General features: G+C 32.4%; 26 protein-coding genes and 1 long non-coding RNA gene across 49 annotated transcripts; 11 read left to right on the plus strand and 16 right to left on the minus strand.

Moving 5' to 3' along the window:
- Positions 1 to 6,925: 6,925 nt before the first annotated feature.
- On the minus strand, positions 6,926 to 8,498 carry LOC123011258 (RNA 3'-terminal phosphate cyclase). The gene is made up of 5 exons (XM_044408615.1): positions 8,191 to 8,498; positions 8,022 to 8,139; positions 7,404 to 7,974; positions 7,093 to 7,351; positions 6,926 to 7,038 (listed from the first exon to the last, which is right to left on the minus strand). Exons 1-5 carry the CDS (start codon positions 8,233 to 8,235, stop codon positions 6,982 to 6,984), a joined length of 1,050 nt encoding a protein of 349 aa, XP_044264550.1. The 5' UTR covers positions 8,236 to 8,498; the 3' UTR covers positions 6,926 to 6,981.
- Positions 8,464 to 13,320, plus strand: LOC123011257. The gene is made up of 3 exons (XM_044408614.1): positions 8,464 to 9,305; positions 9,666 to 10,802; positions 10,889 to 13,320. The coding sequence occupies exons 1-3, from the start codon at positions 8,699 to 8,701 to the stop codon at positions 11,086 to 11,088; spliced, it is 1,944 nt and encodes a 647-aa protein (XP_044264549.1). The 5' UTR covers positions 8,464 to 8,698; the 3' UTR covers positions 11,089 to 13,320.
- LOC123011259 (testis-specific serine/threonine-protein kinase 4-like) lies at positions 11,624 to 13,041 on the minus strand. Of its 2 annotated transcripts, XM_044408618.1 has the most exons (5): positions 12,763 to 13,040; positions 12,539 to 12,708; positions 12,067 to 12,490; positions 11,845 to 12,021; positions 11,624 to 11,781 (listed from the first exon to the last, which is right to left on the minus strand). In XM_044408618.1, exons 1-5 carry the CDS (start codon positions 12,916 to 12,918, stop codon positions 11,728 to 11,730), a joined length of 981 nt encoding a protein of 326 aa, XP_044264553.1. In that variant the 5' UTR covers positions 12,919 to 13,040; the 3' UTR covers positions 11,624 to 11,727. The 2 variants fall into 2 exon arrangements, with proteins under 2 accessions (XP_044264553.1, XP_044264552.1); XM_044408617.1 differs by having other exon boundaries at positions 11,624 to 12,021; positions 12,763 to 13,041.
- Positions 13,321 to 13,596: 276 nt separating the features above from the next.
- Positions 13,597 to 14,491, plus strand: LOC123011351. Its single transcript, XR_006413139.1, has 3 exons — positions 13,597 to 13,758; positions 13,894 to 14,260; positions 14,310 to 14,491. It is a non-coding gene; the product is annotated as an uncharacterized LOC123011351 (long non-coding RNA).
- A 1,068-nt stretch (positions 14,492 to 15,559) lies between these two features.
- LOC123010907 lies at positions 15,560 to 16,873 on the plus strand. The gene is made up of 2 exons (XM_044408090.1): positions 15,560 to 15,817; positions 15,927 to 16,873. The coding sequence occupies exons 1-2, from the start codon at positions 15,625 to 15,627 to the stop codon at positions 16,850 to 16,852; spliced, it is 1,119 nt and encodes a 372-aa protein (XP_044264025.1). The 5' UTR covers positions 15,560 to 15,624; the 3' UTR covers positions 16,853 to 16,873.
- LOC123010906 (integrator complex subunit 14) lies at positions 16,855 to 22,032 on the minus strand. The gene is made up of 6 exons (XM_044408089.1): positions 21,735 to 22,032; positions 18,263 to 18,433; positions 18,004 to 18,175; positions 17,754 to 17,947; positions 17,129 to 17,704; positions 16,855 to 17,083 (listed from the first exon to the last, which is right to left on the minus strand). The coding sequence occupies exons 1-6, from the start codon at positions 21,891 to 21,893 to the stop codon at positions 16,862 to 16,864; spliced, it is 1,494 nt and encodes a 497-aa protein (XP_044264024.1). The 5' UTR covers positions 21,894 to 22,032; the 3' UTR covers positions 16,855 to 16,861.
- Positions 19,431 to 21,623, minus strand: LOC123010905 (dnaJ homolog subfamily C member 2). Its single transcript, XM_044408088.1, has one exon. It carries the CDS (start codon positions 21,429 to 21,431, stop codon positions 19,578 to 19,580), a length of 1,854 nt encoding a protein of 617 aa, XP_044264023.1. The 5' UTR covers positions 21,432 to 21,623; the 3' UTR covers positions 19,431 to 19,577.
- Positions 21,964 to 23,051, plus strand: LOC123010908 (diphthine methyl ester synthase). The gene is made up of 3 exons (XM_044408091.1): positions 21,964 to 22,245; positions 22,295 to 22,793; positions 22,845 to 23,051. Exons 1-3 carry the CDS (start codon positions 22,111 to 22,113, stop codon positions 23,030 to 23,032), a joined length of 822 nt encoding a protein of 273 aa, XP_044264026.1. The 5' UTR covers positions 21,964 to 22,110; the 3' UTR covers positions 23,033 to 23,051.
- A 667-nt stretch (positions 23,052 to 23,718) lies between these two features.
- Positions 23,719 to 36,436, plus strand: LOC123010594 (uncharacterized protein PF11_0213-like). Of its 6 annotated transcripts, XM_044407613.1 has the most exons (6): positions 23,719 to 24,216; positions 24,266 to 29,689; positions 29,744 to 30,498; positions 30,560 to 32,147; positions 33,124 to 33,365; positions 35,449 to 36,436. In XM_044407613.1, the coding sequence occupies exons 1-6, from the start codon at positions 24,021 to 24,023 to the stop codon at positions 35,659 to 35,661; spliced, it is 8,418 nt and encodes a 2,805-aa protein (XP_044263548.1). In that variant the 5' UTR covers positions 23,719 to 24,020; the 3' UTR covers positions 35,662 to 36,436. The 6 variants fall into 6 exon arrangements, with proteins under 6 accessions (XP_044263548.1, XP_044263546.1, XP_044263547.1 ...); XM_044407611.1 differs by having other exon boundaries at positions 24,266 to 30,498; XM_044407612.1 differs by having other exon boundaries at positions 24,266 to 30,498; positions 33,127 to 33,365.
- A 1,788-nt stretch (positions 36,437 to 38,224) lies between these two features.
- Positions 38,225 to 42,098, minus strand: LOC123010596 (neuroparsin-A-like). Of its 2 annotated transcripts, none has more exons than XM_044407618.1 (4): positions 42,070 to 42,098; positions 38,785 to 38,906; positions 38,592 to 38,718; positions 38,225 to 38,542 (listed from the first exon to the last, which is right to left on the minus strand). In XM_044407618.1, the coding sequence occupies exons 2-4, from the start codon at positions 38,853 to 38,855 to the stop codon at positions 38,411 to 38,413; spliced, it is 330 nt and encodes a 109-aa protein (XP_044263553.1). In that variant the 5' UTR covers positions 38,856 to 38,906; positions 42,070 to 42,098; the 3' UTR covers positions 38,225 to 38,410. The 2 variants fall into 2 exon arrangements, with proteins under 2 accessions (XP_044263553.1, XP_044263554.1); XM_044407619.1 differs by lacking the exon at positions 42,070 to 42,098 and adding an exon at positions 38,997 to 39,433.
- LOC123010595 lies at positions 41,088 to 45,722 on the plus strand. The gene is made up of 4 exons (XM_044407617.1): positions 41,088 to 41,544; positions 41,595 to 41,774; positions 44,591 to 44,709; positions 44,757 to 45,722. The coding sequence occupies exons 1-4, from the start codon at positions 41,451 to 41,453 to the stop codon at positions 45,570 to 45,572; spliced, it is 1,209 nt and encodes a 402-aa protein (XP_044263552.1). The 5' UTR covers positions 41,088 to 41,450; the 3' UTR covers positions 45,573 to 45,722.
- Positions 45,723 to 47,613: 1,891 nt separating this feature from the next.
- Positions 47,614 to 49,239, plus strand: LOC123010634. The gene is made up of 3 exons (XM_044407681.1): positions 47,614 to 47,742; positions 47,791 to 47,909; positions 47,960 to 49,239. Exons 1-3 carry the CDS (start codon positions 47,697 to 47,699, stop codon positions 48,716 to 48,718), a joined length of 924 nt encoding a protein of 307 aa, XP_044263616.1. The 5' UTR covers positions 47,614 to 47,696; the 3' UTR covers positions 48,719 to 49,239.
- LOC123010633 (WD repeat-containing protein 37) lies at positions 48,733 to 53,140 on the minus strand. 3 transcript variants are annotated; one of them, XM_044407680.1, is made up of 8 exons: positions 52,978 to 53,140; positions 52,660 to 52,886; positions 52,504 to 52,611; positions 52,257 to 52,445; positions 50,255 to 50,427; positions 49,795 to 50,020; positions 49,602 to 49,740; positions 48,733 to 49,551 (listed from the first exon to the last, which is right to left on the minus strand). In XM_044407680.1, exons 1-8 carry the CDS (start codon positions 52,989 to 52,991, stop codon positions 49,182 to 49,184), a joined length of 1,446 nt encoding a protein of 481 aa, XP_044263615.1. In that variant the 5' UTR covers positions 52,992 to 53,140; the 3' UTR covers positions 48,733 to 49,181. The 3 variants fall into 3 exon arrangements, with proteins under 3 accessions (XP_044263615.1, XP_044263614.1, XP_044263613.1); XM_044407679.1 differs by having other exon boundaries at positions 49,795 to 50,017; positions 52,660 to 52,919; XM_044407678.1 differs by having other exon boundaries at positions 52,660 to 52,919.
- A 448-nt stretch (positions 53,141 to 53,588) lies between these two features.
- LOC123011531 (synaptic vesicle 2-related protein) lies at positions 53,589 to 55,964 on the minus strand. 2 transcript variants are annotated; one of them, XM_044408999.1, is made up of 10 exons: positions 55,686 to 55,964; positions 55,374 to 55,630; positions 55,199 to 55,323; positions 55,087 to 55,150; positions 54,913 to 55,038; positions 54,645 to 54,859; positions 54,407 to 54,594; positions 54,248 to 54,359; positions 54,021 to 54,195; positions 53,589 to 53,970 (listed from the first exon to the last, which is right to left on the minus strand). In XM_044408999.1, exons 1-10 carry the CDS (start codon positions 55,825 to 55,827, stop codon positions 53,803 to 53,805), a joined length of 1,572 nt encoding a protein of 523 aa, XP_044264934.1. In that variant the 5' UTR covers positions 55,828 to 55,964; the 3' UTR covers positions 53,589 to 53,802. The 2 variants fall into 2 exon arrangements, with proteins under 2 accessions (XP_044264934.1, XP_044264935.1); XM_044409000.1 differs by lacking the exon at positions 54,913 to 55,038.
- A 269-nt stretch (positions 55,965 to 56,233) lies between these two features.
- LOC123011537 (N-acetylneuraminate lyase-like) lies at positions 56,234 to 57,609 on the plus strand. Its single transcript, XM_044409016.1, has 6 exons — positions 56,234 to 56,368; positions 56,422 to 56,480; positions 56,528 to 56,598; positions 56,686 to 56,831; positions 56,885 to 57,053; positions 57,101 to 57,609. Exons 1-6 carry the CDS (start codon positions 56,366 to 56,368, stop codon positions 57,559 to 57,561), a joined length of 909 nt encoding a protein of 302 aa, XP_044264951.1. The 5' UTR covers positions 56,234 to 56,365; the 3' UTR covers positions 57,562 to 57,609.
- Positions 57,552 to 58,415, minus strand: LOC123011541 (rab-like protein 3). Its single transcript, XM_044409020.1, has one exon. The coding sequence runs from the start codon at positions 58,317 to 58,319 to the stop codon at positions 57,621 to 57,623; it is 699 nt and encodes a 232-aa protein (XP_044264955.1). The 5' UTR covers positions 58,320 to 58,415; the 3' UTR covers positions 57,552 to 57,620.
- Positions 58,416 to 58,880: 465 nt separating this feature from the next.
- Positions 58,881 to 60,098, minus strand: LOC123011540 (RNA transcription, translation and transport factor protein). The gene is made up of 5 exons (XM_044409019.1): positions 59,891 to 60,098; positions 59,616 to 59,837; positions 59,474 to 59,563; positions 59,264 to 59,424; positions 58,881 to 59,212 (listed from the first exon to the last, which is right to left on the minus strand). Exons 1-5 carry the CDS (start codon positions 59,946 to 59,948, stop codon positions 59,009 to 59,011), a joined length of 735 nt encoding a protein of 244 aa, XP_044264954.1. The 5' UTR covers positions 59,949 to 60,098; the 3' UTR covers positions 58,881 to 59,008.
- A 46-nt stretch (positions 60,099 to 60,144) lies between these two features.
- Positions 60,145 to 67,456, minus strand: LOC123011533 (F-box/LRR-repeat protein 20). Of its 10 annotated transcripts, XM_044409004.1 has the most exons (12): positions 67,172 to 67,456; positions 65,217 to 65,254; positions 65,124 to 65,164; positions 64,961 to 65,063; positions 63,899 to 63,947; positions 63,688 to 63,837; positions 63,302 to 63,499; positions 62,794 to 63,255; positions 62,550 to 62,741; positions 62,399 to 62,500; positions 61,959 to 62,171; positions 60,145 to 61,904 (listed from the first exon to the last, which is right to left on the minus strand). In XM_044409004.1, the coding sequence occupies exons 4-12, from the start codon at positions 64,984 to 64,986 to the stop codon at positions 61,797 to 61,799; spliced, it is 1,500 nt and encodes a 499-aa protein (XP_044264939.1). In that variant the 5' UTR covers positions 64,987 to 65,063; positions 65,124 to 65,164; positions 65,217 to 65,254; positions 67,172 to 67,456; the 3' UTR covers positions 60,145 to 61,796. The 10 variants fall into 10 exon arrangements, with proteins under 10 accessions (XP_044264939.1, XP_044264938.1, XP_044264937.1 ...); XM_044409003.1 differs by having other exon boundaries at positions 65,124 to 65,254; positions 67,189 to 67,456; XM_044409002.1 differs by having other exon boundaries at positions 65,124 to 65,254.
- Positions 67,457 to 69,739: 2,283 nt separating this feature from the next.
- On the minus strand, positions 69,740 to 71,195 carry LOC123011536. Its single transcript, XM_044409015.1, has 6 exons — positions 70,826 to 71,195; positions 70,601 to 70,774; positions 70,428 to 70,553; positions 70,222 to 70,371; positions 70,056 to 70,174; positions 69,740 to 70,000 (listed from the first exon to the last, which is right to left on the minus strand). The coding sequence occupies exons 1-6, from the start codon at positions 70,928 to 70,930 to the stop codon at positions 69,751 to 69,753; spliced, it is 924 nt and encodes a 307-aa protein (XP_044264950.1). The 5' UTR covers positions 70,931 to 71,195; the 3' UTR covers positions 69,740 to 69,750.
- LOC123011530 (E3 ubiquitin-protein ligase BRE1-like) lies at positions 70,979 to 74,503 on the plus strand. 2 transcript variants are annotated; one of them, XM_044408998.1, is made up of 9 exons: positions 70,979 to 71,513; positions 71,572 to 71,667; positions 71,713 to 71,835; positions 71,880 to 72,036; positions 73,291 to 73,530; positions 73,588 to 74,020; positions 74,061 to 74,156; positions 74,212 to 74,285; positions 74,338 to 74,503. In XM_044408998.1, exons 1-9 carry the CDS (start codon positions 71,045 to 71,047, stop codon positions 74,465 to 74,467), a joined length of 1,818 nt encoding a protein of 605 aa, XP_044264933.1. In that variant the 5' UTR covers positions 70,979 to 71,044; the 3' UTR covers positions 74,468 to 74,503. The 2 variants fall into 2 exon arrangements, 1 of the variants encoding a protein (XP_044264933.1); XR_006413152.1 differs by lacking the exon at positions 74,338 to 74,503 and having other exon boundaries at positions 74,077 to 74,156; positions 74,212 to 74,251.
- Positions 72,038 to 73,258, minus strand: LOC123011539 (anaphase-promoting complex subunit 13-like). Of its 2 annotated transcripts, none has more exons than XM_044409017.1 (2): positions 73,131 to 73,258; positions 72,038 to 73,033 (listed from the first exon to the last, which is right to left on the minus strand). In XM_044409017.1, exon 2 carries the CDS (start codon positions 72,820 to 72,822, stop codon positions 72,055 to 72,057), a length of 768 nt encoding a protein of 255 aa, XP_044264952.1. In that variant the 5' UTR covers positions 72,823 to 73,033; positions 73,131 to 73,258; the 3' UTR covers positions 72,038 to 72,054. The 2 variants fall into 2 exon arrangements, with proteins under 2 accessions (XP_044264952.1, XP_044264953.1); XM_044409018.1 differs by having other exon boundaries at positions 72,681 to 73,033.
- Positions 74,504 to 74,507: 4 nt separating the features above from the next.
- Positions 74,508 to 76,736, minus strand: LOC123011532 (atlastin-like). The gene is made up of 8 exons (XM_044409001.1): positions 76,651 to 76,736; positions 76,345 to 76,557; positions 76,118 to 76,279; positions 75,907 to 76,062; positions 75,565 to 75,850; positions 75,322 to 75,503; positions 75,050 to 75,256; positions 74,508 to 74,994 (listed from the first exon to the last, which is right to left on the minus strand). Exons 2-8 carry the CDS (start codon positions 76,543 to 76,545, stop codon positions 74,638 to 74,640), a joined length of 1,551 nt encoding a protein of 516 aa, XP_044264936.1. The 5' UTR covers positions 76,546 to 76,557; positions 76,651 to 76,736; the 3' UTR covers positions 74,508 to 74,637.
- Positions 76,737 to 77,599: 863 nt separating this feature from the next.
- Positions 77,600 to 79,383, plus strand: LOC123011534 (RNA-binding protein 34). The gene is made up of 5 exons (XM_044409012.1): positions 77,600 to 78,513; positions 78,569 to 78,711; positions 78,764 to 79,008; positions 79,068 to 79,199; positions 79,248 to 79,383. Exons 1-5 carry the CDS (start codon positions 77,729 to 77,731, stop codon positions 79,311 to 79,313), a joined length of 1,371 nt encoding a protein of 456 aa, XP_044264947.1. The 5' UTR covers positions 77,600 to 77,728; the 3' UTR covers positions 79,314 to 79,383.
- On the minus strand, positions 79,345 to 80,720 carry LOC123011535 (putative transferase CAF17 homolog, mitochondrial). Of its 2 annotated transcripts, none has more exons than XM_044409013.1 (2): positions 80,590 to 80,720; positions 79,345 to 80,543 (listed from the first exon to the last, which is right to left on the minus strand). In XM_044409013.1, exon 2 carries the CDS (start codon positions 80,525 to 80,527, stop codon positions 79,517 to 79,519), a length of 1,011 nt encoding a protein of 336 aa, XP_044264948.1. In that variant the 5' UTR covers positions 80,528 to 80,543; positions 80,590 to 80,720; the 3' UTR covers positions 79,345 to 79,516. The 2 variants fall into 2 exon arrangements, with proteins under 2 accessions (XP_044264948.1, XP_044264949.1); XM_044409014.1 differs by having other exon boundaries at positions 80,594 to 80,716.
- A 4,153-nt stretch (positions 80,721 to 84,873) lies between these two features.
- On the minus strand, positions 84,874 to 88,011 carry LOC123011054 (transient receptor potential cation channel protein painless-like). The gene is made up of 2 exons (XM_044408318.1): positions 87,871 to 88,011; positions 84,874 to 87,819 (listed from the first exon to the last, which is right to left on the minus strand). The coding sequence occupies exons 1-2, from the start codon at positions 87,917 to 87,919 to the stop codon at positions 85,328 to 85,330; spliced, it is 2,541 nt and encodes an 846-aa protein (XP_044264253.1). The 5' UTR covers positions 87,920 to 88,011; the 3' UTR covers positions 84,874 to 85,327.
- Positions 88,012 to 88,115: 104 nt separating this feature from the next.
- On the plus strand, positions 88,116 to 91,649 carry LOC123011232 (transient receptor potential cation channel protein painless-like). Its single transcript, XM_044408585.1, has 2 exons — positions 88,116 to 88,218; positions 89,216 to 91,649. Exon 2 carries the CDS (start codon positions 89,218 to 89,220, stop codon positions 91,570 to 91,572), a length of 2,355 nt encoding a protein of 784 aa, XP_044264520.1. The 5' UTR covers positions 88,116 to 88,218; positions 89,216 to 89,217; the 3' UTR covers positions 91,573 to 91,649.
- Positions 91,650 to 92,130: 481 nt separating this feature from the next.
- Positions 92,131 to 92,818, minus strand: LOC123011302. The gene is made up of 2 exons (XM_044408673.1): positions 92,675 to 92,818; positions 92,131 to 92,615 (listed from the first exon to the last, which is right to left on the minus strand). The coding sequence occupies exon 2, from the start codon at positions 92,584 to 92,586 to the stop codon at positions 92,179 to 92,181; it is 408 nt and encodes a 135-aa protein (XP_044264608.1). The 5' UTR covers positions 92,587 to 92,615; positions 92,675 to 92,818; the 3' UTR covers positions 92,131 to 92,178.
- Between the last annotated feature and the right edge of the window lie 18,035 nt (positions 92,819 to 110,853).

The following is a 110,853-nucleotide window of genomic DNA, read 5'->3' on the forward strand; positions in this document are numbered from 1 at the left end:
ATTATTTTAAACTACACTTTCTTTGATCTCCAAGTCTGCTGACTTGTTGTGTTGCATGTCTCTTATACATCAAGTAGCTTCTTAGTAAATATTTGTTTTCAATCCACAATCATCGCATTAACTGTTGATTTATGCTTTACCACACATGTTCACTTTTCTCTTTGCCTGTAACTAAACCCAAAGTAAATATTGTTACTAGACGAAACTGATAAAACATCGGACCCATGATCCCAAATTTCCTAGAAATTTAAAAATACTTCCATGCAAATTACTTACAAATTATTCATTGATTTTGTGCATAGACTTGTAAATGTTGAAATTAGCTTGTTTTTACATTAAAAAACCCTCTGACTGTTTTAGTGATTGAATTCATAACACAATATGCATAAAATACATTTGTTATTAATAATATATTCAATAATGCAGTAAAATAAAACAAGCTTTGAAAGATTTAAACATAAATATAAATTAAAATGCAAAGCATATCCAACGTAAATTTTAATGAGCTATTTAGCTAATTCCGAATTATTACTGTTTTTGCGTAACATTAGCGCCCTCGAGGTGCAAGTAAACTCATTAGTGTGTCCTAGTTTAAAGTTCTTGCCCGCATGATGAGCTATTGTTACTCAAATGCGTTGATATATATATAAATAGTTGAATTTAACAATTTCATATCTGAGAAGAGAATATGTATTCAGTTTGTGCGAAACATTTTAATTGATCTATTAGCGTAATGGCTTTGTCGAAATTAATTTACGTTAAGAATGTGGCGTTCATTAAATTTTTAGATTTCAGTGATATCGATGTGATTGCAATCAGTCAACCTTGTGATATTTAATAATCAGGGAATGAAAGCTTACAGATTAACTTCATTATTACTGAAAGCTCTGTCTGGGTAGCTAACAAGAAAGCTCCAGCTATGTAAATAAGACGGTGACAAACTCAATACCTTGCATTCCACAAAAACAAACTTGCTTAAATTAAGTTTCAACAGTAATTTTGCAAAATACGAAGAAAATTTGCTGTGTAAGTTCTTTCGGATTTCTGGTCGTGTTTAGTGTTACAGTTCGTGTAAAGGGACTCATCTTGAAAGGACAATGCCGCATAAATTACCCTTGGGAGGGCAAAACCACGTCCGCAGCAAGATACCAGCCTTAAAGCCACATTTGATTGAGTATTGTAACATTTTATTGCTCGTCTGAAAAAAATATTTGATTAGATTTTATCCTTGAGGAGACACTCTTTCATGATTAATGACCGCAACGCCAAAGATTTAATTTCTGAAAAATCAATAAATTCCAAACTCTTGCTCATATCAATGAGGTGACAGTTGTTTTCCTAAGTTTCCGTTTCGTTTCCGGACTTTTCATATTCGAGGCGCAACCACAACTAGACAAGGGTCAAAGTTTTGCTGAAATGACGATCTAAATAAGGAGAAAACAGCCGTGGAAATGGCTACATTCCGAATAAACATTTACAATTAAAGCCGAAGGTATTTTATAACGTTTAAATGAAATAGAACTATTTCAGAATACGAGCCGAATTCACGTAAAAGAAACGACCGGCTCATCTTCACTTCAAGTATTATACAGATATTTAAGTCTCTTCAGCTGTATTTAACATTCAAACCTCGTTTATCGACAAAAAATCTTAACGAAAAACGGCACCATTATTTCTTTACAAACGCAAGGCTCGCCATTTCAAGAATAGACCTCCTTTTTGTTAATAAGAGATTACGATTTTAAAAAACAAAAGCAATAAACATTTTTTTTCTCTTAAATATTACATATTACAAAAAACATGTAAGTAGAACATCAAAAAATAAACCTCGACAAATTACTTAAGTATACTTAAGTATATTTCTTAAACACTTAATTGCACAATAAATAAAAAAAAAATTCTAATAGGTAAATTATATATAGACAAACCGTTTATGAAACTACTGATTGATTCTGCCGTTTAATTTTGTAGAAGATATAAATGTAATAATAAAACAAATTAACATATAATTTAATTTATTATAAATATAATACAAATTATTATAAACGTATTTTAGATTTAATTTTGTAACGAGTGACACCACAATGCAATTATTAAAATGGCAAGTAGCTACAATAACCAAATAAAGATTAGTTACCCTGATAATGTGCTACACTGTCAGTTGCATAATATTTATTACTATGCAAACTCGGAACTACAAAACCTGTAACCACTTAATATCTGGATTAAAGCTTATTTTTCCCACTTCCCCTCAATTCATTTTCTTTTGTGATAATTTCTATGAAAAATTGAACTTAATAAAAAATCATCTCCTCACGTAATAAATAGTAATAGTTCACAAATGAATTTTCATGTCTCAGAGAGTCAAAATTGAAGTTGATTCCGGTCTTCATGTCAACGAATAAACTGTAACAGGCACGCAATAGAAAGAAATTTTAACTCTAAAAAGTCGGGAAATCTTAACCTAATCAAACTTTTCCCATTGTGCTATATTGTCAGAAGAGATAATATTACAACATTTTTTTTATTTTTGATGACACAAACTAAAAAAAATAATATTTTTTAGATGATGTTATACTAACTGAATTATTAATAAAATGAAAGAAAAGTAATAAAAACGATGCTATTGGTTAGACTTTGATTCGAGTCTTGTCAATCAAAATGTTATAAGTTTTCAATAATGAAAGCACGCAAAGCTATGGCAATTTCTTAAAATATAAGACAAAACGATAAATCGTAGAACGAAATTAATCACAGCAATCAATTGTTGTTATTTGGAAGGTTTTTGAGGTCGTGCAATTTAGCACCGCGTCTAAAAAGTAGTAGACTGGAGTGGTAATTAATTCTCTGACAAAAAAGCGTCAGTTTTACGTGATATATAGGGTGTTCGCGGATTACGCGATTACTAAAATAATTCGTTATGAGAAATCAATTGAAGACCAAACAAATTCCGTATTCAAATTTTCCCTCTACGAGCCGTTCAGAGTCCTTGTTAGGTGGAAGTAAAAATATCAATGAAAATAATTTGTATTGAATGTTGACCGTGAAAGTATTTATGCACATAAAAAAGATAACTTTGTGTACACACGTCAATTTAATCAGTTGTAGACGTGCTTTTGAGTGAATTGTGCATATCGATTTGAAATCAAAATGTAAATCAACTCATTATGACCAACTTATTCAAACGCTGAGTTGACTAGTGTACGGCCATCACTTCCAAGACTGATTTTCACTAAATGTTTGGGCAGAGATCATTAAATATCACCTAATTGTAGGTACCCCACATTTTACCTCCACTAGTGGCCTATTCTTAGCTTTATTACTCAATATCTCAAAAACTACTCATCGTAAAAAAATTTAAGTTGTTTATAAGTATATTTCAAGCCTTTTTGAAACAAAAAGTTTTTCGACCATTTTGACGATACAACCTACGAAAACTCAAAAAAATCGATTTTTTTAACTCGACCGTATAACATTTTATATACATTTCTGAGTTTTTTTTACACGTTTTTGCACTTTTCTAAGTTTTGTTATTCAAAATTGATTACTCTATCGATTTGTGCAATACAAAATCTTTGTTAAGAGAGCAAAAAAACGGAAAAACACAGAAAACGTGACCTGCAACTGCAGCAACCTGAAATTGAGTAGATATATCCGGTTTTTGTGATTACCAGTTTAAAAGTTATGTTCTCGCAAGTAACTGTTCCAAATTTTATAATATTTGTCAAATGGTTTCGAAGTTATTTAAAAAAAAACAAATTTCTATACACAAATTCCGAGGGCTGTAAAATTCTTGCCATTAAAGAAGGACGCAAGTCTTTATTAACAATATTTTACAAGTCATTTTTACGGTTCAAATATTGCTTTATATTTAGGAATAATCCTGTATAATGTATCGTGTTAAGACATAGGCGAAGACAGGTTTTCGGCCTCACTTATTCTTAATTTTAACTCTGAAATGACGTATTTTCGGCAAAAGTTGGAAATAGAAAAGATTACTTTCCGAGTTCTATTAACGGTTAGATTGCTCGCAATCAACAAACACTCTGTATTGTTAAATTTGCTGAATGCAGTAATAAAAGTGTAAATTTAATTATTTAACCACAGTGTGATAAAATTTCTTTTTATGGTGACTGCATAATGATGATAAAATAATCGGTAACCATTTCGATAATTAAGGAACGTGTTAGTTAACTCAAATAATTATACGAGTATTTTGTTTATTTAAACTCAAAATGTGGACGTTGGATATTAACTAATTTAGTGCAAAACTCTTTTTATAATTACGGTGTGACTACTGCATAGAAATTCTATATTCAATAGGCATTACTGTGTAAATAATTCTTCCCAAATTATTCAGAGATTATCATTATCCTCATTAAACAGCGGCGTACACCTTTAATCTGATTTTGGCTTGCAGAATTTTGCTTTTAATCAAGCCTCGATCAATACCAATTGCTGCGGTTTGAGAAAACTCTTGGATAAAGGGTCCACACTCTTCCTATTTTATCAGACTAACACAGGAAACACAAATACGACCAACTTTTAAGCCAGTGTAATCCATCAGGAGAACAAAAGTTTTCTTCATGAAAAATAATTTAATAACTTTCAAGAAGAGATAAAAAAATCTCATTTATTGCAGCTTTCATGTTTAATCAAGAGCTTAACGGCAATCACTTTCGAAAGTTACGCGATTATTCGCATTATTTGACGTTTATTTGTGTACTTAAAGAGACAATTAGAACGCCAGTTAAATTGGGTGTAACGTTGCTTTCCGAGATAGGAGATATAGAATTACAGAAAATCTTTATCTCTTTCACAAGTTTCAATTTTTCAAACTGTCATATTTGATCTCATTTTAAATTCAGTTTGCATTTTGTTACATTACATGGCAAAAAAGTTAAACAAAACGAAATAAATGTTCGTAATTGTACACGCTACGTACATAAAAAAATAAAAAGTAGCTTATTAATGTTTATTGTGTTCCATGTAGCAAAGTTAAAATCCATAAGCACCATAAATTGAATATTCAATGCTAGTTAAGAATACCTAAATACGTAGGTAGTGTGATTGTATTGATGAACACTAAAATCTTTCTCTTTTCTTTCTTCTCTTTTCGATATTGGCTTTCAGAAAATCGAATCAATCTAAAATTAAATATTTTTGTCTGCTACTAAATAGAAAATAAAAATGAGAACAATCCATTTAGAATTTTAAGTAAGAATATCGGAAATCCCGCTTCATTGTTATGTAGCTAATAGAAAAGTTTGCTACTAATAATAAATTCTTTTATTACACAAATTATACCGGAAAAAAATAACTACCAGTTGAAAACAGACTTTATAATGTATCCATTTAATAGAGTGTTAAAAAATTTAATTTCCTATTAAAAGAATTTCGCTCTTTAATCCCATTATACCTTTCAAATTTAATATTGCATGTGAAAATCTAGCGCATAATTGGGATCGGCAGTCGTAAGTGAATAGGCGAACAGTGAATGGAAAATTAGATTCCAACACGTTAATTTCTCACATTGAGAGTCATTTAGACAAAAAATAAAAATATATATATTTTTTGATTAAAATTTATGCTCCCTATGCTTACGAGAAAATAACGAACAACCGCAATGAGATATTAATATTTACATGCACTGTTTATTAAAATCACTACTGTTTTGTAATTAAACGATTAGGCCTACAGGGTATTACATACGATCAAAATAATGTACATGTATGTACTTATGTTTAACTACGAACAAAATTGTAAATTCATTATTTGCCAATTATTGATACAAGTAAAAAATAAAATGCTGTACTGTAACAATTGTATAAAAAAACTTTTTTACTTTCAGTTACACATTTTAAAACTCAAATAAGAAAAAAAATCAGTAATGATTCCAAACTTTTTAAATCTATTATAGCCAATACGATAGGACAGCCTCAGTACACAGTTGCAGCTTCAGCTCCGAGCCATGTAACTTGTAGAGGTGGTAAGGCCTGAAGCTTCTCCGATCTCTGGTTCTATAATGTTTCGATACTTTGACATCGTTATGGCTTGAAGTTGTTTCATCGGTAGGTAATAAACCACTTTAAGCAGCTCCAAACTAAATTTTGTACACACATATACAGGATGTTCCGTTTTTATTGTTACAAAGTTAAGCAGATAATAGAATATTCAATTTTAAGACAAAAATTGTGTATCGAAAAATCTACACCGCCTGTGTCTTTTAATAGGTAAACATTTGTCTTAGAATTAAATATTCTATCACCTGTTTAAACTTGTAACAATATAAACGGAACATTCTGTATATTTCATTACTTGTTTTATGACATAAAAAACCCAATATATTAATAAAAAATTATGTTCTAAAAGAATTACAAATTTTAATGTAATACATTTTGAGAAAACGACAGGGCGGCGATAACTAAATCGTTTACTGAGAAAGCTACCAAGCATGAATTTCGGCCCCATTTAAATGTCGAATAAAAATTTCGATTCTGCTTTTTTGTTTGATTCGTCTGCTAAAGGAAGATGTGATCAAAGAAATGCTACTTGTTCTATATGGTAAACCAGTATGAGAGTATCGAGTTTACACAGCCGTGCATCAATTATCTCGATTCCCTTCGTACACTATGTATTGTAATGCTGATATTTCATGCAAAATTTCAGGCTGACTCAATAAATACGAATAATACAATAAAAAAACTATGAAACTAAATAGATTTCCATTCCAATTTTTTAGAAGTAAAATAAACAACTTTAAAACTAAGCTCAAAAAAAAACTAATTTCAAGAACGTAAATAAAAAAATTACAGAAATACGCAAAGAAATTCAAGTTACAAATACGTAATTTTTATACTCATATAATAGTCTTCAAAAAAATTTTATTTCTATTCGTGACCATCTGTATTAAAAAAATCTACAATTTTTTGTATTATAATTTATTTAAAATAAATAATCACAAAATAATTAATTCATTGGTTAAGGGGTGCAACTTATCATATTGGCTGATCCTTTTGGGACGACTTCAAATTTTGCCTGCGAATAAAAAACTGATTGATTAAAAAAATTGTTACAAATCGGAACGCTCACATTAGTCAGTTCTTCTGAAACAAAAATGGCAGTCTTAGTGTGCATTGTTATTTCCCCAACTTTAACACTTGAAACCCCTTGTGCTAAAGCCATAAATACAATAATTTGATCTTGAGTGTGCTCATCAACACAAGCACCTTCTTCAATTGATTTTGCTAACTGCATAGCTGCTCTTTTCCCTGTTTCTTCTGCGTTTTCACCCCTTTTTCCTAATGCTGAGCCTCCTAATATGCATCCTGTATCAGTTTCAGCTACCAAACTGCAATCCCCTCTCATGACCTAATACCAACGTAGTAAAAAAGAATACTTACATAATACCTGAACAATTATCAGGGGCAATATTTCTATCTTCTTTGTACCTCTCAATTTGGATGCTACTACAAAAACGTTTCAAATAATGTAAAGCTGAATCTGCCATCAAATGACTCATTTTTATAGGCAAGGTTCCAGCAACGAAACTCCAACCGTAAATTGACGTGATTTTCCCCCTTTCTGTTAAATTTACAGAATCTAATTTAGCAACAGGATCGACGTTTATAATTACTTCGCCCCCTCCCTTCGGAAAATACCCCCTTCTAATCAAATCAAAACTAAATGTTGCTCCAAATTTTTCTAAAACCGGTCTGAAAACCTCTGTCGTGTAGTCAATCTGAGGCGCCATTTCAGCATTAGTTCCGCCGTGTAATCGCAAAGTAGTATGAGATTTAGCAAATAAACTACAAGGTAAAGCTGCTTGTAAAAGTAAACTTATACTGCCTGCTGTTTTTACACGAGCTTCATGATTTCCACCAATTATGTCACTTGGCCAAAATTCCACCTCTGTGGATCCTAAAGAAGCGCCTTTAACTTTGGCATTACTGAGATCTCTTAACAATTCAATGCCTTAAAATATTGCTCATTTTTTTATTTAAGAATTTGAGATAAAAAACCTTTTAAGTGTTGTTCCATCAGGCCAGGTTTACTGCGACCTGAACGTATTTTTATAACACGAATAGGAATTTTTCTGATGACACTTAAAGTCAGAGCTATTCTTAAAATTTGCCCCCCCTAGAAAATATAATTAATTCCTGGTTTAACATTTAAGTTTTCAACACTTACTCCTTCTAACATAGAACCATCTATTATCTTTAACTCACAAGACATTTTTAAAAAAGTAGCAAATAATATTTCAACCAATGTTTTGTTGGTTATGTTTTGCTCACACGTCTGTCAAATTATTATAAATGCCAAAATTTAAGTTGGCACGATTGTACTCCCTGTTTTTAATTACTATATATTGCATGAAAATTAAATGCTATTGAAAACAATAAAAAAACCTTGACCACAACTACACAATAGCACTTGTTATGTTTTCTGGCTAAATATAATTTTTCATTAATTTTTTGCAAGGTCGAGTTTCTGTTTTAGTGTATTTTCCTGTCACTCTGTCAGTTATCATGGCGGTGATAAAAATAAATAATTGTCAATTTCGGAATTGTTTCTAATTAGTGACAGTAATTATTTATGAATTGTTGCAAAAAGAAGAATATTCGATCAGCCATTATTGATCCCGTTCAGTTATTGCGTCAAATGAATCATTTTCGTAGTTAAAAACAGTCAATTTACAATGAATTCAGATGGTACCCAAAGAAGTGGGGTTAACAAAGACAATTTACCATCAAGCAGTCAAGTAACAAATCCGGACAGCAATGCTAATTTAAGCCTAACAACTAATGAAAGTAAAGGAGCCATACCTAAAACAAAACTATCAAAAATAACCTCTAAAAAGACCAACAACAATGTGGATGAGACAAGTGTGTTGACTGCTGACCCTTTAAAAATTAATGGCTTTACCAAGAACACTTCGCCTTCTAGCAATTACTTAAACAATACGTATGTAGAATGCCTTGCAGCAAATGTGCAAGTTAATCCTAAAAGCACTGGATTTGCACAGAGCTCTTTAAATATTCCTGTAGAGAATGATTTCTTGAATGGGCCATACCTACCGATGAATAATTGTAGCTCAAGCTATGGTGATTTGGTAGAAGCTGGTGCAAGTTACAGGGAACAAAATTTGAAAGATGACAGTTCTAGTGATGATAATGAATTGTTGTCATTATCAGATGATGGCTGTATTTACACCTATAAAGGGGATCAAGTGGCTGACTTGCCAAGCTCGTTTTATAACCTGGAAATTCCACCGCTGGACGAGGTGCCAGGAAATGGGCGAGAAGGTAAGACAAAAAGTAATTTTATTTTTTTCCCCCTGAGACAATGCTTTTTCCATTAAAAGGAGGAATTTTTGAACGCCGGTATAATAATTAATAACAAACCTAAACACAGTTTTACTAAACTAAAATTTTCTTGATCTTTACGTCTTACTTTTTTACATAATTGCTCTTTTTTTTAACAGTTTTTCTTTTAGTTTTGGTTTAGCTATGATTTCGTAAACAAATTGGTTATGTAATTTTTATTTATTAAAGAGAATTTTTCGTTAATAAATATATAACTTGAAAAACTTGAGTAATCTTTCCAAAAAGTACAACTAAACAATATTTTGATATCAAAAAAACCAATTAATTTTTTTTGTCTAGAAAATTCCAGTCCCGAAATGGACTTTCTGGAAATGGACTTCGACCCGGGTCCCTCCGGAGACGCCGACTCTGACTCCATATCAAACGCCGAAATAGACAACGCTGCAAGTTTGCCCTTAGACTCGAAAACTGAGAAGGTCGTGGAACCAAAACCATGTTGTTCAAAAGATTTAAACAATGAGATCCCCCAAGAAACGAGTAACATTAACAAATTCGACAACGGTGTAAAAAGCAAGTATCTCAACTTGACCAAAACAATTCCGGAGCCAATAAAAGAGCCCGTTACTACGACAAAAACCGAAATAAAAATGCCATGGTCGTGCACCCTCTCTGAACGCACTCGAACCGCAAAATGCCTTCGAATGGTAAAAAGACACCACAGTTCGAGAGGTGAACTGTCATCCCCGAGCGAAACCGGCTTAAATAACGACATCAATATTACAAACTTAACGTCGTTTCATAACGCCACCGGTAAAATTTTAATCGATGATAAAAACTCGGTGGCCATTGATGTGGAGAAAACCATGATCTGGACCCATCACGAGGCTTGTGTAAAACAGATCACCCAAGTGGGGCCTTCGGCCTGTGGCGCCACCGCCGTGTTGAATGTCCTCATTGCGCTTAGGTTTCCCATACCGACGCCTGAAAAAGTTCAAGAGTGTGTAAATACAAGAATGAGAGCCAATTCGAGTCCTCTGACCGAGTATCTACTTTCGAGGAGTCGAGCTGGTTGCACTCACAGAGACTTGATCCTAGGATTGTATAAACTGTCAGATAAAAGACTCTACTCGAGGTTTTTCGCAATGTATCCCGAAAGGGTGGTCAACTTGCAATCGTGGTTGGGTTACTGGATAAAAAACGGTGCTGTGCCGATTGCGACGCTGAATTTACAAAAGTGTGAAGGGAATATTCCCGATAGTTGGCACCACCAGATGATTTTTGGAGTGGGTCCTGAAGGGATTTACTTAACGAATCCGCTGGAGTGTATAGATCCAGCCGAACTGTGGCCGCAGTTGTCGTCAGAATCTGTGTTGTTAATTAGGACTGAAGATGTGATTTCGAGGTGGAATCCGAAGGTGGATTTACCTCAACTGATGAGGATTAATGACGTGCGATGGAAGGAACTGAATGTTGTAGGTGGGTATTAATATACAAAATCATTGTTCCTAATTCAAAAATCAACTGCCATATTCTTGAAAGAAGGATTTAATTTTTTTGTGTAGGTCAAATTGCGAAAGTGGTCCGGGAAAGTCGCAGAGAGACCCGAGCCGACTACATTTCTACATCACATATTCGAATTCCAGCCGAGTATAAAGCCGGTATCACCCTTGTTATCGATATAAATTCCCCTGCTTTTACACTGTTACGTCAGTGTCCCGAACTGCCTTTGCTGCAGCCCGAATATGCAGCGAGTGCCTTGTAAAATAGTTGCAGTGAATTTTAAGCAGTTACAATTTTGCGCTATAAGTGCCATAATTAGGTTTCAAATCTCGTTTTGTTGCGTTTTTTGCTGGTGACAGAGGTTTAATTTGGGAGAAATTATTATTTCGTACTTACATATCACACAGCTAAGTATTTGATTTGTTATTAGTTGATTTCACGCATATACCTACATGTATACTCATATCATAGGTAGGGTTGTTATTCTGTACAAACTAATTTTAATGCAATAATCTTGTTAATGTAGTTGAATGTGATAAACTATTTTAATTTTTTATCTTTTTAAATAGTGCCATTGGATACTAGAAATTTTCAACCAAAGATCTAAGTAACGTGACCCGTAATGGGCACTTTAATCGCTGCAATATTTCTAAATAAAACTTGGACCCAAATTCATATTTTTGTACCTTACTTTGTTCACTTGAAATTCCAATGCAGCAATTTCTAGTCGCATGGTTCTGAAATAACGTTAATTTTGCTTCACACAGTTATGCACACTCAAGCAAACAACAATAACGTCAGTAATGTAAGTTTTCTTGTATATTTTATAATCAGCCAGTCTTATAAAACGATAATAAAAGCCACTTTATACCAGATACTTCCTTGTTTTGACTTCGCCGACTCAAGTCTCTTTCGGAATAGACGCAGTACTGACGTTTCCGCCTCGCTCGGGTTCCTACCATCAAAAGTATTTAATTTTTAGTAAAGACACATCATCAGAAGTGGGTTCTGATACTACATTTCGTTCCCTGCTTCCATGACCCCCATCATTCGTATTGTAAACATACCAGGGATCGGTTTTGATCCCCGGAATCCTAATCCTGGCTTTAAGCGGCGCTAAAATTTTATTTATTAATGATTTGCACATCATCGACACTTTGGGTTCTTTCGGGTAGACAACTTTGTTGGTGACTTGCTGCAGAATTGTGGTCAGAACAATTTTTAACAATGAGAGGAATACCTTGACCAAATCGCGGTAATTCGTATCATCGAATGGCAAACGGCCGTAAACCATGGCGAACAGGACAACCCCCATTGACCATATGTCGGAAAATTGGGGCTGGTAGGGGATACCTTTGAGGATTTCGGGGGAAGCGTAAGCGTAGCTCCCACAAAAGGTTTCGCTCAAGGGGGCTTGCCCGTTCTTGACCTTCATGTGGCCTCTGGCGAAGCCAAAATCCGAAAGTTTTATCTCGAATTCAGTGTTGAGGAGTAGGTTTTCACATTTGATGTCTCGGTGTACTACACCTCGCTCATGGCAATAGTCGACAGCGTCGACGAGTTGTCGAAACCACTTACGAGCTCGGTTTTCCTCAATGTATGACTCTTTGCGAATTATTTCTAAAAGACTCCCGTTTTCGGCATATTCCATTATAATATACACTCTGAGCAAAACAAGACAGTAAAGGGGTGCACAAGGCGTAATTTTAAACCTGTGGGTCGTTTCTATGGCTTGCAAAAATCGGATCAAATTTGGGTGTTTGAGTCCTTTAACCACTTCGATCTCCCTTGGTAAAAATTTCTTCAAGTAGTCTGCCGGTGCTGAAAATTTGCTTACGATTTTGACCGCGACATTCATGTTGTGACGCTCGCTGTGTGCCATCTGAAATTAATTTGAAAATTTTAGTAGTTTCGCCTATTTGTGTGGTATACGCACCCGCACTGTGGCATATGAGCCAGAACCAATCGTTTTTCCCAAAATGTATCCATGAGATTCAAGAACAGTTTGTTTCTTGCCTTCTTTAAGTATCGGCTGGCCTGTTACCACTTGAGTGGTGATGATAGGACTGTTGGTTTTTTGGGGAGCGGACATAACTTGTAATACCAAATCATGTCACTATAAGCTAAAATGATTTATTCCATTTTTACTGAAATTTTGAATGACACGAAAATACTAATGACGTAAGACGTGTCAACAAAAACAAAATTTTGAAACGTAGGTGACAATTTTCACTGTTCTTTGCGGGATTCCAAAATGGCAATAAGTTCGTGTATTTTATATATTATTAAGACACTTTAATTAAATTCATTAAAGTTAAGTCAAAATTATTCGTATTGTATAATTACTTTGCATTGTTATCTAGCAACTCGCAACTTCATAAATTTATGCAAATGGTAGTTATTGCTTCGGAGTTGGGGAATTTACCGGAGACGTGCTTTAATACAACATACACGGTGAATAAAAAGTATGGAACCAAGCGTTTTTTGCATAAACTAATAATTTTACGAAAAAAATAATTAGTGCAGTGTAAAGTACTGTAAGAATGCGATCGTTTTTCAAGAATAAAATTTTTCGAAATTCCTTATTACATTTCTTACATTTTAGTTTTGCAAAAAAATTTTTTTGGCAACCTACTGTTACAATTTTTTTAAATTAAAGAGTATGATCTAAAAATGATTTCTGATTAAATAAAAAAAAATTGAATCAGTTTTTTTTAAATAAAGTCTTAAAATTATTTCATCACGAAGATTTTCCGAACTTCAGCGAAGTGGTCGTTATCTTGCATCAACATCAACCACAGCACTTGTGACAGCACCACTGACAGCATTAGCTGTTGCAAACTTAACCACAAACCAACATAAACACAAACACATCAACATAACATCAGAGTATAATTTTCTTGTCTCGAAGTATGAGTAATGTGAATTGTTGGTAAGTAATATTTAAATTTTAAATCAGTCTAACTAATGGTGGATTTATATTGAAGATGTTAAAATTATCGCAAGTTATTTTTTACCGTATTATTTTCTTGGCTAAAAAATTACAGTTTTTATCATATCTTTGTAGTCGTATGGAAACGGTATCGGATTTCAAATCTACTTTGGAAGCATTTCATTCATTCCGTAAAAAATCTAGGAGATGTTGTGATCAATATTTCATTAAGAGAATATACAGGAACGTTATTTTTTTATTTTGAGCTGCTGGAGAATATGTGCCTGCTACAACTATTTGTTGGAGACGAGTTAAAAATAGGAATCCCATGTGGTCAAATTGTTAGTTGTAATGTAACAGGGACTACAGCCCTGCTCCAGTTTAAAGAGGATTTTTTCATAGAAAAATGCACTATACACTTTTATGGGAAGGACCAAGTATGTATGTTTGAAAAGAAATTCCCCAAAATTAAAAGACCGGAACCTGAACTCCACCAAGAAGTGTAAGAGAAACCAAACAAACTAGTATTTTTCTGACATTTTATTTTGCAGATCATCTGATTCTCATTTTAATGACTCGGGAACCGAAAAAATAAACAACTTATTGAATAACTCCTTCAGTTCTTCCGAAGTAGCAGCACATGATGATATGGAATGAAACAACAGGATATGAATAAATGCTTTCATGCAATTATTGTCTCATATATATTAATAAATTCTTTGTTTATTTTGTCTCTTTGGTTGTTGCTTTATCAAACCTATGTTTTCTAAAGTTTATAAAGCGAAAAGAAACGAATGCTGGTAATTATGCAGAGCATAGCCCTTTTCTTGGAAACTATAGTGAACTGTGTGTTCTCCATTCAATTAGTTCTTTTTTTAATACAAACAGACCAAGACGCCTTGACATTAACCTTTTTAAATCCATATACCTTCAAAATCTTTAAAAAGTGTTGCCTGCTGATAACAAGCCCATAGTTTTGCTTCTGTAAATATACCTTTGAAAACAAGGTCAAAATCCTTAAAACACAAAGTGTTCTGGAGAGGCCTAATTACTTGTAGTAATTACCTATTTTTGTTTTCTAAAATTTTGGAAATGCAGTTTTCGGAACTAATTGTTATTAAATAGTGCTGACTTACGACTATTTGTTGCAACTTAAATGTTTTTTTTTTCGTTTGCTTCCCCTCCCCTGGAAACAGCAACAATTCATCCGCAAAAACTATATTTTAGGTATTTACTTATTGTAACAAAAATAACTATTTTTGACGTTATAAATACATGATTCTAATAAAGAACTTAAAAAAATCCCTACTCAAAAAACTGTAACATTTTTTTTTAAGCTTTTCATAATCTGCATTAAATAAACTTTCGTAATTTTTCAATTAACTATTTCAATTGTGTGCACTATTAAGTCGCACATGTTTTGTAACAAACAAGCTGATACACGATACTCCCGACATTCATTTTTGGGTCTCAGAGGCGTTTCTTCTTCACAAAATAAGCCTACAGTTTTTTATTATATTCAAACAACAGGACTGGAACTGCTTATTCCATATGTCATATTAGGTAAAATAAATGTAAAGCACACCAAAAGTTGCGTTTGTTGCTACATTTTGAGAAAGACAAGCTATAAATTGATGCAGCTACGCCACTGCTTGACCCTTGTTGAACGGCCTCTGCAAGATCGTGCAAGGCATGTCTTCTAAGAATAACGTCACTAATGCGATCCAAGACATGTGAGCCGTATATCATGTCCCCTTCTCAGCGTTTTGCTCTTTTTATCCAGACACTTAACTATTATTCATCGTGCGCTCTCCCCTACAATAGATGCCAGTCTTCGTCATGTCTTTAAGAACTTAAGACGTTAAGATGAATTTAAATCCATATCGAGAAGAAAATGAAAATGTGACAGTTTTTGATAACTTTACAAATAATTTTAATGGAACGACTTCTCAAGAGCAAACCCAAGAGTGGATTGTCGCCGCTTATTTTGCTTTGCAAGCCTGCGGCGGTGTTCTAAACGTGCTTCATATTTTAGCATTAATAAGAAGCAGGAGAAATGGTAATAATTTATATTTTCCCACTTGACTGCTCAATAATTTAGACGCCACTGATTTAAAAATCTGCCAGAAATTAATTATTGTCAGTAATAAATAACCAATCCATTTTAGGTATTTTATCGCTAATCCTACAAATTTCATTAGTCGACTTGGGCTCTCTGTACGTGGGAGTAACCGAAATCCTGACTCTACGCCACCAAAGTTGGTATTTGTCCCCGGAATTTTGCCCCTTTTTCAAAGGAACCGAAGTGCTTGTGAACACTCTAACAATTTATTTAATAATTTGCTTTAATTTTCACGTGATTTCCCTCTGGAATTTGCACGAAATTCAAGGAAAGAAAACCAACAAGAATCCGCTCACATCGTGCGACAAAGACGACTCCAATGAATGCCTCGTCGCCAAACAAGAAAATGCAAATCGTTTAGTGACTATTGATTACAGCAAACGCAAAGACGACGTCTCGATTGTTTTCCCGATAATTTTCGTATGGATCGTGAGTTTGTCTTTGAGTGTTCCTAATTTTACCCTGTCGTCGACACTCAAACTGAAGCAAAATTACACGCTCTGTGCGGTTATAGACTCGTATTATGGACAAGTTTTGCAACACTCGCTTGTGATTTTTAAAATAGCCTTACCGGTGTTGTTACTCTTTTTGTCTCTTATTATTTTAACGATCAAACTGACGCAAACCTCAACAAGCGATATTGAAAATGTGTTAACCAAGAAAATGTGCGAAATCCGAAAACTTTTGATTTTTGGAATAGTTATAACTATTGCCTACTTTTTGACTTCGTTTCAAAGACAATTTTTGCATTTTATTCACGTGATTTCGCACACGTTTGCGAAAAACACAGTCAATAATTTTAAAATGCCCCCACTGTACAACAGTTATTTGAATAAGACAAACATCACTTACCTTGCAATGTTACACTATTTTGGTTGTTCTCTTCGAAGTCTCTTATGTCTTGCGTTGTTACCGAAATTTCCGTATTTAGTTAGAAGTAAGATTTTGATTTGTTATAAAATAAAAGAGTGAAATAAAAAATTAAGAACTGTTGTAATTAGTTTGTAAAGGTACAACAACATATTTAATATCGTGGTTTTGTGTTTTTCTTAAGACATCAGCAGCATGTTGGAGTTGCAAAGCACAGTCAGGATGGGCGCTTCCGGGAAGGTGCATGCACTCCTGTTCAAAAATGTAAGCCAAACCGTTCAAAAGGTCCAAGAAGCCAAGCGAAATCGCGGCCTTCCGAAGTCGATTCAACTCCTAATAAATTATAAACAAAAAAAATAACCCAAGAAGTCGGATTACCTTATAAAACTGCTGAGTCTTTTCTGGTAGCTTCCGGGCATGCCTCAGAATCTTCTGTATGTCGCTCTGAAGCCCCGCTTGCCTAATCCACACCACCCCATTTTGGGAGTAACTCCTTTTTTCCTGCGGACGCACCGGAAAGGCCCCCATGTGTTCCTGGGGCGAGTCTATCGGTCCCAAATTATTCAAGTCGCCCAACCACGGAACAACATCCGATCCGGGCGTCAGAATCGTCAACATCAAGTTCGATTTTTTCTTCGAATCGGCCCAAGAATAGACAAAACCGAACCAATTATCGGCCAGTGTCACCAGCGCTGCCATATTTTCAACCTTAAGTGCTCCATGCAAAAGGACGCAAAATGAAGGCACTTTGCCTTCGTCTGTAGCGTCGTCGTCTGTTAAGTCAATTTCGGCCGATAATGGTAGATGGTCTTTGTTGGCACTGGCGGAGAGGACTAAATGGCGACTTACGGCCATTGGGGATCCCACATCGCTTACAGAAATAAAACCGCAAACCTCGATGAGGTCTGATAAATTATAGGTTTGGTAATCGAAATCGGTGACTTTTGTGTATGGCTAAAATGGGGCTTTTGACTCTTGGTTACGCATGCTATCTTGTACTCACTACAGGTGCCGGGGATAGAATTATTTTCGACTCAAGGTTGCCACATTTTAGGGTGCCTTTAAATGAGGTGTACATGTCTTCGGCTAATTTTTGAAACATGTTGACCACTGTGGTCTCATTTAATGGACCGTCGGGGATTGAAATGGAACCGTCGTAACCAGTCAAATCGACCAATCTCTGATATAGAGACTTTGCTGCAATTTTATGATTGTGATAATTTTAATAAAACTCAAAAATATTTAAGTCGTACATTTTACCAAGTTGGGATCATTCGGAGGCGCTATGCAAACGATATGAAGTTTGGCAGGGAACGAAAATGGTACAGGAAATGGGTTTGCTGCCGTTCGTTGGTTCAAAGTAGCGAAAGACTCTTTCAAAGACATTGGACCTAAACCGGTGCTTCCATCAGTAATTAGTATTATCTAAAAATAGCCAATTTGACATAACTCGAATTCCTTTAGACGCCACGGGAGCTTATATTTAGTTAATAAGTTTAAAAGTATGTATACCTGACATGCTGTATTATTTCCCCATTCGCCTAAAACCATCTGATTAACGCCATGAAGGGCCGTTTCGATGCATGTTTTATCGTAGTCGTCAGTGTTGAGAAGCTCGTTTTTAATTAGACTGTAATCTCTGGTAAAGGCACATTTTTCTTCATAAAGTGAAGAAAATGCCATCTGAAATTAATTAATGATTGTTGAATCGACCCAAAAATTACAATCTTTAGTTGAAAGAATAACACTTTCAGATATAGTTTTTGTATTAATTTAAAAAGTAATAGTAATAGTAACTGTTCTTAAAAAAAGCATATCGTATTGTTTATTGTAATTCCATTCGTAACTCAAAGGCATCATCATGAATAAAAAATTATTGGGATTATAGAAACATTTTAAAATTATTATGTGAATAGGTGCGAGCCGCTGTAACTTTCACATCACATAGCTGCGAGATCCATCTAACTTTTAGTTCTTTTTTGTATATAAATATCACAGTCTCCGCCCCAGTCTACCTACATAATTACATATACAGGGTGAATATAAAGTATGGAACCAAGCGGTTTTATTTTTAATCATTTGCCTCCAGAAAATAATAATTAATATAAATTAAAGTAATATAAAAAATGTGATCGTATTTTCAGAACGAAATTTTGTTTTGTTTTTGAGTTATGCGACTTTTTTTGTCAAAATTGCAATTTATGTAAAAATATTTTTTTGAAAAATTAAATATAAAGCAGATAGTTGTAATTCTTAGAGTATAGCTTTTATGAGAAAAATAATTTTATAGAGGGTTGCCATTTAAAAAAATATTTTTTTTTGTAGAACTCAAAAACAAAAGGAAATTTCGAAAAATTTTATTCTTGTTAAATCATCACATTTTTATAGTACTTTATCACTCATAAATTAGTTTTTTCAAAAAATAAATAGTTTTAAGCAAAAAACGTTTGGTTCCATACTTTTTATTCACCTGGTATGTAAATAAAAGACGGGCTCGGTGAATAGTCCATAACATAAAGATTGTTTTCTGACAAAATGATTTTATCAAATAATTCATAATTTGTCAAATAATTTATATTAATCATAAAATTTAGATCTAATTGGACTCCGAAATATAGAAAAAAAAAATTAACTGTATTTTGTGCTTTATTCCTTCATTAAAAATAAAAATAAGTACGACTCAATTGAAGAGATATCTTTATTACAATTACAATCAATAACGGTCTAATTACTTTATTACATAATTAAATACAAAACAATTTGCTTTGTTGGATCACCTGTTTGGACAAATAAATAAGTATAATTGCAAACTACATAAATTTCGACGTTATTTGCTGACAACAGCCGCTTGTGCCGCTTTCTTCGCCTTAACAGTCTCCACAAGTTCCTTATATCTCTTCATACATTCCTTCTTACTCCTGTTCGGAATACACTCGGCGATTCTATCCCACCGTTCCGGAGTTGAAGCAGGATAAGTTTTCAAAGCTTGCTCTAAAAGTTGTTGCTCTGTAGTGGTCCATGCCGAATCTTGCTTCGCCTTCACGTCACCGTTTGCAACTTTCTTGCTATCTCCATTCAGAGTAACTTCATCTAATTTTTTCGAAATACCGGACTCATCAACGTTCAAAACATTTCGCTTGTCTTTCTTGAAATTATCGAAGGCTTGTTTATTCGCAACTTCTTTCAAATTGTTTTTGGAAAAGTCGGTATTTTGTAAATCCTTCGCTTTCGCCAAGACCATCTTAGCATTGAATCTCGCACTTGAATTGAAACTGCCGTGTTGATTAATAAAATTTGCAACGACGTCCCACCTTTGGTTGGTACCAGCAGGGAAAAGGTTAACAGCTTTCACTAACAGTTGGATATTTTCCTGATTCCATTCGGGAACAACCTTCATGATAACTTCTTTATTATTATCGGCGTTTTTCTGTCTTGCGGCTTCAATTACTTCCTGTTTTTCTTTTTCAATCCGATCGTTCATTTCCTTTAAAGCTTCGACAAATGCCGATTTTCCTTTACTATTCAAATTCTTGTTCAAATCTTCCAGTTCCGCCAACGAAAACATCTCACAGATTGTCTCAACTCCTGTCATATTTGTTAAATTTTCTTCGGTATTTTCAGCGTAATAATTATTAGCTTTGCACAAATCCCTAAGTGCTTTCCTCTCTTTCTTCAGTGCCCTTTTCTGTGCTTCCCTTTCTTGACGTTTAGCTTCGATTCTTGCACGTTCTGCTGCTTCTGCTTGTTCCTTCAGTAGCTGAGCTTCTCTAAGAATTCTTTCTTCTTCTTCTTTCTTCGCTTGTGCGGCAGTTTGTTTCGCTCTTTTCGCTGCCAACTTCCTATCTTTTTCCTCTTGTTTAATTTTCGCAATTCTAGGGTCATTGTTGTAGGCTACATCGACTAAAGAGCGAATTCGTGACATTTCTTCTTTTTTCTTCCTAAGACGTTCGGCTTTGTTCAATTTATCGACATATCTTCGCTCGTCACGATCTTGACATTTTTCCTTATCTTCTTCATCTTCATAAGAGTATTCCCGCCAGGATTTGAAATCGTACCAAAATGAATAGAACTTCTCCACTTCTTCTCTACTTGAATCAGGACCCCCCAACTTAGGAACGTGGGGTTTTTCAGACCAACGCGAATTTAAATCAAAATAGTAACTAAAAGTGTCATAAAAATCTTTCTTTAAATCAGCCCCACTTGGAACATTGTTATCAAACTCAGGATCAACTGAATCGTAAGACCTTCTTTTAATTGGATTTCCTAGAGTCTCATACGCCATTGTTATGCAAGTAAAATAATCATCGTCGGCCTTTACTTCTTCTCCTAGAGCTTTCCGCTTATCAGGATGGTGTTTCAATACTTTTTTGCGATAAGCTGTTTTAATAATTTCCTCAGATGCTCTGTACCTCAATGTGGGAATTCCAAGGACTTTGTAATGGTCTTGACTCTTCCATTCCTTAGGATCTAAGCTTCTCAAGTATTCCACGTCGTCTTCATAAATAACAGTTTCAGGTTTGAGCTCTTCAGGGGTCTCCGCCTTTGGAACTTCAACTTTAAGTTTTCTAACTTTGTGAGGAACGAATTTTAATTGTTTTTCATTTCCGGTGGTTTCGAATACAAAACGGTAACGAACTGCGACCGTAGTACAGCCGTTTTTCGGTAATTTGACTTCACACATTGTGACCTAACCTCGTCACGTGTTGGACATAAATACGAATAGTAGTCTCGAAAAACGGTATATTAAACGTGAAATACGTACAGAATCTCTAGTAAAACTGTTATAAGTGAATTAGACCGGAGTTTCAGTTTTGTGGAATTTATCACACACTTAAAACACGGCACAAATTTTCCCGCATGGTTAACGTCAAAATCGAAAAGGAAGTTTTTGTGCTGTGATGTTGGCATTCTGAGCAAAAACAAGGTAGCCAACATAACACAAACAACATAACCTGTAATCATTTAAAATTTAATAAAAACTTACCAAAGAAATGAATTCAAGCTTAGAATGGACACTCAAATGATCCAGAAACGCATTAATGCCCAAAACTGCTAAATGCTTTCTTGTTTTCTCCAAATTTTCGGTAATTTGGACCGGCCTTGTCATAGATAAAGACACGTCTAAAAGTAACACTGTCGGCATTTTGGCCCAACAATTAAACACTAATTAGTTTAAATTAAAAACCACACATTTTTTATAAATTAAATTCGTTTTGTAAAATCATTTTGAAAATGTTTATATTGGTGGCCAGCTGACTAGACAACTGTCAAAACATAAAAAACAAAACTAAAATCCCTAAATAATTTAGAAATTTATTTTACAATTTTCCACGTTTTTTTAGTCACAGTGAGCCCCAATAATGTTTTTCATCATAGGTTTAGGTTTAGGGGACTGTAAAGACATTACAGTGAAAGGTTTGGAAATAATCAAAAAGTGTAATCGTGTTTATTTGGAAGCTTACACTTCTATTTTAACATGTGGGGCTGAAGCTTTGGTAATAAAAATTAATTAATGAAAATTGTAATGAATATTTTATACTTTAGGAGGAATTTTATGGCCGTAAATTAATCACAGCTGACAGAGATTTAGTGGAACAAGGAGCTGACGACATCCTTGAAGGTGCTGATAAGTCAGATGTTGCCCTCCTGGTTGTTGGTGATCCATTTGGGGCCACTACTCACACTGATTTAGTTTTAAGAGCCAAACAAAAAAATATTGAGATAGAAGTTGTACATAACGCCTCAATTTTAAATGCTGTAGGTTGTTGTGGTCTACAATTGTACAGTTTTGGGGAGACTGTTTCAATTCCTTACTGGACAGAAACATGGCAGCCTGACAGTTTTTTTGATAAAATACAGTCAAATTATAAAAATAAATTACACACTTTATGTCTATTGGACATAAAAGTTAAAGAACCAACTCTCGAAAGTCTAACTAAAAAGAAGAAAGAATATATGCCACCGCGTTTTATGTCTGTGGGGGAAGCAGCACAACAATTGGTACAAATATTAGAAAAGAAGAAGTCCGAGAATAATTTATTAAGTAGGTACAAAGTTTTTAAATTGTAAATTTGTTTAAAAATGCTTTTTTTAGTTACTGGAGAAAGTTTATGTGTAGGCTTAGCTAGAGTTGGCTCAAGGACTCAAAAAATTATTGCCTGTAGTCTCCAAGAAATGTGCTCAATTGATTTAGGTGGTCCTCTACATTCACTTATTATTGCAAGTCCTGAATTACACCCTCTTGAACTTGAATATTTAGAACAATTCAGTATCAAAGCGTAAATAAAAAGTTTTATTTTTATGTTGTTTTCATAAATACATCTACAAATCAGAAACATTTTGGCCTCAAAATAAAAAATGGCAGTGCAATAACTAAAAATACGTTTTTTATCAATGATTATGCAAACTACAATAGTGGCATAGTTTTGGGTTGCCTACCTACGTTAACTGTTTATTATTTAAATACTTACTTTTTGTAATTGAAATAAGCTCGGAAGTAAAGGATAATCAACATTTTTCGAATGTCTATAAATTATTTAAAAAATTGAAAAAAAAAAATGTTCATATTGTAAAGATTTTTTTTATTACGGTCATTACCACAATACAACATTCTAAACAATTTTTGGAGCAGAGCAAAGTTTATGAACTGAGCAAACAGTCTAAAAAAATCTCCTAAATTTATCTAAATTTATATTTGCTTCACAATTATCTTAGTTATTTTTGAATACAGCTGCCTCTTGTTAACCTTTCATTATAAAATTTAAGATAAATGATCTGTAAATATGTGTATAAGTTTTTTACTCGACAGTTCATATTTTATATAATTTTTTTTCTAGAAACCGAGCTAGAAACAAACTAGGAACAAGACTTCGTCGCTAGCTGGTCTGGTCTAAAAATCAATAGAATGACGCAGTAAAATTATTGATCTCAAGAAAAACTTTATTTCTTATTTACCCATTTTCTGTTTAAGATCATATAAAATACGTGTTATTAGTGTTTTTCTTTCAATTAGTGCCTCAAACAGTTGAAACCTTATTACGAAATAACAATATAAACTCAAGTGTTCCTATCTTGATGTCTACGTTTTATATTTAAATGAGTTTTACCGTATAATTTCGATCCTTAATCAGGGTGAATAATCCTTGATAATCGCTCTTTGCAAGGACAAATGCGTTTAGTTACTGTTTTATCGTAGACGGTGCGGTGCGACAAAGAAGAATCTTTCTAATTTTCTGTAATTATATAATAATTAGTTTTAAATAAAATTAAAATGCAAATGGCAACGTCGATAGAGACAGATACGGGAGAAATGATAGTTAAAAGAGTGAGTGTTCCTGTCGGACTAGAAGAATTAATGGAGGGTTTAACAAAAGAAGTTTTATTAAAAAAGCCGAAAGATATTTATCTCTTTGCTTCTGAGTACTTTGCCCATTTACTTAATCTTCGTGAAAAGGGATCTCTTAAAGGTAAAATATTTTGCACAAAAAGCCCTCTCTTCATTTTACTGAATTTCAGCAACACTTGGAAAAAGAGCTCAGTCTGTTACAAAACAAATTCCGGCAAATAATTTAGAAAAAAATTTAAAGACCAAGTCGAATTCGGTAGATGCGGTTAAAAATCTTTCAAGACAGTTTAGTTTACGATCAAATTCTTCTTCACACAAAACTTTGACTACGAAAAAAATGACGCTAGAAGACAAAAATGCAGAAAAAGCTAAGTCATTTCTCAATAAGCGCAAAGCACGCAAAGACTCTAAAGATAATTCTTCGACAAGTACTTCAAGTAGTAAACCACAAAGCAATGTTGAAAAAAGTGAGAAGAAAACTTCTCGTTTTAGAGATCGGTCTGTAAATAAAGATGAACAAAAAAAAACACCTCGCAAACGCAGTCAAGAAGGAATCAAACAAGAGAAATCTTCTAGTAAATCGAAGCTTGAAGAAAAAAATAAAGAAATGAGAAAACATGTTACAAAAACAAAGAATGAGGAATCATCGACAGAAAATAAAATTGAGGATATGAAAAAAGACGTCGAAATAATCGATAATAAAAATCAAGAAAAAAATAATTGTATCGGTTGTTCTATAGCATCTGAAAAGGCTACAGACATTGTTGCTATAAAAAACGATAATAAAATCGAGACCGCAAAAACAAGAATATTAAATGTAAATGAAGAAATAGAAACACCAAGTAATAATCAAACTGATAGTAACAATAATAAGGAAACCGATAACACAGTAAGTTCCATTGATGAGGTAGATAGTAATGATTTCAATAAAATTAGTGAAATAACCACCAATGAAGCAGAAGACAAGGAAAAGAAAAATAATATTGAAGGACAAGAAACTGAGATGAAAACTGAAAATTGTGTATTAAATAAGCAAGAATTGACTGATTCTCACAGTGAAGGAAGTAAAGAAAATTTAAATAAAACAACGGAAGAAGCAGAGAAAAATTCTTTGAATGCGATCTCATCTATAGAAAGTGAAGAAAAAAGTTTACAGCAAAATGAAAAACCAAACGAACAGATTCAAACACAAGAGATGAACAAAACAACATCAAAGTCAATCGATTCCCACAGTGAAAAAAACGACAGTGAAGAAAATTTAAACAAAGTAGCGAAAGAACTACTTTTAGAGGAAAAATCATTAAATACGATCTCATCTATAGAAAGTGAAGAAAAAAGTTTACAACAAAACGAAAAGCCAAAAGAACAAATTCAAACACAAGAGATGAACAAAACAAAACCAAAGTCAATAGATTCCCACGGTGAAGAAAACAACGAAAGTGAAGAAAATTTAAACAAAGCACCGAAAGAATTACTTTTAGAGGAAAAATCATTAAATACGATCTCATCTATAGAAAGTGAAGAAAAAAGTTTACAACAAAACGAAAAACCAAAAGAACAAATTCAAACACAAGAGATGAACAAAACAAAACCAAAGTCAATAGATTCCCACAGTAAAGAAAACAACGTAAGTGAAGAAAATTTAAACAAAGCATCCAAAGAAGAAGTAAATAAGAAATCTTTAAATATGATCTTACCTGCGGAATGTGAAGAAAGAAGTTTACAACGAAATGAAAAACCAAAAGAACAAATTCAAACACAAGAGATGAACAAAACAACATCAAAGTCAATCGATTCCCACAGTGAAGAAAACAACGACAATGAAGAAAATTTAAACAAAGCACCGAAAGAATTACTTTTAGAGCAAAAACCTTTAAATACGATCTCATCTATAGAAAGTGAAGATAAGAGTTTACAACAGAACGAAAAAGCAAAAGAACAAATTCAAACACACGACATGAACAAAACAACATCAAAGTCGATGGATTCCCATAGTGAAGAAAACAACGAAAGTGAAGAAAATTTAAACAAAGCACCGAAAGAATTACTTTTAGAGGAAAAATCTTTAAATACGATCTCATCTATAGAAAGTGAAGAAAAAAGTTTACAACAAAACGAAAAACCAAGGGAACAAATTCAAACACAAGAGATGAACAAAACAACATCAAAGACAATAGATTCCCCCAGTGAACAAAACAACGTAAGAGAAGAAAATTTAAACAAAGCACCGAAAGAAAAAGTGAAGGAAAAATCTTTGAGTACGATCTCATCTATAGATGAAAATGATAAAAAAAATAAAGAAAAAAGTTTACAACAAAATGAAAAACTAACTGAACAAATGCAAACACAAGACATGAATAAAACAATAATAAATAAATTTGATTCTGCTAAAGAAGATTTAACTACGGATTTAGAAACTGTAAATAAAGAGCAAATAAACACACAACTATCCGACAAAATAACTAATAAAATTGCAAATCAGGAAAAAGATATAAGCAATAAAACTGAAATAAAAAATGATGAAGTAAATATAGATGATGTAGGGAATACGAGTGATAAAAATAAAACATTTACTAAAAAAACAAAGGATTATGATAACAATAAGACTGACATGGATACTAAAAGTTCAAGCAAAGCTAATTATGAAACTGATAAGAAAGAAAATATGAAAAAGCCAACAAAAGAAAAAGAAATTTTATCCGACAAAGTCACAAAAGAACGTACCAATCATCAGGAAAAAGATAAAACCAATGAAACTGAAACAAAAAGTGACAAAGTAAATAAAATAGACCGTAAAGGAAATACGAGAGATAAAAACAACGCATCTCCTGAAGAAGCAGTGAATTCTAATGTCAAGTATTCTACAAGTTCTAATAAAGATCTGGATAAAATGGATAACAAAGAAAATGAAAAAATATCCGTCGAAAGTAATAATGAAGATGCAAATAAAAATCAGGAATTTAAAGAAAAAACAGACACTAATAATACAACACAAGCAAAGGAAGAAAAAGTGTCAACCAAAAACGGAGATGTGCAAGAAATGACAAAAGAAAATAAAAGTAATAAAGAAGAACAAAAAATTGTCAAATCAAAAGACAATATTAAAATCAAAAACAGCAAATCAAAATCTCTTTCACAAGAAAACTTAAAAACTAAGGACGAAAAGGCGATTCGAAATGTGAAACGAATTAAATCAGTAGATTTAATAAATAAAAATCAATTAGAAGCAACAAAATCAAAAACATTTGTAAAAACAAATAAACAACAAAATGAAAAACTTAATCATAAAACTACGAAAGATTTAATTGTTGCTGCAGATAACAAAAATGTGAGAATAAGAAGATCTACATCAGCTGATGTAAAAGAAACAAATTTGAGTAAAACTGCTAAACAGACAAGTTTCGATTCATCCAAGCTTCGTGAAGAACTGAAACAAGTTGACGAAATAAGCAAAGTGACTACTTTTAAAACAAGTTATAATCCTTATATATTAAGACAAGAAATTAAACAAGTATCTCAAAGTCAGAAGTCTGAAGAGGCAAATGTGTTTGAAAAAATTGCTACCGACGTTGCTGCAGCAATAAGAATACAATCAGTATGGAGAGGATTTATTGTAAGAAAACGGACAAAAAAATTACAGAGTAATAGTGAAAATGAAGACGACACCACGGTTGTGGAAGAAATTAAACAAGCAATTGACAAAAGTAAGTTTGAAGAAAAAAGTGGTGGATTTAAAGATATTGCTAAAGATGTAGCTGCTGCTATAAGAATTCAGGCAGTGTGGAGAGGATTTCTAGTAAGAAAGAAGAACAATAAACTATTTCAATCTGTCATAGACTGTCAAGAAGATGAGACTAAAGCGGATAAAGAAGAACATGAACAAATAGAGAAGAAAAATCTTAAAGAAACATCTGAAAAAATTAAACCTCAAAACACGGAAACTCCAGGAAATGACAGTGGATTTGAAAATATTGCTAAAGATGTTACTGCAGCAATAAAAATTCAGTCAATGTGGAAAAAATTTCTTTCAAGAAAAAGAAATAAAAATTTGCATCAACTTGTTGAAAATCACGAAAAAGATGCCATTAAAGCGGTCGAGACTAACAAAGAAATAGAGAAAAAAATTGTCAAACACACATCTGATCAAAATAAAATCGAGGACAAAAGTAATAAGTTAGAAAACATCGTTAAGGATGTTGCAGCAGCAATAAAAATACAATCGATATGGAGAGGATTTCGAGTGAGAAAAAAAACAGAAACATCTGATAACAGCGTTACATGGGATGAAAACAAGTCTAAGGAAATAGGGGATAAAAAAATGGAAAACAGAAGAGAAAAATTAGATCCGAATATTGAAACTAATAACGTCCAACAAAATAATACAGACAAAGACATTTCTGAAAATGATAAAGAAAAGGAAAATATAACCAAAAGTGGAGTTGACGATGAGAAAAACATTATAACTTCTGTGGGAAGGGAAGAAAAGCTGGAAACTAATAAAGTAGAGAAAAGTGAAAACAAAAGTGAAGACGATGAAAAAGTGGACAAAGTTACCAATTTGGAATTGGATATCACTGAAAAAAATAAAGCTACAGAATTTAAAAACAAATCCGATGACAGTAAAACCTCTAGTTCAGGAAAGGTAGGCAACAATAAAACAATGAAAAATGTTGAAAGAACAGATTTGGAAAGTCATAATAATACAGAACCCATAGCAAAAATCAATGTTGAAAATGCTTCAAAACAAACACAAATAAAGAACATAAATAAAAATGCAACACATAAAAAGGACACGAGCAAAGGAGAGCTAACAGACAAAATAAAATTAACCGACTTGGATACTTCTTCCTTGGAAAAAGAGTCAATGTCAAATCAAAAAGATCAAAAAAAACCTAAACAAGAAAATGAAAAAATTGCGAAAAAGGAAGATAAAACGGAAGAACAAGAAGAAACGAAATCAGAAAATAAGACTATACAAAATATTGAAAAACAAAACAAAAAAGAAACTATTGATAATGTAACAGAAGATAAAAAGCAAGAAACAAATAATCAAATCAAGCAAGAAAAAGAAACGGTCCAGAAAGCTCAGACGCAACTGAACGAAAATATTGCTGTTGAGAAGAATAGTAAAATAAATTTGTCACAAGAAAGAGAAAATATCGAAGATCAAAATACTCAACCTTTGAGCGAGATAGAAGTACAAGATACGGCAAATACAGTACAAAATAAAAACAACACCAATTGGTCTTCTACTGAGAAAGATGTAGAAGAAGCAATGAGTAGTACTGTTAATGATGCCAAGAAAGAAACCAAAGAAGATAAAAAAGAAAGTTCACTAATAAATAAAGATAAAACAGAACAAGATGATAGAAAAGAAAAAGAATATTCTGTTGAAATCGAAAAGTTTAATGTCAAAAACGGAAGAATTAAACCGGAGAATGATAAAAAAAGTGCCTCCTCTGAGAAAAATTTAAAACGATTAGATGATGCAGATGTTAGAAATCAAGAAACACAAAATTTTGCCGAAAAAGAAGAAGATACAAATGACATAAATGAAACAAAAAATAATACAACAAAATTAACTGGTGAAAATGGTATTGATAATATACGTGAAAATTTATTGCAGTCTACTAATAATAACGTTCCAGAGGAAGATAATAAAACCGATTCTAAAATAAAATCAAATAAAGAAAGAAATGAAGAAAAAATCAAAAAAGTGACAGAAAACATCTCTGATGAAATACAAACTGTTAGAAGTGATGAAAAAAATGTAGGAAGTTCCAAAAACAGTAAAGACGAAAATGATGTAAATATAGAAAACAAGAAAATTAACGACAAACGAGAAAATCAAGACATAAACAGCAATTCAGAACAAAACGAATCGAAATCTATTAAAACAGAAACAGAAATTTCAAAAATTGAAAACAATGAAGAATTAAGCAGCAAGTCTCAAAACCAAAGTGCTTTCAACAATTTGGAAAAGCTCATTAAGAACAAAAATAGAAAAAGCGAAAAAACCATATCTAATGAAAAAATAAACGAAATACAACAAAACCAAAAACCAGACAAAGAAACAAAAATTGAACGCGAGTCACAAGAGGAATTACTAATTAGTAAGAAGATAACCACCCCTGAAAAAAAAAGTACAAAAAAGTTAGAGAGTGAAGAGACGAGAAAACCGATATCTCTAGCTGATGCTGTTTTAAAAATCCAAGCTGTATGGCGTGGTTTTAGAGTTAGAAAGCAATTTGAAAAAGTTTTTGGAACTTCCGTTAAAGAGGAGGTGAAAAACAAAGAAGAATTGGAAGTCAGAAAGATGGATAAAAATAAAGCTGTATCAAAAATTCAAGCTCTGTGGAGAGGTTACAAAGTACGAAAAGGTATCAGAGAGTTCGATAAGAAGGTAAGATGTTTAATTATTGTTTATTAAATATTTAATACAAACAAGCAACTTTGTATTTTAGTTATCGGAGCAACAACAACCGGCAGAATGTGATGAACTTCCTTGGCATCGAGGATTAAGCGAAGACGCTATTTTTAAGGCCGCTTCCAAAATTCAAGCCGGTGTAAGAGGATACATGATTCGTAAAAAAGGAACCCACAATAAGGGTACATTGAAGAGTATTACTGAAGAACCTACAGACGAAAACCTGTCCGATGAACAAGTTTTAGAAGCGTTGAATAGTTTACAAGAAATTCCCGAAGAACTTCCTATTATAAAAACAGAAAAAAATCCAGAAAAGTCTGTTTCACTCACAAGTGAATCCAACAAACCTAATCAGTCACGACCAATTTTAAATAAAAATGAACTTGGCAGCAACCTAGAAAAACCGAAAGAATCAATTAAAGCTACAACAGGAAACGAAATTTCTAAAAATAATACAACTGAATCCAAAGAAGATAATAAAACCACCGAAAACGATGTTGAATTTATTGCTGGGGAATTAAACTCTTCCACTACAAATAAACTCTCCAATTCAAATTCCGCTCCGTTAATTGATGATTCTATTTCTAATGGTGTTGTAAACAAAGACGAAGTTGACCCAATTTCACGTGAAGAACCTGGATATGAAGATGCACCCACGCGTCCTGCAACATCTAATAAAGCAGAAGATGATAAAGAAAATAAACAGACTGGTAAAAACGCTGTAAAAGTGGAACCTGAACGATTTTTAAGTCAAAAGTCAACAAATTCTGGCGATTCTATTGCGACAGTAATTCGTAATGACGATCCAAAATCTACATCAGAAGAAATGGCCACCAAAAAAGAATCTTCTAATAAATCTAATCAAAAATTATCAGAAGATAAAGCTGAAGCTCTTTTAAATGCAGTAGAGGATGAAGAAGCAAAAACTCTTGATATTAATGCCGAAATTGCTAAAATGAGCAAATCGGTTTTGGAAGAAGAAATTGAAAACTACAACAAACATCTACAAGAAATGGCCGCTAAGAACTACGAAGAGTTTATTGATACTCGTACTGCTAAAAACCAATCAAATGATGTAACTAATAATAAACTCAAAAGTGAACTTAAAAACAACGACATAAATAATAAATTAAATAAGGCATCTCTAGAAACTGAAATCGAAAAGTTTAGCAAACATTTGCAAAAGGAAACAACGGAAAAAAAGGATATCAGTACTGAAACTAAATCTGAAAAACATGAAGAAAATCCGGCAGTAAACAATACTAAAACAGAAAAAGAAATTCTTCGTGTTCACATTCCTTTGAGAGAATTATCCGATATTAAAGAAGAAGATGCAGATGATAAATCTCCAATGGATACAAGCAAAAATTTGGAAATTGAAAAAGAAGAAAAAACTTCGCAAACTTCTCAGAAATCTTCAACCACAACAATCAGCCTAGTTCACAGTGGAGAGCTCCACGACGCCATCGCCGTACCCATTCCTGTAACTCCCCCAACTCGAGCATCCCCTGAAGGAGGTAAAGCTCAACAAACAGGTCAAACATCGCCCCAAGGTCTAGTAAATACAGGAGAACTCCACGATAACGTTGTCCCTTTATCAGTTCAGCTAAACGAAGCTCCACCAGGTCAAGTATTTGTTATAATAGTAAGTGGTTTTCACCAAACGTTCATTAGTCAGCACGAAATCATTTTATTATTCTTAATATCAGAAAACACACAAACCGTATATCTTTCAACAATTTCGCTTAATTGCCAACCTCCATTACGTCTGTGTTATTTGAAGGAAACAGATTTCTGGCATGACACAAATAAAACAAGACTAAAAATAAAATATGTTATCCAGTGTGAGATCTTCGGGTACAAGAGAACACTTCACCATTAGTAAAAATAGACAATTTCATTTTTGTGCCTTTACTATCGTCATTTTTTACGTCATTTGTCAAGTAAGAATATATTTTCACAAGATTATTAATAGCCATAAACCTCCCACAAATATTTTAATTAAAAAGAAAGTCGTAACATCAGCGCCTAATATCCAAGATATTGGATCAACATCATGTTCTTGATTTATAACTAGTTTAATATTTTATTAAAATAGATAAGATTAAATCAAATTAATTTCCTACACACGATAAGCCACTTGAACTTATAACCACAAATACAGCATATATTATTAATTTATTTGTTTATTCTAAATAAAACTTTATTAAAGTTGTTTTTGTCAGTTTTATCAGTCCGATTGTGAGTGACTAACAAAGAGGCGAGCGATGATTAAACTCAAATTTTTCCGACGTAAACCAATGCTGAAAATTTTGTTAGAAATTAATTAAAAGTTCTAGTAATTCTAGTAAAAACGCTAAATTATAATTTATGAAAAAATTCTGACCGCAGAGGCCAAAACTGGTCTTTACACTCATATGATTTATGGCTCAATTTTAAAAACATTTAATCAATTGTTGCTCTGACTCTCTGACGTTGCTTTCTAAAATTACGCAGCGCGCGCCTAGTCGCTAATTTCCACATCCAGGAAGTGGCGACTTCATGCACCTCATCTCAAAATTGTCAAATAATCTTAAAACACTTGGGTGTCTCGACATTTAGCAGGTGCTGAGGTCCTGACGTCACACGTGTCCAATTCAATCACCACCGAGGCGCAAGCGTCAAATAAAGACGCCTCAACATGTGAGACTCAGCCAGACAAGACAACGCCGTCGTCAGATAGTATGGAAACAGAGAAACGAAACAACGCATCTATACAGAAGAAAAGCATGGAAGCTGAAGCCGCCACCAAGATTCAAGCCGGATTCCGGGGCTATCAAGTACGGAAGCAACTGAAAAACAAGGTAAAATAGCAATTTTTTAATTAAGTTTAATTGAACGAAACTACTAAAAATAATTGGACTCTAATTTGTAAACGAAAGTATTTTTGTACTTTTATTTGAAGAATTGGTCGCGTTTGTGTTTGTTGCCACGTTTTACGGCTTTTTTACGGCGCTGGTCTTGAAAAATCTAAATTAATTTTATTTATTTAGGATTGTTCTGACATTAGAAATGTATTAGCCAATTCGTTTAAATTATCTAAATTTATTTTGTGCGAGCTAAACAATCTTTTTTTGTGTAATTTATGTAAATGTGTCTTCTGTTAAGAGTTTTCGTCAAATTCTTAGTATTACTATTCAAATATTATTATCGCAAAAAATAATAATTTTATAATTTGTGGTTAATTTAGAGCAGTAACTAGATGATTTATTTATTTTTTGTATACACAAGTATTGAAATTACCTATTTCTTTGCATCTACAATTTTATACTTTTTATGATTTAGAAAATGCCTAAAAAACAAACAATTAAAATTGTCATAAAAGTTTTAAAATAATTTAAATATGTTAAAGCGTTTAGATACAAGAAATGAGTTCTATTTTTGTAATGTGCAAAATCATGAATAATTTTCACAATACCTTTAACTAAATTACAGTTTGTCCATACATCTTCTTAATATTTGCATTTTTCAGAAAAGTTATGAGAAAATCTTCAGGTGACCGAATGATGAGTGAATTATAATGAATAAATAGAAAAAAATCATATTTTGAACAGTTGTGTTTATTAAAAGAAACAATGTAACCTACTGGAAAATTTTAACAGATACTCTCGAAATAAATGATTGCATCGTTAAATTATGTTTTCGAATACACATGTTTTATCTCCCTCAGCCAATGTTGTTTTAAAATCTTTGATTTACTAATTTACTTAAACCTTTAATAAATTTAAAACGTATGGTGTGTATGAAAAGCGAAAAACAATAAAAGTGTCACACGGATTTGTTGACATGATGGAACATGTACTTATAGTAAAATAAACTCGTAGTATGAATTTATTACCAAAATATGAATATTTTCTTAATGATTCACACAATAAAATATGCAAAAGCTTTCTTTGCAGTATTAATAATTAATTATTAAAATGATTTCACATTCTTACATCATTATCTGCTGCTTTTATAATTAGTTGTTGCTGTTTTTCAAGTGCTTCTTACGGGTACATCTTATATTTATCTGTCTTCTTTGCCAAGAACATAATTCATTTTCTTAAATTAAATTGTTTACAACGTCAATAATTAGACACAAATCAAAAGGCCTCGAAATTAGTAAATAGGTTTAATAAATAACACAACGCTTCACATAAATCAATTCGGGTTAAAAAATATTGCAACTAATTTGTTCATTGCTAAAGCAATAAAATGGAAAATTCGAACCATCCAAAGTGATGGGCAATTATTGCGTACTTTTGCCTTCAAAAAATAATAATTAATAAAAATAAGAGTGCTATAAAAATGTGAAATTTTTATATATTTTTCCGATAAAAATTGAATAAAACAAACAATAAAAACAATACTGAAATTACAGCTTTAGTTTAAAAAAAGGATTTTATAGTGAGTTGCCATTTAAAAATATTAAAAATTTGCGAAACTCGAAAACCAAAAAAAATTTCAAAAACGTGATAATTATTTTTTTGGAATGTAATTAGTTTATGGAAAAACGCTTGGATTGCTACTTTTTGCTCACCATGTATGTGCAAGATTTAGTCGGATTAGTTGAACCATTGTTTCCAGTTAACGAACTATCTCGTGACAGCATTTATCTGCAAGTTTTAGAGTAAATTTTTACGTCGGAGCAAAAATGTTGCATTTTTACCGCTAGTATGCTGCATTTTTTGGACGTGACCCAAAAAGAAGATCATAAGTCATGCCAAAACACATGGAATTCGTTCTACGTTCGAAAAAAACAAAAAACTCAGGCCTGTTTGCGTCCTTTACAAATTGCTGTCGATTAATACCGAATTATAAATAGATCGATAAATTCCTTGATAAACAATCGCTTTAATTAGGGCACATGTGTGAATGTGGGTTAAGAGCATATTGCCCTTCCAGATCAGCGCTCCCGGAGACATTTCCAACCAGCGCCGCTCCGCCCGCCGTAAGAGTTCCGGGAGATTGACGGATTCCGGAAGGATAACACAAAACAAATCAAAATCACCATCAGACATTGAAGAGAAATCCGCCGTGAAGATCCAAGCCGGCGTTCGCGGCTTTTTGGTGCGTAGACGACAGAAGAAGCAAAACCAAGGGAAGGAGTCATCGTAAAGTTCACGAAAATAGCACACCGCTTTTTAGCTGGCCGTTTCACCATCACGACCATGAAAAACTGGTGCAAGTTCATTCATATAAATATTTCCACAATATAAATGATGTGATTTCGTTTATTTGTAATTGCAGGCTATTTTCGTTTAGTATTAACCTCAATTTGATATTTTTCGGTTCGGTAGCATTTCTAAAAATGGATTCAGAAGGATCATCAGCCGTCCATTACTGATTTGAAAGCACTCAAAATACATAATAAACAACACTATTTGTAAAGCTAGTAGACTTGTATGTTATGATTCCAGTAATATTTATAATATTTAAGCACTTTCCAAATAATGACGTATAATTAGCGATGATGAATGAGTGTACACAAACTTTAGTTTTATCCAAAAATAACTTTATTTTGAATTAACTATGTCTCATCGGATATTTCTTTGGCTAGTAAGGAAGTCACTTTTTATAAAAACGGTATTAGTTTTACTGAGACAAGGACGAGGATATCAAGATATTCGCAAGAAAATGTGTTATTGAATGTAGTACAGTTGGAAAGGACAGAAAATAAACTCTTTGTAGTTGTTGACACACTACTATTTATTACCTAATTAAAATTAAAAACTTGTATTTATTTGCTTTCTGGTCTGGAATTATTTAAATTGGAATAAACTTAGATGTGTACAACTTATTCATCTGTTTATTGTTAATGTTTAGATTACTAAATACAAGATTCTGTATTTATATTTTCTTAAGTTAAGTCTAATAAAAAATGCAAAAATTAGTCATATTTTCTTATTGTGGGCAGGCATAACTTAATATTTAGCAAACCCTAAGGGTTAAACAAGGATACAATAACACTGATTTTGCGAAATAGATAAAGTCATAATGAATGTTAAATAGATAAACAAAAAAATAATTTTGAAAACTGAAATTTTGTGTAACTTTTACTTTAAAACCTATGGAAAAACATTTATTATACAGGAGTAAAGTAGGTAATTGTTACACTTAGTACCCGTGATACAAAACATTTTCGTTGTCAAATATTTGAAACTACATATTCGTTTAACTACGTTTTCTGTAAAATAAAGAAATTATAAGAAGGCTCCCAAAAGCCATTAAACTAAATCTACTTTTTTGTTGTTACTTCTCAACTATTTTTTGGATAAAAGTCTACGTTTTGAATGAACCAATTATTTCTTTCTGACACAGTTATTGTGTTAACATTTGATTTTTTTAGTAGGTGTCACACCAAAAAAATATTTGGATATTCTAAAACATAAGTAAGAAAAATAAGCAACAAAAAAATAAAAAATTGAACCCATGTGTAGTTACATTGATATGTACATTGATAAAAAAATGTAAACGATTTATTTATCCCGAATTATTTTTAATGTGCTTTTGTATTACTGGTTTTCTATATATTGTTAACATCTGCAGTAAATAATTATAAAGTTTATAGTAACGTGAACAAAAATATAGAAAAATAATAAAACAGTAAGTATATGTATTCGTTTTTATAGGCAAAAAATCAAAAATAGGTATAACAAATAAAAATAATGTGAATTTGTCCTATGAACAATTGTTTAAAAACGCTTTCTTACCCGAGAAAAATGGTGCCAACATTTTTTCACCCAATATACTGATTGCGTCGAAATTGGTACAAAATAATAGTCGTCAGTCACCTAGTGTGCTTGCAAAATTTAGAACTCGTGACTCTCCCTGTTTAGGAGATATTAAGAACAGATGGGAACAAATTTCAAATTTTGGCATCATTCACCTCTGGTCGGTAAGAAAGCGGTAAAAAAACGTTTTTGAATAATTGCTCATAGAAAAAATTCACGTTTTACACTATTCCTGAATTTTCGCCGGTAAAAACAGGACCACGCTGTATTCTTCGTAAAAAAGTTAAAAAGTGACACCCATTTATATGCGAGTTGCTAAAAGTTTACTCGTATGTTACAAAGGTAAAAAAAATATTTTTTCATCAGTGTCAAGCAAAGAATCAGATATTTAAACCGGATATAGTTCTGAAGCTTGTCCAAATTGCAAGTATTGGGCCTATCACGTAATTATAAACAACATTTTTATGACTCTGAAAAAAATCATGTGATTTCGTCAAATCGGTTTCTGTTTTCGTACCTCAGAAATGATTTTTAAAATACCTCCAACGCAAATTATTGTCAAATGCAACAGTGCAGAAAGTTGCATCATTCTAGCAAATAAAAATATATTTTAATCGTTTCTAATAATTTTTATTAAGAATGGATATTGCACAAACATAACTAAATATAAAATTTATGGAAGAATTTTATCAAAATTTAATGTAACTGATTTGCTTTCTTGTGTAATAACTGTAATAATTAGTTCAATTATAAAGAGTGTTTTCTCATTGGGTAACAATTTTAATTACAATGCAGCGGTTAAAAACCAATTATTATTTAAGAAAAGTGTGATAGGTACGCATCTTTTATACCTTAAAGAAGGATTCGTTAATTAAAAAATTGATTAGTTTTGGAATTTTTTATGTACTTAAAACTAATAATAATAAAGGTACACTTTGCAGCAAATATTACGGAAATATATTTTATTTTCACTTTAAACATATCAATTTTTAAAAACCACTTGAGATCTGAGTATTTTAATAAAATAAATATAAGCACGATTTCGCAGTACATCATCTATAAATATTCATTAAGCTACAAACATAACAACAAAAAGTAAGTAATACTGTTGTTTTCGGAAGTTTGAGATCACATTAATCATCTGGATAGCATGCCATAGTTGGAATGTAACATCCATGACATCTGTTATCTTTATTCGAACACCATAGTCCCTCTCCACAAGTGCCCAAAATATTAAATCTGTCCCCACATTTCTCACCAGGGCCCTGCAAACACACCGTCACTAACCCATCTCTAACTAACTAAAAACCTTACTTTTGAACAAACTCTTCGATTACAGTAATCTCTGTTTTCACCATAAACACACAACTGGGGAGGATCAGCGTTGCATTCTTGGATTGACGCACATCTCTTGCAGGGCAGATGGATCATAGCAGTCCCTCTGAAACCAAACAATTGCTTTGTTTAGTAATTGTAACAAAAGTTGTTGACCAGGTGAAAAACTTACTTGTCACTAAAAATAATAATTGTCACGGTGAGAACTAAAACTATGGTGATAAAGTTGTGGGAGAGACACATAGCGGTTGCTGCAGCCGATGCTGTAGCAGTGGAATGCCCAAAAAAACAGTACTGTAACGAAACAATTTATAATTAAAAAAAAATCAAAAATTAACAAGTCAAAGAACAGGAGTTTATCGTCGTCTAGAATAATGTGTTTACCTTTGTCTCACTTTGGTGGTCGAGTCAAAAACCTAAATTTCTTAAATCCCAAATCACAAACTTCCCAAAAAACACCAATACGTCGCTTGCCACACATCTAAACAATCTCTCTATTTCAATCAACTTGTCATAAAAATGAAAAATGTCCATTTATCGTCACAAATTCACACGGTTTAAAGTTATTGCGGATGTAACCGGTGACCAGCAGGATGACCAGATACTGAACAGCTGTCCGACTGTCTCTTGTTGGCTTTCCCATCAAAACTTATTACTTATCTTAAGTCACCATAATAAGTGACACTGATATTTACAGTTTTTATTTATATCTAAGAATAGAACAGTCTGTGTCTGCAGCTGAATGCCTTTTTGCCGGTGGGTAGTGCCGAAACTTCTTTATTTTCTTATCTCCATTTTTCTAATTCTTTGTACAACATTAAAAACAAACGTGATTTCAACCAGTGAAATGAAGTTAAAAACAAATCACTGATTAATTAACAGTTTCTTTCTTTCGAGTAGATAAGATATCGAGAAATTAAGAACCAAATTTTACTTTGTTTTGAATAAACAACCTGCATTTCTCAACTAATGACTCACTGATTAAATAAAATGTGAAAATATGCAATTGTTGTAAACAAATAAAGAAGGATTCCGAGTGGACTTCCGGATTGTTTAGACTTCCGTAAAGTGTTTTTGTAGTAAACAGTTTCTTAAAACTAATTAATTCATTACAAAGACTGATAAACTTATTATAAACTAAAATGCAGTAAACTGCGTCGGAATAATAGTAGAATTTAGTTGGAGTCAATGAAATAGTGAACAAGACTGAATAAACTGGATGAAAGCCAGAGATAAATTTGGAAATTGGAGAAAATGAATAAGTATGTCTGAGAATTTTTCTAGACTTATAAAAGTACGTCAAAAATCCGTAAAACTGCAGAACTATTTATAGACCCAAAAATTTTAAATTTGGTGACCCTATAATAATGCTTTTGAAAGCAAGGTCGTTAAGATACTACTCATATCGAAGTTCATAAGTCAAATAAATATAACTAGTGAAAGTTATCGAATTTTTTCTTAAAAATATGTTGAAGAAATTATATAACAATGTGTTATCTCGAATATAGGTCACAATATTAGACCCCACCCTCGAAGATATTTACTTGAATTTCAAAGAAAGTTCTTATTATCTCGTCGAATTTTCGTCGAAATCGGTTTACACTTCTCCAAATAAATGAGAACAGTGTCGTGATAGTCAATATTATTAAATATCCTCGTATTTAGAACAAACTGGTTGTAGTAAACATAAGTTCACATCTTGTTTATCGTTCAATACAGTAAACAGTACAAAAGTCCAAAAAGTGCAAGAAAATTTTTTCGAAAAATTTCGAAAAACGATTATATCACATTTAAAATTAGCGCCCGAATTCATTGATAAAATTCTGATTCCGGGTGCCAAAACCCCGAAAAATGTCACGATACCCAATGTGTGGTCAAAAGCCTCTACGTGGCTAACTTTAGCGAAATAGAATCAGAAGACGTCATTGATGAGGAGGTGGAGTGCAGAAATAATAATTTTTAGTCATAGAAATATCACGCGACATCCTATTCACCAAAACAACAGTTTCTCAGTATTTTGTAATCTATAAATACACCCACAAATATTTTTGAATATTTTTAGCAAATAGCACAATCATATGTCCTATAAAGAAAAATTGGGGCAGATTTATGTAAACAAGCCTTGAAAATGTACATTACTTCTAATGTGCGTTTTCAAAGCTGTTAAAAGATTTGTTTTTTGTTCAATTTTCTCACTGGCACCTAGTCTGTAAACAAGCCGTTTTGAAGCTTATTATAAATTTTGCACTTTCTTCCATTTTCATCAATCAAATTTTAGTTGGATAATCATTAAATTAGTGCAGAATTGAAATTTTGCCAAAAATAAAACCAAATTTGATGGTTTTGAGCCGAAGTTTAGCCGATGTATTTACCAGAAATTAAAGTAGATAACAAATAAGTCTCCTCAGTGGATTCCTCTGACACTGACCTGCATTGGTTCATGGCTGTCGTCGAGAAAAATTTCGAAAACGCATATAACCAAACCAAAATAAAAACAAAGCACCTATCGTTAAGCAAAAATATGTTTACGATATAAGTTTCAAAAATAATCCCCCGCATGGGGCATTAGAATCTTTGGCAAAAGACACAGCGTCCTGACGCACAGGCGTAAAAGTGGGACATAAAAATGAGGTGGGGGTCCTTCCAGAAAGAAAAACATCAACGTAGGTGATCTCAATAAAGAAATTTGCGAGTCAACACAAAGAACAGTCAGAAAGCGAGAGCTCGAAAGCGCGTTGCAGTTTATTCCAAGTCTATTTCAAGTTTGGGTTGAGTAAATAGTGTTCTAGAAGTTTTCCTGGCCGAACTTTGCCTCGTCCGTAAAAAACAGTGTGCAAAATGGGCATGATAACCAGAGTCCGAGGACGGCTGAGGAGCTTTCACACCATCCAAGTCGACCCGGAAATGCAAAACGAAAAAATCGCTGAAACTGGTAAGAAAACTAAAATAAAAAATAACACAAATAATGGTAGCGAATTTCAGTTTGTTTGTTATCCGTTTTGTTCCTTCTTCCTTACTGCTCCAGAGGCCATGCACCGCTACTTGTGAGTTTGGGGGGATGGTGCGTTGCCACTTACTCTTTTCTAGTCCTCCCAGTACTTATTTCTGCCAACTACAAGTATCCTGTGAGATGGTTGAGAAAATTATTTGCCAAAATCCCAGGTAAATATTAATTTAAAGCAATGTTTTAATCGGAAATTAACACTCTTCCGCATTTGATATCGTTTGAAGCCCCCTCTTCAAATAATAAAAATATTTTTCGAGAGATTTTAGCTGTTTATTACAAAGACCAAAAATAAGTAATAATTGTAAATAAGTCATGTCGGTTTATTTTTAAGCCTGTAAATACGACGTAATGTTTACAGTTGGTAAAATTCGTTATTTTTCGAATTAGTGTAAACGAATTTTTTCAATTTGGCTCAATTCCAAAAATATTACTGGCACAAAAACAACTTACCCTGCGATGTGTTGCTGAAAGGAACTGGAATGGTTGTGTGATAATGGGGTAAAATTCTCAATTTTTATACTTAATCTCACCCTCGCCTATTAAGGGATGTTATTTTTTAAGATTGACAGCAGCAGTGGTGTAGTTAATTCCTATCAAGCTTCACAAAAAATATAAATCATTCCCGTTTTTATCTCTACTATTGGATGAATAATAATTATTATTACGAGTTCAATAGCAACAAATGAGTTGTTTTGATTTTGAGCGGTTGCAACGTAACATTTTATCTTTCGTCTGTTTGCCTTCCAGACAAAATTGGAGGTTACAGTTCGCGACCTCCTCATGAACCGTTAAATTAAAATCTTTTTATTAAATGTTGTATAAATTTTAAAGTGTTTTTAATTTTATTTAGTAAAAAAGTGTTACGCCACTGGTACACTGTCATTCGGCGTACAAGGGAACAAATTAAAACACATTGACAGCGGATTTGCAAATTAGGTTTTAGCTTGATTGGAGTAGTAAATTAACGATAAGAAACTCTAGTTCATGACAGAATATAAATTAAAAAGATGTAAATTCTTCTATTAATAGGAGAAAGCACCTTACAAAAATGTTTTTACATCACACTAAAACATTTCTGAAAATTTAATTACAAAAGTAAATAAGTAAGAATTGTTCCAAGAGTACTAAACATTCGTCTAAATAGACTCAAAAGAAAATAAACAACAAAATTAATCTCAACAATATTCATTCATTGTTGTGATGTTTCATACAAATAAATAATCTTAAAAATCATGATTGATTAAATCAGCTCATTAAAATGTTTATTATATTTATTATTTTATCAATTACGAGTATAAAGGAAGCAAACTTGTCAACAATTTCATTTAGATTTGAACATATTCTCATATTCATAGTGATAAAATAAATATTTTTTACTAACAGCAATTATTTCGTTATCTATAGTAGCTTTTATCGAAAAATTATTTAAATTTAATATATTTTTGAGATAACAAGAAGAAAAATATTTCCCAAAAACGATTTAAAAAAATTGTTGAAAAATACTGCTCTTTCATGGTGTCACAGGTACATTTTTATTGTTACTAAGAACAGTTCAATAGCGTAGTTTTTATTACTTTTTTTTATTACTTTTTTGTAATTTGCCTTCATTTTGCTTCTCTATAATAGACCTTAAATAACGTAACATCTATAATCAAAAAGCGACTAAAACATTACAAACAATAGTATAAAATTACAAAAAATAGTACAAAAAACTCATGTCGTTAAAATAACTCGTGGTTGCACCACTCGTTTTTTAAACTTGAATTCGTGCCTCAAGACTGGTCTTATATAAAACTTGTTTTTTAATATACTGCTATTTTCTAATTCGCCTTTTAATATATATTTAAGAACCAATTACATAAGTAACTATTTATTGGCCGATAAATAATTTGCTTATTGTCTACTCTGTTAATATCAATAATTTTTGAAAATAAATATGTATATGTATACTTACGGTGTTTGTCGACTAAATACTTTTCTTAACATTTTTATATTTACTCAGTAAATATATTTTAATGTAAATGTGTATTTACTGAATACCTTTACATAGGTACAATGCCGTAAATATCATAGAAACCCCCACAGAAACAAGTATTAAATAATTTGTTGTTTTTTTAACTAATTATGAAATAAAATAAAATTTTTTTTACTGGTAAATAGTTTGCTATTTACGAGTAAAAACATTAATAAATAAGTAGTTTATAAATTTCAAAATGATTTAAGTAGTTCTAGTTTCGTCCAGTTATTATAATTATTTCACATTTTCCACATCTAAAATCACCTACGACATAGAATATTATTGTTTTCCACACATTTCACACAGTCTCCAAAATGTTAGTATTTGTGGCTATAACTAAAATTTATGTCTTAATGTGTGCCAAAATATAATAATGTACTAATTTTCAAAATGTTTTCTTTCGAAGTAAATAACGGATTTTGCTCAAACGTTGCACCCAATGAATTATCAAGCACCTCACCGAATAATTTTAGCACGCAAATTTTGGCAGGATATTAAAAAAATCAATCATATCAGGTTGTTGCTAAGCCAAAGTTCTATGACTTTCTAAAAATAAATACGTTAAAATTATCAATCCTGTATTTGCTTTTAATTAATAAATATGTAATGGCATACTTATCGTATTTTTCAGTAATTTATTTTTCTGACATACTCCCAAATTAATTATTATTAATTAATCAGTTCGAATGTGACATTCTTATCTAACCCGCTGGAGGATGTATCGACTAATGAGCGTTGCACGTGTATGGGTTACTTTTTAAAACAATTAAATGTAGTCTGAGATGATTTAATGCCAAAACACAACCACAAGACCCATACGATTTCTTCGAAATAAAAAGTTTTACGAATTTAAAGTAAAAATAGTTAATTTTCTGTGTCAAGTGGCACTTCTGTTTTTCAAGAGTATGTTAATTTTTTTTGAAAATTCCAGCCGTAACTTGAAATTTTTTTCAGCTCTGTTGAGCAAGTGGTCAGGCCCTGTTTGGTCCTTTATTTGCAGAGTGTATGCGCCGTTGGACCGATGCGAAAAAATGTTCATGAAAATGACGAATTTATCAAATCTGGCCACACAAGTGAGTCGATTTTTTAAAAAAACGTAATTAGACAAGTCTTCTTCCAGTTGGTGTTCTTTATGATGTGTGATCGCGTCCTGCTGTGCTCCCTCGGAGGCGGCAACTGCCCGCAGAAGAAAGTCACCGGGTTGTACTCACTCATGTTTTACAACGTTATTGCTTACTGCGTCTCCTACATCAAAGAACTGATCGAGAAAGAGGACTGGTCTGTGACTGTTAACATGACCCAACACAGCAACATCAAACATGTGGCAATGTCCGCGACGAAAATTGTGCTCGAATGGACCAAAGCCATAACTTTCATAATCACCGTCACCTTCATGTTGCTCGTTTTTGGCTTGGAGCAGGGCTTGGAGCATTACCAGCCCACAGCTTTGTACACACTCATCACGTGGACTTACTACATGTGTACTGAGAAAGTTTTCATCGAGTTGTTCCCGCCATTCCTTGCCTTCCTCCGGTTGAAACACCTGGAGGCCCTGGAGTCGCTCTACGCTCCGGTCATCTTGCGCTACTACACCGTGAGTGTCGCGGCTGTTTTAGTGCTTTTCTTGTGCTTTTACGGCCAAGTCAGGTTCACTTTCATTGCCTTCTATTTGACGGTTTATTTGAGACTTAAAGACATGGTGGCCAACTGTCTGAAAACCTTGAGGCAGGAGCGGGCGATTTTGGGACAGTTTAGACATGCCACAGAAGAGGAAATTGAGAATTGTGACGACGTCTGCGCTGTTTGTTTGAGTCCGATGGAAAAAGCAAGAGTTACTCCGTGTCATCATTTATTCCACGCCAGTTGTCTCAGACAGTGCTTGAGCGCGTCGCAGAATTGCCCCATGTGCAAGAGGGAGTATACATTTGTACACTAGGATTACGGATTTTCTTTTTTAAATGTTACGGTCGTACTAGCTTAATATTTTGTACGTGACTAGGATAGGCAAACTAGATTAGTTTTGCTACGTTTATATTGTATTTATTTATTATTTTATATTTTGTATGTGAATAAAAGTATTACTCTACTCTACTCTAATTACTTCTCAAAAGCAATTAAAACCCCGCTCACCATAAACACTAATTGTTATGAAAAGAAACACAATATACATACCGTCAGATTCAAAAAAAGTGGTCGTCAATGTGATATTTTGGCATAAAATTAATTATTCCTGTATAAATGAGCCTACCTAAATTTACAAAAACAAATTACTTGACATCATGAAGTTTCTTTCTTCAAAACAATTTTGTTGTTAAAATCTAAATTATTTGTTATTTATTTATTATTTATTAATTTTAGAAATGACACTGACGACCAGTTTTTTTGATGTTGACTGTTTCATACGTATCATTTTGAGTTCCAATTTTAAATCTTCGTTAATAACAATTAATAAAAGAATAACTTGCAATAGAATTCCAAAGACACATCTATTTTGCATAATACACTGGCGGACATTGAACAATTTGTCATTTAACTGACTAAAACAAAATGTAAAACGGGCATTAGGCAACTAACCTCACTTTCGGTTTTTGTAATATTTATCCTGATAGCTAGAGAAAAAATGACAACAAAACAAAATAATTTATTACACTTATATAAAAACACGTATTGCTGGCATTATGGTTTCGGATAATCGACGCCAAAAATAAATTTCAACTAAAACTTTCAAATTTTATTTTCAAAGTCAATCATAATGACAATAATAAAGCGTGACTTACATTGACATATTTTGAACTGACATAAATTTAATGTCCAAAATTCCGTGTCCACCACTGTACATAAAATAACACAAAAAAAACACAATCTAATAAAAGATTTTTTTTTTCTTTCTTTAAACGAAAGAAACAGAAATTTTATATAAATAGGTACTTTCCGTAACGGCGACCCCGGCGCCTCCACCAATTTTCAAATATTCGCAACATACGAGTATTAAACTAAACAATTAAAACATCGTAAACCCTAGTTAAAAACAAAACTAAGAGCCACTTACATTAAAAAAGTAATAAAAAAAAACTAAAATTAATGTAGATTTAGAATGTGAAATGTCAACAAGTCCGTAGTAATCACCACATTCTAAACCGCATTTAATTTAATGCTCCTTTAAATTCGATTATGAAACTTGTTTTATATTTTTCTAAAAAAATAAAATTTTATAAAATCAAGTAAACAGAATTTTTTTTTAATCATCAAAGTGAAAGCTGAAATAGTATATTATTCAACGAGCAGATAATTCACGTCTACAACTCGTTTTTTAATCACCTAAATGAAGAATAGCCATTATATTTTGTTTGTGCCTAACCTAAAACAAGTAAATCTGTAATTAAAACTTTACTATTTCGACTCAATGAAAAGAAAAGTTCTTTTTTTTCTTGATTTTAGACTTTCGACTTTTGATTTTTTTAACAATTAATTAATTATTTAATTAAATAATGATTTTTATAGTTAAAAAATGACTTTGTTTTTTATCTTAAAGCTGTTTCTTTGAGTTGCCATTCAATAAAATTATGTTTTTCACACACATTTTGTTATTTAACTTGCGTAAACTCATTTTTGTCAAAGCGACATCGGTGTCAAAAAAATAAAACCGCCAATGTGATGAAATTTAAAACACAGAGATAAATGATTACAAGTCCAAAATAAAGAAAAAAATAAACTTTTCCTTCCAATGAGTCAGAATTTGAAGTTTTAATTCAGATTTGTTCGTTTCAAGTGAAGCATAACATTTTTTTTCTTTGCAGTTTTGGTAAAATCAAAATTTTTTTTTTTCCTCTTGTAATCCAAAGACATACTATACAATTAAAAATTGTAATAATATAAAATCAAAACCCGTATTCATATCCATCTTTTAGATATTTTATAAATATACACTAGTCTTTTATAAATCTTCCTACAATTCTAAAATCCAAAAATTGACACAAATTAACCAATGCATGATAATGACTTTTTCCGTCACTGTCAGAATCAAAATGTAGCCTCAAAATTTTCCCATTAAATTATCAAAATGGATACGGTTCGGGATTCCCCTGAACAACAAAATTTCCTCAAGCGTATTTATAGAACAATTTTGTAACTCTATGAAACGATTCTTTTTACAGGTCTTGTAAAATTCATCTCATACCCATTTGTGGCAGTTGGATGTAAACTAATTCTCTGGTTGCATTTCTCGGAACTTCTATTCATAAGACTTTACAATATTTATGCCCTTATATGTCAGGTAATCTGTTACTTGTAACTTTTTTCTATTTTAAAACTCTCTTTTTACAGTTGTTCTTTTTTGTCTGCTGTGCACTGGTATACAACGAATCCACAGAACCCGAAAAAAATGAAGAACACGTTCTTATTGCCCTGAAAACTTTGCTCTTTTACTCTGTCTTCACATATTTTACGACGAAGACGAGAGACATATTCACTGCGAATCGCACATCTTTTTTTCGCAATTTCAATCTCATGGAAGGGATTTGCAGGATTGTAATTGAATGGGCGAAAGCCGTTATCGTGGTGTTTTGTCTCCGAGAACAAGGGATTTATTTCAAACCGAGCATACCTTACGCTGCAACCACTTTTACTTATTATGTCTGCACCGAAAAAATTTTTACTGAACTCTTGCAAAAACTGATCAAACATTGCGAGTTCGAAATATTCGAAGATCTAGATCACTTATACGTGCCGTTGGTGTTAAACGTTTATACGGTGACGCTGAGCTTTACAGCAGATTTGTATTTGATTTTAACGACTGATTTTGTAACGTTTTCACTGTGTTGTGCTTACTTTACAATATATCTTAGACTGAAAGACTCCTATTATAATTTTTGGAAGCTTCTCGTGTTAGAAAAGCAGACTTTTAACAGTTTCCGCGACGCAAGTCAGGAAGATTTAGATGACTACGACGACATTTGTGCCGTTTGCTTGAATAAGATGAGCAAGGCTAAAATCACACCTTGCAACCACTTTTTCCACCCTTACTGTCTCAAAGAGTGTCTTAAAAATTCATTCTTATGTCCGCTTTGCAAAGTGAGTTTTTGAATAAAACAACAAGCTGTATTTTATCGTTTTATTACTGAGTCAACTAATACAACAATCAAAAGGTACAACAATTATACATTAAAGGGAGTGTAAACTAAGGGAAGTTTATCACCATTTTTAACAATAAAATTGACATTTTTGGATGTAAGATCGATAAAGAAGTGGTTAAAATATTCGACAGTGACTAGAAACTTTTAGTGCCTAATAATTTGATACAATATTACATCATGAGCGTAGTGTGATTGTTATGACAGTTTTGAGCCAACTCCACTGAAAGAATTCGATAATTTTAAATTTCCGATGGAAGTACAATTAAAATTCTCCAAACAAGATCAGATACCAACAACAATTGTCTTTATTCAACTACGATACTATGTCTTTCACATAATCAGAAAAAAATTCTAAAAAAATATTTATATTCAAAATAATAAATACTTATCACATATACGAGGAAAGTTAATCTTTACTGATCCTTTAAGGAAATAACACTCCAACCCAAGACCCTCCTGTCGAACCCTGACGTGAATAAATTCACACCTCCGACATCGTCGATCCAAGCTGCACTTGCCACCATTCTGTTATGCCCCAGTCTACTCGATCGAGGCAGTCTTGCCAACCTCTGACCAGTCAAATCGAACAACCTGACGTGCCTGTTATCATGCGGAATTGCAATGATTCCGTTCGCTGAAACGCTCAACCTATTAACGGCCGAATCTACCCTAATCGTAGCCACAGGATATCTCATATTTTTCAAATCCCAGATTTTCACACTCCGGTCGTCAGAACCGGAAACCACCTTGTCTTCCCGAGTAAACACGGCTGACGTCACACTCCTGAAATTTAATTTAAAGAGAAAAACACCAAAAATAATCGAAAAAAATACTCTGTGTGTCCTTGAAAAACAGAAACTGAGTGGAGACTCTCCCTAAAGTCCCATAATCTGAATGTTGCATCCCTTGACGAAGTCACGGCTAACCTTTGACTGGGGTGAGTTGACGTGTGGGTCAACTCCTGATCGTGGCCTAAAAATGTTTCAGATGGAACACAAATCAATATTTTTTGAATTATTGTAAAACCTGAAAGGGTGTTTAATAACGTCCCCGTTTCAACATCGTGCAAAATCGCAGATCTGTCCCACGAGGCTGTAATCACTTGATCAGCCCCGACTATCCACTCGGCCGCCGAAACAGCTCCACTGTGCCCCAACAGCTCCCTAAATGGGGTCCGAAGAGTGGAAATTTTTGAGTCTACTTTATCGTCAAGATCCTCCCCTTCCAATTCTTCCTCGGAAGAGTGACCCTTCTTTAAATAAAAATAGTTTGGATTTCTTCCAATAACAATGTAAATATTATTTTAATTTAACAAATTACAGACGAACGTTTGCTATTAACCTAAATGTTTTGTTGCATTACAATAGAATAAAAATAAGTCTGACAATGATTATTTATATTGTGTTCTTGTGATGTTTCAAGGTGAACCTCGATTCAAAAATATGCATTTATTGCTTTGTATATTTTTTCTTAACTAAATTATTACCGGTAAATCCCAGTTTAAAGCCGCTTGCCAAATATGAGCGGAACAATCGCCACTTCCGGTCAAAACCAGATCTTTCGCAGGGTGAAATCTAATTGAATTAACGGATCCGGTGTGGCCTTGGTACTGGAGTAGACAACGAGTGGTTTCTATACTCCAAATGCACGCACTATGATCTACAAAAAAAAAACAATTTGTAGAATATCTCAAAGATTACACTATAATTACAGTACAATATATGTAATTAATGTTCTGTGTAGTTAATTATTTGATTGTTTTCGTAATTGTATATTTTGCCAGTTTAAAGTAAAAATTATTTTTTCAAGGTTGACTTAATGGATCTTTAATGGCTTCAACTATGCAGCGAAATATTCGCATATTCTGAAATTCTTTTCACTTTCTTAAATAACATTTGGAGTGGAGCAACTTGTGTTTACGTAATTATAGTTACCAAAATTTTCATCACAATTTAGTTGAGAAATGTCCTATTATGTGTAAAATAATGTGTATTTTTTTTGTCAAAATCTATCTTTATGATGCTTAATAGTTTAGGAAATGACACACCAAAAATAATACCAAACATATTTATTCCGATTCCGTAGGTTGATTTATTAAAAATTCATAGCCTAAAATCGATACAAATGCATAATTTAAAAATTGCAGATACGAGAGCTTCGTAAACAATTTAAATGATGTGTCCAAAATCCACCAGCAGTGAAATTCCTCTCCTACATACATAAATAAATTTACAAAAATAGAAACGTTGAAAATTTTGAGTCACACAAAAATGCATTTAAGTTGATATAAAGTGCGAAAATAATTTGTTAAATTTGTTAACACATTTTAGAACCAGTTTTGTTGTTTGTTTATACTCGTAAAACTTATTAGTGACTCAGTTTTTGTAAACAAATTCTATAAATGTTGCACACTATTTGAATTTTTTATAGTATTCATATTGATCTGACTTTTAACATTTTTACTCGTTATATTCGATGTCAAATTTTATTTATACACCAAAAAACTTTATTTGAAAAAATAAATAAAAATTAAGTTAAGACAATAATAACTACAAGAATTGACAGTATTGAATGAAACAATAACAAATGTTATTGTTTTTAATTTATCACGACCAACTTGTACAAAATTCATTGTTACTAGTTGCTAAACTGTAACTCTTTAACGAATAAAGATTATTTTAAACTTTTTTTCTCAGACATTTTCTATCACTAGTTGACGTATGGCGGTTTACTTTTGAGACAGCCTGTATTCAGGCTAATAAATTACTTCGCAATCAACAAAAATTTTAATTAAAATATTTCATTCACGTTTCATAATAATTGAATATTATTTTTATTAAAAAATACCACACAACACTTTCAATTTCACCAACATTTCACACAAACACGACTTACTAATTATCAAACTTGTATCACAAACAATATTTAGCAAAATTAAATAATAATAAAATAAAAAAATTCTGTAAATTGTTTACAAGATTACAAGCTTTAACAGAAACATTTGTATGAATGGTGATGTCTACTTATAAAAATAAACTTGTTTTTCAAGTTGTGAAAATAAACATGTAGTTTCCATTAAAACAAAAAAATCAACAGAATCATTTCACGTTAAAGGTGAACTTATGATAAAAAATTATAATTTAAAGTGTATCGAAAAAATTTTACAAAGTAAAGAATATCGGTGTTTAATAATGAATTCCTAATAATTCTGCATTTGTACTAACTGCTCCCCTGATGCTACTTGATAATTTATTCAGAGATTCGCTTGACCCTGACCTTTAATTTATTTCCCAGTGGCTAGCATGTCCAGTTGTTCTTGTTTATAATTACATAAGTATAATAATTTATTGATTGATAGCATGCCAGCCTTCTTTAATAATTATCAAATCAATATGAAGTGGCACATGTTGCGGGCATTTTATTGCAAATTGAATTAAGGGTCAAGGTTGTGCGTCATTGACCTGCATTAAAAAGAATTTATTTCATACCTGCAGAAGCTGTGCCAATGACGGGAACACCTGGCCTGGCCACAGAAACTTCCCAAACTCCGTCCTTGTGTCCAATGTAGCTCTTCAACAAGCCACAATTATATTGTGGTGCTTTAAAACTGGACACGATTTTGCTAGTTTGAGCCTTCAGTTTATGGGCGGTTTTAGACTTTTGAGAGGATGAACTCACTGCAATTTCAACAAAACAGCGCTCTTCATGTAAAATGTAATCATAGATTAGTCTTACATTTTTTTGACAAAACTTTAGAAATGTTGTTTTCAAAATCAACACAGTCGGGTTTATCAAACGTGTCCCTTTCAATTTTTTCATTTAAAACTTCTATTTTATCTTGTACTAAAATTATGCGAGTTAAATCTAATTGTTTGTGTGGATATTACTTACATGACTGGTTTTCTTGATATAAAATATCAAACTCTTTCTCAATGAGTCTAAACAAATTAAACAGCTTCGTTTTGTAAGCTGGGGTAAGGGGGCAATCATTTTCTATGTCTGAACGGAAACCATAGAAGATGTCTCCATCGAGGATACCACTTTGTGGCCGATTCATAGAGCCTCTTTTTGCTTTTGATTGAACCTTACTGTTCGAAATGTTTTGATTGACTGACATCCTAGACGCGCGAGAATACTTAAATTGTTCAAAACTTACGAAACAACGTTGTACAATCAATAAATACACTGATTGTAACTTTGCTTAATTACCTTTGGAAGCTCATTTAATACTCAATGTCACGTCCAATTACACCACTGCACCCTATTCAAGGTCTGCGATTACGTTAAAATGGAAATACTTCTTTTAAAAACAAATTCAACATGTTTATGATATATTGGATAGACTTTGACGTTTCTGACATTTTAATGACAGTATACCTGTCTTCTGTCAAAGTCAAAAAGCAACTCCCTCATTAAAACAGATTCCTATATTATCGGTTATAAAACATTTTATTTAAACTGTCAAAAAATATGATTCTATTGGCGACACTAGATTTTTAGTCATCCTTTTCGGTTGAATTTGAAAATCACGGTTACCAAACTAAAATTTTAAAGACACCAACTTGAGGACATTTATTTCAGTCACCCGGTAGTTATTTGCATTACAAAAAAGAAAAGTCTATCTTTTCCTCGACAAGTCTCGAGCAGTAACCACCCAGGGAGGTACACTTTTCACCCATGTAATAAATATAATTTTTTCTACGATCCAGTAAGAACTTTTTTTTTCATATTTGCACATAATTGTAAATGAATAAGCCTCATTAATCAGTAATGTAACGGGCGGCAATAACAAAACTTATCTATATATTTATATTATTTTTTATTTAGAAGGTAAAAATTACAAAATAACCAGCACCATGATGCTACTTAAAATAAATTAAATCGTAACATAAATAAATAAATTAATAAATAAATATCAATAATTGTCAACAAAATTGGTAAGTAACTGGTAAAGTGCATTAAGCATTAAGTACTTTGGTTTAATATCATTAGTTTAAATACCACAGTGTAATACTGAACAGTCTTGCAACAACATTAATTTGCATTATTTGTTCTCACGTTTGCATTGGCATGCTGTTGTACATTTTCGGTCAATTCTTTTCCTGTTGTTTCAAATGGTAAGACCAGACAAGCTATAGAAGCCAAAATTGCAGCCACTGTATAAACACTTGTAGCAAAAGAGATTGAACTTTTCAATAAAACCTAAATATATTTTTTTTAATAAAATCAGCAAAAAAATTGTAAAATAGTACCTGAGCCACATATGGTGTGACCATGGCGCCTAATCTAGCCATAGCACTACAAGAACCAACTCCAACAGCGCGTAATGAAGTTGGATATACTTCAGGAGTATACACATAGGCGGCCTGAAAAACTCCCGCAATAATACCACGCGCTAAAAATAACATCACAGTCAAAAAAACACGCCTAAAATAAATTATTTAAATGGGCTAAAAAAAAGTTAAAGAGAATAAAATACTTTTCTGAACAAACCATAAGAAAACAACAACATATTGCGTAAGCTACAAACTGTACAGCCATGGTTTTTTTACGTCCAAATCTTTCAATAGTAAAAATTGTAATAAAAATGCCTGAAACAAAAAATAACAATCGAAAGATATTTTTGGCGTGAAATTACCAGGAAATTCAGCCAACGTTGTCCACAACAAATCCATATAATCAGTCGTTTGCAACTGTTTACAATCAGCTGCGCAAGTGTCAAGAGTCTGAGAAGGTAGAGGTATATCAGAACATAAAATGCTGGAGGTTTCAAAAAGTTCCGTTGTCATAAGAACTAAACCATAATAACAAAAAGCGCAGGCCATCCTAAAAAATTACGAATGTAACTCTTCTTTTTATTGTGAGAGAAACAATACCATATAAACCACAAGAGAAGTGATGTTCTCCTTAAAGATGGCACTAATAGGTCTCTAAATCGTCCTCTGTGTGGTGACGAAGTGGTCGCATCATCAACTACTAACCGTCCAAGTAACATTGGTTTACCATTATCTTTAGCAATTTTTTCTAAAGTTTCTAAAGCTTTATCAGTTTGGCCACTCGCAACGTGAAACCTTGCTGATTCCGGCAACCACTACCAGAAAAGTAATAAAAACTTACAACTGAATTATTCTTTTGATTACTTACAGGACAAACTAAAGCAAAAGCCAACAAAGGCCCCGTTGAGAGAGCCAAAAGCCACTGCCAACCCAACGTGGGCATAACAACTAACGCAAGAGCAACCTCGAAACATGCACCCAATGCCCAAAAACACTGCAAAAACAAAAATTAGACAAACACAGACAAATACAACAAACTTACATCAAGCAAAACAACACACTTTGCTCTTTGTTTTGTGGGTAAAAACTCGGCATAAAGCGTAACACTAAAAACCAAAAATGCAAACACAAACTAAAAAAAACAAAATACTCACGATTGAGGCGTACAACCAATTGCAAACCCCACAAGACCTCTTAATAGCAAAATCCACATAAAACTAGGTGCAATAGAACTCAACAAACCGTAATAAAACAACAAAACTGCACACAAAGTTAAAGCCTAAAAGGGCAAGCATAAACACTACGTGAGTAAAAGTCTTACTTCTCTACATGCTTGCGTCCGTATCTGTCGCTCAAGTTGCCCCAAAAAGTTGAGGATAACATCATTCCTAAGAACACGACGGTTGTGGTTAACGCTTGTTGATACCTCGAAATGTGCCAATCGCAATGCAACGCAGGGGACAAGATTGATAAAATTGTCATTTCCATGCTATCAGCCATCCAACACAAGCCAGTCCACAAAGAGAGTTTTACTTGAAACCAGCCAAAACCCAACGCATTAACCGCCTGAGTTACAGTATACGTATCTAGAAATGAATAATCAATACAGAATTCGCCCCCATAATGACATTTTCGTATTACCATCAGGGACAACAGAGACCGAAGCCATTTCGATGTCTTGAGGAAGTCCATTTTCGGCAGTGGGCAATTCTGTTCTCGAGTTCGGTGCTGAACTTGTGCTACCATCAATGTCCTGATAACCCTTAGAGCGTCGCAGAACCATGCTACTGTTTTATTTTGATATTTTCTTAAAAATCAACTGAGATACGTGGAAGGGGTTCCTAACCTAAATTTATGTTTACCTGTCAAAAGTGACAACCAACTGACAGTCAATCTGACAACCTTTTGACAACACATAACCTAAAAATATTTAGATACATTTTTTTATTTAGATAGGATACTTATTATTATGTAAATAAAAGGTAATTACATTTCTAATAATTAAAATTTTATAGCCACTTTAAAATATTTCGCAGATTTTTTGTGTCTTCTAAAAATTATTTGGTATTTATAATAATTATCATATTTGTAAAAAAACGTTTTTTAACAATTACCTAATAACAAGCATTGTAGTGTTTTTCCATTATTATTTACAACATTTAAATCCATATGTTTGAATATCAATGTTATCATTCAAGTTCATTTAAAAATAAACTTATGTAAATAGTTGCTTTTTATCAGCTTTGTTATATGAAAGAATACGAGATAATAAATGCTTTAAAACATCTTTCTTGTGTTACTTTTGTGTTGTGCACTGAACCATGGTAAATATTTTTTTGCTGATTAGTAATTACACAAAATAAATCTTTATTTTTAGGTAAATTTTACATTTAGAGGCCTTATGGCCCCAACTCTCACTGCTTTTAAAAATGATTGGTACGAAATTTTACTCACTTATGGTTTTAATAAATAGTTTTCCTTAGGTCAGTGGATTTAAGTGTTATTCAAGATTACGCAAAATTTCTTGCTGATTCAAAAATTATGGGCGTTTTAGGTAAAGATTTCAAAGTTTTTTTTTAATAATGTCTCATAAAAAATAACATTGATTTAAAAATATTTTATAAATTTTTAAAATATACAGTAAATGGGACAAGTGGTGAGGGGATGTCTTTGAGTGTCCGAGAAAGGAAGCAAGTGACCGAAGAATGGGTCAAAGCAGTAAAGAAAACGCACCAGCATTTAATGGTTCAAATAGGTGGAGCACCCTTACCTGATGTTTTAGAACTTGTACTTGAAAAACCCCCAAAAGTAAAATTTTCTTACTTGAACCAATATTTTAGGCAAAGCATGCCGAATCAGTTGGTGTGCATTCCCTTCTTTGCTTACCTGATCTTTACAATAAGCCCACTAATTCAGTAGATTTGATCAGATACTTGAAAATCGTGGGGGCCGCCGCTCCAAACACCCCCCTTCTTTATTATCACATCCCGAGTTATACTAACGTTAACAGTAAGTCGTTGTTTGTTGGTTTAAAAAAAACCTAAATGTTATTCTAGTCCATATGGGGCAGTTCTTGAATGATTCTGTCGGCAAAATCCCGACTTTCCACGGAATTAAATTCACTTCAACTGCTTTAGATGAAGGTGTGGCTGCTGTTGAAGCCAATGGGGGCAAATACGCCGTGTTTTTAGGGGCCGATCAACTAATGGCCGGGGCTTTTACTTTAGGTTTTGATTCTGCAATTGCAACATCTTTAAATATGTTTCCTCAGTTGGGAGTGAAAATCCTCGAAGCGGTCAAACAATCGAAACTTGATAAAGCAAGAGAAACGCAACAAATTTTAACAAAAGTTTGTACTGTTGTTACTAAACATGGGGCATGGGTGCCTACTATGAAAGTCGCTATGGATTTGTTTACACCCATTAAAGTGGGAAAGGCAAGAGAACCGTTGGTGAACTTAAATCCAGAGCAAGTTAAGGAAATGGAAGCCACAATGAAAACTATCAATTACAGTTAAATTTTCATTTAAAAAAAAATGTTACAAATAAAATATTTTAAATTTCAACAATGGAGTCTTCAATCTTGATGGGGTGAATAAAACTTTGATGGCAATACTGGCGACACGGTATTACTTCCAAATCGTTCATTAAATGAACGATTCTGGGATTGGTACCGCATTTCAATAACTTTATCATAAAATCGTGATAATTTAACAGCGTTTGACGAGCCTGCGGCAAGATATCGCGCCTGCCTCGTATCGAGGATAATTTCATCTGCCCCAAATTGACTAGCAAAGGTGCCTGTTGTAGATTTTCTTTCATCAACCTGATCAAGCTTTGTCCCAATGACAAGAATGGGTATTGGAGTAGAACCAAAGAAATTCTCTGGATCATATTCATCCATACTGTTGACGGAAGTCAACGATGTTTGATTAACGTCATGGTTTATTAATTCTTGTAACCATTTGTGGAGATTCATTTCAGATTTCCTATTTGTTAAATCGTGAACTAGAATCACTCCATGGCAAGGGCTGTAAAACACAGGCCTTGTATTTCGGTGATTATTGCTTCCACCAACATCCCAAAATTCTATAAAATATGTTTTCTGGTCTTTTGTCCCTTCCTTGTACTCGTGAAGTTTTACTTCCACTGAACACCCGACTGTCCAACTGGGGGACCTTATGGGCTCGTTGTGTGCGACAAGGTAAACAAACGAGGTTTTGCCAACACCGGAGTCACCCAATACCATAATACGGACCCGGTCTATTGCCGTCATTACTTTTTTAATAATTCCAAATAATAATTACAAGTAGGAAATTGAGGTTACCTTCGTTGTAATGTCAACTGTCAAATATATGTATGCAAGAGTGTATGGCACTTAAAATTACAGTTGCTTAAATAATTATGTTAATTACCACAAATAAAGAATTAACAAATGTGCCCTACTAAAAACAAAAAATAATAATTACAAACGTATTTTACAACATACTTTGTAGTTTTATTTATTTATTATTTACAAATTTCAATATAACTAACGATTACGCTTCAACTGGTGAACTTTAAAAATGTAGCATAGCAACTTTTAATTATCAGTTTACAATACTTTGTAGAGCAAAAGCCGGCTTTTTGACAATTACAAATTTCTAGGTTATCGGTTATCCTTACATTTCAAAATTATGGAAAATAAACAAGAAGAAAGTTGCTTAGCTTGTAAAATCACGTCAATTTGTTGTTTAACTGCAATTGGTGGTTACCTCATCTATCATGGCAAACAACCAACACAAAAATACAAGTACTCTTTAATTTCCTTAGGATTAGGTAATTAATACAAAAAGTGTTTCATTAATTGCTTTATTTATGTAACTCTAGGTTGTGTAGCGTTAGGAGCTGGAGAAATATTTGATAAATCGCCGTTCCGTGATACTAATCAGAAAAATTAATAAAGTCTAAACAAAAATAAATGTTTCATTTTCCAACTTTTCCCAGCTTTGTGTCAGTTTTAGGATTGGCTGTTATGTTTTGTACAGCCACAATTAATTCATTAGCCCTTGTTTGCAAATGTCTTAAATCATGGATGTATAAAATTCTTAATACTTTCGCTGCTTGATTTAAGACCGGATCATTCAAGTCGAATCCTAAATCAGCATCTTGAAACGGAAAAGGTGTACCCTTCAAAGACAAACTTAAGTTTCAATGAACTTATAATTGAGCACAAATTACCTTTAATACAACTTCACTCGGATTAGCTTGAGCTTGTGGGGACAATCTTACAGTTACAAGCTTAGTAACTGCTTTTAAAGTTACTAGTGGGTCAGGGTGGGGCGTTATATTCAATAGTTGTGCTACTTTTGAAATACCTTCTGCAAATTCTTTACTGTGGACTGAAATTTATGAAAATTATTTACTGAAAATATTGTCTTATTTACGTACAGTCTAATTTATCAAGAGGATTTTCAGTAACAACAGTTGGAACATTAGTTGCCTTTAAATTCTCAACCGCATGTTTAATATATACTTGCCCTAAAACAAATATTTATTTTTGTGTATTGAATATTCTCCAGACTAGCGTTACTATTATTATGAGTCTCAATTTGCACAGCATAACCTAAAAGCCACTGGAGTTGTTCTTGATGGCTTTGTAAATTGGGTAAACCTAAAATCTCTTGGTATTTCTGAAAGTGGTTAGGCCAATCATTTGAAGTTATATTTTTAAGGCCATTTGCCACGTTAGGATTGGCTTTATTAATTTTATTTTGTTCTAACCATACCACAATTTTTCTAAATGTTGCTTCATCTAAAAATTGACAATTTCAGGTTAAATTTCAAATACCGAGAGAAAAGCGTCACCGTTAACGTTTACATCACACTCTGGGTACTCTAAAGCAGATAATAACCTTTTTACCATAATTAATTTATTTGAAGAGATTATATCTTGATTATAAATAAAAAAAACTTTCTCGATAAATCTGCCGTTACTTCTCAAAATGTCAATGACCTTGTATGGTTTGTACGAAATCCGAACTGGTCGAAATAAAATTATTCTGAAGAATTGTTTTTTTTCATTTGAAATTAGAAAATTGTGATGTTTTTTGAGACAAAAGTTGCATTAATACATAAGTGTTTATTAAAAATGCACATACAGTACAATTAATAAAAATTTCTAATAGCTCGTGCTCAGTCTTTTGTAAAATAAATATTCCTATATTTAAATGCCACCAGGGCTAATAAAAACCTACATATTACTTTTTTTCTTAAAACTAAGTTATATCATAGGTAAGTGACAATATACATACTATATTTTGTGTATAACACAACATATAACACCTATAAATAGTTAAATACAAAAATATGGTAAACATTCTCTATCAATTGTCCCAAAACAAAAATCTTTTTACTATTTGTGAAATATTTCTCTGAAATTAAAACAAAGTTCTTAACTGATGGTGACAAAAAAAAATTTGAAAAAATCAATTCAGAGGTCCGGAAAAATTTGTTAAATCATAAGTAACTTTCCAATAAATAAAAAATAACAATCGGGATTTAATTTCTTTTATCACAGGCAATTTGAGGCATACCAATAAAAGACTGCAAAGTAATAAAGGGTGTAAAACGTAGACAATTTACAGAATCGTTGGTCTGATATTGATATAATAAGATAATGTAATATTTCGGTACAAATTTCATCAACGTTTAATTAGACATACCGAAATATTACTGTCCAAAATCCATCAGTTATAAGTTCAAGGTTAATATACTTGTTAAATTTGGATATTGTTCAAACATTAAAATCACTATAAACGTCTACATGTTATACTTTCATTTAGAAATGCAGTTGACTATACATACTTGCATTTTGTAAATATTTCGTCTATAATATCCAATCAACAACGTAAAAAGAATTATCACTAAAACTGATATTAAATAAATATCACGCAACTTTTTTGATAACAATAACAAACAATGGCTAGTGTATTAATCTCAATGCTGAGATGCGCTGTCATGCTCTAGTTAAAAAATGATTTTTTAACGCTTGACATATTATATTACATAATGGAAGCAGCACAATCTCGCAGTAACAACACAACATAACAAAAGTTTACACTAATAGCACCCAATATTATGCACAAAGAAAATTAAAATAAACCTAACAATAACTTAATTTTTTAAAACGTAACTCTTGCCAAATAAGAGTAACAATGAGATATTGAAAGATTTACATTTTTTAAATCGATATTTCCCCTTGTGGCCCCAATACATTTCAAATGCACTAATCCAATAACTAGGTTAAAAAATGTTAAAAAACTTATTTGAGCACATTTATACAAATCCCAACAAGTAAGTACTTTTCATACAAAATCACTACTTAGAAAAGTTTTTGAACATTTTTAACGCGTTGGCTGAAGTCTCACTCAACAACTGCGCAAAACAGAAACGAATTAATTTGCATGAGTGTATTGCAAAGAAAAACTAGCTAAAGATTTATTTCAGTGTTTGGAAACATTTTAGTTTCTAAATACTAAATCATTTAATTGATTTTAAAACATATTAAAGCTCGATTGTCGACCGCTTCTCCTTATTAATTAATTAAATGATTCGATATTCAGAAACGAATGCTGGAAGTGTGTTGAAAAAGCGCAATCGTTTTGTAAGATTCCTAGTAGCGTAATACGTATTATTGTAGTGTCACGTGAAGCGTGCTGAACACATAGCATTATGACGGTGGCAGATCATTGGAGCCAAGGGGATCATTTTCTCATAGAATTACACAGCACCTACAATACCTTTGACGGGATCCTCCGGCCGAAGGTGGTGGCGTAACTGGTGCAAAGTAAGCGTGTACCTTAATATTGGGTAAATGGTTCTATAAAAAAATCAAACCAATGACGAATCTATTTTTCTATTTTTACAAACTCACTCTTAATCGTTTAATTCCAACCCGGGTGATAAGTTGACAATCATAAAGTTCGACTCGTTGTAAATTATGGCATGATATTAAGTGTTCGAGGGAAGCGTCGGTAACCAGGGGGCAATTGTCTAATTCTAAAACGGTGAGGTTTTCCGCGGCGCACGGAGACATCGACAAGTGTCTTATGCCCTCGTCCGTGATTAGCTCGCAGTGAGAGAGAGTCTGAAAATTTCAGCAAGAGAATTATTTAAAGAACAGCATTTCTAGCAATTTTATGAAACATTTTGGCTATAAAATAACGATGTGATTCGACAGAAAATTTAAAGAAGTTGGACGTTAGTGATTATAAAAGAAAAGGTGCAAATCGAGTACCTTACATTTTGAAAACTACTTATTTTTGCAATTCGATTTACTATAGCATTTTTGAATAGTACAACCAAAAAACTCACTAAATATTCAATCCGGGGGCAACCCATGGCTAAGTGTATTAAAGTGTTGTCTGTAATCAAAACGCATTCGTCCAAGTCCATTTTCTCTAGCCAACGGCAACTCTGAAGATAGTTTTAAGTTATCTCCACTTTATATAATCCAAAAACTTACTCTGGCAAGTGCTAGAAAACCTGCATCAGTAAACTGCGAGCATCCAGCGACTTCAAGCGTTGACAAAAGCGTACACTTTTGAGCCAACGCTATAAGCGAAGCATCTGTCAATGCCGAGCATCCTGAAAGACATAGATAGTGTAACTTTGGACACTTTTCAGCCAAAGCTTGCACAGCCTCGTCTGTTATGTTCTGAAAATAATCCCAATCGTTACGACATCAACAAAGTGAAATTCAAACTTACACAACAACCAAGTAAATTAACAACTTCTAATTGATCGCAGAACCTAGCTAGACAAATAACAGCTCGAGAAGTGATCTGTTTACACCCTTTACTAATAAAACTTTTCAATTTTCGGCAACCTCGCGCTAACGCTTCCACTCCATTTTCTGTTATGTTGTTCGACCAACTAATATTGATGTGAGTTAAATTCGGACAACCATCACTTAGTGCTTTTAAAGAATTGTCGGTTATCGCCGAACAACCATCTAAATTAAGTTTCTGAAGTTTAGAACAGTGTTTAGAAAACGCCGTGCAAGAGGCATCAGTCAGTTTTTTACAACCGTTGAGATTTAAATCTTCGACATTTGGGCACAGTTGAGCTAGGGTTTTCATGGAGCCGTCTGCGATAGACTGGCAACCACGGAGTGACAATTGACGTAGAAAACCGCCACATCTTCGAGATATATTTTCGATAATGGGACCCTAAAATCCATCTTTGAAACGCAGTCACTTCAAAAAAACTTTTTACCTCTACGTCTCTCTGAAAGTCAAACAAGTCGATTCTTTGCCAGTTTGAGCCGTCTAAAGCCAGGACATTCCATGCTTTAGATACTTGGGCACAACGACATAACGATACTACATCTATGTAGGAAAAAATCCGAAGTAACAGCTCCTTTGGCAATTTCTTGTTAATGAGGGCTTCGTCATCAGACAGCACTTTAGTTAACTAAAATGACCAAAGTTTCGACTTCAGTGCTTTTACATTTTTTTGTGCAAAAAAGCCAAACACGATCGTGTTTGATCAATTCTGCTTCAAATAGACAAAAATCTAACAAAACATGTCTACACTACTAGGTGATCGATTCAAAAATATTTTGAAATTATAAGAAAATAAACATGCAATTTTTTACAAACCTGTTGTTTCATCGTATCTACAGCCATTAGTGAATTGGTTTCTTTGCTAGAGCCTTTAAAATGTTTTTTACTTCGCCACCAACGGCGTGCTAGATTAGAAACAGTTGCACTTAGTTCATTATTCCCTTCCAGAGGTGTTGTGCGAGCAGACTAACATGCAAAATAAAGACATTCAAAAAAACTCAAAAAAATCAACAAATCAATAGCTTACGAAATAAACAATACTTTTTTGGATGTTTGTGACGGCATAATTATGCACCCTAAAATGTGTCGGTAACGAAATAGTAAAATAAAAAATGAAGTCGCTTTACCTTCTCCCAGCCACTAATTATGCTAATTGGTTAGTAAAAAAATGAAAGGCGAAAAATACATAGTGTAAGAAAAAACAATAATCCTTCATTGAAACCTTTTGTGTTATTAGTATTACATTTTTTACTCACAAACAAACAAGAGAAATTATTATTAAATCGTTTATTAAAAAACACAATTACAAAATTTTATTTTAAATCGTTTACATAACAGAAGATAAAGTGCAATTATTAATTTTCAAACACACAAAATTGTGTCAATATTCCAAAGCAAAATTTCGAAATTTGGTATTTACTTTTTCAACACAGTTTTTGATTGTTTTAGATAAGTTATCATAACAATTTAAACCCAGAATTCTAGTTTATCGTACTCAAATAATTGTAAATCATTTGTATAATTAACTCTTCCGGTTTCTAACAGCTGCAAAACTCTTGACTCATTCACAAAGCATATAAAAATGTAACGCTTTTAAGAATACTGTTGCTTCTGAAAATGGAAATTAAATTGTTTCTAACTAGTTTTTTAATATAATAACATTGTAGCCGACAGGTATTGATTTTATACACTGCATCTAATGGATAAAGTTTTATATTACAAGACTCGCAACACCTATAATTTTATAAAACTTTGTTAGCTGGGTACTTAGATAGAACTGTCATAAATTAAACTGCTTTGTGTATTTTTAATACACTATCAATGCACTTTGAGAAAAAAAAGTGTCCAATCTCCGACTTTCTGTGGACTCCAAATTTGCTTTAGAAAGTGAGGTATAAGAAAAATTACTCTGAATAATAATTATCGACCTAAAAATAATTTTCAGTTGAAATTTCTTCACGGTAAGTACATACAAATAGTTAAAAAGAAACATACACCACACATTCAAGTCACTCCAACACAGCTACACACCAATGTCTTGTGTTGAATTGTGTAAATGAAAAAGACAGAATCTATAAAATTCACAAACCTTTTAATTTGCCACAAATCCACCATTTAACAATATAAGGTTATTGTTAAATCTGCGGACGAAAAAATTACTTCCAAAGTTAGTCAATTTTGCTGTAAATGACCTGAAATAATTTAGAATTAATTTTGATTAAAAATAAAAAAGTGGCAACTAGTGAAATTACATAATGGGATCCAGATGCCGTGTCTATTACATAGAATAGTCCTAAAAGTCCTAAATTGCATTCCTAACTGGGTTTGTACTGTCATTAACTTACATAAGCTGGCGGTTTATTACCAATTCAATTTATTACAACTGAAATATAAAATACCAAATCAAATATGTACAAGCTTTTTCATTCATCTAATTTTCGAAAATAGATCGTTCATAAATATAGAAAAATGTACACATCTAATCGAGCATTTAATTTATCGATTGAAAATAAATGCCAAGAATACCACTCACTAAAACCTCTTCGTATATACGAATGAAACAGTTTTCCAGGAATTTTCATACAATAAACATAATACCTAGAATAACCTGACTAATCCTAATTTTCGATCATGTGAATACATTTCAAGACGCAGTATGTTAAAATTTCTAAATTTCGCATTGAAAATTATTCCCACTTCCATTCATTTATATAAAAACTAAAGCGCAAAGAGAGTAAAAAATATTATAATTAATTAATTAATAATTAATATTATTTATTATTAAAAATATTATATAAAAATATTGATGATTTCGAGAATTTAATGTTTATTTATATTTTTGATTCTGAAATAATTAAAAAGTTCCAATGCTAAAATAATGCTAGTCATTACTGTTCATTATACATATTGGTAACAAAGATATTAATCAAAAAATCATATAAATAGTTACATATGTAACAAATAGGTATATATTTGTATTACAAGGGAGAAAAGTGTATCTTTTCCTCCCACAGAAAACACCAAGGAAGGAAAAGACACTTTCCACCAGTGTAATACATACATATAATTTTTCCTACGACCCAACAAGAAAAACTTCAGAACTAACAATTTCTCTTTATATTCGCCAGCGATGAACTTTTCATTCCAATGACTCAGAATAATAAATAATTTCAGATTTGCTTGTTTCAAGTAAAGCAAAAAATGTTTTTCCTCTAGTTTTAGCGTAAAATCAAAGATAAAAAATTTTTCCACTTGTAAACTCAATCCGAGGACATACTGTATATTTTTATTGTAATTTTGGCAGATGAGAGAGGTAACATTTTTACCTACTTGGGAGGTAATTAAACACTTTCCTTTCTGACATTTGGGTAGAAACACTTACTTTCCGTTAGGGTCGTTGGAAATTTTAATTTTAAAAAATAAAACATCAAAAAATTATATTTATAAAAAAGACAATAGATACTCACATCCAACAAACTGCTGTAGAATTTATATAATTTAGATGTAAGAAATGAATTGTTAGAAATTAACAATGCGTATCCTTTCTCATTATAAAGTAACTGGTTTTAAAAGTAAATTATATTTCTAGTTATGATATATTTGTACCAGAAAAAGATGATTAAATCAAAATTTCGGGATAATTGTACGTTTTTCAAAGTTTCTCATTATTATCCAAATTAACAAGAAATTATTCTTTTCGAATCAATAAACAAATTTTAGGAATTGGATTCAATAATAGAATACTGTAAATTTAACAATTATTCTTTTAAACTGTTGATTCTTCGTAAAGAAAAATAGAATTGAGCCAAATGCCAAAAATAAAACTAATAAATGTTGAATAAAACTTAATATAATTTGATAACAAGGAACAGTATTTTGGTGGTAATTATCATAAATAAAAATAGTTCTTAAATGTAAGTTAAATTAGTGAATAATTTAAATCCTGAACATTGAACAAGTTCATGAAAAATTTTAAGACGTAGAATTCGAGAGATGTCATTAAACGGCGGACATGTTTGCGACGAATAGTACGAAACACACTCGTGAACAAAGAAAAAAAAATCAAAACAATTGCATTTGCAACAAACAACACACCAAACCAAAGTTACCCCAAAAACTAGCCGAGTAAACCAGCAAAAAAACGTTCGTGCTCATGCGGTGTGCCAAAAAATCGCAACGAAATACCAACTTTGACGTTTACACAATCAGCTGATTTACATCAAACAGTCGAACGTGAATAAAAACAAAGTTCGGCAAGTAATTTCGGACGCGTTCACAAAGCTGCGATTTGCCAACATACCTCAAGTTTATTCCTACCCGCATAAATCATAGTAATGGGGGCGCAAAGTGTGCGAAATGTGTGTTTTCGCTGGGGCGAACTCACAGAACGTGCACTCGAGATGTACTGTTGCGGGACTGCTAATACAGACGGCCTTGGCTGTAGCGCTCCACCGACGAATGAGAAGTCGCGGATTTGTTTATGACCCCCACCATTGGTGCCGGCACGATCAAAACAAAAACAAGCCGTTTTCGCGGGACGACGGCGAGACTGCTGGGGGTCGATGGACACAAAGAACTTGCTTTGGAGCGCCGCGACGCCCGATCGAGACGAATGGTGGCGGTGCCGACGGCGACGGCGGCACTGCAACCAGCGGATATCGATCGGAGCGCTGGATCGGCCGCTTGCATGTGCAATGCACCTGTTATTAGATTAGGCTGCTCTGTAAAAGTTTTGGTTGACGCCGTCTGGGGTACGTGATTCCTCGAGAGCCGATTAATGACGGGGGAAAGCGGGTTGACGATTCTTTATTTGGTCGTTACCCCGACGGTGCACGGGAATGACCCCACAAGCGTCTTCAGGATAAGCGCAAAGCGATAAGATAAAAACGCTCCTCCTCGTATACCAAAGTTACAGAAGCTCTCTAAATGTCTAAAGAAAGAAATAAATCACTTTCAAAATTTGTCTCAAAGTAATTATCCAAAACAACCTTTGAGATTATTTTATTTAAAAATTGCCTAAAATTATATATTTCCCCAGTTAGATGCGTTTTCTTCTTTTCTTTCGTTTGTGTGTTTAACTGCTCTTATAGTCTGAGTTAAGGACTAGAATTTATTTAAAAAAATGCAAAAAAAGCAAAATGCTCAGTATCAAATGTGAAAATATACTCAAATTGCGTTAAATCTACTTTTAGAGCTTTAGTTTTTTTTTTTCTTTCAATAGCGATTTCAGGGTTGTAAAAGAATAGTAATTTACGATATTTGTAAGTCCGGTAATATTATGAATATCGAAATAAGTACTGGAATAGACTTACTGGATGTAAGTATATTATAATAAATTTTTGTAATAATACATTTGCTATATATGTGACTATAGGTACATACATACATTATGCTACTCATAATTCACACTTATCATAAGTCACAGTTCTGTCTATATTATTGTTGTTGGTTGCCAGCGTTAGTATCCCCGGGACACCATAAGTCACAGATCTGTCATAACAAATATAAATTTTGTAAGTAAAATAAGTGTTTTATGTAGATAAAATGTCATATTCTACTCGCAAATAATGGTTACGACTCGTTTTTAAACTTCAATTCACCTTCCTGAATAATAATAGCCATCATTAATACGCTCGTTGAATAATATACTATTATCTCATGGTGTTTCAAAAAAAAAATTGTCAAAAAGGTTTGATTTGCCGTTTTGTGTTAAAAATAAAAATCCGGTAAATGTTGATTTTGTAATAGATCACTTCCCGGACTCAAAATAGAGTCGGAAAGCTTAATTTACCGGGGAATATGAAATAAAACAAAAACAAAACAAACCGGGAAAAATCTGAATGTTTTTACTAAAAAACTAATTTTGTTACATACATAATAGGCAATACAAAAAGTTTAATATTAATACAAAAAGTACATTTTTTAAATACGGTTACGTGCGATTCCAAAATTACTAACAAAAATCTAATTTAAATTTTTTGAAAAAATTCAAAACGGCCTCAACCACACTGCATATGGAAAAATTCTAATAAATTAGAATTAATAAATTTATAATAAATTTAATAAATTATTATAATTTAAAAAATAAAATATCGCGTATCACGAAATCAAAGTGCAGTTTTCCTACTATCAGGGAGCTATGGACTCAAAAAAATACATAGGTACACAATAAGAACTTAAAAAAATCGATTTTATTGGGAAGGTAGACACTGAAATTTACATAAACTAAGAGCGCAACAAATAAAATAAACATTTTTTTGACTCATTATTCTAGGGACCGTATTATTAAAAAATGCCCCAAGCCATCATTTTTAAAAATATGACAATACTTTTACAGGTTAATGTGATAATTTTTTGGGATAGATGCTCAATAAATCAAAATTGCTCACAATAAACTGTTCAACTTAAATCAAAGAAGTGTTGTCATAGTTAAATAAAAATAAGTTATGGCTTTTTTAGAGTTTTTTAGAATACAGCCTAATAATAGAAAACTTTGGGCTTTCGTCTTCCAAGAGTTTTTCAAAATGTGGCAAATACCAAATAATGAAATTAGGTTTACTTTTTTAATCATTTAGGATCATCACGGAATAAAACCAACTTGATAAGTAGTGAAACAGAACTGTAAATACTTCATAAATAAACATCAAATGTGTCTAATTCAACACGAATAATAATTGCGATAATAAAAGCCTAAATTTAAAATTTGGTCACACTCATTTCATTAGCATGATATCTGAGGTAAATGTTACCAGACAACAAATTAGATGTTTAAAAATACCAGTCATGTTTGTTGTGCGATGATATTTTGAATTTATAATTCATTTGTGGAATTTTTTCGAAATAAAAAAGCAATCAGGTAGACCATTTTATTAGAGGTAATTAAATTCGGCAACATTTCTTCGTTCGAACAATTTCTTTCGTCGGTGTGCTTTGATCTACGACCCTTCGGACCGAGAAACCTCCAATATTACAGTATTCAGAACAATACATTCCCGGAGGTGGCAAGTTTTGCCATCGACTTGCCTCGGACAATGAATCCTCAAACAGCGTACATCTGTCTTGCAGATGGGGGTATAAATACGAGAAGGTTTGTTTGATGTAGTGATCCTGGTATTCCGATTGCATACCACTGTTATCCAAAATCATAATTAGAAAAATCATCTAGGGAATTAGTAAAAACTCACAAATTGGGAACGCGTTTCAATGACCTCGACATCAGCCTCACCGGCAACACATTTTTGAATATTTGTCTATCGAACATTGTTTTATTACCGGAAGACGGAGGCAAATCGAATTCACCTTGCTGCAATTTTCACTACAAACGTATTCAAATTGATTATTATTACCTACGTTGTAAAACGTGAGTGTTTTATCGTCAGGTAGGTCTTCATGGTGTATATATTCGGACTTGTAGACAGTTAAATAAGGGTCTGTCCATTTCCAAAATCCCTTTGTGTGAGGCTGGATGGCTGGTTGTTGCTCACAACCCAGCTTACTCACCTAATTAAAATTCAAGTAGTTAAATAGACACCAAATAGAATAATTAATTAACTTACATGACACTTTGCTGTAACAACAGGAGCTTTAACTTCTTCTATGCTGGGCGGGATGTAATTCATTCGGAATGAATCTTTCATTTCTGAAAGAGGAAGCGCTATCGGAGGAGGAGGATTAACAAACAACTACAACAACATGAGAATTAGTCAAGAAACAACTTAAAATGAGATACCTTTTCTTCCACATTCCTTAGATATTCCAAACACTGGTTTTGTGGCGGTCTGAATAACTGGTCGGGTAAAATAACTTTCCGCGGGTATTCCTTGGAATACCACGTTTCAAATTCCTCATTTCTGATGGCAAGATCCTTATTTAGCAATTCTCGTTTAATTGTTGCTTTGACTCTCTAAAATATCCTCAAAAAAGCAGACTTTTAAAATTGCTTTGTGACTCTTACGCAATCGAATTCCTGGGGCACTTGTGGGATAAACCGATGACACTTTCCAGTGGAAGTTTCATGTTTCTTTGCTGTGTTTTGAAAGCTGATACAATTTGAAACCATTTTACCTCAACTCATTCTTGAATGATTAAACTGGTTACCATAGAAATCTCAATTTAGTTTTGTGTGTTTTGTCAGTTAGGTATTTCTTGGAACTTGCCGTTTTAATAATTTACAATGTCGGGAACAAAAATTTCTGATAAAGACCAAATTAACCCATCATCTGCGGAAAAAATTGTATCGGCTTTAAATGTGAAGAGTACTGAAGCCTTCTTTGCTGATCCGTTAGTCACGGAAGCAATATCGAACATCTCGACTCCCTCTGCAGCCTCAGGAGGATCTCCTCAAGATTTACACAAAGAAAGACCCTCTGTTACAATCGATACATCTGGTGATAGTCTTAATAAAAGTTCGGCAGACCACATGTCTCACTCGACAGTACACTCAAATACCACTCAAGCCAGCCAAGAGACTATCAACACGGGGTCAACAGTAACCTCCACTACTTCAGTGGAGACCACAGAAGGTGCAGAAAAGTCTTTACAATCAATCTTGTCGAAAAAAAGTATTAGTCAGACCACACTTAACACCATCAGCCAAGCCTCCAGTTTGGGGACACAACTTTCAGACGTCACAATGGACTCAGGTAGAATAGAATTTTTTTTAGACGGTATTGAATTAAAAATATTGAATTTTCGCCTCAGGGAGACGCAGTAGAGCTTCCCAGAAAAGATTGAGTAATGTATTTCGACGCCCTTCAGCGCCTACAAGTAATATGAGTTTTAGAAATCCGTTAGATGGTAAAAAGTCGAAAATTGTAAACTGAATTTAATGTTAAGCCTTAGATATGACAAACGCCGAATTAGTTAGTGCCGTAACTGAATTAGAAAAAAGTGCAAAACATCTGGAGCTAGAAAACATGGTTTTTCTTCATTTTTTAGAAAAAAATGAACCATCGCTAATTGAAGGTTTAAAATAAAACTCTAAAACATCTTAAATATGGAAAATTTAGGCATGGACAATGTTCTGAAAACTGTTCAAACTATGCAAGATCGCACCTCGGTCTCCTCTAAAAGACTGACACTAACGAGAGCTTCGCGACAGTCAGAGTTTTTGTCATATTCAACAAGTTCCATAACCCCCATGACACTAGAAAAAGAAGGACCAAGGTATGATTGTAAAATTTATTAATGATCTACATAAGTTAGAATAAGATTTTCCCCATCCATTATTACACCATCAGTTATAAGTTTTTCAAGACAGTCTGCAAGATTTTTTGAAATTACCCCACTGTCGTCCTGTTTAAACAACCTCAATTTTTTTTCAGTTATCTTATTATTATCATTTCTCAATTTACATTCGTTTGCGATTGCATCAATTGCGCGCCCTAAACTCCAACTTTTTGAAACGAAAACAGGTGTGACTTGACCAGTTTCAGGATGCGTAACATTGAAATAAACACGGTCTGTGGTTGGAATACTGCTGAGCCCTTTAGCCTTACTCTTGATCTTCATAAGTTGTACTTTATTTGCCAAGTTTTTGCCCTTCTTTTTAGCCGCAATTAAGTTCTGTTCGATTTGTTTGTCCACCGCATTTTTAGCTTCATTAAATTGCCTCACAGGTGCAGCCCGTTTTTCCCTTTCTTGAGCAAAGAATTCCTCATCTGGTTCACTACACTGGGTAATATGCCGGTGTTTTATACAGAAATGTTTGTGACAATTGGAACAAAGCAAAGGTACCAAACTGGATTCGTGACAATTTTCAAAAGTGCACTTGTAAACATTTTCAATTCTTTGTGGTTCTACCTCAACGTTGGTGGAAGTTTCACACCCTTGCACATGCTTGTTGAAATGTTCAGAACAAAATTGTTTGCCGCATTTACATTGTAATGGGAGAAAATCTAACTGTTGGCAGTTTGGATGGGCACATTGTTGCCCCAAATTGGGGAGTTCCATCACTGATGTTCACTTAAAGCACCGAGGGCAATGTCGGTCCACTTTTGTTCTTGTTCTTTGAGAGTTAAGTGGATATCTCCGGAATCGGCCTCAGGATCGGCTAGTTCGTGCGTGGGTACGTTGATGTCGTCTTTAGGGAGTTCCTCGGAGCGCCAATTATCGTCAATTAAATCAACAAAATAACCGTCGACAGCCACAGAACTGTCCATTCCTGGAAAGTGAGGTTATGACACAATTGTAAAAAATTACACACAAAATAGGAGCATTTCGTCTTGAAATACTTATGAACAGTTATCAAAAGCACTTACTAAGATTGGTAGAACAAATGATTCGGCAGATTGCAAAAATGAACACAAATAATTTAGTTGCAAACTTTTTTAGTTCCGTTTTAATTTTTATATGGTTGGCTACACTGAATGTTGAAATTATAACGCAAACTTTAAATTTATTGTAATCTTTATTTTCAAGAATAAACATTACTCAAAAGACAGATTTAATAATGCGAGAAATGGACGATATCCAAGCGGCGTTAGATAAAATAAATAGAAAATGCTACATTACGAGGCATAAATTAAAAGCAGAACTGGAGGAAATGGCCATTAGAGAAAGTGAAATTCAAGAAATCAAAGATACGTTTGAAAGAATATTTATTAATAATGAAGTATTAGAAAAGTATACTCAAAAAAATCCGGCAGATCGATTTTGTAGGTAAAAAGCTTTTTCATTTTATAAAAACTATGATTTTTGAGACTTTTCTATTATAAGATTTATGGATGAAACTTTTAAAAAAACTCGTGCTACTACCGACAAACTACGTTTAAGAACAAGTTCTCTGAAAGTGCAATACCAGAAAATATGTGCTCAATTAACTCAGAAGAAGCTTCTAGGCGAGCATTTACAAGAAGTGGATTTTGAGCAGCTCGAAATCGAAAATAAGCATTTAAGGGAGAAAATTGATAAAAGGAATTTGTTGCTTCTTGAACTGAAAAAAATGAACGGCCACGCAAATTTATTGCTGAGCAATCAGAAGAAGCATCTGTTGAAAAAAGTGACCGATTTGAAAGTGTATCAAGACACAATTAAAACCCAAGAAGAGTTGGTCCGAAAAATCGACGACGAATGTGAGAAGGTTTCTGAAGAATTGGACGCAACTAAAGAAGAATACGATAAAATTAAAACCAAAAGTGAAAATTACGAGGTTAATTGAAATACGACTGCGTCTGTCTATCGTACCTTAGGTACCTTCTGTTTTAGAGTATGTAAAAAAGAAAGCCGAGTTGGGTCTGCTGAAGAAAAATCTAAAGATATGGGAGAGACGAAAACAAATCAAAGATGTATTTCATTACAAAAGTAGGAATTCATTATTTTTAATATATTTTTTTTTTTCAGATGGCACTTACTGCCTCTGTGAGAGAAATGAAACACGCGACAGGTTTGCCAACTGTAAAGTCATCTTGGTTTATGTGAGATTTTCGCAAAGTTGGTTGAGTTTGAGTCATTTTGTTGTTTTTACAGTAATCCTCATGATTTGCACCGAGGACGAGGATCAATTGAGAGTACATTTGAGTTCATATTTGAACGTAAAATGAGGCTTTCACAGTTATTATTGCATAAGAAGAGGAGCAGTCGCCGTAAAACACAGTAATGTAATTATTTCATAGAAAATGAAAAAAAAAACATCAAAATATTATTAGCATTTTTTATTCTATAATTAATTACTAAATAATATTCAGAACAATAAACAAACTTTAAGACAATTTAAGAACAAAATAGTATTAATAATAATGAACCGACATCGATTTTACATCACTTATTTTAAGAGTCAGAACTAGAGTCATCATCATCAGTTGAGTACCGTCTTGTAGAAGAAGAGCTATTTGTTGCGCATACTATTTCGTAAATACCATAACCAATTGCTACAAGTCCTGCTGTAATACGTAAAGCATTAAATGATACCGTTGCCACTGAAGAAGATTCTATTGAATCACGTGGTCTGAACAGTTGATGAAGACCTACTGGTGCCAATGATAAAGATTCGAGTGAAGATTCTGTTGAAGGACTTGGTCTAAGCAGTCGTTGACGCAATTGATTTGTTCTTTGTTCATTTAGAAGCTGACGTTCTCTTTCTAAATCAAATCTCTCTCTGTAAATTAAAAACCGTTCGTCGATTTTCTAAAAAAAAAACAATGGGAAATAAATATCCTAAAGTAATAATCGATAATCTTACCCTGGTAAGCTCTTGTTCGTATTCATTATGCAGATCAAGACTGCTTCCTAAGAATCTAATATTATGATAATTGTCAAGTGCTCTTGTTTTACAAGATTCGTGGTGATTATTAAGTAATAAAACTGACAAAAAATTATGATGCATTTGTTGATCATATAAATTGAAAGAAGTTTCAACAGCGTTGTTATGTTGATTTCTTATTGCAGTCTGAAAAATAGAGATATGTTAGTATATTTACGTAATTCTATAAACAATACAAAGTTTGCTTATACCTCTAGTCTTGTTTCAACTTGTGGCAAACCATCTCTAAGTATTTCAGTGTATATGTCAAAACGTCTAAATAAATCCTCTGCAGTGATTTCTTTTTCGTTAAAACGTTTTACTGCCAGATTTTCTGGTTCAAAAATGCACTCAACTAGTTGTTTAACATAATGTTTAAAATTAGCACTGATTTCTAAAAAGTAATCGTTTATTGAATAACTTCAGTTTGATACATTAGTATAAGTACAACATACCATTTAGATCTCCTCTAAAATTGTCGTCGGCGGCTACCCTCTCACCAGGAAATGGCAACAGAGAGCATTTAATTGGTTTAAATAAATTGCGCAAATTATCTCTTTGCCCATTTATTTCGTTAGGAAGTGTATCATGATGACTGTAAAGTCTGTCATGAAGCAAAGTCTCACCCCCTGAAGTACCAAATGGCCTTTCGTAAGGTGCAAGCCAGTCCCGGATTAAAATCCAAAGATCTTGGAACGGATAATCATCATTTGTAAATAATCTCCCATACTGACCAAACATCTATAATATATTTCGTTTAATTTTTTTTATTCATTAATGTTTTACACTTAATAAACCTCTAAAGATTCTAAATCATTTTGATTCAAATTGCGCATTACGTTATAAATTTGTACGGAACTTATCAATGTACTAAGGGCAAAAATTGTTGTCGAATTTTGTGTAGTGGTTTCATTGTCGTATGCACCTTGAGTATCAAGCAAAATGACTGCAATCTGAAAATCGGATTTGGATGTCAAAATACAAAACCGCTATGATATTGGTAAATACTTCTTCATTTGATGAGGGTTTGTGAATAGTGAAAACTTCTGGCCACATTAAAATACCATTCGTATGGGCACTAGACCCATGTTCCCACGAAAAACCTGATAAATGCGAGCCATGTATGGGATCCAACCAATCAGAATTAGGATCAATTGGAGAAGTCCCATGCTAGAGTTTATAAATAAGTAGTAGATGTGCACTTTTTTGTCATAATCAAATATTGTCATACGTACCCTTAATTTCAAATATCTTAAAAAAAAATTTAACAAAAAAGATTTGCCTTGTCTGAAAGTTCCTGCTATTGAAATAACACAGATCTTCTGGTTTCTAATTTCCGGTCGCAAAAGAATACTTTCGAGAGCATTTACATTTAGTCTTATTGAATTATTTTCATTTCGATCTGTGTTAATTATTTGAACAGCCTCAGTTGCCATTATAAAGTAATTCTAAAATACGTTATTACGTTATAAAATAAAATCCACATTGTTTTGAATTAGTTAAACTTAAAGAAGTTACTAATTCATAAAAAAAAAACTTACATTTAAATTTGCTACAATATTACTATCCTACTGTAAGTATTAAATATTGCAACTTATCGAATACACATCACACAACTAGCAAAAACAATAGATTTTCGGATACTTATATATGACTTATCTAAGGTTAATAAAATTATTATCTGTAATCTATATAATCTATAATAATATAAAATATTAGCCATCAAAATGTCTTTTCAAATAACTATAGGTAAGTATAATTAAAAAACTTCTTGGTAATAGTATATTTCATAACGAGCACGGAAAGTGACACATAACGGCATAACGCACAAGTGAGGAGTCTTATGCACGAAGCGTCAACCGAGTGCAGAAGCCCCACGAGTGAGTTTTAGATTCAGATTTAGTTTAGTATCAGATAAACAAAATAGCAACATACTTGATAACAGTAATTACTTATTACATTATAACTATGCGTTATAATAAGGTACAAATTTTTGACAAATGAATAAGTTTATCAAGTTTCATGCCTACTCAATTGTTGAAATTGACATCTTTCTTATTATACCTATATAGTGTCGTAGAAAAAAAAGTAAACTTAATTATAAAGATAACCCGCTTTTAGCGTAAATTGTACCATAATCCAACATCCAAACTCTAATCTCCTTTTAATCATTTGACGCGATAGTTATGTGGTGGTTATCTGTGATTGTAAGTTTAGGGGAAATCCCCAATTTCCAACAATCGGTTAGATGATCAAGGCTTCGATTAGAACTCATGATCGTTTTATTTTATCACTCAATATGACACTACCTAACTAAAAATAAACTTGTGCTAATGATAAAAAATGTTATCTCTATGTGCTGATGTCTGAATAAGTATAAATTAGCCCAGAAATTAGGTAGATGCTACTTTTCTTTCATAGTAAACGATGTAGGCAACTAATATTACTCATTTATTCACAATTTCCCACTTGCCGGATTTCGCGGCAGCTTGACAATCTCACTCACTTAAAGTGCTTAAGTCCTAACGAAGACCTAACCTCACTTTTAATCCATGTGTTCTAAACGAAGCGAAGCACATTATTTATTTTAATTTGAAGAAGTAAACTTTTTCGTAAGTGATGGATTATTCTGTAGGCAGTTTGTCCGATTTAATAACTGGTTCGAATACCCCCAATAAGAAGAATGTAATCAGAAAAAAGATAAGTCCAAAAACTCGAGAATCAAACAAACATTCTTCGAGTTTCGCTTCTCAGGAACCTGATGAAACATCAGATTTTCAATTTCAAGAACAGAAGTCGGAAAAGACACTCAAAAAGAAAATCAAGAAAAAAGCTACAAAAAAACTCATGAAACCGAATTTACAGGCAAATGATGAGAATGAGTCTTTGGATTTTCAAGAACAGAAGTCGGAAAACAAACTGAAAAAGAAAAAGAAAATCAAGGAAAATAATACAGAAAAATCTGTGAAACGTGAGTTACAAATAAATGATGAGAATGAGTTTTTGGATTTTCAAGAACACAAGTCGGAAAAGAAACTGAAAAAGAAAATCAAGGAAAATAATGAGGAAAAACCCGTGAAACGGGAGGGACAGACAAGTGATGAGGATGGGCCTTTGGTAAAAAAAAGCAGGAAATCTATGAATGCGGAAAGACGTATTAAATCAAAAGAAAAGAAAGAAAAGTTTGAGGAAGATCCAGAATTACTTTCAAGGACAATATTTGTTGGAAATTTACCAATTAATTCAAATACAATACAGCTTAAAAGATTTTTCATGAAATATGGAAAGGTGGAGGCTGTGTGGATACGAGGAGTGCCTGTTGCGGATCCCAAGATTTCAAAAAAAGTTGCGATTATTAAAAAGAAATTCCATCCAGATCGAAAAAGTTTTCATGGATACGTAAGGTAACTGTTTTTATTAATTTTATATAATAATTAAAAAAAAAAAACATTATTTTAGATTTGAGACGAGAGATGAAGCTATCAAATCAACAGAAGCAGATGGTGTTCTGTACAAAGAGCACCATTTAAGAGTTAATATGAGTGACGCTAAAGACAAGCCAGACGAAAACAAAGCCATTTTTATTGGAAATTTAAGCTTTTGTATGAATTCTGTTTTGATTGTGCCTTTCATATATTAAATTTTCACACTTAGATGCAGAAGAAGATGACTTGTGGAAAACATTTGAATCTTGTGGCCCCATTTCCTCAGTTAGGATTGTAAGAGATAAGAAAACTGGAGTAGGGAAGGGATTTGGTTACGTGAACTTTAAAAATTCTGATTCCGTAACACTTGCTTTAGAAATGGAAAATGTTAAGCTTAAAGATAGGGAATTAAGAATCAGTTTATGTAACCTTAATGCCGCAAAGAAAAATAAAAAAACGGGTAAAGTGAAAGAGGTAACTTAACAACTTTTTTTCTACAAGGTAATAAATATATGTACAATTAATTTTTATAGATAAAGAAAGCCGGAAAACCCAGAACTAACAAAAATAAAGAGAAAAGTAATGTAGAACAAAATGATGTTAAAGAAGAGGTTCATGTAATTGGAAATCAAGCTTTCCAAGGTGTTAAGCATGCAGAGAAAAAGGTAATTACTTTTTCACAATCACACATTTTTCTTAAAACTGTCTTACAGAAAAAGAAATTCAACAAAGGTTTGTTGCAAAAGAAAAAGTTGGTTAAGCAAATAGCTCCAAAATGATTGTTTTATTAATTTCACTTTATTGTAACACTGGACAAGGAATGATCGTGAATAAATTAATTCGGGTCAATGATTATTTATTTGTACATACGGACTACAAAAACTGATTTAATATTTATTTTTACTTTCCAGTTCTTAGGTGCTTCTCCTTCATCTCACTTATTTCCATTTGATTTTATTTTTGTCACTTTTTTAGCTAGAACTTATGCGCACTTAATTTTTTCCTTAGGTGCCTCTTGGGGCCACCAACTAGGTCTGAAGGTCACCGCAGCTCCATCTCCCAATTTAATCTCCTTGAAAGCCAATGTTTTTGCTATTCTCAGCGAGGCCAGTCCTACATTTCCCTCTATGCCTCTCAACTTTCCTAAATTAACATTTTCTTGAACAATTTTTTCGTCTGGATATTTTGTGGGTATTTTGGTAAAGTGAAGAGGCATCAAACGTTTCCTGACCACACCAGTGTGATATACTCGTGCTGTTAGTTCCTGCCCCACGTAACAACCTTTATGGAAGCTAACACCATGTAAATAATCACAGTTACATTCAAGAGGGAAACATTCTCCTGGAGGCAAATCTTCAACTCCTTCTCCTACCCCTAAACTGTATCGCAACCAACGGTAGTTTTTGCCAGATGAATTTTCCGCGATTTTAAAAGTATCACCAAGTTGTTCAGCGACATTAACGCCACATTTTGCAATTAATCGAAAACCTAAATTTGCAACTCTTGGGTCGCGGTAAATCCACATGTCTTTATGAACTTTAAATGGGGTTTCCAGTGGTCGATTAGTTAATTTTTGATTTGAATTTAAGTCAAAGTTGTTGGTATTAAGTAAAACATGAATTTTTAACTCATCAGTTAAACTTGTAACGTCGATTTTACGCCTGACTCTGTATAGTTTTAAATGCTTTTGCAAAATATCTTCTGATTTAGTGTCACATTCAACTAAATACGTATTGTTTTCGGAACTACGATAAACAATAGCGTCGTAAAGAACTCGACCTGCGCTATTTAAGAACATTGTGTACATGCAACTGGGTCCTGAACTGATATGTTCAATATCGTTTGTGATTAATCCTTGAAGAAAATTTGAAACTTCGGGTCCTGATACCCGAATTAGAGTTCTATTATTTAGAGGTTCCAGGACGTGGGATGATAAAGTTGATAAGAGTCGCTTTAAAGGTAAGTGAGATAATATTGGTTTTAATTTTAACATTTTCGATAAACCTAACCTATAAATTTTGTCAATTTTTAATAATTCTGTACTGAAACACTTACCAACAATATATTTCAGCAAAATAAAGACTGTAATAGTGATTCTCCTGTGAGATTAGCTTTTAGTTTTGCTTATTTTTTGTAAAATTCAAAACCGTAAAATGTGAGGTTATACTAAAAATGACATCTATTTGTGTTTTTGGCGCTATTTTTAAAGAGAACTCAATAAAAATATAACTTTATGCGATGTTTAAATCGATTTATTATTGTTCTGAATAAACAACAAACGAACGGTTTAACAGTTCTTGTAGATAATGAGACAGTGTTTGTTGCACTAGCATACCAACCACTTTTAACATACGCAATCGATTTTATTATTAGATAAATCTAAATATTCCAAGGAATAAATTAATCCACTAAAGTGTTTCCAGTTTAAATGTTTTATAAAATTATGATGCACTGAAAAAATGGTTCATTTTGTCAATTTTTTAAGCAGTCTGGTACATACCTATACCTACGTACGATATCTGATTTTTACTAAGAAAATATCCGTTCAACTCTATTTTCTGGAAACAATAAAGTTGAGAGGTTTATTAATTTTTTAAGAAACTCTTGACGAATTATCACAATATTGCTTAGAGAAATTCATAATTCTTCCTATCATGCTTTATACTCTCAAACGTTCTTCGTGTTACGTAGAAAATTTTCAACGAATTTGCTTTTCTAATTTCTAAAAAGGTGTTGACTTGACGTAATCTCAATTTTTCTAATTTTTTTAAATCACTGAATGCATCATCGCTAATTTCTTAGAGATCGTTTGAGCCCCATTTCACAGAGAGCCTCTCAGTTTTCTTAAATCTGGGCTTTAGGGGGCTGGTTATTGACACAACGTACTTTTTAGTTAAGCGGCAAGTAGAGTTACTTACTTCCATTACCTAAACAAGAAATATGATTACTTGAATCCTGTGATAAGTCCTGTCAATTCTAAGTATGAAATTATTTGCAGGAGCTTTATCAAAAACTGAGTAGGTATGCAATTGATTGTAAACGGCAATTCACTGATATACTGTGATTACTATATTGTAATGCATCTTAAAAAATGTTTTAGAAAGGTTTGTACTGCAAAAATTTGGGTGAAGCAACTTGCCTTAGAAAAAAGTACATTGTTTTTTTTTTACTTGAACGTTAACATAACATATAAAAAAAAGTATAGGTACATACTGGACGTATTTATATAATATATTTGTTAAAAGTGACCTTATAATAATGAGAACTTATGTAATTTGCAAAATACTGAAGTTGCTTTTCCTGTTTTTAGAAAGTAGATTTAACGGAAATATCTTTTTGATGAACATATTCGTAAATAATACAAAAACGTATGTAAAACTGTAGAGTATGAATACGAGAATTCTCCAAAAATACAGAATGAAAAATATATTTGTTATTAAAAATATGACAATGAAAATAATATACCTACTCATCACTCATGGTCATGACGTCATGAGACATACTATCTATAGCGAGAAAAACTATGGAAGTAGGAAAATGACCGAATGAAAAAAAAAACAATATAAAAAATAGAAGAAAAAATTAATAAAAAATTTTATTCTTCGACACTGTCAAAATTTACGGTTTTTCTCCCGTGTAAGGAAGTTTTGACAACTGTTTGGCATTTCTCAATACAAAACGTCAAATTATTTTTAACAGATTTAAAGCAAGTTTAAGCCTTGTTGACTCTAATTCGAAGAATAAAATGTTGTATTCCACTCGTTTGAGTATAAATCGGACGCTTTATTCCACCTCGTAGATGGTAAACCACTCGTTACACTCGTGGTTATAAATCCACTCGGTCAAATAAAGAGTCCGATTTACACTCAAACTCGTCAAATAAATAACTATTATTTAATAAATTATTATAACGGGTGTTTTTTTTAATTTGGCGTCAAAGCTATTCATGAAAGTTTGATTGTGAACATGTTATTTACACATAAAATAAGTAATGTAAAATTACCTTCTAGGTAATTTTGAGAACTTAATGAACAATATAACAATAAAAATAGCAATAACATTCAAATGCTTTTGTGAAGCTTTTATTAATTAGAAATTAAATACATATTAAATTGCTACATGAAAAATAAAAAATACCTATAATTCCTATATCTTAATTTTTTTATTTTTATATTAATATTAATATTTATATTAATATGATTTTATAATGATTTTATATCATAAGACCATAGCAACACAAAAAATTTCCTAAAGTTTTTTCTCTCTTTGCTTTAATAAATTAGTTTTTTCTTTAAATCGTGATGTCATGAAATTTTCTTACCATACGGTATACACCACTCGTTGATTGAATCCGGGAATTATCACGTTTTTGACAATCACTCGAAAAAATTTCCGGAAACAATCAACACACTCGGGGTATACATATATCTAAATGAAAATTATGCTTAACATAGGTAATTTTTGGAAAATTTTCCAGTTTTACAAGTTCTGTGCGAAATGCAATTATCGCCTTCTTGTTTCTTGGAAATGCTGCATTTAAAAAGGCGTATGGAGGCAATATCAGCGTAGCGTCGAGCAGCTACGAAAACCGGGCAGGAAATTACCCTTCGCCGTTCGCAATATGTCAGACAGGACAAACATTGACGTCAGCTTGTGTAAACAATGTACTCATTATTACATGTGTCGCGCCTCTGAAACATTGACCGTAAAGAAATTGGATAGAAATCGCAAATTATCAACCATTCGTGTCCCTCTAGCCATCAAAAATCGAGCAGTGGAAGAATTTTTTAAAATGACTGAACAAAGGCTTTTGAAAGTTTCGTGATTTTGTCTAAAATAGCGCCGCAGTGGCAGGCAGAAATTAATTATTTCTTTCATTAGTAGAAGTTTATTAATTAAGGAAGCGCTTCAGATTCGTCTTGTTGTTTGTTCAGCGTCATCTCAACCCTTTGCCTCCACTCGGATGAGACCAACTTTAAAATGGAAACTTATAAGAACGGCTTGCACAACAAAATTAATTATGTATCTCTAAATGGAATATTCATTCACTTGTGTCAATATGCGAGTTATTAAAAATCATAAGGTTTTTTATCTTCGTAAAATATTCAAATGTTATTTTGAGACACCTAGATTTGATAACAAATTTATTATAATTAGTTATCTTTCGATTGAGCTAATACATCAAACGTCTAAAACAGGATTTAAAAGGCGTAGCAAGCACGCATGTGTATTAAGCACATATTTGATGTTTGCCGTGGAATCGCGGCAATAAAGAGTGAACTAATACGAAATAATCCCATTATTGGCGTCGTGACGCTGCATTCTTCTCTTTCTATTTCGTGCATTGGGATGGAGAGGACGCTAAACGTTCCGGTTGTTGATTAGATCGTACAACAGGTAACAGTCAACAGGCTCAAATATTTGCAAATCCGTCTCGAATGTAAATATCCTCGTCTAAACCGGGTGGATCTGTTGTTACAATGTCAGACAATGCAGCTAATCTACCTTTAATTTGATAGATACCTAGATTATAGGTTTGTCGACTTTTTTATCAACGAGAATCATCAAGCCTTTCGTCCACCTTGTGTAAAGTATCGACACCAAATGGGAATATTTTTTTATATTAATGTTTTTTTTTTGTTTGTGATTTATACTACTATATCTACTACCTCACTTCATACGCATTAAAAACCATAACGATAGCCTCACCTCACTTATATTAAATTAACATATTGTTAATTTTTTTTATAACCTGTTTACAACAAATATACAGTGTGCCCTCGGATAGGTGAAACGACTCTTGTAAAAAATAAATACAATTTGAATAAAATTTTTATTTTTTAGGGTTCAGCATTGCTTGCTTAAATACTAATTTCTAACATTAGTTTTGAAAAATCAAGTATGTCTTAGAAATTTTCATAAAACCTATTTTTTTGTAGAGTATAGTGTCTTTGTGTGGCAAATACGACAAAAAATTATTAAGAAAAGGTGTTTAAAAGCAACATCTACGCCCGTATACCAAATTTTAAAATCAAAATCATCGGACAACTATGACTTTTTATTTTTTTTATGTTTATTAATTCACATTAATATATTTTTAACAGTTCTTTTATTACGAATAAAAAAATTACATTTAGAAAATCAGTATTAAATACATTTTTGACGTTTCTGTTAATGAAAAGCCATTATCTTAGAATAAAATGAAAAATCATAATTTTGAAATTTGGTATAGGGGTTTAAAATTTAATTCTAAACAACTTTTCTTAATAATTTTTTGTCGTATTTGCCACACAAAGGCACTTTACTCAACAGAAAAATAGTATTTTTGAGCTCCAAAAATTGAAAATATAATTTTTTTGTCTTTTACAAGAGTCGTTTCACCTATTCGGGGACACACTGTATATCAATAACTTACTATACTAATTTGTTGAGTTTAACTGCGAGAACATGCTTAATTAGATATAGAAACCAATAGAAAACCTTTGGGGAATCTTAATTGGCCGATTATATTAGGATAACAAGCAATATCAGATAAGAAATGGATTAAATATGCAATAAAAAAGGTTCTGGTTTTGCTAATTTAAATCTGGAGGTTACAGTTATAAACCAAAAAATCAACTTTTTTGTACTACCATGATTAGAAAATATTTTTTTTGCAAATTTAAATAATTAAGTTACAATAATTTATTAATTACATACAATATTTATTAATTATTATTTATTAAACAAGAAATACACTTCAGAATTAATTTATTATTAGCAAAAAAATAAATATAATTAAGTTTCGCTACATTTAATTTTCTGTTTTCTGTGTTGTTTTCGTGTCATGCTCAAAACACTTACATTTCCTACTCTTCTCTGTTTTTTTTAATTCACTCACCGCATCCGAAAGTTGTTTTAATTTGCTCATTATTTCACTGTGGTTAAGTTTTTCTTTCGTGCATTTAAAGTAATGGTCTTGAATTTTGTAAAAACATTCCCTGTCTATTTTTTTTGGAAACCGTTGGCTATTCTTATTACCGTCAAATTGGTTGTCTTTGTTAACATAAAAGTCAATTGTTTTTTTTCCTTTATTCTCATCAGAAAACAATAAAGGACTGGGTATATAAGCCCGTAGTTTTTTTAGAAATATAAAACTATAACCCCACTCGATAAATGACATAAAAATAATGACGTTTCTAAAACCGTTCACCACTGATGATCTTTCAATTCGTTCGATGTCAGTTACAGCAACACCAGTCCAAAAATTGACAATCACTAAAGACATACTCATAGCAAAAAGCAAAAACATCAAATATCCTGCAATTCCTGATGAATCGAAATCAGTCTTTTCGTCAATGTCGACCTGACCTGTGGCCATAATGTACGTTTTGAAAATAGCGGTAAAAAAATTTTTAAACTGTCCATCCCCAGAAAACAAAATTTGAAAACCCGTGCTAAAGCCCACAATTATAAGTGAAAAAAATAATAATAAAATGGTGAAGGTTTTGAAAACTTTTTGTAACATAACTGACCATTTTGAGAGTTTGGGATGGTAACCTGCGGTTAAAAGAAATGAAACGGTGAAGGCAGTGAAGACAAAAGCTCGGAATTGGTTTTGGATAAAGCTGCCCCAGATTGTTAAAATTAAAAATACTTCTACATAAGCGTGAAGAGGGGCGCGTTGTAGTACGAGAAATTCTACTTTCTCGTCTTTTTTTTGACAATATAAGAAAATCGGTAACTTTAGAAAGGTATTGATCACAGCTATTATTACACAAAACGTATATCCCCCTGTTGTTAAATGAGGGAGATTATAAAGGCAGGATGCTGATAGGGAATATAGTATCGCTTCAGCTAGTAAAATTACCCAAAAGTACACACGGATTATATGCCATTTTAGTAAAATAAATACATGGATAAGTGGGTGTGTCAAAAGAGGTTCCAACTTACCACGATTTCCAATTTTCGAAAAAACTTTGCTTTCTTTTAACTCACCATCATTGATTAAAGACGTAAAACGAATGTTTATCTTATAATCTAAATTTGCAAAGTGTTGGTTATAGTTATCTAAAGCTAAACAGTAATCGAAATATTTATCAAGATCCACAGAATCAATTATATCAAGAGGGCATTTTTGATTATTATTCTTTACAGTTAAGGACGCTCCACGTTTCAATAAATTTTGAATAGCTGTTTTATACGAACACAATACAGCATAATGTAGGGGTGTATTTTTCGATCCTGTACACTGGAAAGTAACATCTATATTGTTTGATTCCAAAAAAAGCTCGAATATCTTTGATTTCATTAACCCTTTTTGCCATTTGACGAGATTGTTGTATTGATTTGCTTTGATGTCAGTTCCTTTCTTCTTCAGTATTTCTTCGAAAATTTGGATGGAGTTGTGTGTTGCAGCTAATTCCAAAGGCGTCAGAAGGTTTAAAGGTGTTGTCAAATTCTGATCAGCGCCTTTGTTTAATAACCACTGGATAATTTCCAAATTGCATCGCCGTTTACAAGCTATTTGCAATAAAGTGTTCTCCTCATTATTACAATTCAAGTACTGTTCAACGTCTTTAATATTCTGAAGTTCAGATAGTTTGTTTCTGACTACGCAGTAAAATAACTTTGTTTTGTCGTCCATCTCATCAAGAGTGGTAACATCAATTTTCATGGTTTTTTCGAGAAAATCTTTGGTTACCTTGTTGTCATTTTTGAATACTGTTTTACTTAAAATCGATTTGGCCACAGTCTTCAACTTTTCTGATACGTCACTATTGCCTTTATTCTCTTCGTACAAGTCAGCAACATAGTCAATCGCGCTACTTCCCACCAGGTCACATTTGTTAATGTCGACACCAGCCTTGATTAATTCTTCTATACAATCTACAAAGTTGTCCTTGTTAAAGTTCCCATACTTGAGAGTGAAAATAAGAACAGAATTTGTAAATCTTGTTTGGTTAATTTCTGTAGAATTCATTTCGATGATTTTCTTCTTTAATTTATCTAAATCCAATTGAGCTGATGTAAAAAACAAGGAATCCGTTTCCGTTACTTCTTGACCGTCTTTATCAATCTCTTCATATTTATTTAGTAAAATATCTATGTGTTTATGTTTAAATTTATTTTTCGTTTCATTTGTTGCAAAAACATTAGAATCCAATGCGTCTAATACTATACATTTTTTTAGGATTTTGTTGTTGTCTTGAAGCTTTCGTATGGACTTGAGACTCTTATCATCGCACGCTTTACTAAAACCTTGAATCAATCGATACAAGCTTTTTGCGATATTTTCCTTATTTTCTGAAATTAATAAATTAATCTTATCTGTAAGATATCAAATATGTAACAAACCTGTGAACTTTTCCTCTTCTATTGATACAGAAGAATACATTTTATGCATAACTAACAACTGATATTCACCAAGTTGTATTCACTTCATTATATTGACAAAGTTTTTGTTGATAAATTACTCGATTAGTGAAATGCTTAAATGCAAAATGGCTCACAATATGAGACTCTAAATTTTTATGTCGATTGTGATGAGATAACTAGGGGGAAATGGCGAAACTGATAAGATAATTAAATAATATCATAGCATTTGCTGAGTTATTTCTTTTTTGTCGTCAAACAAATAGCATTTCAGTTTTTAGTTAGTTCTCTTTAATAACTTGCGGACAGCTTGTATCGGAATAACTTTCAGTAAGTTAACGCCGTTTTCATTTCTATGTTTTGAACTAGCGCCCCAGAGAAAAATGCCATATAAGGTAGGATACCAAGAACATGAAAAAAATGTTAAAAAAATTCTGTCTATAAAAATTTCGAAGTTATGAGAGTTTAAATTCTTGCACTTTGAGTATATTTATTTCTGTTGGAAAAATAATTTTCCAAGTTTTTTTGCTACAGGCTATTAGAAGAGGAAACAAGGAAGCTGTATCCTAAATTGTAACTTTGTTATTTGTGGCTTTTATTGACAGAATTTTTGTACCTTTACTAAATAATTATAAATAAAACATATACAAGATCATCAGTATCATTAAATAGACATAAAAAAATGTCAAATGTCAAAAAATAAATGTCAGAATTTTTTGACAGATAGAATTTTTTAATAGTATATTAAAGTACAAGTTGCAAAAGCACAAATTTCAAATTCCGAAACGAGCCGCGAAGCGTCGAGTTAAGGAACAAATGAGTGCTTGAAGAGCCTTCTGCAACAAGTGCTTTATACTATTTTTTCTATTTCGCCGCTTTATATTATTTTATAAATTAAAATACGAAAATTAAATTTTTTTTCTAGAGAATTTTGCGACGGTTGGCGACATTTATGTGTGGAATAATTTTAGGCGGCTGTAAAAAATAAAAATTATTCTTATTTTCACATTTGAAAATGAATTGTGAAGAAAGTCCGTCACTAAAATTAAATTACCGACTTAACGACTTATTCCAGCACGCAAATGACATTTGGGTGCTGGAATAGACTTATTCTAACACCGAAATAGGAAAACATTTTTTTCATGTTCCTCGTAATCTTATCTTACTTGAAATTTTTCTCTAGAGTCCGAGTTCTGACACACCCTGTATCTTCATAATTTATTTTCCATTTCTAAGTTCTTCTGCTTTATTATTATGTCTTTGTTTTTTATTTTTTTGTTGGTGTTATTCGAGATGGTTTGCTCTTGATTTTAGCACGTATTTTCAGGTATGACAACAGAAATATTAATTCGAGAAAAAAGTAAGCAGGTGCTACAATACCTCGAGAAGGGCAACTTGGAAAGTGCTCGACAAGCCATCTTTAATCAACATGAAATTCTAAGTTACAATTTTGGTTTGGTCGATTTCGTTTCTCTCATTCCCAAAGTACGAAACTCGAAAAACATTCGGAAAAACAACGATGCACTTAAAGTGGTAATAGACTGCGGATTTGAAATTTTTTCAAAAGGAGAAAACATTGATGAATTGTTATTTTTCGCTGCTGCTAAATGCGATTTGGACAAACTGAAGTTCAGCGTGAAGAAAATTCTAGAAGTGGATGCAAAAAACATTAACCAAGTCAGAGAAGGAGACAATGCTTTGGTTTTTCTGATAAAATATGGAAGTCTGGGGCATGAGGACTGTCCAAAATGTGTAAAATGTCTCATTCAAGCGGGTATTGACGTCACTAGGGAGGATTATTTTTCAAATAGTCCACTAGGACTTCTTGTAAACTTATATGAAAAATTTTCAAATAGAAAAAAGAAAAATGATGCAGTGCTTAAAAATTTACAAAATTGTATCGAGTTACTTTTGGACACAAAATTTATTGATTTAGACTTGACCAAGTCTGACAACTCCAGTTTGTCTGTTAGAAATCTTCTGGAAGAACTTCGCTTCAACCAGAACATTTTGACCTATCAGGTTGAGACCAACACCAGTGAAGACGATGTTGCCAGGTTATTTAAACTATTGCTAAGCGGTGAAAAAGAAGCATTTCAAAAATCAGTCAAAAAACACCTCAATGCAGACGACGGCAATAATACCTTTTTACAATTGTGTTGTGAAAAGAACCTAAAAGACACTGCAAGTTTTTTGATAAAAAATGGCGCCGATTTGACTAAAACTACCAATAGGAATCATCAAACGCCTTTGGAGATAGCAGCGAGACGGGATCATGGAGAAATTTTTGATGATCTTCTGACTACAAACAAAATTCCCATAGACGCACAACTTTTCATGACATTCGTTCTTAAACGTCCAAAACACATAAAGGCGCGATATTTAGACGAACTTTTAAAGTATAAACATTTAAATCCGAATTTAAAACTAAATAACGGAAATACTCCTTTGTATTACGCTATTACTTTTTCAAATACTGAAGCAATCAGCGTTTTGCTTCAACGCGGAGCATCTCTTACTGCAGAAAATGATAAAGGAAAATGTCCCCTCGATTACATAAATGCTGAAGATTTAGAAAATCAATTAAATAAGTGTATTATCCTTGATAATTACACCGACATTAATAACGGCAAGTATAACATAGCTTTGAACTTTCAAAATATTATTGAAAAGGATGATCAAGGAATAAAATCAGAAATAACGGTTGTTGAAAAAATTTCGAATTCTGAAAAATTAGCACATTTACTCAAACACCCTCTTATTTCGTCTTTTATTGATATTAAATGGAACCTTGTCAAATCTTTATTTAAGAAACTTTTCTTTTTTAACTTATTTTTTTACACAACAATTGTTTTATCAATTATTAATTTGAATCCGTTTACTTATTATTTTGGGCTGATTTTAAGTTTATTATATTCGGTCAAAATTGCTTTCTTTTTTAACTGGGAAGGAAATAAATTACACGAAACTGTAGATCTTGCTATGATTACAACAATAATACTTTTTTTAATGCAGAGTAATTTAATTTTGGCAATATTAGTAACGGTATTAATGGTTTGTTCACTTCATTTGTATTGGAGATTTGAGCCAAGATTTTCCCATTTTTATTCAGTTTTGATTTTTACTCTAAGTAACTTTTTTATTTATTTGTTATACGTACTCATTTTAGCAATATTCGGAGGTGTTATCTGTTACATATTTTCCTTAATGCACAACAACGAAGGAAATACAGCCAAACATCATTCTAAAAATTTATTACATAGTGTACTAATTTTACTTCCTCAGTTTTATATCCCACAAATTTGCTTTTTTGGAGTATTCGCTTCTGTGGTAACAATAATGATTATTACAAATTTTGAATATTTTCAGAAAAAAGTAAGAACCAAAATTAGCCAATTCGAAATAATGAGTAAGACAAATGTCTTAATATTTTTAAAAAGTGTTGAACAATTTTATATCCGATTTGGTGTTTTTATTCAAAGTCCTCTTATTTTTGAAAAAAATGAAGGTGGAATTCAAAGACTCGTAAAGAAAGAAAAAAGAAAAACAAAAAATGTAAACAATTTCATCATCAATTATTTGGTTAATCTAAACAAATTCACATGGGCGAGACTTTCGACTATGATGCTTAGCGATGATAATGTAATTGCAGTCAAAAATAAAATAAAAAATAACTGTGAATGAAAGAACAAGAATTGGCAGAATTATCTTTAAGTATACCTACATAATTATTGTTAGTATATAATGTTGATTAAATTTAATAAAATGTTCTAGTTATTAACTTTTTTTCACTTTTTGGTGTTTTCTTTTTTTTTGTTTTTGTTGATAATAATCTGCCTTTCAATTCTCATTTTGTTGAAATCTCAATTTTTTGGAGTCTCATTTAAAAAAAAGTGCATAAAACCCATTTAGGCGATACGTATTGTGTGTTGCCTACATGGTAAGGTGTAAGTGAAATAATCATTCTGGGTTGGTTGGTTAAAACGTAAAAATTCAAATAAAAATTGTAAACAAACATCTATTCCTAAATATCGACCACTGCTAAGTTCAGCTCACACATACGCAAGGCCAGTGGGTGGTGTTTGATTGATGAGTACATTGTTTGGACAAGTTCCATGGGGCATTTGCTAGCTGGGCTGACTGGTAGAGTGTTTACTCAATGCGAGGGTGAAAACGGGGATCACCCTATCAACCCTGTTCCCGCTGATAGTGCGAATGCACTCGTACAGATAGCAGAGCATATTAGAAAATTCACATGTCCTTTATTGAATCAAAAATTACACAATCATTTCACCACATCCATTTGCCGGATTGCTGACCGCAATGTCTTCTTGCTCCACGTTTCTCATCAGCTTCTAAACCTACACCCGTCACGGGGTTGCGTTTCATGTTGGAAGAAGAAACATTTGGCTCTCCAGGGGCCTTCTGGAAAATAGGTTCCGGTTTTTCCTCCTGTGGGCTTTCCTTGTCGCTTTTCTCAGAAGTTTCAGACTGTTCAGTTTCAGGAGTTGCAATTTCAGGAGTTTTGGAAGACTCTTCAGTTTTTGGGGGTAAACCAAACTGGAAGACGTCGCTACTTTGGTGCTGGCGCCTGTTTATTCTTGAAAAAGACGATCCGTTCACGGAGAATATTTGGTTGCCATCGTTTTCACCACATTTCGGCTCTTTCAAGCAAAAAATATCGCTTGAATTCCTCATTTTAATCGTATTTTACTGAGTTGCAAATACTGTCAAATGGATGTGACGTTAAATGTTTTTATACGCGGAAACCATGGATTTTACTTACTTGTTGTTTTAGGTTTTTCACGACAAAAATCCAGCTTCCTTCACTTCTAGTTGTTATGTTTACATAGACACGTTTCCAAGCAACCATACCAATCAAACCATGTGTGCCAACTGGATCAAATTCAATTTGATCAATGAATTTTTCCCTATTCTGGTTGTAAATGACACCAAACAGGCACTCCACGATGTCATGCAATACAAGATTTACAGTAATTTACACATTGGACACAGATTTTTGAAAATATTAGGATACATATGATTGTTGCTTACTTACTTTTTTCTTAATTTTTGTTATTAACAATTGTTGACAAAATTATTGACAATGGTCAGTACAATTTAAATATTTATAATTCGTTTGATATCTGTCTGAAAGAAAGAACGTTTCTTGTAATGGCTCAAAAAAATGTTACAAGAAGCTATATCTCTACATATCCATTGCACTTTTATGTTGCTTTTAAAGATGCATTCAGTTTTTTATTGTTGTTGATTAATTTATTTTAGAGTTGACAATCATATAACAAACTTGTTATACAGTGTAAGAAATGTATGCAGTTCCACTTTATTCTTTATTTACACATCCCATGCATAGATTACGAGTATACATACTTTTAGTCCTTGCAACACCGATTACCGAGGGAATGGTTTTTTTTTTTGTAGATAGTATTTGTGCAGCAATATATTTTATTTCCTTTGAGATTTAGTATCTATTGAAAGTTCCGAATTTCCAACACCTACACGCTTCGTTTGAAAAGACACGAGGGACAAATATTACCTTTTTAAATATGTTTTTCAGGATTATACTATGTTCCCTATTTTGACTTTTGTATAAAATAACACAAAGCTTGTATACACAAACACACAATTTCTTTGAATGTTCTGTCGGATGTTCCGGTCATTTGTATACTACAAAGCGTCACACGACTGTTGACTGTTTACATGATAAACATTTTTTGCACACTTTTAATTATCCTTATTACAGAAGTGGTGTATAGGTATACTTCCAAGTCAAATATTCGAGTATTATTAAAGTAATAGAAGCCACACATTTGTGTATTTTTTCTGTATCTCCAACGTTTTCATCAAGAATCTAATATAAAACTTTAACGCTCCTGAATTTTTATTTTAACCCCCTACTACATCTCATGAAATTTTCTCAATTAACAAAATTTGCTAATAAATTATAAGCAACACACACGTCATCTTTTCACTGGGACATAAAAGCTTCTAAACATACCAAATCACATATAAATTGGCATCGGAAACGTTGTAAAAGTCAACAGAACATGAATGGAACAAGCGGTGTAGAGGGCATTCAAAAAGTTAAAAGGCTGGGTAGGCCAGGTGTCAACTGACAAAGCCTCCGTGAAATTCACCCCACGCCCCCTAAGTTTTGCCACAATATCAATTACATTAAATAAATAATATGCCCAGTCAAATACATTACAGATCTATTGTGGACAACTTAATACGAAGTTAACTGGCGAATATCTCCAGAATTAGAAATATTTTCAGTTTGGTAACTGAACAGTTTGGTATTGCAAAATATTCCCAAAACTATTGTTTGTATCAATTTATTTCGATTTAATTCAATCTTCCCCTTTTCTTACTTTCACAAGTTACTTTCACTAAAATATTAAAAAGTGTTATTACTACCTGCATCGATATTTAGCGATTTTGTAATATAACTAGACTTAAATCTTACCTACCTCCTTAGTCATTTTAATTGTTTTAAGTGCTTTCTAATAATCTTGTGATTTCTCTTAATTTGGGATGAATTCAATTTAATTTTAATTACATTTTCTATTCTGCCTCGAACATTACAGGAACAGAATAGTTGGAAGTCTGCATTTCTTCTTTGGTGTGATTTTTTAACGAATGAAAATCGCGTGCTTGAAATTAATCCGCTTATAGTAAATTTATATAAAAAAGGAAACAATGGTACCCTGTATTTACGCAGTCAACAAGTTGTGTGCTCGGGCAAATAACTAAATATTGGCCCATCGCGCACTGCGTTTGATCTGTTCAAATTTGAATTTAAGATTAAATTTGTTAGACCTACAACCCACCTGTCAACATTATGCTCAAATATTGTTATTTTTACAAGTGATGTTGATGTTTGCTCAATATAGTTGTTACATTTGTATACTTTCGTGTTTGGATTCGATGCAGCTTTAATAATCATTCTCACTTTTCTCGTAATTCTGGCCTTTTTTTCCTTGTAAACACTCGATGATTTATCTGGCGAATTATTAGCGAATATTTCAGCGATTCGATCTGCGTCTTTACGATTCGGTTTGCGGATTAGGGCTTGTATACAGCAAAGGAACGTCAACAATGGCTCTTTGTGATCGAACTTTAACTTCCTGTGTATTTTCTCTTTTGATTGCTGAAGCTGTAATGATGGATGCGACATTGTACCTCAGAAATTTATTTTCACGGCTTGGAGATAATTCCGATAATTTTCCAAATTAGCTGCATACGAAACCTTCTTCATATTTCTTCAGTTAGTACGATGGCGTTAATGATTACGGTTCGTTGGCGTCCGACGTCTAATTGAGGCTCCGCGTTAAACTTATAATTCATGTAATTGTCACTGTTTGCCTTACTCATCGCCTCAGAGATGTATACAATTGTAAAATCACATGCTAAATGAAATCTCGACACGCTATAACCGATCAAAAATTATCCTAAATCTATTTAATTATTCGTTTACCTAATAACAACTATAATTAACAAGCGGTTTTGGTTTATAATTAGTTAGTTTTTCCAGCGATATATTGGATTTATTTAAGAGCATAAAAATCGCCAAATACTGACACAGGGAAAAAATATTTTGCAATAATAATATTAAATTACGCAAAAATACAGTTTATTCTATTTATTCTTGCTGATTTTAATAATTTTACATTATCTAAAAGGTTCAATTAATATTGCCGGAAGAACTATACCTAGTTATAAACTGTGTGAAGTAGAAAAATGTTTTTTTTTTATTTTAACATTACATAAGCACATACCTATGTAAGTAATTTAATTATTTCTGAAAATGAATCTTCTTGCATTCACTTTTCAGCCAATCCAATTCGTATGAGATGAAAAAACGGATTTTTTGTAAAATTTTAAAATTCTTTTCCTACTATGTAGTAATACTTATTAAGATTATTGCTGAAACCAAGTTTTCAGCTGTTTGTAATTTTTAATTTTTTATCAATTACCTAATGAAATCTCCAAATTGAACATATTAGAAACCTAATTATATCAAAATTATATACGATTTTTTTGACAATCTTTAACTCAAATATGTATTATGTATATATTTTAATAAGTTTTATAGAGGTGTATCAGTTACAAATAAAATAACATCTGTAAGTAAACTTTTTTAAATTTTTGAAGTTTTCATCGAAAATGCTCGTTTATTTTTGCACATAAGAAAAAAGCGATTTTTTGATGTTATACTTTTTAGACCTCATATAGACGGAATAAATTCTTAGCGTCATTTTTAGCTTTTGAGTCTATGTTTTGATAATGGAGTAGTATTTAACGTTGCGTATATATTTGTAATATAAATACCTGACTTTTTGACGAGTAATGAATTTATAATTACGTTGCAAAGTGAGTGAATTATTTACAGTTATGTTGTTTTTCATCCGGTTGGTCTGTGATATGTTTATTGCTTTATTTTTAGTATGAAACCCGCGTCAGAGGCATAAATAATAAATTTCTTATCCTCATAATTTACCAAAGGCTGAGATAAAGTTAACGTCAGTTTTATGAAGTAAATAGACCTGGTGATTCACAAGCATTGTTATAAGGCTTATTTGGCTCAAAGTTTAGAATCAGAGTTCTTTGCTTCATACTCGAGTCAATGCGCAATTTAAATAAAATAATAAAGATAATTTTCATACATAATTTATTGCGCCTTTCGGTAAACATCGCCCGTCCTACTTGGTTTTTACCTAACGAAGAAAAATGATCGATAATGATTTTACAATCCAAGCGGGAATCATAAATGAACCTCCATCACGAGGGAATTCCACGATATTCAAATACCATAATTTGTCAATGTGCACAATCTATATCACATTATAAGAGTGTCAAATAATAAAGTGGAGTGTTCCGCAGCTCACTAGATTAAATATGTACTATGTACACTGAAATCTTTGCCCGTTGTACGTGTGGAACGGAATTTTGTACAAACTGTATTTGGAGAGTATACAAAACGAAAGTATGCCTCAGTTTGGTCTGGAAATATTTACCGACAGTTATACATTTTCCTGCTAAATAAATTATTTTAGTAAATGTCGGCATTATACACCAAGGAGGGAGCGAAAGTCAATGTTTGGTATGAGTGATGGAGGAATGTTTTAAAATGTTTGCCTGTTCAAAACTCGGCAGAATTATTTTGCTTTTCTTTGCAAGTTAAAGGGAAACTCTCCCGCAAACAATTCCTCTGCCTCTTCCAACGCCAAAAAACGCTTTTAAACAAGCCGACCACAAACTCGTAATTTTACACTTGTTCTAAGAATTTAAAAACCCATCCTCTCACGAAATCTACTCTTAACTCAAAAATTATCTTCTGTTCACACGTATTAGAATCTTTCCCAATTTCAATTGAACGGCGCTGTTTACTTTTAAATGACTTGTTTTTCGTGTTTTTATTTCATTTTATTGTATTCTCCTATTTCATAAATGATTTTCCTATAGTTGTGTAACACAGATTTCTAGTAACGTAACTATTGTCATTATGGAAAGATCATGAAAAATGAAGACATCCGAAGGCAAATAAACAAGTAGGAAACAATTATCGAGTCAATTATGACCAAATAGACAGAATCAATAGTCAATAACGTGCACAAAGAACGATTACAAAGTTCAGCTTGTAATCCTCTTGTTTGTATTAGTTGTTGACCAATTCTTATTTATATGAACGGAGCCACACTTACTCGTTTAATTTGTATACAAGAGTAGAGAAGAAATTTACTTAAATTTAATCGTTTTGTAAATTTGCACGGTAAACTGTTAATATAAAATCGTAAAAATGTCAAATAATAAATATTATTTTTCATTCCATTTAATTTATTTATGTTATTCCACATACATAAATATTTAACTATTTATTATTTTCTGTTTATTGAAAATTAAAACTCTTGAATGGCAATGTTTACTTTCTAGTTGTGTTCCACTAAATAGTAAATTTGTTTAGCTAATTAAAGTAAATTTTTAAGTTACAGCTTTTTAAAATAATTGTTTTATTTTAACATCATCCTTTTAAGCACACACCTTCTAACGGCGAATTTCCGTTTTCGGTCCTTTGCATTTCCCAGACTTGGCATTTTGGGTTAAAAGTGTTTACTGATAGTGATAACAATAACGCAAATGACCACATTATCAGATGGTCAAAGTCTAAGAAATTTATCATCTTTCCAATATTTGTCTGTTGAATATTTATGAAACGAGATCACTGGACGTAACAACTATTAGAGCAAATAGAGAGCAAATTTATGAGTGTTACACAAGATTTAGCAATGGAAACCTTGAAAATTTTTTCCACCAACATGGAAAATCGGAGTAAACTTGAAAACCTCCAGCAAAAATTCGCAATCTGTAGCGAATTTACTTAACCTTTCAGACCTAATCTGTAACATCCAACATCCTGACACAAATCCTCTAGTACACGTAATCCCACATATCCTGTATACTGAGGATAAATAAATTACCGCTTTAGCCTGCGGGACCGATCGCTCCTTTCCAATCGGTCACGCCAAACCAGATTAACCGCAAAGATGCCCTAAACCGCTGAACTGTTGAAAAATTCTTCCAATTGCGCTGTCACTTTTTGCCGGAGCAAAATTTATTATGAATCCCTGGATCGAAAAACGGTGTTGGGGTAATTGAGGGATGAGGCAGGACTTATTGTGTTGTATTTATGAATGAACAAACGAGTTATGGATGGGTGGAGATGCCCCGTAGCTAAAGCTCAAACAGGCATGCCAACTGTTTGTAATCATTACATTCAAGCAATAAAATGCTTCATTGCACCGACAGAATCGAAGCACAATGGATTCATTCGACTAAAAACCGAAGAGTGGGCCGAGGAGCTCAATATTTTACCTAATTACAATTACCTAATTACGCGTAATTAGGCGGAATTAGAAATCGCACGAAATTTTAATCATCGTCTCCTTCATGCAAATTATACTAAAGTGTTTAATGATTGCCCTTTTGACACGTGACCCGGACTGATGCCAGGCCACGTGACTAGGCGTCGTCCGGAAGTAGATTTGGTATTATTGCGCCCTATTCGTCTTCCGCCGACACTAATTAATAATCGGTTGTATTATTACGCATATACATAAATTATTTAACACAAAACAATAATCATAGTCGAAATACGTAGTTTTAACTAGTTAATAATTGTGTAATTTCTAGTTTACATATGTACTTATGTCATTAACGTATTTAAACAAATGCATTTATATAAATTATTAACACAGTCAGGAAAGGTAACTATTTGTATTACCTCAACTATTCAAAATCATTATAAATTCATCGTGATTTGACAATTATTCATTTTTGTATCTTTCAGAGTTTTGAGTTTCATACCTGTGTATTTAGAGTCAAGGTCTTGTTTTAACTAGGTTTCTAGGAATGGTTGAGGTTATTCTTTGTTTGAACATTTTACACATTCCAGTGTTAGTGGAATATTAATAATTACCGTGTAATTGGGAGCAAATATCTTCCCTCTGTGAGATATTATAGACAGAGGGCTATCTTATATAATCAGGAACGCTTAGTCTGTTTCACTGTTTACACATATTTAGCTCATGGTGTGTAATTCCCCACATTAGTGTTTGTTATAAACAGTACTCAACCATTAGAGGTTTAAATAAGATGCTGTGTGTTTCAGGTATTAATGAGGATATGTTAGAATATATCGTTCTGTAAAAACCTCTGACGTTGCTGGAGTGTTTCCGCGCTGCTTCTAACATATTTGAAAATTGAGCTTCTAAGAAAACATTGTTTTATAACGTATTTGTTGTTCAATTATGCAATAGTTAACATGGACAGGTGATAACGAGAATTAATTGTTTCAACAAAATAAGGTGCGACTGAATGTTTTCAAAATCGTAATGATAACATGAAAATCAAAAAAGGTAGAAACTCATAATTTAAATTTACAAATAGTAAATTTCTTGAAAATTATTTTACTAAGTAATCCAAACTACTTACAGTTAAGTGAAAAACTACGTTTAATAGGGAATTATTTTCTATATTGATAGGATAGGTAGGAGGACAAATAGACCACGTTTCAAAAAATTGTCTGCAAAATTATAAACGTAGTTCATTTCAAACTATGAAGGTTTTTTGTTTATAATATACACTTTATTAGACCATTAATAAGTTTCCAAAGTTCCAAAGGTCATTTCTCTCTAGTCCATCTTTCCCGGATTTACCCCATTATCATAAGGTAAAAAAATAGATCGTTTATTAATAGGTAACACAACAAGGCTATTTTAAAAACAATTTTCAAAATTTAAAACAAAATGTCATTTCCCTCTTATAATAGTTCTTATATATAGATGTTAATGTTGTTGTTTTCTTTTGGATAAAACACTAAAAAAATATATAACAGAAGAAAAACACCTAAAATCCGATGTCTAACTAAATTTTATGTTAATTAATAAAATGTATTAGAACATTTCAATTGCTTGCTTCTACTAACTAGTAGAATGTTTTATTAATAAATAGAATGACTTCTTTTGACAACCCTGTATTTTTTGTTTTTTTTACTAGTTTTAAAATTGAGAACAACTTCAGATGTTGTGTTTATTTATGTTATTTTTGTACCTATGTCATAATTTTTAATCGATTTAAATCGAAAAAATGTGGCTACCTGTATTAATGTTGTATTTTCACAACAAAAGTACTCGTAGAAGCTATAGGCTCTTAAAATTTATATAAAATGCAATATAAACCCTTGAAATAAATCTAACAGTTGCAAAGATAATCTCATGAAAGCTCGAAGCCCGTAATTTGAAAAAATTCGTTAGTAAAGCGTTTCCCTCCAAGTACACATCTAAATAATAACTGACATGATTGATGAACCCCAATTAGGCCCAATAAGTGAATAAGTAAATCCTTTCTTATCAATAATTTTGTATACCTAATGTGATAAAAGTGTCAATATTTCACAGCAACGTTTATGTTCTGTAAAAATACATATAGGTAACCCAATATCGAACATCGTTTTCCCTCGCGAATGTCATTAAAAATTCACAATGTGCATTAATGTGGTCGACACACAGCCATCTAATTTGCATGTCCTCCGTCATCGCTCGTCCCTTTTGCCATCCTTGTCTCATCAATGGCTTCTGGTCGAAACTGACGTGCAGAAGAAAGAAAGAGAGAAACAACAAACACGCATGTAGCATGTACATGCATAGCTTTATGGTCCCATGATTTTATCAGGCCGGTCTCTGATTGGTTGTTTACTTAAAGGGGAGGGCCGCTGGTCCCCGGTCATATGATATGGATGCTGGATTCGATTGTTTTTTAGAGTGGGGATACTACGCGTACTAGATTACAGCGGGTTTCATGACGGGCTTTTCGCTTCGCGTTTGCAGTGAATGCAGATTTTTATTTAATATTTCTGTTTCAGTAAAACAGATTAGGCATAGGTTAAAACACTCGGGTGAGACTAATGCGAAACCTTACAGTTTATCTTTGCAAATGGCAAACACAAAGCCCTTGATTTTAATGTTACTTGGGAGTCTTATGACCGTTAATAAGCCGATTAGCAATGATATATCCGTGGAACCTAAGACACTGCAACTCCCTTTATAGCACTTGCTATTCTGTTTAAGTTTCTGATTATGGCTTTCCTTCACTATTGCCCTGCTTCTAGTTTTAAGACTGAAATAGCTCGGCGAATTTTAATTAAAGTTATCAATCAAAGTGATCGCAAAAAATAAACTGGGATTTGATTTAGGTGTGGATGCTGAAAAAGCAAACATGTGTTATGAAATATAACCGAAACAGAGACCATTAGAACTAATCACTAATAATTGGAAACAGGTAATTTATATTTCATTTTTTTTGGTTACTAAATAATAAGATTTGTCCTGAGGATGACAGGCCTGTCATCAACTTGTTGACACCAAACTATTTCAAGATGATTATTTGTAAATTTATGTACCTATACAATCACCCAAAAAAGTATTGTCATACCTATAACAAAATCAATGAACAATATGGGAAACATTGTTAAGAAAAAAGATAGTAATTTTTTAGCTAGAAATTCCTAAAAATGCTAATGAGAAACAGAAACAAAGCTAAAACGAGAATTTTGAAACTAAAATTGAAGACGATTTTAGAACTTGCATCATTTTGAGTTCTTTTGAAATAAATTACTTACACAAAAGTTATTGCCGATATTTTTATTAAAATTTTTGTAACCAAAAGCTCATTTTTTCTCAAAGCATGTATACTTGTAGTTTCCATCAGTAGAACTAATAAGTACATATTTTGTATTGAGACACAAAATAGTAATGTCTCGATGTCTGTCTTCAGAAAATCCATAAATCTCAAAAAAGTATTGAAACATTTTATCATAAAACCATAACCACAATTTTTTAATGACATTTTCAGAAACAAAATAAGTAACAAAGTTTATGGCTATAAAAATAAGGTCTTACTAATTTATTCTCACTTTAGGTATACCTAATTATTTAAGTTGAAGTTTGAATAATATTTTAGATAAGTATATAAATTATATCTGTTGACGTGTGTCTACCTATTAATTTAAATTTTGATGAATTTCAACCTAAATTTTCACCACAAAAAACCACATCTACAAAACTCTTTGTAAATCGATTTGTTGTGGAGAAACCATCAGCGGAGAGCGTCGGAACCAACTGGTATTAAAGATCTTTGATGGCAAAGATCCCGCTGTTACTAAAACTGCGATCTCTTAAATAAACAAGGGTGGGTTGCCCTTGCAAGGCTTAGAGAACTACTACAAACTATATGCACTTTAATCCATCATTCAGATATCCACTTCAGTTTTAATTTAATACTCAACTTGGAAGTGTCTAGATGTTTTGATGAGAAAATTTCAAAAATTATTTTGCAAAACGTAACTTGACTAGAAAACTAGGTACATAACAAATAATTTTCACTACATGCAGGTTATGATAGGTTAACGTAGGTGTATTTAATTTTATTGCGATTCGAGTAATTTTTAAGACCAACAAGTTCTTTAATTGCTTTTTTGACTCATTAGTATAAACTGTCAAATGACGATTATTACCAGACAAAGCAGTAAACCTGCACATTTTTCGTGGTTAAATAAATATAAGCACATTCCCAATTGTCATTAAAGTGTGATAATATTTGAAAAATATTTTATGTAGGTACATATGGGCAGTTAAATCAGTCATTTACTGATACATCTTTAAAAAAAAAACGTTTATGTGTGTATCTAAGTACTCGTATTTTATTTTGTTTAAAATTCGTGAAAGCAAAAGTTATGTACGACTATATCTCAATACTGAGAATTTCTACCCCTATAATTCGTTTTATCTTATTGATAACGATTGACATATCGGATCATAATGTGGGAAAATACGTTGAAAATTTTATTTCATAAAAATCAATAATCTTTTCAAATTTACTGTTTAAAACGTATTATTTGGTAAAAATCGATAATACATAATTCTGCTCAAATTTCTCTCCCGAGTTGTCAGTCAAACTTTTTAATGCACTCCCTCGATCTAAATTTTCCTCCGCGTTAATATGAGTTTTCTTTGTCGTCGGTAGTAAAACGCTTTAATTGGAGATAAAGAGAGCGCAACAGTCGTATGAGGTACGGTATAAAATCCGCGCGACTAAAATGTGTTTGCTTTTCTGTCCTATGTACACATCCTTTGTCCGGACTCACCGATATCGTATTTGCTAGACATCTGCTCGCTCGGTACCGCTGTACCAGTGAGGAGGGTACATGAAAGGTAATCATTCGATACCTTCGATCATCGAAAATTAGCGGTCCTGAAAATACCGCCTCTGAAAGAAGGTTTCGTCCAGTAACCTTGCTGCAGGATTTACCCAGCTGTCTACAAGGATTGAAAGGAAATTTTTTACTTTTGAAAAAATAATAAGTGCACTTTGCAGTCTATTTTTCCCTAAAAATGCAAAAAAAAATAATACCAACGTCACTTGAAACATGTATCTTAATTGTAATTCTCCCGTTTTTTTTTGCAAAGACTTCGACATTCTTTATCTAAACCCAACAAAATGTAAGTGTTGACAAACAATTCGATGCAGATTTATTATAATGAAACAGTCATCAGGTCCTGTGCAAAGTAATAAAGTGCAATAAGAGGGCATAAGCAGCTGGAAAGCGAGACAAAGGGTGGCCGCAAGCCTTGCACGCGCCGCCTCAAGTGCTTCCACCCCCTCGATAATTTTTTCATATCTCCGAGGATCGCCGCGAATTAATAAAATTAAATTCGTGTGTACTTATGTGGTTCAGATTTCCCCAAGTCTTTCGTAAGAAATTCAGATAAGGTGATATAATTCCGGGAATATTGCCCAACCTGCAACAAGACATCCTATGTGACCATAAACCAGTCTCAGTGTTTGCATAAGATGGCGGTTTGTGTTATCTCTAGCACGATAAGGCCAGGTATGCCGTGTACTCAATAAATTACAGCATCTCTCTCCTCATCTTATGTTTGCTTTGAACACATTCGTTTCCCCGTTACTCCGCTCTACCTCGGCGTGTTCCCAATCTTATTTTTTCTCCATGTTGTTGCTACATTCAAGGCTGATTTTGTTTAACGCAGAAGGTCTGTTTGCTTATCATCTTGCCGCAATTATGCGACCAGATTGCTTTCGTTGTTAAACTAAAGCAAAAAAATAATAACCTTTATTTTTTCGCTATTTATGTAATTAACCAACTAATAGACAAGATATTCAAACGAAAATTTAAATAAGAAACAATTAGGTAAAATTATTTTTTTCAATACGAGTAAAGAATATGACAAGCAACTCTGCAAGTATACTTTAGAAAACAAGTTGTGACTTTGTTTTCTACAATGACCCCAGTTTTTTTCTTTTTGAACTCGGTTTGTTAGTGAGATTCTACTGTATATTTCGTTGTGGTAGCTCTAAAAATTATCATTAGTGCATACCTACCTTTAAAAAAATATTATATCTATTACTATTCATTTTAGTAATTTTTTCTTAGAATATTAATAATAATAAAAATTTATACTGAATTTTGTGACAAATCGTTTGAAATCGGAAATTCCGAATTAATCTGAACTAAAAAAAATGTAGATACTTAGACGTAGGTATAATATTTGAAGGCATATCCATTTTTTTGTATCTTTTCACTAAATAATAGGTAGGTTTATATTAAACTAACAAAATAATATTACTCATTATTTTTAGACAATAAGTACCTCATACAATATCAGTAATTTTATTTTATATTTATTTGTTTATATAGGAACAAATAACCACGAAACTGAAAATATGTATACAATGTTGGTCGTATATTTAAAGTCATTTTGAATTTTAATAAGAAACAATTAGGTAAAATTATTTTTTTCAATACGAGTAAAGAAAATGACAAGCAACTCTGCAAGTATACTTTAGAAAACAAGTTGTGACTTTGTTTTCTACAATGACCCCAGTTTTTTTCTTTTTGAACTCGGTCTGTTAGTGAGATTCTACTGTATATTTCGTTGTGGTAGCTCTAAAAATTATCATTAGTGCATACCTACCTTTAAAAATATTATATCTATTACTATTCATTTTAGTAATTTTTTCTTAGAATATTAATGATAATAAAAATTTATACTGAATTTTTTGACAGATCGTTTGAAATCGGAAATTCCGAATTAATCTGAACTAAAAAAATGTAGATACTTAGACGTAGGTATAATATTTGAAGGCATATCCATTTTTTTGTATTTTTTCACTAAATAATAAGTAGGTTTATATTAAACTAACAAAATAATATTACTCATTATTTTTAGACAATAAGTACCTCATATCAGTAATTTTATTTTATATTTATTTATAGGAACAAATAACCACGAAACTGAAAATATGTACAATGTTGGTCGTATATTTAAAGTCATTTTGAATAAAGTGTTTATATAACAAAATTAAATTGACATAATTTTATTATGTTGAATTTATCGCTAACTAATTCTCAAAGTAAATAAAGTGAAATTGTAATTGCATTCAGAGTATGCCCATTTTTTATTACATTTTACTAATTAAATTTTTACTTGCAGGTATTTTGTTACCGGCGACAAAAGGTCCGTTTGTTGTGAATTTCTATTATTATTACATTATTAGAAAATATTTTATACTGCTATATGAAAATAAAATCAGTGCTGCAAGACAACTGTCGTTCGAAATCCAATATGAGCTGATTTTTTCCATTTTTAATAAAACTGGCGAATTAGACGATATTTGTGCGATATCCGCCGGAAATTCAACTCACTTGTCGTATAATCTGATAATCAAACATTAGCATAGAAAACATTGACAGAGGGATATACCTCTATAAGTGAAAAGATTAACAAAATCCATGTTATTGTACGCTAATATTGGTGTTTGTATAATTGCCATTCACATCTGTTTATGATGTATTTATCTATTTTAGCAAAATCACAATCAACGTTACCAATATCAAAAACGAATTTACCAGCAAAATACTTGAAAGTAGTACAAAGTTGTGGTGTCATTTGCATTCTTGTTGTGGCAACAATTATTGTTATTGGTAACCGTGTTTCGAGGAGATCGTGGTGGTGACAAAGTGCACTAGATTAAGAAGCGTTCGCATTGTCAACCTGTCACTGTGGCCACTCCATCAAAGCAAGCTTTGCAACAAACAGACACGTAGTTTGCTACAAACGTCATTCATAATCACGAGGAATTTGAAAGGAATTGTGCTAGGGGAGGCTTGGACGAATGAAGGATATACACGGGGTGGATTCGAAATAAATCACAAACATACGGTACTAAAATAATAACGTTATTAAACGTCCTTGTTGCCTTATGACATTATGAATGTAATATACAATGTATATTTAAAAAATTCTTAAACATTTTTGATTTTTTTCAAATAATGTTTAACTGAAATAAAAAAAAACTGTTTATTTTCGGAGAACCACTACTGCTTTTAAAACATTTTTGATCTAAATAATGCTATAACAAAAAAAAAAACTAAATAATTTACATTTGTGTTGGTTTATTTTCCTGAAAATTTAGAATTAAACAAAATTCATCAATAATTAAAATATCGGTTAAAGTAAATACGAACATTCGGCAAAACGCCATGCAAATACTTGTTTTAATCTGTAACACAAATATTAATAGAAGTTTACACAAAAAAGTATAATAAACTGTGTTTATAAAAGATTTAGATATATGTAGAACGATGTCATAGAATAAATTAATTAGGCATATGGAACATGTCAATTCTTCAAAGTACTTATTTGTTGTCAGGCACAATATGTCTTTGTGAAAAAAAATGTCAAAACAGATTTAATGATCCAGACACGCTAATTAAAAGCACAAATACTAAATGCAAGTTTTTCTTGAGAAGTATTCATGTAACAAATCCATCGCATGTTTTAAGCAAATATTGAAGTAATCACATTATAAAAGTGCTTTTAAATGCAACTTAGTTATTAAAAATGCGTTTCGAACCTCGCGGCCTGTTGATTGAGTAAAGTTTGTATTATGAATTTTACTGCTGTTTCATTACTGGGGGCCAGGATTTTTAAAAAATTCTGTACACACTGCTTAATACATTGTTTACTTTCAGTTTTGAGCTGTTATAATAACCACCGTTTAATACACTGCAAACATAAATTTCAATATAAAAATTGTTAAACGAACTCTGCTAAAACGGCCCACTGCACTTTATCCATTTACGGACTGTCTGCAATTTTTAATCAACTCTATTTTATTAACAACCTGTTTAGCTGATTTCACTAAACACACTGCACTAATTAACTTAAATGCATCAGGCATTACGACCGCACAAGTAATAAACAAACAAAAAATAATTTTCAACTTTCATAAAAATGTAGGTAAATAGTTTAAACAACATTTTTTAATTGAAAAAGTATTGTATCGATTTATATTAATTAATTTAGACAAGTTGTCTTAGCGAGTTGGTAAAGGTCATTTTAACGACCTTTAAGTTTGAAATATAAAAATTTGCCTACAAAAGTCTTGCATCCTATGTTAGAAAAACATCTTTTCAATACAAGAAATCAAGTGCTTTATTTACTTTTTTAAGTTATTCAACTTTCCTATATTATTTAGATTAAAAGTCGAAACGTAATTTTCTAGTATTCTTAAATTTTGTGTAATAGATTCCAAAAAAAAAGTGTTTTTGTCAAAGAAATATGAAATTAATATACAGCGTGTCAATTTTCAAACTTGCAATCGGCAATATCTCTAGAACTAAAAAAGTTATTGAGAATCACTCAAAACCGTTTCGGTGCTTTTTAGAGGGAATCAAAATGGCATGGTAAGTGACGCTCCTCCACCCACCCTTCAAGCCACAGCCAACTTAAATTGAAAATTTTAAAAGGCACGACCCTACTTGCGATCCATCATTGGAAAGCCCATAACAAGCGCTTTTCAAAAATGTCATATAATAACCTATTTGGTAAAGCAATTTTTCCAATTATTCAAAAACGAAGATGTAAAATTTGCATTTTTTTTATTATATTCAAGGGTGGGTGGAGGTGTGTCATTTATCCTGTCATTTTAATTCCCCCTAGGAACCACCAAAACGGTTTTGAGTGATTATTAATAACTTTTTCAGTTGAGAGAAATTGCCGATTGCAAGTTTTAAAATTGACACAGTATATATTTCAAAAACTAAACAAAACTTAAATAATTTCAGGTGGTAACTGAATTTTACGTAAATTTTTTTAAACATTTTAATCTTTAAATGTCAACTTGATGTACATCAAAACAGTTCAAATTGTGACTTGATTATAGTGACAACACCATCATAATCATAAAATAATAAGAATTCTAATGTATTATATTTATTTAGATCAGAGCTGTATAGATGCATACCTATACGTTTGGTAGATCTTTTAAAGAAAGAAATAAATTCACCACATTAAGCAACTTCTACAATTTTGTAATTATTTTGTAATAATGAAGTACTAGGTAGTATTTAAAGTTATAGTTTTTGTCATCAGAGAAACTCTCTGGATAGTAAGAAGTTTGATGTGTGTAAAAGACGAAAAAGAAAGTATTCCCATGAATATTTCCAGTGATACAAAATCGATACATCCCTCAAACGAATCCAATCCCAAGTCAATTCCGAGCGTTTGAAAGCTTCTGAACAGCAAATCTCAGACATTAGTCGAACAACCTCGCAAATTTCAGGTAAAAAAGAAGCGCCTCCTCGCATGCAAAAGCTTTAGAGCTTGAAGGCAAAGCCAGCTTCCTCATTGGCCATCGTTAATTAATTCAGTCTAGTCACTGGGGATTCCCCGCAAACATCGTGTGTTCGCTCTAGTGTCATTTGAGCTACAGATTACCGTATGCTGGTACAAAGGCATTACTCATATGAACTAGTGTATCCTTTGGAGTTGAAGACGGTTTTTTGAGCAGTGGTGGAGGTACAGGGTGTTTGATAGTGAATACGATTTCAATTAAAAACATTAGATGGGGATTTGATTTAGCAACGTTGAAATCACGTCTTTACAAAGGGGCTCTATTTCATGGCACGTGAATACGGAAAACACCAGCGCGTGTCTGGCGAACGCAATCAGGAGCTTATCCCACGGTCCTGCGGATACAGATATTGCAGCTTGCGAACTTCTATAGATCGAGAAGGTCAAATGCTCATGAGGAAAATGTGGAAAAATTTTATAAAAATATGTAGATTTTGCAACTTTTTTTTACACTTGTTTAATTATTCTTGATAGAAAAGAACAACTGATAAAAATAAAATATATAGTACATAATGTTTACCGAATAATAATAATAATATTTCTTCCAACTAAAACTAAACAAACAATACACTAATACATCATGACTAAATGTTAAAAAAACCTAAGGAGCAAGCATGAAAAAAATAGATATAGCAGTTTCCCAAAATGTCGATTCGGATAACCGAGGTTCTACTGTAATTAATATTATACACATATTTTAATTAAAAATTTGCAACGCTAACATTGTATATCAAAATTTGAAAAAAAATTAACAACAATTTAACTTTCTCTCTATTGTAAGTAAAAATTTGGCAGGTAAAACTAACTTGAATCACTCTGTGGAAAGTATTTGCTTACTTACTAGTTAAATATCTACTAATTTCAATACCAATTCGAATACTCTAAAACAAGACACAAACAAATTTTTAATTTTAAAACTTAAGGTGTTGCTAAAATTATTCGATAAAAGTTTTAAGTGAGGATAGGTATCCCGTAAGTGAGGATTATGTGAAAGTGCAAAAACTCGCATTGCTTATCGATAGTGCATTTCGTTATCGATTTGTGATATCCTCCACATAGCAGTTACTAGAGATAAGCGAAAAACCACTTTTCATAATCTAATTCTCAAGCGAGTACGTTTCCTTTCCCCATAACAAATTAAACACAGGCACGTTTCTATTAATCTCAATATCTAACAAAAACTTTTCAATTAACGTGCCCCACTCAGTACTGCGAACTTGCCGAAGTAACTCTCCCATAAAAATCAAAACACTGGCGCATGGTCTTTCAATTGAAGGGAGTAAAATGGCATCCTTTGGGATTCGGTTAATTCGAGAGGTTCTGCTCCAAGAACCTAAATTTTCCACCCGGCAAATCAAAAAATCCACCTGCACAACAGTAGGCGAAATTTATTCAAATCCTGTAAGAGCAAATGTCGTATGGGTCTCTTAAACGCCTGCACTCGGGGGTGGCTTATATATTCCAAGGGGTGATCATCAGATGGATATAATTTGTATTGGCCAGATTTACGCCCAGGGCAGTGTAATGAACACACAATTGTCAGCTTAAGTTTGATTGCACCCCCTGGCATACATGCTTCCCTCCGATTCAGAAGACTAGGACTTATACAATATTAAACGCTCGGTTAGTAAGGGCTTAGTTTTCGACGAAAGCGTGAACATGAATGAGGGGA

The sequence above is a fragment of the Tribolium madens genome, unplaced genomic scaffold (assembly GCF_015345945.1).
Source record: "Tribolium madens isolate multiple individuals breed KSU strain unplaced genomic scaffold, Tmad_KSU_1.1 Scaffold_91;HRSCAF=231;Tcas5.2_LG7, whole genome shotgun sequence".
Taxonomy (NCBI): domain Eukaryota; kingdom Metazoa; phylum Arthropoda; class Insecta; order Coleoptera; family Tenebrionidae; genus Tribolium; species Tribolium madens.

Bases quoted from the DNA above. Each gene is read 5' to 3' on its own strand.
- LOC123011532 (XM_044409001.1), bottom strand. From the start codon at position 76,545: ATGGCAACTGAGGCTGTTCAAATAATTAACACAGATCGAAATGAAAAT. The intron at 76,280-76,344 runs GTACGTATGACA...TATAAACTCTAG, and splicing joins TAAGATATTTGAAATTAAGG to CATGGGACTTCTCCAATTGA. The intron at 75,257-75,321 runs GTATAAGCAAAC...TCTATTTTTCAG, and splicing joins AAGTTGAAACAAGACTAGAG to ACTGCAATAAGAAATCAACA.
- LOC123010594 (XM_044407611.1), top strand. From the start codon at position 24,021: ATGCAAATGGCAACGTCGATAGAGACAGATACGGGAGAAATGATAGTT. The intron at 32,148-33,123 runs GTCAAGTATTTG...CTCGACATTTAG, and splicing joins GCTAAACGAAGCTCCACCAG to CAGGTGCTGAGGTCCTGACG. The intron at 33,366-35,448 runs GTAAAATAGCAA...TTGCCCTTCCAG, and splicing joins GGAAGCAACTGAAAAACAAG to ATCAGCGCTCCCGGAGACAT.
- LOC123011535 (XM_044409013.1), bottom strand. From the start codon at position 80,527: ATGTTAAAATTAAAACCAATATTATCTCACTTACCTTTAAAGCGACTC.
- LOC123011541 (XM_044409020.1), bottom strand. From the start codon at position 58,319: ATGACGGCAATAGACCGGGTCCGTATTATGGTATTGGGTGACTCCGGT.
- LOC123011258 (XM_044408615.1), bottom strand. From the start codon at position 8,235: ATGTCTTGTGAGTTAAAGATAATAGATGGTTCTATGTTAGAAGGA. The intron at 8,140-8,190 runs GTAAGTGTTGAA...TATATTTTCTAG, and splicing joins ATGGTTCTATGTTAGAAGGA to GGGGGGCAAATTTTAAGAAT. The intron at 7,352-7,403 runs GTAAGTATTCTT...AGGGGATTGCAG, and splicing joins GATAATTGTTCAGGTATTAT to TTTGGTAGCTGAAACTGATA.
- LOC123010905 (XM_044408088.1), bottom strand. From the start codon at position 21,431: ATGTGTGAAGTCAAATTACCGAAAAACGGCTGTACTACGGTCGCAGTT.
- LOC123011530 (XM_044408998.1), top strand. From the start codon at position 71,045: ATGTCGGGAACAAAAATTTCTGATAAAGACCAAATTAACCCATCATCT. The intron at 71,514-71,571 runs GTAGAATAGAAT...TTTTCGCCTCAG, and splicing joins AGACGTCACAATGGACTCAG to GGAGACGCAGTAGAGCTTCC. The intron at 73,531-73,587 runs GTAAAAAGCTTT...TTCTATTATAAG, and splicing joins CCGGCAGATCGATTTTGTAG to ATTTATGGATGAAACTTTTA.
- LOC123010907 (XM_044408090.1), top strand. From the start codon at position 15,625: ATGAATTTAAATCCATATCGAGAAGAAAATGAAAATGTGACAGTTTTT. The intron at 15,818-15,926 runs GTAATAATTTAT...AATCCATTTTAG, and splicing joins AATAAGAAGCAGGAGAAATG to GTATTTTATCGCTAATCCTA.
- LOC123011533 (XM_044409003.1), bottom strand. From the start codon at position 64,986: ATGGTGGATTTGTGGCAAATTAAAAG. The intron at 63,838-63,898 runs GTAAGCTATTGA...TTTGCATGTTAG, and splicing joins AAAAAAGTATTGTTTATTTC to TCTGCTCGCACAACACCTCT. The intron at 63,500-63,687 runs GTTTGTAAAAAA...TGGTCATTTTAG, and splicing joins TAGATACGATGAAACAACAG to TTAACTAAAGTGCTGTCTGA.
- LOC123011537 (XM_044409016.1), top strand. The intron at 56,599-56,685 runs GTAAAGATTTCA...TAAAATATACAG, and splicing joins AAAAATTATGGGCGTTTTAG to TAAATGGGACAAGTGGTGAG. The intron at 57,054-57,100 runs GTAAGTCGTTGT...ATGTTATTCTAG, and splicing joins GAGTTATACTAACGTTAACA to TCCATATGGGGCAGTTCTTG.
- LOC123010908 (XM_044408091.1), top strand. From the start codon at position 22,111: ATGTTTTTCATCATAGGTTTAGGTTTAGGGGACTGTAAAGACATTACA. The intron at 22,246-22,294 runs GTAATAAAAATT...TTTATACTTTAG, and splicing joins CATGTGGGGCTGAAGCTTTG to GAGGAATTTTATGGCCGTAA. The intron at 22,794-22,844 runs GTAGGTACAAAG...TGCTTTTTTTAG, and splicing joins GTCCGAGAATAATTTATTAA to TTACTGGAGAAAGTTTATGT.
- LOC123010634 (XM_044407681.1), top strand. From the start codon at position 47,697: ATGGATACGGTTCGGGATTCCCCTGAACAACAAAATTTCCTCAAGC. The intron at 47,743-47,790 runs GTATTTATAGAA...TTCTTTTTACAG, and splicing joins ACAACAAAATTTCCTCAAGC to GTCTTGTAAAATTCATCTCA. The intron at 47,910-47,959 runs GTAATCTGTTAC...CTCTTTTTACAG, and splicing joins TTTATGCCCTTATATGTCAG to TTGTTCTTTTTTGTCTGCTG.
- LOC123011302 (XM_044408673.1), bottom strand. From the start codon at position 92,586: ATGAGGAATTCAAGCGATATTTTTTGCTTGAAAGAGCCGAAATGTGGT.
- LOC123011534 (XM_044409012.1), top strand. From the start codon at position 77,729: ATGGATTATTCTGTAGGCAGTTTGTCCGATTTAATAACTGGTTCGAAT. The intron at 78,712-78,763 runs GTATGAATTCTG...TTTCACACTTAG, and splicing joins TATTGGAAATTTAAGCTTTT to ATGCAGAAGAAGATGACTTG. The intron at 79,200-79,247 runs GTAATTACTTTT...ACTGTCTTACAG, and splicing joins TTAAGCATGCAGAGAAAAAG to AAAAAGAAATTCAACAAAGG.
- LOC123011054 (XM_044408318.1), bottom strand. From the start codon at position 87,919: ATGCATAAAATGTATTCTTCTGTATCAATAGAAGAGGAAAAGTTCACA. The intron at 87,820-87,870 runs GTTTGTTACATA...TATTAATTTCAG, and splicing joins AGAAGAGGAAAAGTTCACAG to AAAATAAGGAAAATATCGCA.
- LOC123011232 (XM_044408585.1), top strand. From the start codon at position 89,218: ATGACAACAGAAATATTAATTCGAGAAAAAAGTAAGCAGGTGCTACAA.
- LOC123010595 (XM_044407617.1), top strand. From the start codon at position 41,451: ATGGGCATGATAACCAGAGTCCGAGGACGGCTGAGGAGCTTTCACACC. The intron at 41,545-41,594 runs GTAAGAAAACTA...AGCGAATTTCAG, and splicing joins CGAAAAAATCGCTGAAACTG to TTTGTTTGTTATCCGTTTTG. The intron at 44,710-44,756 runs GTGAGTCGATTT...GTCTTCTTCCAG, and splicing joins TATCAAATCTGGCCACACAA to TTGGTGTTCTTTATGATGTG.
- LOC123011259 (XM_044408617.1), bottom strand. From the start codon at position 12,918: ATGTCCGCTCCCCAAAAAACCAACAGTCCTATCATCACCACTCAAGTG. The intron at 12,709-12,762 runs GTGCGTATACCA...AATTAATTTCAG, and splicing joins GCTCATATGCCACAGTGCGG to ATGGCACACAGCGAGCGTCA. The intron at 12,491-12,538 runs GTTTAAAATTAC...TGTTTTGCTCAG, and splicing joins GCCATAGAAACGACCCACAG to AGTGTATATTATAATGGAAT.
- LOC123011531 (XM_044408999.1), bottom strand. From the start codon at position 55,827: ATGGTTCTGCGACGCTCTAAGGGTTATCAGGACATTGATGGTAGCACA. The intron at 55,631-55,685 runs GTAATACGAAAA...ATTCATTTCTAG, and splicing joins GGTCTCTGTTGTCCCTGATG to ATACGTATACTGTAACTCAG. The intron at 54,360-54,406 runs GTAATTTCACGC...TTTTTGTTTCAG, and splicing joins AACGTTGGCTGAATTTCCTG to GCATTTTTATTACAATTTTT.
- LOC123010906 (XM_044408089.1), bottom strand. From the start codon at position 21,893: ATGCCGACAGTGTTACTTTTAGACGTGTCTTTATCTATGACAAGGCCG. The intron at 18,434-21,734 runs GTAAGTTTTTAT...AATTAATTTCAG, and splicing joins AGCTTGAATTCATTTCTTTG to ATGGCATTTTCTTCACTTTA. The intron at 17,084-17,128 runs GTAATCCGACTT...ATAATTTATTAG, and splicing joins AGACTCAGCAGTTTTATAAG to GAGTTGAATCGACTTCGGAA.
- LOC123010596 (XM_044407618.1), bottom strand. From the start codon at position 38,855: ATGTGTCTCTCCCACAACTTTATCACCATAGTTTTAGTTCTCACCGTG. The intron at 38,719-38,784 runs GTAAGTTTTTCA...GTTTGGTTTCAG, and splicing joins ATTATTATTTTTAGTGACAA to AGGGACTGCTATGATCCATC. The intron at 38,543-38,591 runs GTAAGGTTTTTA...GTGTGTTTGCAG, and splicing joins ATCGAAGAGTTTGTTCAAAA to GGCCCTGGTGAGAAATGTGG.
- LOC123010633 (XM_044407678.1), bottom strand. The intron at 52,612-52,659 runs GTAAGTAATATC...GCATAATTTTAG, and splicing joins ATATCAAGAAAACCAGTCAT to TACAAGATAAAATAGAAGTT. The intron at 52,446-52,503 runs GTAAGACTAATC...TTGAAATTGCAG, and splicing joins TAAAGTTTTGTCAAAAAAAT to TGAGTTCATCCTCTCAAAAG.
- LOC123011540 (XM_044409019.1), bottom strand. From the start codon at position 59,948: ATGGTAAAAAGGTTATTATCTGCTTTAGAGTACCCAGAGTGTGATGTA. The intron at 59,838-59,890 runs GTGACGCTTTTC...GTCAATTTTTAG, and splicing joins GTGTGATGTAAACGTTAACG to ATGAAGCAACATTTAGAAAA. The intron at 59,213-59,263 runs GTAATTTGTGCT...TTGTCTTTGAAG, and splicing joins CGAGTGAAGTTGTATTAAAG to GGTACACCTTTTCCGTTTCA.
- LOC123011536 (XM_044409015.1), bottom strand. From the start codon at position 70,930: ATGGTTTCAAATTGTATCAGCTTTCAAAACACAGCAAAGAAACATGAA. The intron at 70,775-70,825 runs GTAAGAGTCACA...AGGATATTTTAG, and splicing joins TGCCCCAGGAATTCGATTGC to AGAGTCAAAGCAACAATTAA. The intron at 70,372-70,427 runs GTAAGTTAATTA...AATTTTAATTAG, and splicing joins TTGTTACAGCAAAGTGTCAT to GTGAGTAAGCTGGGTTGTGA.
- LOC123011257 (XM_044408614.1), top strand. From the start codon at position 8,699: ATGAATTCAGATGGTACCCAAAGAAGTGGGGTTAACAAAGACAATTTA. The intron at 9,306-9,665 runs GTAAGACAAAAA...TTTTTTGTCTAG, and splicing joins GCCAGGAAATGGGCGAGAAG to AAAATTCCAGTCCCGAAATG. The intron at 10,803-10,888 runs GTGGGTATTAAT...TTTTTTGTGTAG, and splicing joins GAAGGAACTGAATGTTGTAG to GTCAAATTGCGAAAGTGGTC.
- LOC123011539 (XM_044409017.1), bottom strand. From the start codon at position 72,822: ATGGAACTCCCCAATTTGGGGCAACAATGTGCCCATCCAAACTGCCAA.